At 44.1% G+C, this 137,901-nt stretch overlaps 1 protein-coding gene across 3 annotated transcripts; it reads left to right on the plus strand.

Moving 5' to 3' along the window:
• Window positions 1-15,946: 15,946 nt before the first annotated feature.
• On the plus strand, window positions 15,947-94,496 carry NUDT4 (nudix hydrolase 4). 3 transcript variants are annotated; one of them, XM_088454519.1, is made up of 5 exons: window positions 15,947-16,480; window positions 81,420-81,530; window positions 87,137-87,181; window positions 87,583-87,670; window positions 89,018-94,496. In XM_088454519.1, exons 1-5 carry the CDS (start codon window positions 16,382-16,384, stop codon window positions 89,218-89,220), a joined length of 546 nt encoding a protein of 181 aa, XP_088310645.1. In that variant the 5' UTR covers window positions 15,947-16,381; the 3' UTR covers window positions 89,221-94,496. The 3 variants fall into 3 exon arrangements, with proteins under 3 accessions (XP_088310645.1, XP_088310654.1, XP_088310663.1); XM_088454528.1 differs by having other exon boundaries at window positions 87,586-87,670; XM_088454537.1 differs by lacking the exon at window positions 87,137-87,181 and having other exon boundaries at window positions 87,586-87,670.
• The last annotated feature ends 43,405 nt before the right edge of the window (window positions 94,497-137,901 follow it).

Raw genomic sequence — 137,901 nt, forward strand, 5'->3', positions numbered from 1 at the left:
AAGAATGTTCCAAACAGTTGATTTGGCCACACCTAATGTTTTTGCTATCTCTCTGATGGGTTTGTTTTGATTTTTCAGCCTAATGATGGCTTGCTTCACTGATAGTGACAGCTCTTTGGATCTCATATTGAGAGTCGACAGCAACTGATTCCAAATGCAAATGTCACACCTAGAATCAACTCCAGACCTTTTACCTGCTTAATTGATAATGAAATAACGAGGGAATAGCCCACACCTGTCCATGAAATAGCTTTTGAGTTGATAGTCCCATTACTTTTGGCCCCTTAAAAAGTGGGAGGCACCTATTGAGACTGTTGTAATTCCTACACCGTTCACCCAATTTGGATGTAATTACCCTCAAATTAAATCTGAAAGTCTGCAGTTAAAGCACATCTTGTTTGTTTCATTTCAAAACTATTGTGGTGGTGAATAGAGGCCAAAATCTGAAAATTCTGTCAATGTCTCAATATTTATGGACCTGACTGTATATATATATATATATATATATATATACATACATACATACATACACACACACAATATATATATATATATATATATATATATATGTCCTTTAGTAACCTAGGGCTTCGTCAATGTTGGCGGTTTGTTATGTTCTGAAGACGTGGATACCTACAGGGACCGGAACAAGAGGTAGGTGAGTATAGATATTTTTTTTTACAGGTGTCATGGATGCTACATGGAGAAGAGGATGTGAATGGCTACAGAGATGGTAGGTAAGTATGTGTGTAATAAACATATATTTTCATGGTGTGTGAGTGTTGTCTTTATTTTAATATTTATTTTACAGGCTACTAGAGGTACCAACAGGCCCTTAATGTCCCGCATGCTAGTACTTGTGGTTCTCCAAGTACCAGCACGTGGGGGAGGCTACCGACGGATATCTTAATCCCGACGCCGAAACGTCAATCCGAATGAAAGGTAAATCCGGGGCACGGGGGGGAGGGTTAAGATTAGGGAGTCTAGCTGGTTAGGTTTGGGGGGGAGATTGGGGTTAGGCTCCCCCAGGGAGAGATTAGGGTTAGGCACCTCCCCGGGAGGTTAGGTTTGGGGAGCTCTAACAGGGGGTTAGGAACCCCCTGGGGGGAGGTTAGGGTTAGGCACCACTAAGGGAGGGTTAGGGGGCGGACAGGAGAGGGTTAGGGTACTTACCTGCCCCAGTCAGGATCTTTATCCCGTCGGGCATCCGCTGTCGGGCTTTGAACCTGCAGCTGTTTCAATACCATTCCGTTTCCACTGATCTGTGCATGCATCTGTGTCATTCATACCTGCTCATGCTAAAATCGAAAGCATGAAGCAGGTTTATTATTTTGGGGATTTTGAGTTCGATTTTAAGTTCGATTTGGTGTTCCTTTTCAAATCAAATGTTAGTAAATGTGGGATTTATGTCAGTGGTTCCCAAACTTGGTGCAGCGGCACCCTGAGGTGCCTCAGGGGCCTTGCAGGAGTGCCTTGGGTTGGTGGTCTGGGACCAAATCAAATTATTTATGAACAGTGTCTTAGGCAAAACCAGTGCTTGTGGCAGCCAATCAAAAAATATGTGTACAAACAGAGGCACAAGCCTGTCCATCACCCCATATGACATATACTGTAAGCAGAATTTACTTAATTTAATATTTTATCTAAATTTCTGAATAAGAAGTTTTTGGCCTAGGGGTGCCGTGAAAAAAATGCTGATACTCTAGGCGCCTTGATTCAAGAAAGTTTGGGAACCTCTGGTTTTTCCAAAGGTCGATTTTGAGTGGGATTTGAGTGAAATTCGGTTTTATGTTCGATTTGACATTCGACTTTGCCTTTAGTAAATCTCCAAATGCAAAATCGAATGAAAATCAAATATAAAATTACACTAAAATCAAAATTGAACATTAGTAAATATATCCCCTGGTGGTCTTGTTTTGCCAATACAACGTATACGGCTATCTAGTACACCATCCCACCTTCTGCCATAACTGTGCTTTCTTATTCCCCAGTTTTCTTGTAGATTACTTTTCACCTAGTATGAAAAATGTAGTAAAAGTTTATTGATCAACAAACGTAAGAATATATGTTCTTAAGTTTGGTATCTGGACATTAGGTCTACAGTAAAAAGTTGGCAATGTCTGGGTAGACAATGGGAGTTAGACAAATGGTCGAAACAGACATGGTCGACACTTTTTTGTGTTTTTTAGGGTTAGGGTCAGGCACTTACTCTGATGGTTAGGGTTAGGCACCAGGAGGGAGGGTTAGGCACTTACCGGAGGGTTAGGGTTAGGCATTAGAAGGGATGGTTCTGGTCAGTAACCTGTACCGACGGGTCGGGTTAGGCACCAGGAGGGAGGGTTCGGCACCAAGGGGAGGGTTAGGGTGAAGATTAGGGCTAGGAAAAAACAACAACCATGTGTCGACCATGTCTGTGTTGACAGCTTGTGTGCCAACCTAATGACCCTGTCAACCTTCTGTCCCTGTCGACCTTTAGTGTGTTGACCTTCAGACCCAGTCAACCTATTGCCTGTCTAATGCTGCTTACACACAGTACGGTAAGCTGTCAGATTTTAACGATAACGACCCTATCATTATCGTTAAAATCTGACAGTTTATGGCCCCTGCAAATGACCATACGATGGTCGATGTGCGGCTACGTATGGTCATTATCGACCAACTACCGTTGCCTGTGCAAGCAGTCAGATCTGGTCGATATCGACCAGGTTAGCTGCAGATCAATATAGTCATTAAGGGGTTACTGCATGTGCTGGATGAACATCCGACACATGCAGGACGATCAGACAACGATCGTCTGATCGTTGCCATAGTACCGTGTGTACGCAGCATAACTTCCATTGTCTACCCAATCATTGTCTACCTTTTTATTGTAGACCAAATGATCCACACCCCTTAAGTTTACATTCCTTTAAGGGGTGTTTATAAATATGGAAACAATGTTCAAACTTTGACCTGACTTCATACATTTTAGATAGTAGCAACATGTTACGATTATTTGAATTACTATTTCCAGCCAAAGATAACTTGAAATGTGTGATCAGTTTTTTTTTCTAAAGTAAAAGCGTGCCAATTCTGGTAAATTATACCCTATTCAAGCGTGGGAGTTCTTTAAAAAAAAAAAAAGGCAATTGGCAGCTTTATTGGATTATGCTTCTAAAGGTCCCCATACATCAGAGATTGATTGCAGCAATCGTGCAATTTGCAATCGATTGTGTATAAAAAATCTTTCCCTTTTTCATTCGACTGTGGCAATTCAGCAATCGATTCAAAAAGGGAAAGATTTTTATACACAATCGATTACAAATTGCACGATTGCTGCAATCAATATCTGATGTATGGGGGCCTTGACTCTTGGAGATCTCTGGTGGGCTCCATATTTATTTGAGGACCACTTGCATGGATTATGAAGTAGTTTAATAAGCAGTATGACAATCAGTGCTAATCGCTGAAATAGCAGGAACAACTGGGTTTTCGCTGAGTACTAACTGATTGTGGAAGAGACTGTACTGCTAATTCTGAGAACACTGTGGATGAACCCATGGATCAGTGTTAAGTTTGGTCACACATATAGGTTACCAAATTAGAGGAGATTGGCATGAGTACTGGATCACTTCTGGCATCAGTAGAGAATGAGAGCAGTTGGAAAATAACTGCACTGTACACACAGCCATCATCTTCCCACTGCATTTACTAACATGACCCTTAAAGATCCGATCAATTTAATTTGGATTATTCACAAGCAATATGGTCCCTTTCAGGTTGCACATGCTGTCATATTAGGCCAACTGTGATATCGGAGCGTATTTGGCCAGCATTATACAAGTATATTCACTTGCAGTAGCAAACGTTGTTCTGGTTGCTATTTTGATTTAATAGGGACTTCATAATATGTGCTGGAAAACTGGATAGTAAACGTATCATCAACAGCTTTAAGGTGCCCACACACATAGCGACATTTTACACGATTTGGCCGATTTCGACGAATCGTGACGACGAATCGGGTAAAAAAAGTACAAATCGTGAATTTATACTCACGAGCATGATGCCGATGCGCGTCCCCGCTCGTCGTATATCGCATCTTCTGATCTGCCGTGCTGTAGGGCAGATTAGCCAATCTGGGATACAATGCATTGGCTGCAAGATAGATCTTTAGTCAGATTGGACATTTTTAACTCCAAATCGTGATCACGACGGCAAGGGAGCTCCCGTGAAAGTTCATGAGGAAATTGGCCATAAAATCGTATCGTGAGCACATCGGTATATGTGTGGGCACCTTTAGTGAAACAAAGTGTATTTCTGTTGAATGGATCCATGATGCCTCAGGACAAGAGCCTTACTATTCTATCCCTGTCATCCAATCCATCAATTTATACATTCACATATCTTCAAGTAACGACCTGCCAGGCTTTGCATAGGAGCAATTTTTAATTTACCATGATAGTCTTTTTTAACCAAGGTCTTCTAAAATTGCCCTGTAGACATTATGGGGTAAATTTACTAAGAATCGAGTTTGGTCGAGTTTTTATTTTTTTAAACTCACTTTGCTTCATCGAAACTCAGGTGAGTTTACCCTTTAACAACTCGCAAATTTACTAAGAAGTGAGTTTAACTGAAAGTGAGTTTTCCGATGGTGAAGCAGATCAAGAATTCTCCCCTATTTGCGAGTTTAGATGAGATTACTCACCCGAGATTGCAGTGTTTTCTCTCTGCCAAACTCACCTGAACAAGCAGCCTGCACATATCAGCTATGTGTAAGCTGCTTGTGTGTTGTACCTGTAAAAAAATAGGTTAAAATATATTAAAAAAATGACGTAGGGTCCCCCCCCAAAAGCCTAACTAACCCTGGACATGTCAGCCAGTCCTGGTACCTAAAATTACGGGGAACAAAACGATTAGGGTTCCACCGTAATTTAGGTACCAACACCAGGCTGCAGGGCCAGTCCTGGTTTTAATTATAGGGGGGAAAAAATGCGTAGGTGTCCCCCTATAATTAAAACCAGCACCAGACCCAAAACGATCAGGGTGTAATGCCACAGCCCGGAGACCCCATTACCAGGTCTCCAAGGTCAAAGCATTCTCACCCCAAGTTGCTCAGGCCAAGCCTGGGATCTCAGGGGAGGTGGGGACCCCCGAAAAAAGGGGCACTCCTCTCCCGATCCCCAGGCTTGGTCTGAAGCCCGGGGCTCTTCCCCGCACCCCTTGGCTGTGGGCACGGGGGTAATAAAGTGGAAAATCAAAGTAAAATATTGTATTTTACAGTAGAACTACAGGTGCCAGCATGCCTGCCCTTTTGCACTTGTGGACTACAAGTGCCAGAAGGCGGCCGGCACCCGTACCTCCACTGCAAAATAAATAGTTAAATAAAGACAGTACACACACACACCGTATACAGTAAAAGTTTAATACACACATACCTCACACACATACTTACCTGCTGCCAGATGTTCCCATGAAGAAATCCGAGAGGAATGACCTGCAAAAAAGATCCTATATTCACCTCCATCCTCGCACTGGTCTCTGCAGCATCCAGGGGGGACTTTGCAAAAAAACAAACCGAGTACCCGATCCATATACTTACCATTAGCGGTGTATGTGTGTGACCACATACACCGCTAACCGGCTCCCGACTGTTTAGTGAAAACTGTCAGCAGCCGCCAGCCAATCAGCGCCCGCTAACTGTAGTGTGGCCGCTGATTGGCTCTGGCTCCTGACAGTTCCTATGTGGGGTGTTAAGTGAGCCAGGAGCCAATCAGCGGCCGCTCTACAGTTAGCGGCTGTTGATTGGCTTTTGGCTCCTGAAACACTGACCAGCCCACGTGGAAATTGTCAGGAGCCGGAGCCAAACAGCAGCCGCCGAGCGACTGCTGTTTGGCTGGCGGTTCCTGACAGTTCTCACTGAACATTCGGGAACCAGTTAGCGGTGTATGTGGCACACACATACGCCGCTAATGGTAAGTATATGGATCGGGTACTCGGTTTGTTTCTTTGCAAAGACCCCCCTGGATGCTACGGAGACCAGCATGAGGATGGAGGCGAGTATAGGATTTTTTCTGCAGGTCATTCCTTACGGATTTCTTCATGGGAACATCTGGCAGCAGGTAAGTGTGAGTGAGGTATGTGTGTATAAAACTTTTACTATATACGGTGTGTGTACTGTCTTTATTTAACTATTTATTTTACAGTGGAGGTACGGGTGCCGGCCGCCTGTTGGCACTTGTAGTTCCACAAGTGGAAAAGGGCAGGCATGCTGGCACCTGTAGTTCCACTGTAAAATACAATAGTTTACTTTGATTTTCCACTTTATTACCCCCATACCCACAGCCCAGTGGTACGGGGAAGAGCCCCGGGCTTCAGACCAAGCCTGGCGTTTCGGGAGGGGGACCTTTATTTTTGGGGGGGGGTCCCCACCTCCCCTGAGATCTCCCCCTTGGCCTGAGTGACTTGGGGTGAGAATGCTTTGGCCCTGGAGACCCGGTAATAGGGTCTCCGGGCTGTGGCATTACCCCCGGTCGTTTTGAGTCCGGTGCTGGTTTTAATTATAGGGGGACCTCTACGCATTTTTTTCCCCCTATAATTATAACCAGGACTGGCCCTGCAGCCTGGTGCTGGTACCTAAAATTACGGTGGAACCATACTCATTTTGTTCCCCGTAATGTTAGGAACCAGGACTGGCTAGCAAGTCCGGGGCTGGTTATGCTTTTGAGGGGGGATCCTATGTCATTTTTTTTATAAAAACACTTTATATTAGGTATACAGGCAGAAACATTCACAAATTACACTGATCTGTGTATGTTTCTGCCAAACTCGCAGCTTAGGAGGTGGTCTATTTGAAACTTCAAATTCACAGTGAGTTTGTTACAATCTCACATGAGATTGGAAACTCGATTCTTAGAAAATTTGCGAGTTGCATCTTTTTCATGTAAAGTACTTCCTAATTTAGCTGATGGTGATTTTTTTTGAGTTTGCAATCTCACATGAGTTTTAACAGTGAAAAGAGAGAACTCACTTCCAAACTCACTCGAGTCTTTAGTAAATTTGCAAGAGGAAAAACATGCCTAAACTCACGTGAAATTGCAATCTCACCCAAACTCGATTCTTAGTGAATTTACCTAGTAGTTTTCCCTCCTGATGTCAACATGAAAATATTTAGTTCTGACGTGACACGCAAAAGGGCCACGTAAAGTTGTCCATGAGCAAAACAGTCTCCATGGTCAGCTCCAGCCACGTTATGTGTCTGTCTCTGTGCTTTATTCATTGTAATGCCAAAGCTGACTTTTACCGGGAATTGGTCACGTTTGAAATTAAAGAATAATTTTTGACATAAATGAAACAGGAACATAAAGGAAAAAGAAAAGGGAAAAATGTAAATTTGTATCAGTAAACAGGGCTTACGTAAATTTTTCTTGAGAAATCTGATAATATGCATCAATCTCTACATGGTATAAAATAAAGTCCATCATTGTGATTTAGGCATCGTAAGCCAAGAAAGGGCCCAGACGTCTATTTTTTTAATTGACTTGCTTCACTAAAATCATCACTGCTTGGCTCTCTTTTGTCATACATTGATGTTTCATATACCTAAACCTTCCTCGACAGATGCACTCTAACCTAACTCGAAAAATGTTCCATTAAATAGTGAAAACTGCATCAAAATCTGTCCAGTGGTTCTCGAGATTAGTCCGAACAGATAGACGCCTCCCAGGGACAGTTTTTTTTTTTCATTAAATTGCTTCACTAAAACAGTAATTGCTCAACAACTTGTTTATCATACTGTACATTAATGTTTCATACACCTAAACCTTCCTCAACAAATGCTTTATAGAATAGTGAAAACTGCATCAAAATCCATCTAGTGGTTCTCAAGATTAACCCGAACAGACACCTACCAGATATAGATAGATATCCACATCAAGTGAACAAGCTGACCAAAACTAAAACTATTTTTTATATGTAAAGATTGTTTTAGATGTTTTGCAGTAAACCATGTTTTTAGTCATTATTTTCAAAAGTGCACTATCAGTTTTGTCATTTGAATTAGGAAACTTTGGGGTAAATGTACTAAAGGTCGATTTGAGGAGTGATTTAGCACTTCTCAAATCGACTCAAATTGAATTCAGTCAACACCGTTTTTGCCCTGCATTTACTATTATTCGATTTGTTTTGCGATTTGCAAAACAAATTCGATTTGAGTCGGTTTTGAACAGTGATTTGCTGTTTGATTTGACATTTTCATGTACAAATCGAACGGCAAATCACACTTCAAAACGAACTGCAAATCCCCAACACCATAGAACTGCTTCATGCTTTCACTTTCAGCATGAGCAGTTCCCTGTATGTCTGCATGTATCTGTGTCACTCCAACCTGCTCATGCTCAAATCGAAAGCATGAAGCAGGTCTATTCATTTGGTGAATTGAAGTTCGATTTGAAGTCCGATTTTGAGGTCGATTTCAAATCGAATGATAGTAAATAAGGGTTTTGTGTGTTGGGCTATGTAAAAGTACAATGTTTTTCCAATGGTCAATTTGAGGCTGATTTCACTAAAAATTTGATTTGAAATTCGATTTTACATTCGATTTGGCCTTTAGTAAATACCCAAAACCAAAATTGAACACAAATCGAATAAAATACACAAATCACTCAAAATGCCAAATTGACCTTTAGTAAATTTACCCCTTCGTCTTTATAAATGTTCTAGGGGTCCATGTACTAATAATCGTGAACCAGCTGCGACCAGCCTCAATTATTATCTATCTACAGTGCCTTGCAAAAGTATTCACCCCCCTTGGCTTTTTACCTTTTTTTGTTACATTACAACCTGTTATTTATTTGGTTTATCTGAATTTTATGTGATGGATCTGCACAAAATAGTCTAATTTGGTGAAGTGAAATGAGAAAAATATATATAAACAATAATCTTTATAAATAAAAATCTGAAAATTTGCATGTGCATATGTAATCACCCCTGTGCTCTGAAGCCCCTCAAAAGTTCTGGTGCAACCAATTACCTTCAGATGTCAAATAATTATTTATTACCAGTTCAGTATAAACACACCTTTTCTGAAAGGCCCTAGAGGCTGCAACACCACTAAGCAAGAGGCATCACACCATGAAGATCAAGGAGCTCTCCAAACAAGTCAGGGACAAGGTTGTTGAGAAGTACAATTCTGGGTTGGGTTAGAAAAAAAAATATCCAATCTTTGATGATCCCCCGAAGCACCATCAAATCCATCATCATCAAATGGAAAGAACATGGTACCACAACAAACTTGCAAAGAGAGGGCTGCCCACCAAAACTCACAGACCGGGCAAGGAGGGCATTAATCAGGGAGGCAGCACAGAGACTAAAGGTAACCTTGAAGGAGCTGCAGAGTTCCACAGCAGAGACTGGTGTATCTGTGCATGTGACCACAATAAGCCGCACACTCCATAGAGCTGGCCTTTATGGAAGAGTGGTCAGAAAAAAGCAATTACTTAGTGATAAAAATAAGAAGACACGATTTAAGTTTGCCAAAAGGCATGTGGGCGACTCCACAAATGTATGGAGGAAGGTGCTCTGGTCAGATGAGACTAAAATTTAACTTTTCGGACACCAAGGAAAAGGGGAAACATTTAAATGTGTTGAAATGGCATAGTCAAAGCCCAGATCTCAATCCAATTGAGAATCTGTGGTCAGACTTGAAGATTGCTGTTCACAAGCGGAAACCATCCAACATGAAGGAGCTGGAACATTTTTACCTTAAGGAATGGGAAAAAATCCCAGGGGCAAGATGTGGCAAGCTCATAGACTTATCCAAAGCGACTTGCAGCTGTAATTGCCGCAAAAGGTGGCTCGACAAAGTACTGACTTTAGGGGGGTAAATAGTTATGCATGCTGAAGTTTTCTGTTATGTTGTCCTAAATGTTTTTTGATTCACTGTCACGGCTGCCGACACTTGAGACTCCTGGGAGGAGGCAGGCCTACTAGGCACAACTGGGGTGGCTTTAGGAATGACCTTTTCATGAAATCTCGATAGCACAGAATGAAAGTGAATAGAATTTATTCACAGGAGAAATATAATAGCAATGTCTCACATAAAGTCTCAACAACACTGAGGTTCACATAAGCAATAATGAGTAGAGGAGAAAACCCCCATATAGTCTTTAACACAGAAAAGTTAATATGGTAGGGAACTCCAAGTCCAGTATGAGGCTAACACCTCAGGATGGTATAGAGGAGCTTCACCTGGTTGGAACCCTGTAGTGATGGAGATCCGGAGCAGAGCGAGCACTGTGATGAGGTGAAAATAGAGCAAGGTTGAGCCCTGTGATGCTGTGAAGTTGAAGCAGGGTTGAGCTATGCTGAGCTCTGCAGTGCGGCTGGTAACTGGCATCAGAAGTTTAAGCTGGAACATGAGCGGAGATATAGCAGTCACAGGCACAGCAGAGATCTGGCAGGAGTACAAGAAAGACCTGAAAGTAACGTTGCACAGGCACTGAGACACAGTTAGTAACAGGCTTTATACTAGAGGTCTGTGATCCATAGGAAGTTCAGAACATGTGACCAAATGGAATCAGGTTTGAAATAATGAGTAATCTAGGAATCCACAACCTGACAACACCTCGGAAACAGATGATCACTTTAACTCTCTATTCCCTGTATGTGAAGAACGCCAGCAGGATAGCTCCTCCAACGACCACAAAGGAACTTTGGAAAAAGTAATCTATCTTTATGTACTGAAATAGTCGCAGTCCTGACATTCACAATATTAAAAAAAATACAACTTCACAGTTGTAGGCATGTTTCTGTGAATGAAATGATGCACACCTTCAAACAATACATTTTAATTCCAGGTTGTGAGGCAACAAAACATGAAAAATGCAAAGAGGGATGAATACTTTTGCAAGGCATTATATATCGCCGGGGATATTTAATGAAAATTGCCCTGCAAATTGCAGAAGTGAAAGACTTCTCCGGGGGAAGATGGTGTAAGCTACCGTAGCTGAACTCCGAAAAGCTTTGCTTTTTGGAGTTTAGTACAGAGGGGTCAGATCATAGGCCCTCATTCAGAGCCGTACGCTCTGAGCAGAGCGCACGCTCTGAATGAGGGCCGTCCTCCATAACTATGGAGCGTCCTCCTGGACGCTCGTATAGCTGTGGGTCACCACCCACAGCCTATACGAGCATGCAGTTTGATGGCCGCGATGGTCTTGACCATCGCGACCATCAAAACTGCGAGCCGGAGCCTGCGGTTGAGGTTTTCAACCGCAAGGCCCGGAGTGATTTTGGCTCTATCTGACGGTAGGCGTTCCCTTAGGAACGCCCCCGGCACGCCCACCAAAGGGGGCGTGCTGTCAATCAACATCGACAGCACGCCCCCTTTGATCAGACACAACGAGCGAAGGACTTTCCTTCGCTCATCGCGTCTGGCGCATGCGCACGACGGAGCTCCCTCCGTCGTGCGCATGCTCAGTGCAGAACATCGACCCACTTGCGAGCGGACAGCCGCTTGCGAGTGGGTCTGAATCAGGCCCATAGTCCCCATTTATAATAATGGGGACTACGACCTGCAATTCTAATTAGCACTTTGCCGGAGATTTCTGTGAAATCTCCTGCACTGTTCATAAAATTATGCAAAAACTGTCATTTCTGATACATAGGCCTTAGAGTGGTAGTCAGAATAATTGATTTGACAGTGAGAGATGCTTTCTGTATTATATTATGCCCTAAGCTGTCCCGTCTGTGTCATGCAAAGTGGGAGCCTCCCACAGATACCCACAGCAGGGACGGAAGCAGCTCTGTGCGTCATGAATTTATGATGACACCCAGAAACAGTGATGTAGTACCCCAAACATTTAAATGACTGGTTCCTAAGACCGACAAAATTATGAACTCTGGGCCTGATTCACTACGGAACACAACTGCAAATGAAATAGCGGTTACGCACGCAGTTCAACTGTGATAGCATGCTAATTAATTGCGATCGCAATGCCGCCACACTACATAAGGACACCCACTTTACCTTACACACATCCGTAATGTTTAGCAAGACTGCAAATATATTGGTACAATCGAGTACCATCGCAGCCTCATGCACACTTGCACAAGCCTTGGCATTACTCAGAAATTGCTAACTTCCACGCACGTTGTGTGTCCCCAGGCTGCGCAAGGAATCGCAGTGGATAATTATGCACGCCACTGCAACAGCATTGAAATGCACTGGCACGCCTGCGTTCGCCCGACCACCCCCCCGTTATCACCCACAAATGGCACTTCTTTTCAATCACTGCCATGGGTCTGTGTAGTCACTGTGATCGCAGTCCCAATCGCAGTGGCCGGCTTGTGCACTGCGATCCATACGCAGTATGCAACAATCGGCCAATTGCGTGCGTATTAACAACTGCGTTCCTTGGTGAATCAGACCCTGTGTGCAGTCACTCAAGCACTATTTTGTTTGAAGAGAGGGATTTGGTATGATTTACCCGCCGGCAGCACGGGAAGCCGGCAGTCGGCATTGCGTCCACCGGCTTCCCGAAGAGAGGGATCGTCACATACAGTATGTTGTGAAAACATGATATTAATGCAGTTGAGTGCAAACTTTTAGAAAGTAAACGATTTAATATATTATTTTACACATATTGACCATGAAATGTAATTAAAATATATTGTTTTTAATCATAACTTTACTCAGGGAAAATAGATTCAGCTAATGTGAGCGACCACCATACTTTTTATTTGCAGTATTGAGAGGCATGAAAGGAGCCAGAATTGGGAGGATGTGCTGGTCCGTATAGTGCCATTTGGAGGTTTTTGGGGTACCTCCTAGGTGAGTCAGCTCTCAGCTTATACATGTGCTGTTATCATGCAGTACATTAATTGTAATTATATGACCCAGAGTGGGTGCTACTATTTTCTAAGAATAATTATTTTGGGGTGAGCGTTTGGGCATGGGGGCCCCGGAGTGGCTCTGGCTGGGCCTTTTTCAGGGCATCACCACTTAATTCACATAGATATTTTTTCATCACCTTTCCATTTGTTTATTATTTATGTAATTTTAATTAGTTCTTATTATATTAACACTTATTGATTATCTTGACATCTATACTTTACACTTCACTATCACCTTTCTTCCATTTTTCGTGTGATGCCCTGGGAGTGGTGCTTGGCTGGGTTCTTTTGGGCTGCTCTGCGCCTCAGACGTGAACCCCTTAATGTTAGGGACGCCGGTATAGAGGAGCCTTGACGCTGGCCCGGTGCTTAATCATATATTTGCAAATGTATACAACCAATACCTCTGAATTTCTATTATCATGTAGGATTCAAGTATTTTTGCTAATATTGCTGCAGCGTGCTGGAGGGAATCTTCTTTTTCCATGTTTTCCAAGATGCAATATCATATCTCATCATTGGGTAAATGCATGCACTGTGTTTCTGCAATACTGACGCTATAGGGACGATTCAACAACATACAAGCTACAGCTGGAATGGTTTCTGGTAGCTCTGCGATATGTCTCTCTCCACATGTCTGCTTGTAGCTTATGGAGCTTTGAGCAGAAATCCGTTATCGTAGTTGCTGTTATGTGCACAGCATATGGTCATGGCAGCAAAACTTTATCAGAAGCGAACAACCATTACTGTCCATGCTTCACCACTGGATGGTTCTAGCTACTGCTTTAGACCTTCCTACACATTTAAAAGTTTCTGTAAGGTAAGATGTTTTTTTAATTTCTGGGAGTAGCCACAATATAAGTGCCAAGGCTGAGATGCAAGCTGGTGAGCTGTGATGGAAGGGTGGAAAAGCTGTCAGCCAGTTGGATGCCCCTTGCACCACCCCATTTTATCCTTGAGCACATCATTCCGCATTGCTGCCCATCACTTACAGCCCTTGCCCGCAGATGGTAATCTGCAGTGCTTTTTTTTCCAAATTCGTATTAATTCAATAGAGCAGGAACATTTTTTTTGCCATACCTAATGCTGTCCCTGATTATACCTATGGGTACTATTCTGGGGTCATGTCTATGGCTGGGAGTCTAGCTCCTAAGGGGCATATTTATCACAATTTTGGATATCAGAATATTCCGCATTTTGGAATATTTGCATACCATAATGACATATCTTGGGAATGGGACCCAAATCTAAAAATAGAATGCATCTATATTTTATATATATCTTATACACAAATTCTGCAGGTCATTTTATACAATATTTTTAATAATTTTGTGGCTCAAAATTTGTCGACATATATGAAATTAATTATTGATTCATATACACCTTATACACACATTTAATACAATATTTTCAATAATTGTGTACATTAAACACAGTTTGTGTACATTGAACCATCAAAAAGCAAAGGTTTCATTATCTCTGTCATGCTAAAAAAAAATTCTGTATTTCAGAATGGTTGGATATGGGAGACTCAAGCGACTTTGGCCCGTATTCAATTTGAGGCGCAAAGTCCGGATCCGCGATACTTTTTCGCCGGTTTTGCTTTTACCCCGTATTCAATTTGAAAGACTTTCCTCAATGCAATGTAGTAGGCGAAAAAGTTTCACCTATGAATAGCAGGCGGAAAAAAGTGCAGAATTGGGGTTTTGGGGTGCAACGTTGTGGGAACCCCCCTGCAGCCTTCAGACAGTCTCCCAAAGGTAAACTGTGTCAAAAAATATAAAAAAAACACTTGACACCCGAAAAAATTACTTTGAAAAAGGGGGCGAAAAAAAAAATGGGGGACAAAGTTAAAAACTAGCGACCTTGACTCTGGGGGGGTCCCCCAAGTATTCCCCAGGTGTTTTTTTGATTGCAGGTGCTTGCGGCAGGTGGATTTTTCACGATTTTTTTCAACTTCACTTTAGCAACTTTTAAATATTCTGACCCCCATTTTCAAGTACCCCAAATTTGCTGGCATAAGTTATTTTCTGGAAAAAATACTATTCTGCACCATGTATAGAAAAACGCTATTTAGCAGCTATTAAGGCCGTTTAAAAAGACCAAATACCTTCAGCAAGCCAAATCACGGGGTACCATAGTGAACCCCCATGTCAGAGCATCTTTTGGGGGGTCTCAGGCTGAGTTCCCCAAATCTGACAGTGCTTTCCGCCTGTTCAAGTTTCACCGGGTCCCGTTTTCACGTACTTTCAAATTGAATATGGGGTAAAGCTGGCACACGCGCGATACTTTTCCGCCTACGAAACAGGCGAAGTAGGCAAAAAGTCCGGGCCCCCAAAAAGTATCACGGCTCGGCTCAAGTTGAATATGGCTCTTTGTAAGAATTGTATTATAATAACTGATATGAGATGCATATCATCTGTCTCCTTCCAATGATGTAGCGGAGTATTTTGATGATTCACTAATGTTTTTTTTTTATCAGGGGTGATAGACAAATGTCGAATATATCAAAGATAAGAAAATTCTTACATTTCATCCATTTTTAAATGCCATACAAGCAACAATACCACCTAGTCATGGATGGATAACTTGCAGCATCTCTCCTCCCTTATACAATAGCAGCGTTACTGAATTCTGTGCCTCCATTTTCATTCACTCTCCAGCATGTAGTACACTGAATACCCTGTGACCAAACAATAAAATAACATTTATCTTAGTGCATCCCCCAGTACCCATTGCATTTCACCGTTCGGGCTTTCCCATCCCTGGTACATTATCCACACACATTGTCTGCCACAACCAGGAGACCCGCCGCTCCCGACACAAAGACAGCAGAGACGCTGCGCGGTGACACCTAGCATTGTAGTGGCGTTTATATGATCTTTATTGGATGGTTGCCCGGGTAACAAATGTGGGAGGTGGGGGCTGCTGTGCCCCTTGCCCCCCTCACCCGCCGCCGCACAGACACGCGCACTTGGCCCCAGGGGCGGGTCTTGCGCGGACGGAGGAATGCGCGCGCCACGCCTAGTATTATTATCACACACACACACTCTCTCGCGGCGCCGCGCGCGCACCCACCAGCCGGTTCATTGACTTGCGGCCCGTGACCATTCTCCGCCCTCGTTACTGCGCGTGCGCGACTCTTGGCTGCTACAGGAGGTGGCGCGCAGTGGAATGCATTGCAGCTAGAACTGCTGCGCTCATTGAGAGACAGACGTGCGGCGGGCGGTGCGCGCGCGCAGGGTGGGAGTCACTCACGGGGGCCGGCCGGGTGAGAGCAGCGCAGACGGCGGGGCCGGACCGACAGAGCGGACATACAGCAGAGGCGATACAAGTCCATGGAGAGTCGCGTCGTCCGCGGATCCTCACTCCTCTCCGTTGCCACCAGCCCCCTCTAACCCCGGGCGGGCTCTCCTCCTGCACCGGGCGCTCGGACGCGCTGTGCGGACAGGGAGCGGCAGGGATCGCGGTGACAGCAGCAGCATCCGGGAAGGTTGGAGGAGCAGCCGCCTCTATGATGAAGTTCAAGCCGAACCAGACTCGGACTTACGACCGTGAGGGCTTCAAGAAGCGGGCGGCCTGCCTGTGCTTTAGGAACGAGCGGGAGGATGAGGTGAGACCCGCCCCCACCCCATCACCGCACACACTGGCCCTGTCTCCCGTTACTCCGTCACCGGCAGCAGCCTCTTCTTTGTGTTCGGGAAGTACGGAGCCAACTCCCCCGGGTTCTCCGGTCCTGCTTCTCTGTGCCTGATGCTGGGCACCCACCGAGCAGGTCACCCGGCTACCCAAGAGCATAAACATGCACATGTATGTGTGTCATTGGGGACCGTTGTGTTCGTGTGTATGCAGCACAGAAGGTGTACATGTATGACTCGGAGCTGTCCCATCTTCCGGTGTAGTCTGACATGTCACAGGCATGGCTATAGTTATTGTTCTACTGAGTCATGGTCTCATCCACCTTCCCATGTAGTAGTATAGAGCACAGCCTGGTGTGTGTGTCAGTGAGTTGTCCTGTGCTAAGCTGGTTGGGGTATGTAACACCTTATGTTCAAAGTGGTTATTTATATTTTTTTAAAATACATAGTTTATACTATGTAGCAACTTATTACTACAAGGGACAGCTCTATATACTGTGAGTAATACAGCAACTTTGACAGGTAACATGCTGCCTCTGAAAGTTGCTGACTGGTTTTATTCTGTTTTTAAAAAAAAGCAACATGATCATCTTTTTTGTATGTTATCCTTGGTAACTATTATTAGTGCATGGTAGTCACACCGACTCTTTAATGCCTTACTTTGAGATAATGTGTTGATAGGTGTATTAATTAGTGTTCTTTATAGGTGCCTATTTTATCTTTTGTACTGGCTTGTTCCCATGAAGTGACATAATAAAATTAATGGTGGATCCTATAATAGTAGGCACTTAATTTTTCCGTCTGCTATCTCTATACTTACTCTATATAAACATGTAATGCCTAAAATCAATTTTTTTATTTAAAATATTAAATTATTTATTTTATTGCTCACTTAATGCAAGTTGTTACACCCAGGCAGTACTTGCCTTGTCATCAAGGGGTTTACCCTCTTACATGAAAACCATAGAACATGGAAGAGACAGTAGAAATCTGTGCTCAAACCCCATATGTGATCTGAACTTCATCTACCCACATGAATGCAAGTCAGTGAAGCTGACCTAAAATATTACTGTTTTGCTTTGACTTGTGTTGAAGTGTACTGGACAGCTCATAATGAAGTTTGCAAGTGAGACATGAATAGTTTCTGGATATGTTGCCTTTAAATAAGATGTAACAAAGTTCACAATTACAGAACAAATAATATACATAATTACCTATTGCTCCCTTTTATTTATTTATTTCATAGCACTTAACATTAAAACCCAAGACATTTTATACAAAAGTTGACTTTTTTTTTTTTCCTTTATTACTCTTGTAAAGTGGTTTTTGCAAAGTTACCATTTTGAAAATTTATTTGGCAATTGACGATGATTTTTTGTATTCACTACTCGTTTTGTCTTCTGTATAAGGTATGCAAAATAGAAAACACCTGTGTTGTGCAGACTTACTTTGTGAAACCAGTTAATGAAGTTTAATGAAGACCTCATAAATTATGAACCTGTTTGTTTTTTTTTCTTAAAAAGTGTGAGCAAACCATAAAGGTGGGTACACTAGATGATGTGTTCACGGTGCGATATCGTCAACGATTTCCCTTGAACTCTCCCTGGCAGTCCAGGACAATATGGTGCCTAAAACTGTCCAATCTGACCAATGATCTATCGTGCGTCCTTAACTATTTCCAGTGCGTTGTGTACATGTTTGGCGATGGACGACCCGTGGATACGCGCATTGCTATGGTTCTCACACGTGAACACTCATGATTTGCACACATTTTACACGATTTGTCGTTCCGATTCGTTGAAATCGGGTGAATTGTGCAAAATATCGTCAAGAGTGTGGGTACCTTAAGTGTTTGACATGTGTTTTCTTATTTGTAAAGTACATAACAGCAAAAATATATTGCGTCACCTTTCATTTTCAAGTGCAGAAATTTCATATACTTTTGTGACCAAATTACAAATAAAACCTTATTTATATGCACATGAAGGCCACTGTAGGGTTTTCCAATGTGCTTACCTAGTAGTAGAACAAGATGTGTTTTGTCAACAAAACTGTAGTTCTAGTGTGTATCATCATGACATTAGAAACCATGGTTTCAGTTTTTGGAGCAATTTCTGTGCATTTTAACTAGGAGTAAAACGCAGGTAAAAACAAACAAACCAGAAAGTATGTGGCATTGAGGCTTTTCGAAAATTATTATATTGAACACCCTCATTGTTTTTAGGGGATCTTCTCTACAGAATTAGTAAAAATATTGCTTTAGAAATAAAATGCTTATGAAAATATTATACAGAAAGGGCACCAAGTAGTTTATTTATATATATATATATATATATATATATATATATATATAATATTATTTTTTTTTTTTTTTTAATGCTTTTTTCCATACATAAACAGGCCTTGTCACCTGGAAGTTCCAGCAATACATACACATAGAACAGGAAGAGAAGATCACTATAGTGTAATAAAACCCTACTATTTAATAGAGCTTTTAAAATTGCACATACAATTCCCCCATGTGCTTTCTTTTCTCTTACTATTACCTATGGAACCTAACCCTTGACTTCTGCCACCGTACTACTTATTATGACTGTTGTTGCAGCAATGTTTATAGGGGAAGGTGGGGCTAGTTGTTACAAAAATATAGAAATTCAAATATCTCAAATCCTTAATCACAACCAAACAGAAACATTCACAAACAAAACTGTATTCTTTATTCTATTTATATTGGGTGTAAGTTACATCCAATAATGATTAACAATGAAAAATAAGGTTTTTCGGAACAAAAATAATCGTAACCACCTGCCTTCGGGGGTAAATTGTAATGGGGTTGGGGCAAATTGTTATAGATAAAATAATCTATACAAAAATCTTAAAATAAAAGCCTATAGAAATCTTTGTGCGTTTATCACAAAATCACATTTGGCATATATTTGGTATACTATATAGTCTGATGACAATGACAGACATCACTTTGCATTCCCGCTAGGCTGTTTTAGCTGGGCGCCGCACCCTGCCCAATTTCAAAAGGACTGAATGCTCCCTGCCTGTTTTGGCGGCAGCCCACTAAAAACTATTTGGGTGCCGTCCCCACCCCTGGACCGCAGTGTCCTACGGGTGGGGTAAACTGCGGTGTAGCGATCGCCTCTGGTGAATAGATGCCGGGGGCATGCGCTTCAATTCACAATGATGATAATATACACTAATGGTCTATGATTCTAACAAAATGAATGAATAAAACCTAACCTTTAACAGTCCAGCCAAGATGCGACTTCAAATCTAGGTGAAAAATATAATTTAACAAGAAAAAACGTTTGTTTAGGTACCTATTACATAAACACGTCTGCGTTGTTGCGCTGAACACTGACGGTAAAATTTTCAAACTTGTTCCCAGTCACACGAGCCGCTGCACAAAATGGGGTTAGATTAATTGTAACAACTAGCCTCTGTAACAGCTAGCCCTGCCTTCCCCTATACCATGTACTTGTCCTGCAGTGTCTTGTACTGTAATGCTGGCCATACACGCTACAATTATCGGGGCGATCCGCCTGATATTGGAGGATCGCCCCGATAATTGTAGCGTGTGGGGGGGGGCGACCGAGGGTTAAATATTGCTCGGTCAGGCATGCCAGATTGTCCAGCATGCCCGTCCGATGCGATATTTCCCGGTTAACTGTCGGCCGCATCGGGCAGTGTATGCCCAGCCGCGGCCGACAGACAGACATTTCCTGTGTTCCTACGGAAGGAACAGGGAAATGTCTCCTCCCCCGGGGGCGGAGCGCAGATGTCTGCCGAATACACTGAGAGAAATCTCACTGTGTATGCCAGCGACATCTGCTGCTGGCAGCCGGCCAGATAAAATGTCTGTCGGTCTGACAGGTATTTTATCTGGCCGTGTATGCCCAGCATAAGTAACTGTTCTCTTGTTCTGCTCAATTGTTTATGTACTTTGTTAGGCACTGCAGAACCCTTGTGGCACCATATAAATAAAGGATAATAAAATAGATCCTCTATAGAGTTAACTGTGTACAGTGTCCTTCAATCCAAGATAAGTCTGATTGCCACTTAAGTCCAGATGATAGTTTAAACAGTTCTGTATGCAGCACCTGTTTGATTTATCTCATCAGTTCTTTCCAGATACATTATAAAATAAAATTATATAGTGTATGAGTAATTTTAAAAGCCCTTTTAAATAGTTGGATTTGATTACGCTATACAGGTTGAGTCTCCCATATCCGAATATTCCGAAATACTGAGATAGTGAATCCTTTGCTTTTTGATGTTTCAATGTACACAAACTTTGTTTAAGCCACAAAATTAAAATATTGTATAAAAATTACCTTCAAGCTTTGTGTAAAAGGTGTAAATTAATTTCATGTATGTACACAAATTTTGTATGAGCCACAAAATTGACAATATTGTATAAAATTACCTGCAGTCTGTGTATATAAAACATAACCATATTCTTTATTTAGATTTGGGTCCCATTCCCAAGATATTTCATTATGGTATGCAAATATTCCAAAATACGGAATATTCCAATATCCAAAATACCCCTGGTCCCAAGCATTTTGGATATGGGTGACTCAACCTGTATAACAATTTTCTTTTCCTATTGTATGTATTATGCTCTCAAACTCTGTCCTCAGGACCCCACACAGTTCACGTTTTGCAGGTCACCTAGCAGGTGTACAGGTGTATTCATTACTCACTGACACATTTTAAAAGATCCACAGGTGGATCTAATATCTCACTTGTGATTCATCGCAGGAGACCAGGAAAACATTGACTGTTTGGGGTCCTGAGGACCGAGTTTGAGAACCTGTAATATATATGTTCAGTTTTCTGTGCCAACTGACAAACAAGGTCTTCAGAAAAATCTGCCATTTTGAATTCCATAAGGAGAGGATTCAGTATTAAGTAGGCCATAGACTACATATAGTGCCACCAACACTGTAGAGGAGTATTTGCTTGAGAGTTTAAGCACATCCATACACTGCAAGATGCATGGAATGGATGTAATCTATATGCACTGCCTGGAGTCGGCTTAACGATGATAGTGAGCATCAGACAGGTTTGATAACTAAACCAAACAATCTAGACTGTTTTCAGCCATTTTCAGTCTGTAACCAATTATTGCTCAGGTCCATTCAGTGAACAGTTATTTAATTGGCTGATATGAGCAATTACTGTTCAGTGTGTGGCCAGTTTAAGACTTAAAGTGGCATTCTTTAAAAATGTGTGTGTGAATATAATATATATATATATATATATATATATATATATTATAATTTATTTATTTTTCCCTTAGCTTTGAATTAAGTGCTTATTTATTTTTCAATGCTTTTTACACCAGTTAAGTGATAATTAACATTACAACAGGTTTTGCTTTTAAAATATATTTCTGACTTATAGATTTCAACATATTTTTCCCAAATCTTGTTGATTTACTGTTGGAGCATGTAAAGAAAGACAAAAGTAGGAGGAAAATGCTTTATTTCTCTTGAAATTCTACCATAGTTTTACAAAAATTATCATTTGTTTATCCCCAAGCTTTAAATGTATATTTTTCTAAGTAGGTTGATACCAAATGTGTACTACTTAAGAAAATAATTTCTCTTTGCTACGTTAAGGGCGATTGGATTTCCCTTATTGCTTTGCTACATTTTCTGATTGTAAGCAATCCAGTGTGACCGGGAGTGATCCTTCCCAGTCCACTTAAATGTATCATAGGCATAGATGCACTTGAACACTTTTCTGGTTAAAACTCTAGTAGTATTCAAATCATATTTCTATAGGTCCAGTGTAAGGACTACAGATTATGCTGCTGCTATATAAATGTTAATAATGTAAACTGTATCTAATAGGATCCGGCATGCCAGCTTCGGGTTGGGTATGGATTACCGGCGGTCGGGATGCAGCTGGTCAGAATACCGACAGCGGCATCCCAACAGTCAGAATCCCAACACGCATCAGGAATCAAGATAAGTCTAACCCTCCCTCGGTGCCTAAACCTAACTCCCGTCCTAACTGGCGATACTTACCTTTAGGATGCCGTCGGTGGGATACTGGTGCCGGGATCCCGACACTGTTTAGACCATCGGCATCCCGTCAGCTTCTATTAGTACTAGTTTACATGCAGTTTTGTAGTAAATACTTATAGAGCAGAATGCCTGTCCCTAGCCTGAATAACACTAGTTGGTGTAATAGTTATGTGGTATAATAATGTGAAGTGTAGTGCATTCACTTGAATACTGTAAGTCAGGAGCCAATAATTTTTTGCAAAATTTAGGAGCAAGCAACCAGAATATGAACACTTGCATAGACTGTCCCACATGCCATCAGACCACCTTACATGCCTCTTCAATGGTCATCAGATTTTGCCACATGCCATACCTTCCCAAATTCAAAATATGCCACTCAGTAGGGCCTTCATTCATATTAGGCCACACAGCCAGACCCCAGTGCACATTAGGCCACATAGTACAATTTTCCACCCCAAGAACAAAATGAAGCATCAGGGTGCAGGCAAAACAGTGAAGGCAGTCAGCCTCTGAGCTTATTAGAGGACTCAATATGCACTGTGTCTGAAGTTGGCAATATCTATTTCTACTTCAGGGTCCATAGGGTATCCACAAAGATACCTTGGGGTATAGGCGGATGACGTCAGACATCGGGCACCACATAGTTAAAGTTTTCAGCCTCCCAGGATGCACTGGGGTCCCCATCTTATACCCCGCCTCCGAGCCAAGACAAACCAGTTTCGTAGGCGCCCGGCTCGGAGTCGGATCACCATTTAACAGAGGGGGGGCTGTAATGGCCCCTGAAGTTCTTCAAGGCAGCTGTGGCTGCATAAGATGAGCTGCACCGCATACACAGTCAGTACTGACGTCTATGCTGACGCTCCTCCACCCCGCCGGACCAGAACGCCGGTACTGACCCGTGGATGCTGGTGGGTGTCTGGGGTCACAGCTAGCAGTGACCCCGGACTGTGGCCGGATTAAAGGGGGCAGGTAAGCGGCGGGGTCCCGCGGAGAGTACCCGCCGAAACACAGTCCTAAGTCCCCAGGCAGGGGCCTTCCCTGTCTCCCAGCCGGCGCCTCCCTCGCTGCACAGTGCCTCTCTATAGCGGGCTGTGTCAGCGCTCCTCCCCTGGGCCCGCCTCCTCTCTGCTCCTCGGCGACCATTTTCTGAGAGTGTGCAAACGCTGAATACCGGTGGCATCGCGGTCCGGGTCCCCCCGCATGCCTCTCCTGCGATTAAGGTCAGAGTATGCAGCACTGTTTCCTACCAGGCTCTGTCTGTGTAGTTGATCATAGTGCTAGTAATGCAGGGATTTATTTCTGCATTGTATGTGACTTACTGCTAGCGCTGCTGCCTGTACTTTCATTTCTGACTGTCAGTCATTTTACTATCCCTGTTCTTCCTCTGCTAAAGCCCTTGTGGTGCAGTGTTGCAGGGTGTTCATTACCTCACTATAAAGAGCATTTATATGTGAAGGGAGCCACATACACGCCGTTATACTCATGTCTGAGAGTGAACGTGATTTTCATCTTCAGCTAAAGTGTACCACATGTAATGTACCATTAGCGGAGGGTGATGGAAACACTGAGGGTTTATGAAGGGCATGTTATCTTATATCACGCCCGATTTCTGTCACTGTACCTGTGCAGGAACCGGCCTGAGCTTGTTTTGCTAAGGCACTTACAACCTCTGCATTCCCCCAGATGGGGTTATCACAGCAGTCGGTTGTGTCGTCACCCATGCAGGGGTTCCCCAGGCAGTTGATGGCCACTCTGGCAGCAGCTAAGTCTGCGTGTCTGCAATCTGCTACAGTCCCATCAGGGTCGGGTTCTTCGTCCTTTCGGCCCTTTAGGGCCCAGGGTAAGTCCAAAGTACAGTCCTTTCCGGGACAGGGGCCAAGAAATCTGCCAAGCCAAAGAAGCAGGCTTGGAGTACAAGGCGTCCTACTCCCAAGTTGGACGTTAAGCCTTCCGCCTGACGGGACAGGCCTCTCTTTGGGGGACCCCAAAGTGGGAGGCCGGCTTCCTCAGTTCGCCCAGTGCTGGTGTCTCACCACCACGGACACTTGGGTAAGAGAAGTAGTCTCTCGGGGGTACGCCCTCTCCTTCCGGCGGAGGCCTCCCAGCCGGTTTTTCACCACGGGCCTTCAGATGGATCAAAACAAGGCCCTGGAATTCCGGAAAATTTTACTCTGCTCCAGGCTGGAGTTATAGTGCCGGTTCCGTTGCCAGAGGGGATCCGGGGTATTACTCCAATCTTTTTCTGGTACAGAAACCCAATGGGTCTTACCGGCCCATCCTCAACCTCAAATCCCTCAAAGAATTCTTGAGCGTTCCTCTGTTCCGGATGGATACCCTGCGTTCCATCATTTTAGCGATGGAGCCTGGGGATTTTATGGTCTTACTAGATATTCAGGACGCTTACCTGCATATGCCCATTGTCTCAGCACACCAACGTTTCCTCATGTTTGCAGTGGTCAACCTGCACTTCCAGTTTCAGGCAGTGCCCTTTGGTCTGGCCACGGTGCCTCGAGTGTTACCAAAGTCATGGCATTTATGGCAGCCCACTTGCGGATGCGGGGGGTCCGCTTGTTGCCCTATCTGGATGACCACTTGTTCTTGGCAGGGTCTCCAGAGATACTTCAGTGCCATCTGCAACTGACAGTCTCTGTGTTGCAGACTCACGGCTGACTGGTAAACTGGAAGAAGTCCTCCCTGGTTTCCTCACAGAGGATGCTCCATCTCGGAGCCCTGTTGGACTCTCGACAACAGAGGATCTTTGTGACGGAGGAAAAGATCTCTGCATTACAGGCAAAAGTAGGCAGTTGCCTACAGAGTCGCCGGGTGTCTATTTACTCAGCGGTGAGGTTACTGGAAACCATGGTGTTGATGTTCGACATGGTGGAGTACGCTCAGTTTCACTCCAGACCTCTGCAGAAGTTGATCCTCTCCAGATGGGATGGTTTGCCCCATCGGATAAAGACGCAGACAATGGTGCTTTCCCCGGAGGTACGTCTGGCCTGGTGGCTGCACACTGCTCACCTGAACAGGAGGCACCCCTTTTGGATCTGGGTCCTTCTGACAAAGGAAGCCAGTCTCCGAGGCTGGGGAGCGGTGACGGGTCCGCACTTCTTCCAGGGAAGGTGGACGCCAGCAGAATCTGTTTTCGATCTTGGAACTTCGGGCAGTGGCCCTGATTCAGAGCCGGACGCTCTGACAGAGCGCTCGCTGTGAATCAGGGCCGGCCCTCTGTTTATTTTTAGCGGCCTCCTGGCAGCTCGCATAGCTGTGGGTGACCACCCACAGCTATAGCAAGCGGCCAAAAAGATGGTCGCGATGGTCAAGACCATCGCGACCATCGGGCTTGCGACGAGACCCTTGTGGTAGGGTCTCGTTGCCGCTCCCTCATTCGCATGTGCATTGGGCCAACATCGACCCGCTTGTGAGCGCTCAGCTCTCGCTAGCGGGTTTGAATCAGGCCCAGTATTCAAAGCTCTCCAGCAAGCAAGACATGTCCTGCACAGAAAACCCATGCAGGTGCAGTCAGACAACGCCACCACAGTGGCTTACATAAACCGCCCAGGAGGAACCCGCAGTCAGGCGGCCCTGACGGAGGTGTCCCGCATTCTAGCTTGGGCGGAAGACAATCTCGCTGCCATCTCGGCAGTGTTCATACCAGGAGTCCTCAACTGGGAAGCAGACTTTCTCAGCCGTCAAAACGTGCATCCAGGGGAATGGTCTCTTCACCAGGAGGTGTTTCAGCTAGTGGTGAACAAGTGGGGCCTTCCAGCGATAGACCTCATGGCCTCCCGACACAACAACAAGCTACCTGTGTATGGGTCAAGAAAACAAGAGGCGCAGGGGCACTTCTGGTAGACGCTCTGTCGGTCCGGTGGACCTTCCAGTTTGCGTACCTCTTCCCTCTGTTCTCCCTTCTTCCTCGAGTGATTCGCAATTCAAGCAAGAAGGCGGCCCTCTCCTGCTGATAGCTCCAGCGTGGCCCAGACAGCACTGGTACTCAGATCTTCGGAGTCTCTCCGTAGACACTCTGATGCTGTTGCCTCTATGTCCGGACCTTTTGTCTCATGGTCCTTGCCATTACCCGGACCTGGGTCATCTGTCTTTGACGGCGTGGCTGTTGAGACTGCCCTCTTAAGGTCCAGGGGTTTTTCCAGCTCTGTAGATAACGCCATGCTCAGAGCTCGGAATCCTGCATCTGCAAGAATTTACCATCGAGTATGGCATACTTTCTTTGAATGGTGTCGCCCTAAAAGCTATGATCCTCCGGTGTTCCGGAGATCCAGGGTGTTGGCTTTCCTGCAGGCGGGCTTAGATCACGGTTTTTGCCTTGTTTCTCTGAAGGTGCAGGTTTCTGCCCTGTCAGTGTGGTTTCAGCGTAGGATTGCTACACTTCCTGATGTCCGCACCTTTCTGCAGGGTGTACTTCGTATTCAGCCTCCCTTTGTTCCTCCAGTGGCTCCTTGGTATCTGGCTGTGGTCCTGAGGGCTCTCCAAGGACTGCCATTTGAACCACTGGGCTCAGTGGATTTCAAATGGCTTACAGCGAAGACTGTATTTCTTCTGGCCCTTGCTTCGGCCAGAAGGTTTTCAGAATTGGGGGCTCTCTCATGTCGGCCTCCCTTTCTCATTTTTCATAGGTACTCGCCCTAGTTTTCTCCCGAAGGTGGTATCTAGTTTCCATATTAATGAGGAAATCATAGTGCCGGCCTTTAGTTCTCCAGACCTCTCGGTTGGTGATGCCACCTTAGATGTGGTACGGGCTCTAAGGATTTATGTTGACCGTACCAATTCTTTTAGGAAGTCGGACTCCTTCTTTGTCCTCTATGGCTTCCGTAAGAAGGGTTGGCCTGCCACTAAGCAAACTTTGGCAGGGTGGATTCGCAAGGCAATCTCTGAGGCGTATTTTCATGAAGGCCTTCCTGTTCCATCCTCTGTTAGAGCTCATTCCACTAGGTCTGTTGGCCCTTCGTGGGCAGCTCGACGTGGTGCCTCTGCTGTTCAGCTTTGCAAGGCAGCCACGTGGTCTTCTGTCCATACCTTTTGTAAAGTATTATGCATTCGATACCTTCCCCTCTCAGGATGCTTCCTTCGGGTGGCGGATTCTCCTTTAAGCACAGGAGCGTCCCCACCCTTAAAGGATACTTCTTTGGGACATGCCCAAGGTATCCTGTGGACCCTGAAGTAGAAAATGATGTGGTATACCCTTCTTATCTCTATTTCTACGAAGTTCATAGGGTTCCACAGGACTCCCACCCTGTTGCACCTGTACTGCTGATGGGCTTTGATCTGGTCACCGGTTTTTCCGTCTCCTTCTGGGAGAATGTGATTCTTGTGTGTTCCAGACTTTCTGCTCTTTCTTCTCCTCCTCCGGCCTATGACTTGTTGCATAACTCGTTTGCCTTGACTCGGGGGCTGGGTATAGGAGGGGGACCCCAGTGCATCCTGTGAGGCTGAAAACTTTAACTCTGTGGTGCCCGATGTCGTGACGTCAACCGCCTATACCCCAAGGTAGCCTGTGGAACCCTATTGACTTCGTAGAAAGAGATAAAAAGAGTAAGTTCTTACCATATCTCATATTTTCAGCAAACATTATTACCACACATCATGATGTTATGATGACCCTTCTTTGCAGGATTCGATCAAAAAGCTGCTCCAGTAGCATCCAGCTTACCTGGAAGTTACACTCCTCCTTCATTGTGCCAGCTATAGTGGCAGGAAGAAGGTTCAGACTCCAGGCAGCCACCCACTTGGCCGCATTTTTCGGGCAGAACAAAGGAGGCAGAGCCACACTGTTTGCTGGCTGGTCTGGGTAGGGGGGACTGGGCAGAGAAGGCAGGCTGGTCCTGGGGGGAACTTGGCAGGAAAGGCTGGCTAGACTAGGGGGGGGGAGGCACAGAGCAAGGGAGGCTGACTGGACAAGAGAGGGGGAGGCATAGGGCAGTGAAGGCTGGCTGGAACAGGGGGGGTGGACAGGGAAGGCTGACTGGACTAGGGTGGGGGAGCACAGGGCAAGGTCAGGGAGTACCTGGTTTAGTGGTTTCTTCAGCTGCAGTGCAGCCAGCCAGACAAGTAGAATCAGCACCGACTGCTTTTCAAATTTGGAGAGAGATGGGGGCTCGGGTGGCAGCGGTGCTGCATCGGTGGCCAGGGATGGCAGGCAGAATTGATATACAACACCGACTGCATTCTAAACATGCTGACGGCATTTCAAATATGGCGCCGGGCGCACCTGATTGGCTGCCGTTCCGTGAGCTCTGGCTGGCTTGCAGCAGGCGCTATATTTGAAATGCCACCGGCATTGTATCAATTCTCCCTGCTATCCCTGGCTGCTGGCACAGCACCGCTGCCACCTGGGCCCCCCGCTGTCTTCTATGCCTGGCGGTACTCCCCTGATGGCGGCACTGCCTGCTGTAAGTAGCAATGGTGGACCCAGAAGCCAACAAGACTAAGATTCATAGTTAACATTGATCCAGAAATGGCGTCATGCTCAGGATCTACCACCATCTTTAATGGCAGTTTATCAGCCACATTACAGAGATGTAAATACTCCAAAATGGTTTTTAATAAATGACGTATAGATAATTTTTAAGGGGATGCTAAGTTGAGTAAAGCACTGTTAAACATTTTGTGATCTGCATAAGATACATCATGTATATGCCATTAATGCCGAATTTGATTTAAAGCTCTGTATTTGCATATTACGGTACAAAAAGCTGGTAGCTGCCAATGAAATTTGCGCTAAATTTTGTAAATTTGGGTACATACTAAACTATGTGTGGCCCAGCAGCGATGCAATGTAACGATACATTGCACACGCCATACACACTGCACGATCGGGTGTATGATTACGCAATTTATCATTACATGTAACTGCATGGCATCATTCATTGCATCGTTCCATCTGCTGTGCAGAACAGCAAATGGGATAATGCGATGACCGACTGATCGGGCGTACACGCCGTACGATATATCATTCCGATCCATGTCAAAATGGTGTATAGTGTTTACCCAGCTTTATACATGAAGCTGTCCAGAGGTATACTTTACACTTTTCCAGCAGTTTGTCTCTTGTTATATGTTGTCTATCATTAACTGGTAGCTTGTTAGGAAGAGGAGATTTATTTTTGTGAGATTAAGGATGAAAAGTTCAGGCGCTAGAACATTTTGAATTTCTGAACAACTTTCCTGTTTTCTTGGGTTTGAATAATACAGTGAGCATGTTCCTGCCAGTGTGTTGGTTGTTTGCTGTTATTAATATTTGAAGCTGCCCAGAATATGCAGGTATACACTGCTCCACAAGAGCAAAAGTAAATGCACCCTAATGACTGTACGGCAAAGGCATCCCCAGCTATCCTTGGCTCTCTTTCTCTATCGCGCTCTCTTCATACCTGTACTGGCTATGTCATGGCGCATGTGAAGATGCTGGGTAGACATTCTAGCAGCGAATCAGAATTAAACTGCACTCTTATTTGTTGCTAGATTATGGGCTATATGTAATAGCCTGCGGGCATCGGCGAGTCCCTTGCGAGACTGCCCGATGTTTTGAAGTAGCAATCATTTAAAAGGCAAAACCAGTTTGATTTTGCCTTTTAAATGACTACTACTTTAAAACATTGGGCAGCCTCGCACGGGGTTCACCAATGCCTGCAGTACACAGGCTATTACATCTCATTAGACAAAGTTTACCACTACAACAGGATGGGGCTATCTAGCCTGTGTTTTGTTTTTAAATAGATGGTGCTCCTCTGTATTTCTGCCCATCTGGCCCTAGGAGGCACCTCACAGGTGGTCAGTGCTTATCCTAGAAATTACAATATATCAAAAGCTGTTCAATACTCATCAGATGTCTTAAAGTTGGTCCCTTTGTTTATCTATTTGGCTTTTATTGTTCCGTGTATGGCTCCCTGGATGGCTATCCGTAAACCTACTACTGCAGCCCGGTAAATCTGGCCAGATTAGTTTGAGACATTTTCTTTCATTGTTTTTTTGTATTGCAGTATTCTATAGGTGCATAAATAGTTGCAAGCATTACTGACATGATATACTTTGAGCTTTTATCCTATATCTGAACACAATGTGGTAGTAAACTGTGGGTTTTATTGGTTTCTGATGTTCAAATTACTCGATTACCTTTTAATGACCATAAGCAACAATTTTGAGAGATTAATAATACTTGGAAGATGGCAGTGTATATACCCAACATAGTTTTATATATTTTATTTGCACCGAACATAAGTAAACTGTATAGTTGACTGCTGTTTTATGTTTTGATGTGAGTAGACCTAATTTTTTTTTTTTTGTATTTTGTGGACTTGGTCATGCACTCCCCACCCTAATAATGACCTGTCCCACCCTAATGACATTGCATACTTTCATTCACCCTTAAGCTATGCCCCCAAACTATTGTGTTTAAGAAAATAATATAATATCTTAGATTGACAGAAGAGCTCAGAACTGTGTGAAATGATCAGCAAACAGCCTTAATAGAACCATCTGTGGAAGTGGTTAAAGTGCTAGAACAAGAATATTTTTGAATCATTTCTACATATGTACACTAGACACATGCAAAGGGTGAATGAAGAATATGTATTTGTATCTGCATTTCTTTATACAAGTAAAATTCAATTGGTATTAGTGGTCATTTTCATTTCTCACTTAATATACTTAATTATAGATTGCTATGCTCTAACCAAATACATCATTAGGATATACTGTGCGTGTTTTTTTTAAGCTGGGGTAGACCATTGATTTCACAATTAAAGATCACCATTGAGACAAAAAAAAATATATCTACTATCGTCCAGAACTGGGAGCCTAGAGGCACGACAACACGCTAATATCACATGTAAATATAAACTGTACATTAAATATTCTAGAGAATACATAGAATAAAATGCTTGGCGTCTCATGATAGTTATAATGCAAGCTTGGTTTTACATAATAGTAATGAGTGATTTAATACAGGATTACCACAGCTTTCTTCAGCCAGATTACTACAAAGAGCCATTACCATGCTTCCTTAGTCGCTCAATAAAACTGTCATAGAGCTATATATTAAAGAGTACAAAGGAGGACAGTCTTGCAACTTGCTTTACATTTATAGGGGGAATTCGATTAAAACCAAAGGGATGAGTGCCCAGAGTTATACAATTGATTGCATCGTGCCCGGCACTTAAATCGGGAGATGAAGTTTATTGCAGCTAATGCTTGAGGCTGTCACAAATGGCATTTTCTGACTAACGGGTGCGATGCCCAGAGGCACTATGTAGTCAGAAATCTGCTAGTTGTGGTATTACGGTGCAGGCAATAGAATAGCTCCAGACAATGATCCCAGGAATTACATCCCCTCGCTGCTAATTGACTCTCCCCCACCCCCCCATATAGAGATAACACTGGTACCATTCAGAATCTCATAGTTCCTTAGGGCATTGTATTAATATGTTGAGGGAGCTTTAGCTGTGTATGAAATCTGGTGGCGCTGCCAATGTTCATAGCTATGTTTAGGACAATGTCAATTTGTGGTACTCACGGTGAGGTTGCTTAATTTTCTACAAAATGCCACCTGGGGGGACGTGCATGAAAATTTGGGGAAATCATCCTGGACCCCAAAAAAGTGACTAATGGGAGAGCAGGACCATGTAGAAGGCAGTTAGTGGCCTTAAAGTAAGTACTGGAGGTCATTTTAAATGTGTAAAATGGCTGAATTTTGCACTTTCTATTAATGGTTGAAAAATGATAGCAAGCAATTGTTTTTCAGCAAATTAAAGTCTTTACAGCATTTTGGGGTACAAAAAATGTCTATTGTAATTTTTCTGTGTTTTTCATATAAGTAACAGGTTTGAATAAACAATTTTACCTCATCTGCAAGTTCAAAAACCCTTCTCCCATCAGTACGACATTTCCACATACCTTTTCCCACATCATTTAACCAATTATTGAGCTTTTTAGAGAAATGAATCTGAAAACTGACATGTCTTTATTTACCAAATAATGCTATTTAAGCCGGAGGATCTTCACTGTGTTCTGTCATTTTTACCTTTTTAAAATTAAATATTTTCCCTACCATTTGCCTATTAGCAATGTTATTGTTGGACTGTTACAATATTGTGATATTCTGGTATAATAACTTAATCTTGCTCTTATGAGCATGCAACTCTGTTTCAAGGGATTTTTCCTCTTTGCAGAAAATAAAACAAACTAAAAAAAACCTTTTTAAAGTGGCTACTAAGACTTAACACTTAATTGCTATGTAATGTATAGAATGTTAAATAACTTTAGCTGATCGCTTTATGTAAAGCCGTAGTCAGATGACTGCTTGTCTGTCAGATACCACTTGTTCCCGTGAGATGCCTCACATGTCATTCTAAAAGTGCCAGATAATAAAAGCAATGAGTTGTGCAGCACATTAATAAAACCGTTTATGTACAGTCTAAATGTATGCAGTTTGAGGGACTTTTTTTTTTTTTTCGTGTAACCTATTTTTCACTTACTGAATTTATGCATGTTTAGTCTGCAACATGGCCTTGTTTTCTATTACATTTTACAGCTAGTTTTATAACTTCAGCATGCCAACTTTTGGGGGTAGCGGGTTCAAATCCTATCACAGCAGGTAAACAGCAGCCCATCATGCACCCTGTATTTGGCATCTCACTTACTGTTTGTTGGCACCTGGTAGGAGAGGGGGAGGCTATGCGGCTGCAGTGCAGGATGGGGTGGGCGTCCGGCATCCTCCTTTCCATAGGGGCGTCTCTGACAGGGTGGTCTGGGGTCGAGGTTGAGTTGGTGGCCAGCATCCTCCATCTGGTGGGAGTGACCATGAGCAGTGAGCTGCATTGTGACACAGCCAATAAATTACACTGCACGAACATCAGTGCAGCGCAACTGATGACCGCGGCACAGTGCAGGTGGCAGGGAAATTTAGCTGGGCGGCCCGCCTAGAGAAATATAGTGTGGGGGGGGGAACACTGTCCAATGCCATGCCCCTTTTGCGGCTCAGTGGCGCCTCTGGATACAAATAGGGAGCTGGGGTTTGCTTCAAAAGGTAGAAGCAAACCCAACCCTCCTGTCTGTTTATAGATACTTCTGCACCCAATTATGGACAGACTTCAAGGCTGAGGGGGAGCACCTTCAATGTGACAGCCAGGGTGGGGAGGAAGCAAGTTCAACGAGAGATGAGGTACCGCAGGCGCTCCGAGTTCAGTGGGGACCCAGGGTGTATCCATAAGGGCAGAGCGCATTTTTGCATTTTAAAAACGGAAATAACCTGTCGCCTTTGGTGAAGGGACTGCTGAGTTGTGAAATATATGGGCATATTCCATTCATAGCCTTGCATGTCGTGTTTCTCTGCACATTACCAGTAGTACAAACCTAGATCTATGAGGTGCGGTAAAATATCAGTGAAGTTTGTTACCTAAATATGAAGCTTAAACATTTATGCTTGACTCTTTTCCCATGACCTTTTAACTAATTCAGTCCCTTAAGGTTCGTACACACTACTAGACGATGTGCTCACGATGCGGTATCGTGAGCGATTTCCCTTGAACTCTCCCCGTCAGCTCCCCTGCACTCCAGGACACGATATGGTGCTAAAAAGTTTCCAATCTGACCAACGATCTATCGTGCATCCTTAACGATTTCCAGTGCGTCGTGTACAAGATTGGCAGATCTTGCCTGCTGTAGGCAAGATCTGAAGATGCGATGTACGACCCGTGGGTACGCGCATCATGATCGTGAGTGGACACTATTTGTCGTTCCGATGCATCGAAATCTGGCGAATTGTGCAAAATATGGTCTAGTCTGTACGCACCTTTTAGTCTCATAAGATAAAACTTTATATCTATCACTTTTAATACCGAACTCTGCGGTATAGTGACAGTCTGCCAGCGATTCAGAGTGCAACTCATTCTGATTTGCTGTCATACCTCACAAACAAATTTGCATATTTTGTGGAGGGGTATTGGCGTGCTAGGTGTTGGAGAGTTCCCACAATGAGGCATGACACAAGTCTGATACGTGACCAGGCCTGCCGAGAGCCGTGACGGGGCGTGACCTAACTGCGAGAGGCATGGCCACGCCCCCTTTATAAAAAAAAAAAATTGGGGGGGCTCTGTGAGCCGGCGCACAGCCAATGGGGGTTGCGATCAGCGTATTCGCTTCCCCCATAGGTAAGGAGATGGCTGCTACTTTAGCAGCCGAGAGCAGTCTCCCAGTGCAGCCCAGCATACAGCAACGTGTGCTGGGCTGCTGTGACGTAAGAGGGAGTGGGGAGTGGTGCCCGGCCCCTCCAGCAAGCCCAGGTAATTAGTACTCGCTCCCTCTCCCCTCTCTGCGCCCCTATACGTGAGAACCTTGGACAGAAATAGCCTTGTAGTACTTATTTTCTGTATCCTTCGGTTTCTAATCTACTTGCCAACGACTACAATAAATAGCATTCCGGGTAGTGGCTTGTGCATTCTTTTTTTTTTTGTAAACTATTGTCATAATTGATTCCATTTGTGAATTTGCATAACTTGGACCCCATTTGATCTGTTCTATTTTCATAGAGCAGACTACTGGATAATTAATATTTGGGAGGGATAAATGACTGGTAAAGGCAAAAATTAAAGGAATTATATATACTACTGGCAGTCAAGATATAGTTAATTCCTTGTTGGGTGAGCTTTGTCTTGAGTTCTGGTGAAGTGGCCATTCACTGTCTCTTATGGCCATCAAACTACTGTTTATGTAACCCCATTGCCACTAGGCCTATTTAGAGGGCTGGTCACTGTAATTATTTATGCAGTTCCCATACAAATTAGACTGTTTTTGGAAGACTTTGAATTTCCACAAAATAGTTAGTTTGCTTATTTCTCTTCACATAACAAAGACCAATTACTTAATGGGCAACAATGTAGCTTAATAAAGCTAGCTACACTTTAAAATTATTGAGTCGATTTGCCAGTAATTGGGTGATTGGCCTGATTTACAGATGTGTCCTCTTGCATCCTTGCCGAACATGTGCACACACATTGCCATGTGGTTACCCACAGCAGCCTACAGTACGCTATGGCGCGCACTGTGATCGCACTATGCAATTCTATGGAGTTGCGGGTACAAACACTGAGTATATGTGCTCGCGGACGCACTCTGCGTATGTAGCAGGACACTTCTGTATTGTATGGTGTGTATGAACATTCGTTTTTGCATTTCGCCGATAAAACTGTTAAAAAGCGTCCACAAACACATTCTTTCCATTATCTGATCGATCGGCCAAGAACTAAAATCTCTGCCTCAATTTTCCGATATCGTGCAGTGTGTGTGTGTGCTTTTTCTAAAATCGCTTATACTTCCTATGTTTTCCTGTCACTGTCATCCTCCTTGTGGGCGTACATATGCAAATTGAGTGGTGGAAAATTTGGGAGCTTCTAATAAAAAAAATTGCATAATGTGTAGCACAGATATTGGGGCTTGCAATTTCCAGAAAAATATCGCCACATTTCTCGCCCCGATCAAAAAAAATCTGACGTGTAGCTAGCTTCAATCATAACAAGAAAACAACCTTCTGCATCTGTGTGCATCTCTGCACTTCTTAATGCTTAAAGGTGCATACACACAACGATTTTTTGAACGATTATCGTTTGTAAAAATCGTTCGCTTTCTGAGTCAAACGATGAACGATTTTCGTTCATGCGTGTTCACGTTTGTAGTTCAGTCAGACTTGTCAACTCAACGATTTTCAGTAAGGGAATATGCAAAAATCCCTATAGATTGTAAACATGCGAGCAGGGCCTTCCTACCTATATATCTCTGTTATTACCCAGTTTTGTTCTATTAATGTTTACAATTGTAAAGCGCAACGGAATATGCTGCGCTGTATAAGAAACTGTTAATAAATAAAAATAATCATTTGTAGTTCTAAAAAATCGTTCATTACATTTAAATGAACATAGTAAATGAACAACTTTAGTAAACAATTTTTGTGCATTTTTTCAAGGTAGAAAATCGTTTACTAAAATCGTTTATTAACTAAATCGTGTGTGTATGCACCTCTAGTAATAAGTGTGGCACATCATTTGAAGAGGCGACTCCCCTTCTTTCAAATGAGGATGTCACTGAGTGTTGGTGCCAGGAAGTGGGGGGACAGGGAACATTAACTGCTCTCTCCCCATCTTCTGGTTTTACTAGTATCTCTGGACCTCATAATGATTTCTGCAGTGCAGGGGTATTATATTACACACGCACTGTGTATATGCATGCAGCCTTGCTTTCTGCCTGACTGATGGATTGAAGTAAAGTTCACTAGTTTGCTTCAGTCCTCTGTTTGCTGTCCTCTTGTATTTTAGTAAGGTCAATTACATATTTTCTTTTGCCTTGTATCTGATTATTTAAGATGTGCACTACTGACATTTATGTTAGTCTTGTTTTTTACTATTAGTTATGTTGTAGTGGTCTCATGTAATTCTCTTGCTAATTGCTTTAGTAATAGTGTCACCTGCTGGCTATAGAGTATAAATGCAGTTTTCAATATGGTTGGTTTTCAGGTAAAATGTGCAGGGTAACCATCTTCAATCATAAAACATTAAATATTTTCCATACTCTTAATGATCAATGCACATCTTTCATATTACCAGTCTACATCCCCATCACACATGGCTGTTCACTTTGCTGATCATATTCCCATTCTGATGACCAGAATATGCACCCATCTTCACCAATGCAGAATATTGTAGATTATATGTGTTAGGCACAGTGACATTAAAGTCTTATTAAAGCAGCCAGAGCTGCACTGAATTGAATGCCAGCTGTGCTGTTTGCCATTAAAATCACAGCCTCTTAGTGATACTGTACCTGGGAGCTACCATCACCAGAAACCAGCTCCATTTCCCCGCAAATCCTCCACTGCCCATCTCCATTTAAGGAGGGGACTGAAATAAGGGCCTGATTCATCACGGATTGCAACTCCGTACTCTGGTCGATGGTGCGTACTGCGCATGCACCGCAGTGTGTGTGGTAACATTGCGATCGCTCTGCGATCACTCACGCGGAAAGAAAGCCATCGCAGAGTGAGTGACGGAAGGTCAGCGTTTAGGGGTGGTGGCGTGGGAGTGGTCGGAGAAATGCAGACGTGCGTGTTCATTTGAACGCCGTCGTGCCTGTTCATTTGAACTTGGGCGTGCATAAATTAGCAACTGCAACGGCATATGCAGCCTGAGTACTCGCTGCGTACAACGAGGTTAGCAATTTCTGAGTAAGGTCAGACCTGCTGTAATTCTGTTAGAGGCCGATGTTACCAATGTATACGCATGATTGTAAGGTATTTCTGATGTGAGATGGCTGTAGTCGGCGTCTCTATGCTGGCTGTGCGACGGCTTTGTGATTGCATTCATTAGCATTTTTGCAGCAAACCTCAATGCGCAACAGCGATCCGTAGTGAATCAGGGCCAAGTCTGGAAATTCACCTACTAGTAGCATTTAAGTTCTTTCCTAGTTTAGATCAGTCAGGTAGCCTGCTACAGTTGGACTCATATAATTTTCTTACATCATGACTTAATAGGTTTTCTACTATAGGATATCCTGTAAACCGTCTTAAATATATTTAATGTTTGAGATGTCTTTCTTGTATTTCATGAAAGTCTTTCCATATAGCCAAAGCTAGACCGTGCTATATGAAAAGTGCTACTTTAAAGTGTATATTCATCTACTAAGCACTGAATATAAGCTTAATTTAACCAGCATTTCCTCTATCTTGTCCTCACGCACCTCAGTAAATCATGTCTTCAGGATTTCTGTCTGATGAAATGTATAGGACAAATAGAAACATAGAATTTGACCACAGATAAGAACCGCTTGGCTCTTCTAGGGCTGTATTCAATTAGACACAAAAGCCGTTTTTGGCGAAAATTTCGCCGATGTCATTTCGCCAGGCAGAAAAGTATCACCGTATTAACTTCCAAATACTTTTCGCGGACGCGAAAACGCAATGTAATAGGCGAATAAAGATTTGCCTATTAGGTGGTGAAGAAAAGTTCAGAATTGCGGTTTTGGGGTGCAAACGTCTGGAAACCACTCGGCAACCTTGGTACAGCCCCCCCAAAGCATAACTGCGTAAAAAAATCCTAAAAAAAATGAATACCCCGAAAAATGACTTTGAAAAAGGGGGCAAAAAAAAATCAAAGTCTGGGTACAAACTTAAAAACTAGTGAAATAAACTTTTGGGGGTCTGCAAGTATGGGGGAGGTGTGTATTTTTTTTTTTTTATAACTTCTCTTGCTATTTTTAACCGTGCTTGCACCTATTTTCATGTACCCCAAATTTGCTGGGACTAGTTATTTTCTCCAAAAAAAACTGCCAAATGCTATTCCTCACCACTTTTGCAAAGACGCTTATTAGCAGCTATTGAGAGGATTTAAGTACCCCAAATAACTTCAGCAGGGCTATTTGGGGGCTCTAGATTGATCCCCAATATTAGTTCATCTTTTGGGGGGTGTCGGGCTGATTTCCCCATTTTCCTTTGGAATTGATAGGGCAAAAAGCGGGGCCGCGCAGGAAAAGTTTTAAGTTATTTTAGGTTTTCCTTGTAAGTTTTTTGTGATGTAGGCCTTGAACCTTTTTAGTTGCCCTTCTTTGTACAGTCTCTAATGTATTTATATCCTTCTGGCGATATGGCCTCCAGAACTGAACACCGTATTCTAGATGAGGCCGTATCAATGACCTATACAGTGGCATTATTAAATCTTCCTATTGTACCTGCTACTGATTCCTTTTCTTATACGACCAAGCATCTGACTTGCCTTTTTCTTTGCTTTGTCACATTGCTTACCTGCCTTTAAGTCACCTGAAATAGTGATTTCTAGATCCCTCTCCTCTGTAGTTTCCCTTTAAGTTACCTTTAATACTATATTTTTGAAACCCAAGTGCATGATTTTGAATATTTTGGCATTAAACAGTAGTTGCCTTGTTCTTACCCTGTTGCATACCTTATTTGCAAAAAGACCTAATTTCCCTTCCATACCATTTGCAATGTCACCAACAAAGATACTGGTCCAAGTACAGATTCCTGGGGTACTGGTAACCTTTCCCTCCTGTGACTGAACTCCATTTACTACAACTTTACACCCGATACGATCTGTACCACCAACAACTTGACAGAGATCTTTGACAGAGATCTCATCCTGCCACATCTCTAAACAGGCAAAGTTGACAATATCGTGCAAGTTGGCCTGCTTGTACGGACGATCATCGATATAGTTATCGTTTATGCAGGAACGCGCATCGTTGGTCGTTCACTGCATAAATCTGAACGATATAACATTGAACGTTATCATTTTCGTTCATAGAAATCGTACCGTGTGTACACACCAGTATCCTGCAACAAAGTTCTTATCCATTCAACCAACTTCAAATACAAGCCTTCGAGTTTATTAGCAGTCTGTGATGTGAGACTTACCAAGCCTTACTAAAATCGAAGGGGGGTATTCAATTAGGTGCGAAAAGTCCCGTACTTTTTGCATTGCCGGACTTTTCGCCGACATCACTGGTTTTCCTTGCGGAAAAGTATCGCGCTCGTCCCCTCTTATTCCCGTACTCAATTCCAAATCAGCGAAAACTGAACCCGGCGAATTCGAAACCAGCGAAAAGTCATGTCAGATTTGGGGAAATCAGCCTGACACCCTCCAAAAGATGCACTGACATTGGGGATCACTATAGATACCCCCAAATAGGCCTGCTGAAGGTATTTGGTATATTTAAGTTCCTGAAAATAAGCAGTCCCAGCAAATTTGGGGTACACAAATATAGGTGCTAGCATATTATAAAGTTGCTAAAGCGAAGTATTAAAAAAAAAATTTAAATCCACCTGCAATCTTAAAAACACCTGGGGCATACTTTGGGACCCCCCTTCGAGTGTATTTCGCTAGTTTTTAAATTTGTCCCCCAACTTTGGGTTTTTTTCGCCCCAAAATGAAAGTACTTTTTTGGGGTATTCTGTTTTTTGGAGTTTTTTTTTTTTTTTTGACAGTTTACTTTTTGGGGGCCTGTCCCATGGGTGCAGGGTGTTTCCCGCAAGTTTGCACCCCAAAACCCCAATTCTGCACTTTTTTCCGACCACTTTCATAGGCAAATTTTTTTTGCCTATTCCAATGCATTCACTTTCTGCACTCTATATCCATTCCCGGTGGAGGCTAGAGCTTACCCGGGGGCGTAAATGGAGATGGTGAAGGCAGCATAGGCTGGGCAGCAGCAGCGGAGCCCGGTTCTTGCAGGCTGAGGTGGAGGCAGAGCATCAGAGTAGAGGCAGCAGGTTAATGAAGGAGAGCGGCATCACCCTCTAGCGACGAGCGCTCCTAAGGTGGACACTGCACGGGGCAAAAAGGAACTGCAGGCGGACAACAGTGAGCTAAAGAGGTAACCACTGCCCCAAGTGATATCTACCCTTCCCCCCCCCCCCACATGGCGGCGGCTGCTGCTACATACACTATCAGCTGCGCTCCTCATTGCACTGTAATATAAATAATAAGACTCCTGCACCTTTCTTCTGGACCATCATATACTTTTTGGGCCCTACTGTGTAGCATAATGTGCATTTGGGCCCTACTGTGTAGCATAATGTGCATTTGAGCCCTACTGTGTGGCATAATGTGCATTTGAGCCCTACTGTGTGGCATAATGTGCATTTGAGCCCTACTGTGTGGCATAATGTGCATTTGAGCCCTACTGTGTGGCATAATGTGCATTTGAGCCCTACTGTGTGGCATAATGTGCATTTGAGCCCTACTGTGTGGCATAATGTGCATTTGAGCCCTACTGTGTGGCATAATGTGCATTTGGCCCCTACTGTGTGGCATAATGTGCATTTGGCCCCTACTGTGTGACATAATGTGCATTTGGCCCCTACTGTGTGGCATAATGTGCATTTGGGCTCTACTGTGTGGCATAATGTGCACTTGGGCCCTACTGTGTGGCATATTTTGAATCTGGGGCAGGTATGGGCATGTGGCAGAATCTACTGACCATTGAAGAGGCATGTGTGGCAGTCTAGTGGCATATGGGGAGGTTGAGGGGCACTGAAGGGGCATGTGTGGTGGTCTATACAAGTGTTTTTTTTTTTTTTTTTAGTCACGGACTGGCTTCTAAACTTTTAAGATGGCTCCTAGATTTTACAAAAAATTGTCGAGCCATGACATAAGTCATATCAGCAGTCCGCCACCCCTAAACTTAGTATCTTATCCAGCTAATGAGGATCCAGTTGGGTAGATGTGATCTGGACCATTTTTGCCTGTTTTAAAATATGCAAATATTGATGATCTATAGTCAACAGTTGTGTACGATCAAGCCCATCTTAGACATATTTAAAGAGAAATACTGTTTTTAGTGACCTTTTTCGCTCTCGCTCGCTCTCTCTCTGTCTCTCATATAGCTCTATAATATAGCTCACAACATGAGCTGTCTTGTTACTGCAACAGTCCCTAACTTGCTGGGAGCTCTCTTGTTACCTTGTACCTGTAAGGTAGATTTGTGTATATGTATCCATACATTTTTATTTAATTGTCCTTTTTTTAAATCATGTAAATTTTTATTAGAAAATGTTCTACATATTTTAAACAAAACAAACAAAAACATAAGTGTTGCCAGTGAAAAGGAAAAAACAGTGGTACAATTAAATACCAAAATATACAATCAGAGAAATATCAGCAATAAGCCGAACCTGAGATCACATATAAGGCATGCAAACAGCTCGCGCATGGAGGCAAAATAAAATATTCTAACAAAAAGAAAGCAAACAAAACAAAAATGGGGCAAAAACATAAAAAGGAAAAGAGGGAGAATAGAAGAGGATAGATTGCGCAGAAGGATCCCCAACCGGTCTACGAAGGCCCAAGATAGAAAGAGCCCATCTATCCATAATTTGTGAAATTTAGAAAGGGCTTTACGACTAGTATAAACATACCGTTCATGATCAATTGTATCATTAACAAGCACCCTCCTTTTGTGTATATCAGGGGGATCTGGAGCACACCAGGAACGGGCAATAATTACTTTTGATAAGGTGGATAAGCCTAAAACATAACGATAAATATTTGCATTAAACAATTCCTCAATATCCAATGTGAATAAACAAATTTTTGCCTCTAAGGGAGGTAGTGTTGGAAAAGTAAACTGCATATCCGACCATACTAAGTTTCAAAAATCGTTAACCCTAGGGCAGGGGTGGCCAAACTCTGTCCTCGAGATCTACCAACAATTCTCGTTTTCCAGGTCACCCAGCAGGTGCACAGGTGTAGTCATTACTCGCTGACACATTTTGAAAGATCCACAGGTGGAGCTAATTATTTCACTTGCAATTCTGTGAGGAGACCTGGAAAATGTTAACTGTTGGTAGATATTGAGGACCGAGTTTGGCCACCCCTGCTCGAGGGCAATCCCATAAATGCCAAAAATCACAATCAAGAGCATGACATTTGGGGTAGTTAGTTCGGACATTAGTATCAATACGTGCAATAGAAACGGGACCGGTAAGACCTATGCAAAATAAAATAATGGATTTGTTGGCAACGAACTCAAGGGGAAGTGTATCTTATAGAGCCCTAAAACTGAGACCATTGTTCATCCTGAAGAGGAACCCAAATCTAATTCCCATTTATTCCTAAGGGGAAGAAGGGCATCTGGCAAATTACGAGAAATAAGATCACTATAAAGATGGGAGACTGTTTTACGAAAAGGTAATTTGATAAGTGTAAGTTTAAGAAGAGAAGGTGATAATAAAACAGGATCAGATCCAAACTGATGACTAAGTTGAAGGTATCTATAAAATGCCGTATGAGGAAGGCCAAACTCCATGCGCAAATGATTAAAGGAGTGAAGCACCCCATTATGAAACAAATGGCTAAGGGTTCTGATACCATATGAAATCCAAAAGGTCTCCGATCCCAGCACTCCCAGCTCGGAAAAACCACCATTATACTACAGGGGGACATCTGGATCCACACCCTCATTCCCAAATAATCCTCGAGCAAATTGCCAAACCAGTCTAGCCTGTCGAAGTAAGGGGGGGAGATACACTCTGCAATTTTACAGAGAACAAAATTTGTAAAGGGGCTAAAGGGGAGCCTGTTGGCTCTTTGGCGGGATTTCTTAGTGGGCAATCAGTACCAGCAAATAACCAAGGCACCAAATGTGACAGCTGTGAAGCCATATAATAAATACGTAAATTGGAAAGGGCCAGCCCACCTGAAGATTTAGATCTACAAAGTGTACGGAGAGCAATCCGTGGTCTCTTATCCCCCCACACAAAAGAAGATAGAATAGAATCAATATGTGAGAACTTTTTTAGGAATAAATACAGAGGAATACTGTAAAACATACAGGTATTTAGGTTGAATGGACATTTTAAATAAATTAATACGACCTGTAATGTACGCGGAGGTTTCTTCCACACATGAATCTTTGTTTAAAAGCTGAGGTAATGGGTATCACATCAAATTCTACAAAATCAGCAGGGTTAGGTGAAAGAGACACCCAAATACCGAAAGGAGAGAGTCCATTGTAAAGGGCAGGATAGAGAGGGGGATAGAGGCAGGGAGCCAGTCAAAGGAAAAATACTAGACTTGGACCAATTAATCAGCAACCCCCCAAAAAACCCCAAATCCTTAACGTCCATCAAACGTTCCAAAGCTGGGCCCGCGTCTGCTAGGAACAGGAGCATTTCATCCGCATAAAGAGTTAATTTGTCAATTACATTGCCCACCCGCAGGCCCGGGATAGCGGAATCTGAGCGAATGAGAGACGTCAGGGGCTCGATATCCAGTGCAAACAATGCAGGGGATAAAGGGCACCCATGGCGAGTGCCATGCCCAAGTTGAAAAGAAGAGGAGACACAACCATTCACCGACACTCTGGCTGATGGGGAAGAATACTAAAAACTGACTCAGCTAATAAAACGAGGACCAAAACCAAACTTAGACAAGACCTCCCATAAATACTCCCGTTCCACAGAATCGAAGGCCTTGGCTGCATCTAAGGAGACCACCACCGATTCAGAAGCATCCCTATGGGACATTTGCACATGGTAAAATCTCCTAAAATTTTGAGTAGTGGATTTACCAGGCATGAAGCCGGTCTGGTCAGGGTGTATAAAAGAAGTAATAGCAGAATTAAGAGGAATAGCCAGCAATTTAGCCAAAATTTTAATGTCAGTGGTAAGAAGGGAAATAGGTCTATATGAGTCTGGATGGAGTGGGTCCTTCCCAGGCTTTGGGAGCGCTACAACCAGGGCCTTCAACATGGATTGCGGGAGACAACCAACATTCAAAAAACATCAAAAGTCTCAGAGACGTGGGATAAAGACTTTTTTAAATTTCTGATACACCTCTATCGGGACACCATCAACTCCGGGAGCTTTACAGTGTGGAAAGGAGGAGATAGCAACCTCCAATTCCTCCTCTGTAAAAGGAGCATCTAACAAATCTACGACCTCAGTCTCGAGACTGGGCAGACGGACTGCCTCTAAATAGGCACAAATCTGGGAGGGAGAATATGATACCTTAGTAGCATAAAGAGAGGAGTAGTATTGCAAAAATACATCCGTTATAAAAGGAGCAGAGGTATGCAACGTTCCAGAAGAATCAAGGATACCAGAGACCGTTCTGGAAGCACCGTCCTCTTTTGCCAAAAAGGCTAATTAACTCCCCGCAACATCAGCCTGTGAATATTGCCTATGACGCGAAAATAACAGTTTGCACTTGGATTTATCAAACAGGTGATCCGACCATTCCCGCTGGGCACGAAGCATAACCTCCCAGTCTGAGATCACTCTGGATAAGATTGACTGGGCCTCAGCATCCCTATAAGTAGTTTCCAAAATCGTTTCCCGCTGCCTATGATATAATTTAATATTAGCAATACGCTTAATAAAGGTGCCCCTTAAAAAAGCTTAAAGAAATCCCAAAGGAGAGAAACCTCAGTACCTGCATTATCTTCAAAATAGGACATCCATCCCTCCCAGGGCTTTTTCAAAGCCATTATACGGCTACCAGAGAGATGAGTCTCCTGAAGACAAACAATATCCACATTCAGTTTTTTTAACCTGTGACAGAACTAAGGCTCTTTTTACCTTATCACTAAGGCCCCGAATGTTCCAGGTGAGCAAACGAATGTCCCCAGAATTATCCCCAGTAGCCATAATAATAATAAATCGCATAAGAGAGCAAAAAGGATAAAGAAACAGACAGAAAAACCATCAAGATACCCCAATGCGCAAGCAATACACAGGCCGGCACATATACCATCATATCAGAATAGCCAAAAAACGGCAACACCTGTAAAAATAATTAAAATAAAAAAAATAACAAACTAACCCACCCTGCATACCTCCCAAACTTAAGGTATACCTAATCCCGAGAAAAAAAAGAGAAAAATTCCCTAGTCTAAATTAACAAACATAGACTGAAGGGTATGCAGTCGGGAAGCCGGTGGACCTAATCCCCACAGCCGGCTTCCCGAACTGCTTTATCCCGGCGATGGTTAAATGACAGGCGTCTAAGCCCTAGACCGGCGCCCGGCATCCCGGTCGAAGTGATGCCGAGCGTGGACAGCCGGACGGGGGGGTGGGTTAGGTTTAGGGCTCCCGGGGGACGACGACTTAGGGTTAGGCTAGGGGGAGGGAGGGTTAGGCGCCCCGCCCGGGGGAATTAGGTTTAGGTGGCGGGGAAGGGGGGGATTAGGGTTAGGCACTGGGGGGAAGGTTAGGGTTAGGCACCCCTAAGGAGGGTTAGGGGAGGGAATTAGGTTAGTGAATGCTTACCTTAGGGACGATCAGGATTTTCACCTATGTCAGGCAGCCGCTGTTGGGATTCCAACCGCCGGACAGGCTGTAAGTCATACCGATTCCGACTGAAGTAAGCAAACAATAACTTGGGCTGGTAGACAAAGCTATTGCTAGCAAGGCCCTCCAAAATAATTGTAGTGGAGCGGGTACTCCTCAAAACAAACTAGAGTCCATTAAACTGTCCCAACTCCCCCCATAACCAGAGAATAAATGAAAAAATCATGACAAAACAGCAGATATACCAGAATATACAATAAAATATATTAAATGATCTAACAAAATAGGGAGAGCACTTAAGACAGAGTAAACCAGTAACGGACTCACGAAACCCCCAGATCGGCGGCAGGAAACGGGAAGGAGTCCAAGGCAAAAAAAGTCAACGTGGAAGCCACGGACGTCCAGCCAGCCAGGCCTCTTTATCTGCAGGTGTATTGAAAAACTTAGTGGTGCCATCAGCCACCACACGAGTACGGGACGGAAAAAGCATGGAATATTGGAGTTGGTGCTCCCGTAGCTTGCGTTTTAACAGGCATAAACTGAGAACGCCTTTTTTGCACCTCAACAGCAAAATCAGGAAAAATTGAAATAGTGATTACCCAATTTGAGAGGACCATGGAGACGGACCAGCTGCAAGACTGTGTCACGATCTTTGTAATGAAGCATGCGGGCAATAAATGTCCTCGGTGGGGCACCCGGAGACGGAGGCCTAGCAGGTGCGCGGTGGGCCTGTTCAACGGTAAGCTGTGGTGAGAAGGCATATTTACCAAAGAGTTTCACCAACCACTCCTCCAGGCACTCCTCAGGAGCAGAACCTTCAGCCCGCTTTGGCAGACCCACAAAGCGCAGGTTATTTCTTCGGAGGCGTCCCTCCAAATCAGAGAGCTTGGAACGACAGGCAGAAACTTCAGTGGAGAGGGACGCAAACTGCTCAGGTATTGGCATTGTAAGATCCTTCACAGCAGAGATACGATGTTCAGCCTCCTCAACTCGTTCCCGTATTTTCTGAAGATCATGACGGATCAGGGAGATATCAATCTGCTCTTCACCTATCTTGTCAGTGACCCTCCTTTCTGACTCCGCAATAGCGTGTAAGATATGTGAAAGCTGAGAGTCTCTCGCAGAATCAAACGCAGCAGCCGGAGGAGGAGGTGGCGGAATGACAGGAGGAGGGTCGACCGGCGGAGTTGGAGTAGTGGTACGGGCAAAGAGTTCCAATTTAGAGGCCACCCCAGAGGAATGGCTGGTTTTCCCCATTATACCACAAAGGGATCACCAGAGGATACTGTGAAGTAGAATATTAATGCATGCAGAAAGTCCAGGAAATATAGAAAGATCAAATTGCAGCCCAGGAATAAATCAGGAAATACAGACAGCACAGCAGGAGTCCAGGACTAACTACAGGTCCCAGCCAGTCACCCGCAGATATTAATCACAGGAATACGCAAATGAGCATGAGAGGAGACCACAGCTGGATATCAGCGTCCGCTTCCAGCCACTCGTGAGCGCTGGAGGGAGAGACTGCCCAACACCGACCCAGGGGCAGCAGCACACTTGCCCACGATGTAGGTGAGTATAAAGCCAGGGGCACCATTTTAATTGTCCTTTTAAATTTAAACTTTTCCATCTTGAAATATGTGGTGACAGATGGATTTGTCTTGCCATCCTTTTAAGGGTTACACTGTTATCAGAAAAAGTATGTTACTGACCACCCCATCAGTATCAACTGTGCAGTAACTTGTTGCCTCAGTTGTAGGAAAGTATTGCTACAACCACCACTAGGCTCCTTCTTGAGATGTGGAAATGGATTGCCTCTTGAGTGGTTTAGCTGCTGTAGCATCTTTTTGCTGGTTATTATGGCTGGATCTTCTTAGCCACTTAAGGTGCCCACACACATACCGATCTGCACACGATCCTACGATGTGTGCGATTTCCCCTGAACTCTCCCCCGGCAGCTCCTACACACGATTTGGAGTAAAAAGCATAAGATCTATCGTGCTGCTTAACTTTTTTTTTTCCCCCCAGTGCATTTTGTACCAGATTGTCAGATCTGCCCTACTGCATGGCAGATCTGATGATGCGATGTGCGACCAGCGGGGACGCGCATCGTGATCGTGAGTTAGGACTCACGATTTCCTCACGATTTGGCCATATTTTACGCCATCTGTCGTCACGATTCGTCGGACTCAGCCAGATCGTGTAAAATATCGCTTTGTGTGTGGGCACCTTTACTTTGGATCAGGTAGTTGGCATGAAGATTGGTTCCTCAGAGGACAGCCAATGTATTATTTAGTGATGGACTTTACTCTGGCTGACTATTGTCCCAGCTGTATCACACTATAGCAGTGCACTACTTTCAAAATTGTTCTTGCAGAGTAGAATGGAATTGTGAAAATCATACTTCTAGTGACTGACTCAAATATAAGGCTTCTCTATCACTCCTGACAATGCTCTGAACAGTACCAAAAAACACACTTTCAATCTCTCAAATTCGCTAATACTTTTTAATCCAAATGCCTCTTTAACATGTATAAATCAATTACCAACCCTCCCAAACAACCACACCACCCTTCAATCTCGTTGAATGCCCTAGATAAGTGTTTCTCGAATATATATATATATATATATATATATATATATATATATATATATAATTAAAAAATATCATACAAACTCGGCACTCACATGCTTTTCAAACTGCAACTCCTTTAAACATAGGGAATGTTGGTTCCAAAATATTGCAATAATTTGTTAAGCTGACCACCGCTTCACGGTCGTTCCCATCTGGCCAGTCCCTACACTGATTCTCAGATAAATAAACTTGATCTGCCACCTTTGGCTCAAGCTTGCATACATTTTAAACATGAAACTGGGTCCTGCCTTAAAGAGACAGGACCACACCCAGGGCTATCAGTTAATAAGCACCTGGAAAAAGAAAAAAAGTTTGTCTTACATTTGAAAAACAGGGTGCCCTAGCAAGTGTGACCACAAAATTTAAATAAACGACAGGCTTAATCCACGGCACTCAACCATCTGGGGTACCCTTGGCATGTGACCACACCATCTACATAAAAAATATCATACAAACTCGGCACTCACATGCTTTTCAAACTGCAACTCCTTTAAACATAGGGAATGTTGGTTCCAAAATATTGCAATAATTTGTTAAGCTGACCACCGCTTCACGGTCGTTCCCATCTGGCCAGTCCCTACACTGATTCTCAGATAAATAAACTTGATCTGCCACCTTTGGCTCAAGCTTGCATACATTTTAAACATGAAACTGGGTCCTGCCTTAAAGAGACAGGACCACACCCAGGGCTATCAGTTAATAAGCACCTGGAAAAAGAAAAAAAGTTTGTCTTACATTTGAAAAACAGGGTGCCCTAGCAAGTGTGACCACAAAATTTAAATAAACGACAGGCTTAATCCACGGCACTCAACCATCTGGGGTGCCCTTGGCATGTGACCACACCATCTACATAAAAAATATCATAGAAACTTGGCACTCACATGCTTTTCAAACTGCAACTCCTTTAAACATAGGGAATGTTGGTTCCAAAATATTGCAATAATTTGGAACCAACATTCCCTATGTTTAAAGGAGTTGCAGTTTGAAAAGCATGTGAGTGCCGAGTTTGTATGATATTTTTTATGTAGATGGTGTGGTCACATGCCAAGGGAACCCCAGATGGTTGAGTGCCGTGGATTAAGCCTGTCGTTTATATATAATATTATATTTATTTATATTTTTTCTCGCCCAGCTTGCATTTTTTTTTTTTTTAATTGGATACTGCTGTTGTTGGGAGGGTGCATGCCCATTGTTGTCCAGAATTGGTTGCAATTTTTTGTTGTCGTTGAAACCTCGTGGATAATTGAATATGCTCCCAAGACTTACAAAGACGCACAATCTTTAGACAAGCTTATCAAACACATTACCCTTGCAAAACATTTAATCAAAGGATAAATGCTCCAATGTGTAATATTTCAGAAGGCATTTTAAATGGCTATAACAAATCTGACAATGAAGCAGGAATGGGCTCAGGTCACAGGTGAAGGCTCAGTGGGCTACTTGTAGCCGATTACTGTGCTACACATTTCACTCAAATTTCACCACTGTTTCCCATTGCAATCTTGATGGACCAGTGTGCACTGTGTGGCTCTTAACACCATGTAGTACATTTCTACCAGTGTTGTCTTACCTCTTTCTGTTCTAATACCCAGTCTTGTTTTATTATTGTTTCCAAATGAATGTTGGTATTCTATAAATACTAAATTTATAGATAAATCTTAGATTGACCCGGGAACATACTGGTGGTTTCAAGGATGCAGAGCAGGATTTAGTACTGATCCTGCTGGAGAATGGTAAACATTCCCCCTGTATTTTTTATGCAGTTCCAACTGACATATCTGCCCACCTGCAGACCGCCCGTACACACACATTATCGTCTGCGGGGAGGCCCTGCCAGCGGGGCCCACGGCTGCCAGATAGATGATGGCCGTTCAGTGTATGAATGACCATCATCTAAAGATCTATCTGCAGATCACTCGATCTGCAGATATATCTTTCAGGTGTATACCCACCTTAACTTCTTTTATTGGACCCAAGAATCAAATGGGAAAGGAGGATGTGCGCTGTGTAATATTGTTTACTCTGCATTGAGCTATACTGCCTGCCATCACAGGAGCAGTGATATTAAAAGATGAAGAAGCATAGAATTTTTTTTTTTTTTTTTTTTTTTTGTGGCCTTACATTGTGCAGACCACTAACATTTGAACATGTTTTTAAATACTATACACTTAAACCATTGAACTTAACTGCATTCTGCAGCTTGCTGAAGTCAGGTTGAGCTGTACTTTTAAAATATGGGATCAGTTGAGATCATGCTGCAGAAGCGAGACAAAAGGATGGTCACAACAGTGACTAGTAACTGTTTCCCCATTTTGAATGAACCCATGAATAGCACTGTAAATGAACTGGAAATCTTAAGGGTCATATCCAGTTAGACGCGAAAACTGTAAGCTTTCGGATGTGTAAATTTAAAGCACCGTTTGGCCGAATCTGCCACTTTTTGCGTGTATGCGCACTCCCGTTATTTACACTATCCTATTGCAAAAGACGCAATGCAGCTTTTGTGTGAAAATTCTCCATGCTGTTAGCGGTGAAAAGTACAGGTGAATATGGGGAAAACTGCCTGTACCCACAAAAAAGTCCAACTAATACCGGGTAACAGTATAGAAGTCTGTTAAGGGACATAATCAAAGGGTTTAAGGTTCTTAAATTGTGTCAAATGACTGTTATATGCATTTATCTGTGACAGTGAAAAAATTATAGAAATCTATAATTTTTGTTAACAGTAAATGCTGTAGATAGATTGGGGGTACATTAAAATGTGTATAGTTTTATGTCCTAAAACTGGGTCATTCCATGAAATATTGGACACAATACATGAAAATGAAATTGTATCACAGCAGATGCCCAGACATTTTTAACTAAATTTCTTTCTACTGCTGAACTTAATGTATCTGTCACAGTGACTAGATGATCAAGAGAATGTTGGTGACTGGTTCTATGTTGATTATGATGGAAAGAGTTCCCCTGGTGAGATCAAGGACATCAGAGATGGTGAATACTTAATGAGTGTCACGTTTGGACTATGGAGATCTTCTACTGAGGGATTTGGAGGTTAGGAAAGGAACTGGAGGCGAGGGGCCTGGATATATGCCTTCCTCATCCACAAGTACCGGATGTTGGCTAGACCTGACTAAAGGCGCGGAGTCTAACTTACTGGGAAGTGTGCACCAGTGACCCCTCCAATTGGAATTTGGGTTTAAGCTGCACAAAGGAAGCAGGTCACGGCACTTTGGTCAGGTATCCGGCACAAGTGGGAAACGGAAGAACACAATCGCAGGGAAAGCACAGCAGAAAGATACTGGGAGATGATACTCGGATGATATACTGAGTACACACACTGGATCCAGACGCAGAACTGGCACAGATGGAATTTGGATGACGTACTGTGTGTACACTGTGGTTCCAGATGCAGAACTGGCACAGGATGATACTTAGGAGATGGTACTTGGATGACGTACGGAGTACACACACACTGGCTCCAGATGCAGAACTAGCACAGAAGGATGACACTAGGAGATAGTACTCGGATGTGTGAGTACACCCACCGTGGATAACACTAGGAATATATCACTAGAAGAAAGGAGCTTGGAACCTGGAACTCTGCAACAGCAAGTATTCACTGGTAGTAATGACGTTGTACAGACAACTTCCTATTGTCCAGAGCCCGGCTAAATACCCTAAGGTAGCAACCCATTGGAGGATAGTGTCAGCTGACAGCAACCAATACTACCATTGGGTAAAGGGCTAATCTGGTGATGTAGACTGTCATGGCTGCGTCCATGACGGCAACCGGAGGAACCAAATCACAGAGCAGCACATGGATGTCCTAGCAGACCCAAGGCATAATCCTCAGGGGAAGCCACCGCTGAGCAACGGCCGATCCTAGGCCACAACCTGACAATGAGCACATTGTAGGAAGCTGGCAGAAACTGGAAATTGCCATCATCACAAGATGTATAAAATATTTCATCTTCATAGTTAATCAGGAAGATAAACCGGTCTACATTGCTTAATTCATGTGGATTCTACAAGTTTGAGTAATTTTGTATTAGAGCCCTTTGACTGGGGACAGAAATGTAACGTGTCACATTCGTATGTAACATCAGTCACGTCAAAATTTATTTTAATTATAGTTTGATTGACATTCAGTTTTTGGTTTGTGTATCATTCATAAGGTTAGGGTCTTATAATTGTATAGTGTAACAATCATATTGTAAAAAGAATTAGAGCAGGTTTGAATAAATATGTCCCCTCCATTCTGGTGTCACGCATATAAACAATAAAATGTAACTACTAAGAGTGTACATTTTGTTTCTACTTCTAAGTATTAATTGATTACCTACCCCATATATTATTGTCCTATTTTAAAAATGCAGAATTTTCTGCTTTAATTTTTGTTTAGTGCATTTAAAATTTTAAAAATGAACATGAAATGTAATGTGAGTCACATGGAATGACCCACCTGTTTTTTTTTTGTTTTTTTTTTTTAATTTTTAAAAATACACCTGTCACATGCATCTGCAATCCTAAAAACACCTGTCCCATCCATAGACCCCCCAAAAATACAAATACCACTACTTTAAACGCATTTTGTAACACTTTTTTTTGTTTTGTTTTTTACTTTCACCCCGAGTTATGCTAGTTAAATTATTTTTGCCTAATTAGTTATTAAGGGGGGTTGTCCAAGGCGTTCTGAACCAAGTCACAACATTTTCAGCCAAAAATAGGGGTTTTGCAAAACTTTTCACCTATGAGATGGTGAAAACTTTTTGCAGCTTTTGACTATGGAGAAGTCGCACGTCCGAAAAACCACGGGTAATAGAATAGCGCGATACCCATTTTGTGTGGAAAGTTAGCATCGGTGAAAACTTCTCACACAAATGCGGCTAATTGGATATGGCCCTTAGGCTTCAATTGCAATACAAATTGCTTCAATTGCTTTTTAATGAGCTATAGATGAATATTGAAATGAGGTATATGTACATGCATCTTGTTCAATTACTGCATTAAAGGATAACTCAATTTTATACTTAAGTATGAACCCATTAGGGCACGTGATTTGGCACCTTATGTCCCCTGATCCTGTCAGTGGACAACAAAGGCAAATGTTGATGTGCATGCATACTGTCCGTAGCCATTAGCAAGCAGTTGGTGTGAGAAGGTGGATGGCAAGAAAAAATAAAAGTACTCTGACAAAATGCCAAAGTATGTGCAGTCTTTCTTGGGTTAAAGAAAATCCTTCATGGACCGTTCAACAGTGGAAAAAATATCTTTGAACGTAATTTTCGTCGAAACCAAGCAGTTTGTGACTGCGTGTCAGCAGCTGGTGTCCGTTGTCTTCATATTGTCGTCTTGCAAAGATTGTAGAGAAATGGTCTGGAAACCATCCGATCAAGTGAAATCGGTGTCAGAGCAATCGCCAGACCTCGATACTATTGAGCATTTCTGGCAGAAAGTTGGCTACGCAATCTCTAAAAACCAATCCAACATCCAAAAAAGAGCTGATTGAAGCTTTGGAATTAGTTTGTCACCGTGTACACTCTGTGCCAAATTATCAAGACAACAGGGTGGCCAATTAAAATTAATAACTTTAATATGTATTTGCAAGTTTTTTTAATTAAAATATAGAGCAGGGGTGGGCAATAAGCAGCCATCCAGCTGTTGCTAAACTACAAATCCCAGCATGCCTTACAACAGTTTTAGCATGGCCAAATAGCAGAACTGTTGCAAGGCATGCTGGGATGTGTAGTTCTACAACATCTGGGGGGGGGCTGCTTATTGCCCACCCTTAATATAGAGCCATGGTAGTGGCAGAATTATTGCAGGGGATGTTGGCAGTTGGGTGTGTGGGTGCACCCTCCTCAGATGCCCAAGAACTGACACAAACACACTGAAGCCTCATTTCCTCAAAAATCAGAAGAGGGGTCTTTGGTGGACCTTTCCCACAATTTTACTAATGGGTGTTGTAACGTCTTTCTCACCTTACGCCCCTCTGCCACCATGATGTGATAGCTTTAGATAATATAACTATGGTAAAATATTTTATTTGCAGAAATTACATAGAGGTAAAACTATACAATTGTCTATCCATAGATGCAGAGTAAATTAAATCTTGAGAATTACACCTTCATTGTACAATCGCACTGCCAGCTTCCTGACCGATTTTCTGCTGCAGATCTCTTTGTAGTCTGTTTTTCATTATAACACACAATTTATTTTTCTGCAATTTTTTTGATACAGTATTTTAACTTTCTTATTTTAACCATATTTTTTTTATACTCTACATAGTAAATACAATTTTCTGAATCTTGTATATTATATATAATGTACAAAGGTAATGTAGTTTCACATGCTTAGGTATGACTTTAAAACAGCCATAAAAGTTGTGGTCAAACACAAAACAAACCTGTTCTTGTGAAGTGACACAGAACTTTTTGCCAACACTGCAGCTTGACATATAAAATGCTTCTTATTTCTACTTCAGGGTCCATAGGGGGTCCACAGGGTTGACCTTGGGGTATAGGTTGGGAACCAAATCCGGGCACCACGCAGTTAAAGCTTTTAGCTCCCAGGATGCACTTGGGTCCACTCTCCCTATAACCCCACCCCCCAGCCAGAGGCACCTCAGTTTAAGTTGGTGCCCGGCCGGAGTCGGGTCACCATTACTGCAGGGGGGCTGCTTAGCAGCCCCTAAGCTTAAAAGAGTTTTATTTTATTATTTTTTACTACTCTTCAGAGCGGCAGCATCAGACTGTCCAATGGACGTCTAAGCTGCCGCTCCTACACCCCGCCGGCGCTGCGACGCCAGTACAGATCTGGGGATCGCAGCGGGACCCCAGAGTCTGTACTAGCCGGGCTCTGGAGGAATCCCTGGGCTGCTGCCGGATCGACGGGGACAGGTAAGTCGCGTGGTCACCGCTTGCGGTGATCCACGTGTGAATATGCAGCCTTATGCCTCCGGTCTCTGGGGACAGACCGGAGGCGCTAGCGGTGGCGGCGGGCTCCCCCTCCATGGAGGCATACCCCGCGTGTCCACTAGCCCACCAGGGATTATAGCGGCAGCGGGAGCCGGCATCCCGGGGGGTTAATTGCTAGCCAGGGGAGGAAGCCTTCCCTGTCTAGCGGCTCCTCAGCTCAGCGCGCCTTTCAATAATACAGTCTGGCGTCGCTGAGCTGCTTCCTCCGCGGCCACGCTTCTTCTGAGGTCTCCAGTGGCCATTTTCTCTCTGTGGTGCTGCAGAACTCTTAGGATGTCAGTGAGCCCAGTCCCCCTGCGTACCTGGCCATTTGGGTGAGTGTACACAGCGCTATAGCCTTCCCAGACACTGAATCTGGGCAGTTGAATGTAGCGACATTGTGCAGTATATTATATGTCATGCAAATGTATGTATATATATATATATGTCTGCATTGTATGTGACTTTTGCTAGTGCTGACTGTCTGCTTTTTCTCTCACCTGTCAGTGTATATCTATCCCTTTTCTTTATCTGCCCTAATACAGGTGTACCTGGGGTGGTTCTGAGACCTCACATATATATATTTGTTAATATCTGTGAGGTTTGTCACATACTGTTGCGTGCTGCACGTTGCCATATTTTAGATGGAACTGTGAGTTGCATACGCTGATAATGGGTCCCTGCAGCTAATCTTAGCGTCAGTCAGGACCGGTATGGCGCTGCTTAATATTTCCGTCAAGATAGTCAGATATATCTGACCAGGAGATTGCACACGATACTGCACCCATTATTGCTATCCTGCAAGTCATAGCCTGCAGGAATTAGTGCGGAGGATTTTAACTCAGAAAGGTTTATGTATGCGGCACCATCTGGTGCGGGGCCCCTTGCACGACCCCCTTAAAGGGCGGTTTATTTCTCAGGATCCTCTCCTTTGAGGATCGCCGGGCGGGCCCCATTGTCGTCACTCGCTTGGAGTTACTTCACCATACTGCCCTTTTGAACTCGGGGTATCTCGCAATTTCTTGCAATTTACCCCTGTGCAACAGACTGTCGCTCCCCGCCGGGGTTTTTCACAGTACATGAATTACCTCCGATACCACATCGGTCTGTCATTCCCCTTGCAGGGATTACCACAACGGCCACCCTGGTGGATGTTGTTTTATAGAAATACTAATTGGCGTGATATATGCCCTGTGGTTACTGACCAGTGGCTCTGCCGTGAACTGGATGGTATATTCGGCTCTTTCCCTCTCACATGGGGGGAGCCGATTTCAAGTATTATTATCCCTGCTTTGGGGCTGGTAGCCAGGTTCATTCTGGATATAGAGAATGTCGATCCTGCACCTGTATCGTACATCTCCCGTTTTCTGCCCAGCGGGTGGATCTCATAGCGGGAGTCTGGCTGTCGCCAGATACGAGGAGTCACAAAGGCCTCCTGTTTCCCATTCCCTGAGGGTCCTCACAAGTAATGGAAATCCCCTTCTGGGATGGATTTGTATGTTAATCATCGGGTTACAGGCATTAATACGCCTCCCATCCCGGCCTGGATGGATTTTACGGATCCGTAGGTGGTAACTTTGCCTGAAATCAATGTACTCGTTTTCAGGGCCTGTTGCCCGTCCTACCATGGCCATCGCATGGTGATGCTTTTGTGACGTTTTTCCCCTCCAACACGTCCTGAGGTTCAAATATCTTTTGCCGCTCACATAAAATATGCAGTGGTCATATGTGGGATTACCTCATGGGATGCCGGTCTTCTAACTTTCAGGGTTTCGGCGGCGTCTGTATCCGCCGCAGTACCCTATGGCTGCGTTATGGGAAAGCAGAGGTGCACACTCCTTCCATGGGGAAGATCTTGTTTGGTCCTGACCTTGACAAGATCGTTGCATCATTGGCAGTATCACTAATGGGGAGATACAGTCTTTAGCTACTCCCACTACATTCGGACTAACTCTGTTAAGTCTTTTTGTCCTCAGGGTCAGCCTAAAGGCCTGTTTTTTCCTAGGCTGTCGGCCTCCATGGGGGCCACCATATCCAGTACCGAGCAGTCCTGGACTTCCGGACGACCCTGTTTCTACACCTGAGGATATACCCTCAGCCTGACGGGACAGGTCTACATCTGGGGAATTTCCAGAGTGAGGTACTGATTCTCAACGGCCTCTCATTGCTCAGGCAGCCTCCTCACAGGCATTGTTACACGGGCCCTTCTTCAGACCTGATCAGGGCCTTACAATCCCAGAAAGCTATACAGTCTTTGTGGTAAGCAGAGCTATTTCGGCCAACCTCACTATCTCAGTGAGGGACTGGTTGTTCTACTTTCTTTCTGGGGCGGTGACCGACTGGTCCTCATTTGCCTATACTCTGTCTCAAATCCCTGAATCAGATTCCAACGGTGCCTGGACTCAGGTGGAATCGTCCATGCTCCATCATCCGACGTTTGGAACCTGGGGATTTTAGGGTATATCTGAGTATTCAGGATACGTACCTACGGGTACGTACAGAGCCATCTCATCAGCAGGGGTTCAGGTTTGCTGTGCCACAGCAACACTTGTAAGTTTCGGGCTCTGCCTTTTGGGACTGTCCTCAACTCCACCGGGGTTTACCAGCCTTATGGATTTTCTGACAGTTCACCTGTTCAGGGTATCCGAATGCTCCTTTCTCTGGACGGTCTCCTGCTTTTAGCAGGATCACCAAGGTACTTTACCGCCAGGTCAGGATAACCGTGGCTTCTTCTCGGCACAGATAATTAGTCAACGGAGAAAAAGTCCTCCCTACATCCCTCACAGGGTTTTCTTCATCTGGGAGCACTGCTGGATTCTCAGACTCTGAGAATTTTTCTGGCGTAAGACAAGATCTCCACTCTTCAACTTGGAGTGTGCGGATATCTACGCATTCGACATATGTCATTACTCTTTGTGATGCGCGGTCTACCAGAGTGTCTACCTTTTGGTAGGGTGGAATGTGCTCAGTTCCATTCCAGACCTTGCCATAATTGACTCCCCTCCAGATGGATCGAGTTTTTCCCATCGGATCGATGTTCGAACGATGATACTTTCTCCAGAGGCGAGTTGGTCTCTGTCCGGGTGGCTATGGCCATCTCGTCCAGGGTGTTCTTTGCTACAGACAGTGTCTGGTCCGCATTCGTTTCGGGGCAGTTGGACGTCTGTCGTTTCTGTCCTGCCACTTAACTTGTTGATACTTTAGGCTGTCTTGGACCTTCACTCGGGCCTAACCCATATGTCACGGTAAACCTGAATAGGTTCAGTCCGACAGTGTCACAACAGTGACTTCCATCTAGGCAACACTGGTAGTTGGGTGGCAATGTCAGGTATGTCATCCATTCTGGCATAGTCCAAGGGTCTTCTCCTGGCCAACTCTGCAGTGTTTATTCCCGGAGCTCTCCATTGGGAAGCGGGCTTCCTCAGCTGTTGCGACGTGCATCCCGGGGACTAGTCTCTTCTCCAAGAGAGGTTTCAACTCCTGGTGAGCAGAGGGGGCCTCCCTGAGGATTGATCCTCATGGCCTTCTGACTTGATCACACATTACCGGTGTTACAGTCCAGCTCCAGGAGTACTGAAGCTACCTTCAGTGACTCTTTGTCAGTGAAGTGGTCCTTCCACTTTGTGTACCTGTGTCCTCCGGTCTCCCTTCTTCCTCGAGGTCTTCGGAAGTTTAATTCGAGACGGAGGGGCTTTCCTTCTGGGGGCTCCAGTTCGTCCCAGACATCACTGGTACTGAGATTTTCGGAGTCTCCTCATCGATACTCCGTTCCTACTGCTTCACTATCTGGACCTGTTGTCTCAGGGTCCTTGTTTTTCCCTGGACCTGGATCGTTTGTCTTTGACTGCGCCCCTACTGTGGTCCTAGGGCTTCCCTGGCTCTGTCTTCATTGAGATGTTTAGAGCAGATAGGCCAGACTTTGCTGGGATCTGCCACGGACTGTGGCACACATAATTCTTATGGTATCGTACCTGTCGATACGATCCTCCGGTGTCCAGGATTTTCAGATATTCTGGCATTCCTTCCGGCTGGCTTGGGTTTCACCCTTGGCCTGGCCTTCCTGACAGTGCGGATCTCTACACTGTCGGTATGGTTAAGATATGGAATTGCTCCGCTCTGGTATCCAGTTCATCCTTTGGAGTGTTTTCTGGATTATGCCTCCACTTGTCCTCCCTAGGGACTCCTGGGGAGTTAGTAGTGGTTCTTTGTTCCGTCCGGGGACAGTCAATGGAACTGCTGGTTGTGATAGCCATTACATGGTCTATTGTTTAAGCTCTCTCTCTCTCAGGGTGTTTAAATCAACCAGGAGAGTGTCTGAATTGGGAGCGTTCTCATGTGGCTCCCTCTTCTGGAGGGCATCATGTCAGGGTGTGAGTTGCTCTCGCCCTGTATTTCTTCTTAGAGTGGTTTTTAGGTTCCATATTATTCTGGAACTTATGGTACGGCCATTCAGTCCCCAGTCTTCTCGGCTGGTGTGGCCTCATTGACGGTGGTCCGGCCTCTTTGGCTTTATATGATCCGTTCAAGTTCCTTATGGTAATCGGACTCCTTATTGGTGGTCTGCGGTTTCTGGTTTTCACAGGAAACGATGGCCGGCCTATAATGAAATGTTGGCTGGATGGCCTCGTATGTCTTCCTCAGGGGCCTACCCATAGGTAGGCATTTCTGTCGTTGAGGCTTGTTTTTTCTCGGGTCATGTAACCCTCGTGGGCGGCTCGTTGTGGCGCCTCGGCTGTTTTGCCTTACTAGGTGTCCACGTGGTCTTCTGTCCAAACCTTTTTTTAAGGTTCTAGGCATTGGTTTCCTTTGCCTCTCAGGATGCTTCCTTTTTGGCGACGGATTCTCCTCTCAGCACAGGAGCGTCCCCACCCTTGGTTGAACTGCTTTGGGACATCCCCAAGGTCAACCCTGTGGACCCCCTATGGACCCTGAAGTAGAAAACAAGAGATATGGTAAGAACTTACCTTTGTTATCTCTGTTTCTACGAAGTCCATAGGGTCCACAGGGCGCCCGCCCTGACGCACCTGGCTTCATATGGGCTGTGTTACTGGTCACCGGTTTCCCGTCTCCTTTTCTGTGAGTATGGTTCTAGAGTGTTCCAGTTTTCTCTCTCTTTTTCTCTCCTCCTCCGGCCTTTGGCTACTTACAAACTGAGGTGCCTCTGGCTGGGGGGTGGGGTTATAGGGAGAGTGGACCCAAGTGCATCCTGGGAGCTAAAAGCTTTAACTGCGTGGTGCCTGGATTTGGTTCCCAACCTATACCCCAAGGTCAACCCTGTGGACCCTATGGACTTCGTAGAAACAGAGATAACAAAGGTAAGTTCTTACCATATCTCTTGTTATTAGTAATGTATAGTTTTTAATTGTATTTGAAAGATTTATTCTGCAAATGCTAGTAAAGTTCAGCTGGGTACACACCAGGCCGACCCACCAACTTATCTAATGATTGGTAAGTGTATTCACACTTAGCAATCATTTGGCGGATGTATCTGCATGGATATCACAACTGGGCGGGCATTTAAATTTGCCTGCCCAGTTGAGATTTCAGTCACCGGCAGGTCTCTGCTGCAAGTGTACGTGTGGTCGGCAGGTAGCCCGTACACCCAGCCAGATGTGCCAATATATATCGGGATTGGCTGTGCTACAGAGCAGATTCGATATGTCTCTGAACGACGTCGTTCAGACACATCGTCTGTAAAGACCTGCCGTTCAATGGAACGGGCAAAATATCGGTCTATGTATCCAATTTAAGAACATATATTTGTCTGTGAATGACCTTTAGTTGCCTTTCTATAATTTTACATGTGCTTAATGTACCAGTTCTTCACTCAAAAAGAATCTCACATTCTGTGTTGAGAGTAGAGTAATATTTTTTTTTTTTATCCCTCTGCCATGTACAGTAAATGTATATGAACATTAATTTTGGTTTCTATTAGATTTTAGTTGCTAGCTTGTTACTCCTGAATATTATCTGCAGATTACTTTTCCAGCTCTTGTTTGTTTCCTATACACTGTACTCCTTCCAGCTTCTGACTGCGTATATTGATTTTGAGTGCAGAAACAGTATGGGCTATTTCACACACAACTGTTTTGTCCGTCCGGCAATAAAACGGACGTTTTTTTACCGTTGTTTAACTTCAGTGGAATATACAAATACATTAGGGCTTCCACACTGCACAAACACTGCACGGTCGGTGTGTTAATGAAAACCACTGAATAGTATGGCTGCTGTCCACAGTTTCAGTTTTAAAAATTGAAAAGAGATTCAAACACACGGCAATAACATTACACATGGCACAAAACCTTTTTTTTCTGTCTGGACAAAACCGTTGCGTGTGCACGTGTGTGTGTGTGTGTGTGTGTAAAGAGCCATAACTTCTTCAACCCTCACATTCTAGATGTATGCACATGCGTAATCTGTTTGTGTCCATGCTCTGTATGCTTCTGCTTTCTTATAAAAACATAACTACTTGTTTTTTCAGTGGCACTAAAAGGCAGATTCTCCATTTGGAATTAGTTCCTTGACTGCTTTTACAGTCATTCTGTGCACCCTCCCACCCCCTTAATTACCCTAAACATTTTATATTTCTTTATGATCACATTTGCATGCAAAATCATAGCTGAAAACTCCCAACAGTTCAGCTTTGTAATTTTTCCATTCTGTAAAATCTCTTGTATTAAAGATTAACCGGAGCTTCCGGCACTTAAACATTTTACACATTCCATCTTGTTCTGGCCAGGTGACTCCAAAGGTAGTCTTATCTTGATTTAGGTTTATATTCAGGGTCAAGGCCCAGAGCTGTTGTGTAAATGATTAATCTAGAAGCAGAGCATTCAGTTAATTTTATTTCGTGGAACTATTTTTGGTAAGTTTGTGGAATGGGTTAATTTGTCACAGGAGTTATGTCTTTAGCCATCACTTAAATGACAGGCTTACCACTAATGGGGTGGGGATGATGATAGTGGGCACTATTGCCATTGGGGGGGGTCTATTGTCAATGGGGAATGGTAGGTAATTTTTCAATGAGGGCCTATGGACATCGGCGGGTGTGAGACACGCCTTTAGGCATACATTTCTTTAAATAAAATATTTGAATTCATCTTTAAAAATATATGTTAAACTTCATTAAATAAAAACCAGCAATTTCTGACCTGTTTTAGGGAAGTAAAAGTGCGTACACACGGTACGATTAAAATGGACTATATGACCGATAACTATATCGCTAATATCGTTATCGTTCATTTTTCTGTGCCCAACGACCTGGGATGCGCGGGCACGTATGATATATCAACCATCGCACGTGCATGCAGCCCAACCTGGCCGATATCAACCAGGTTACTATAGGGACTCACGATCGATATCGATCGTCCAGCACACCCAGGAGATCGAACAACGATATCGTTGTCCATAGTCCCGTCTGTATGCACCATCAGTTAAGGGGTTAAAGAGGGATAGAAACGTGCCATGGAGAGACATTTAAGAGATTTTCTAGAGGGTCAGAAGAGTGTAGAAATTTTGTATTAATTGGGATAGGGGCTGGTTTAAGGGTGAGATTATATGAGTGCAGAGAATTTGGGCCTTATTCAGACCCGGTCCGACGTGCGCATGCGCGAGACCCGGCTAGCGATGGGCGCTCAGTCGCTACGGATCTCGCACCAAAGGGAGGCTGGCAGGGGGGGTGGCTGGCCAAACGGAGGCGTTCCCGACGGAACGCTTGTCGTTGGGGGCGGCCCCACTGACATCAGCAATGATGTCAGTGGGGAGTTTCCTGTTCGATCAGAGCAGGAAGCTCCCTGGGGCTTGCGCTTGCCGAGACCCAACCTTAGGGTCTCGTCGCAAGCCCCGATTGTAGCGATCGTCTTGATAATCGCGACCATCACCCTGGTCGGTCACTAAGCTGTGGGTGGTAACCCACAGCTTAGCTAGCGACCAGGAGGCTGCACTAAAAAAAATAAGCGGCCGCCCTCATTCAGAGACAGCGATCGCTTCTTGCAACCGCCTCTGAATGAGAGCTCAATCACTGAAGAGCATGAAGTGAGGAAGAATTGGGGAGTGTAGAAAAAGATAGGAGAGGTGTTTGTGTGTGAATAGTGTCTTACTTCGTCTTAGAAGTATGTAGCAAAAATTTACTTTGCGGGGTGAAGGGGCAGTAGGTACGGGTGGGCAGTGAGTTGCAGGTGGCTTTGGGTGGTTTAGAGTTGAGATTTAGAAGCTAGCAATGTTTGCTTGGTAAAATGGTAGAATTGTAAGATGAAAGGTTACATTTCTAGTGGAAGAAGTCTGGTTTGGAGCGATATTTCCTCCAATGGCAATCGGCGGTGTTGGAGAACCTTTGCATGCAGCCTGTCCATTTGGTGTTCTGCTGAGATTTGGATCACTGCAGACTGTGGTGGCTGGACCTGCATGGTCTACGACTGTGTGTTTTGTTGTTGAAAGACAGATTAGTCATATGAGAAAATAGTTTAAAGCTAGGTAAACACTAGATGATATGTCATCCACATTGGCCGTTGTGTACCGGCTATGTCGCTGATGTGCGCTCCCGCGTGTCAGCGACATCATCCGTCAGACCTGCATACCATAAAATAACTGATTTAAAAATGTGGATATGGTTTGTAAATGACAGACTGAGGATTGTCATTATACAAAAAAACAAAGGAGTTTGTGTGTTTTGTTGTTGAAAGACAGATTTGTCATATGAAAAAAGTTCAGTTGAAAAGTTCTTAGAACAGTGTTTCTGAAATACAGTCCTCATGGAACCCTAACGGTGCATATGTTTCTTCAAGTATCACAAATCAGATTACCAGTACCACTTGTGCTCCAGTTAAATGATATGGAAAACCGGTACTAAAGCTAGGATTTCAGAAACACTTCCTTGGCGTATTCTGGGTTATGACAGGTACTGTTTGGTGCTATGACCAAACCATAACTCTAGAAATGTTTGAGCAAGTCTGGGCTTGTATATGAAATTTAACATGTACCCCTTTTTAATGCAGTTATTTGCTCAGTACTTTTAAATTAGATATTCTTTACCATCATGTTTGTAGTTCTGTACCAACTGTTAAAATGCTTTTATATCGCAGCATTAGCATGTTGGCGTGTAGTGTTCAACCTGACACTGTCCCAATTGTCATTGTCGACATTGTTTGTCGAAATTACATATCAAACCTGTGTTGGGGCGTTCTTAAAAATAGAGGGTGAACTATATATAATTTGCTGTAATTTGTTTTCAAAAGGCTCAACCGTTCTCTCCACTGGTGCTTTCCAATTCGCCTCTAAAAATGTGCTCATGTCGCCAGTTCTAAAGAAGAACCAGTCTTTCTCCAAATACTGCCTTATTTCTCTCCTTCCCTTTATTTATTACCATGTATATTGCACTAGCATATCCCCTTTGAATCCAAACTACTTGAGCTGCTTATGTAATGGTGGGTACACACTATACAGATATATCTTCAGATCGAGTGTTCTGCAGATATATCTGCAGATGGTTGTTCATGCACACTGAACAACCATCATCTGTGTCTGCCCGCAGGTCCCGGCGACCAGGCGGCTTGTCGGGGGTGTGTCCCGGTGGGCGTATCCCGCCACCCCTCCTCGTGGCTTTCACTGTATGTGTACGAGAGGTCTGCAGACCGCCCATACACACCTGCTGCGATGCAGCACAGCCAATGCGATATGTCGGTGAACGCCGGAGTCCACCGACATATCGCGGGTACACACTGCCCGACGGGCAGCAGATACATTGGGCGATCAATTGATCGGCCAATGTATCGGTCAGTGTGTACCCAGTTTTAGACTGCCTAACTCTCTCCTCATTCCCACTTTCTACTCCAGCATTCCACTGTGATTACACGCACACTCCCCTTTCTACACAGCTGGTCACACTCTTCTCCTACACTCTCTTTGTTCCATTGTCTTTTGGGACTCAATTCACCTGATTCTCTGCCTTCCTACCTGCTGTAATTGCTCACTCTGTATTCCTCCTTCTCTTTGCTCTGCACATACGTTAGGCATTGTAGTCATGAACGCCATTTTGTTTTCACCAAAATGAAATCTAAAAGGTACATTTTCCTCTTCCTCCTGAATTGCTGCAAGCTCCTCCTGGCTAGCAAATCACCCTCTCCAATCTGACCCACTTTACTTTGTCCTAAATGGCACTGCAAGCATGATATTCCTCTCCACATCCACTATACTATGGTGAAAATCCCTACACTGGCTGCCCATATACTCCAGATTTCATTTCAAAGTGATTTTTTTTATTTTTTTTTTCTCTTTCATAAAACCATCAACACCACCATAGGTTCACACATCTCAAACTAATCACCAAATACTTTTCTCATACTCCTTTTTTTTTTTTTTTTTTTTTTTTTAGACCTGGGTCTGACATGCACCTTGCCACCCCATTAGCTTTAAATGCCCTGCTAGGGGTGTCTCGTGCAACTTTCAACAATTGTTCTTTAAATTGATGAAGCACCTGCTGAGTGTTAGTGGGAATAGTTTCCCTATATAACCTTCCCTGATACAAAAAGATCATGTCTTTGTCAGAATCATCTGGTGTTTTACTGCTAGGTTTCTTGTGATTGCTAAATGATCATGAGTGTGCAGTGCGGCCTGGAACTCCTGACTTCGTGTTTCTACTTCAGGGTCCATGGGGATCTACAGGGATACCATGGGGAATATTATGGTTGGAGACCAGACACCAAACAGTTAAAGCTTCAGCTCCCATGATGCCTCTGGTCCTCCTCCATATATACCCCGCCCCTAGCCATAGGACTTCAGTTGTACTTTTGGTGCAGCAGGATCAAGACGCACCCTTGTAACGGGACTGCTCAGGCAGTCCTAAGCTTTTACTTTGTTTTATTTTATTTGTATGTTTTTGGGTGGCAGTACTGTCTGTCTGAATTGAGATGCATGTACTGCAACACCATCTGCCTTCGACCGGGCCGCAATACCAGTAACTGGGCTGGTGATTTGGCGGGTCATGGCTGAGTTTGCTAGCAGCAATGCTGCAACAGGACGCACGGAGATGTCAGGTAAGGCGACTCCTCGCTTACGGGGAATTGTGAGCGGCAGTCCTTGCTTTTGATGTCAGAGACGCTGCAGTCTGCGTCCACACTACAACACCGGGGCTGTATCGTCTGACGCCTGGGATCGTCAGCAGACGCTTCGGCTGCCACAAGGCCAGCGTACCCAGCTGGTTAACACAGCTAAGGGGAGGTAGGCGCTTCTCCCTGACCAAGACGCAGTCCCTGTAAAGGGTTTTGCATGTCTGTGTACACAGCATGCTATGTTTGCTATGCATCCTTCCTGGAAGGATGTTTATGCCCATTCTAGTCAGAGTATGGCACCATCTAAAGTTGATAGCAGACCGGTAGTAACTAAGGCGCCTAAGCGCAAGTTATCTTTTTATTAGTCTGCTCAAAATATGAATTCAGACGCATCATCAGAGGAATCAGATGATGCGCAAGGTTCCTCTCCAGGGTCTAGCTCGATGTGGCTTCTTTGGTGAAGGCAGTTAAATCAATTCTAGACATTCAGGATGATGAATCATCTCATAGTAAGAAGGCTCCAGTGTTTAATCACCACCGGAAGGTGGTCAAAACGTAGTTGCCTGTATCTGAACAGCTCAGTGAGCTTATGGATGAGGCATGGGGTAACCCTGACAAAACTTTTTTGTGAGTAAGAGAACAGCGTTGTATCCTTTCCCAGCTTCTGTATGTACTAAACGGGAAGTACCTCCTACTGTGGATACTCATGTGACCCAAATGCTACATTGACTAGTCCGTCAGCACCTTCCCTGAAGGATTCCACAGATAAAAAGATTGAAGCATGTCTTGAAACAATATTTTCATCATCTGGAGCTGTTACTCGTCAAGCTATGGCTGGAGCCTAGGTAGCCAAAGCTGTTGAAGAATGGATGGGAGCATTGGAAAATTCTCTAGCAAATGCTACCAGAGAACAGATGATGTATATCTCCCATATACGGGAAGCCGCTTCCTATCTGGGAGGTGCGGCTGTAGGTGGTGGACTTTCAGCTTCTAAAGCATCAGCAGCTTCTATAGTGGCACACAGGGCCCTTGGCTTAAGATCCTGGAAAGCTGATACAGGATCAAAGAAGGTGCTGGAAGTTTTACCTTTCTATGGAAAAGTACTTTTTGGAGCAGAGTTGGATAAAAAAATAGCTACTGTGGCGGCCACAAACTCAGTAGGTCTGCTATCTACAGCAACTATAAAGTCTAGACAGGTTTCTTTTAGGTCCTTCCGTTCTCAGGGACGAGCAAGGGAACAGCCTTCCTCTAAGACATCTAGTTTTTGCAGAATATCAAGGAGACAAACCAATAGGTCTGGCCCGGCAAGACGTCCAGCTTCTAAGCCAGACGACAAATCCTCTGCCTGATGGGGCGGGCCTCCTCCTGTGGGATCCAAGAGTGGGAGGCTGACTTCTTCTTCAGTTTGTGGATTGTTGGGGTCAAACAACGACAGATGCCTTGGTCTGAGAAGTGGTCCCTCAGGGGAATGCCCTCACTTTCAGGAGGCATCCTCCCCAGAAGTATTTTTGCACAGATCCTCCAGCAGATGTGGTCAAGGCTTTGGCCCTTCAGGAAGCCGTTCGCTCCCTGCTGCAGGCGGGGGTAATAATCCCTGTTCCTGTGTCACAACAGGAAAGGGGTTTTCTCCTTCATCCACTAGGGGACACTGGAGGACTTCAAGACAGTGGGGGTATAGACTGTGCTGAGTGGAGCTGGCACTTTAAATTTAAATGAAGTGTGACTAGCTCCTCCCCTCTATACCCCCCTATAGGCCAGTATTAGTTTGTGCCCGAGTGGGAGCAGGTCACAAAAAAAGGATCTCTCCTGCTTGGGCTAGGATAGGTTTAAAAAAAAAAAAGAGTTCCTAATCTGAGGACAGACGGGCAGTAACTGCAACTTCCTGTCTGCTACGCGGGACGCTGCCAGACGGGACCCACTCGCAAGTGCTTGCACTTCGCCTGGGGTCCCTGAGACCTCAGTCTTCAGGGGGGGGCCACATGCCGCTGCATGCAGCGCGCATTGCGGACCCCCTAGTCAGAGCCAGCCGCCGGCAGCAGGAAGCCTCCAAGCCTCAGCATCTCCCTGTGAGTACAGCTGGCTCCCTGATTAGCAGGGCAGCCAGCTTATTGCTACAGTAGATGGCCCCTATACACCGGCAAGCTGGCTCCCTGATTAGCAGGGCAGCCAGCTCAGCGCTTCAATAGGTGGCCCCACAGCGATCCGCGCCGGCGGCTCAGCCACCGGCGCGATGTTAGTACAGCTGGCTCCCTGATTAGCAGGGAAGCCAGCTTAGCGGGATCAGAGGCGGCTTCTCATACACAGAGACGCGTCGACGGCAGCGCAGCCACCAGCGCGTCTGTGTCAGTACAGCTGGCCCCTGATTATCAAGGAAGCCGGCTTAGCGCTATCAGAGGCGGCCTCACAGACCCCCCACAGAGCGCGCTGACGGCGGTACAGCCTCAGCGCGTCTCTATCAGTACAGCTGGCTCCCTGATTAGCAGGGAAGCCGGCTTAGCGCTACAGAGGCGGCTTCCTGTATGCACCGGCTCCCTGACAAGCAGGGTAGCCGGTGTTTTCCCGGCATTAGGCGGCTCAGCAATACTGCACAAAGGCAGTATATATAAATATATAAGTTATACTGGGTACACGCGCCAGTTTATAATAACGGTGCTAGAATGTGGGGGGTGGAGCTTAGCTCCGACTTCCTCCTCCTGCCTCCCATCAGCCCGAGCGTGTCACTGCATACAGTTTGCTGGCAGCCATTACAGGGAGCGGCAGCGCTGGACAGCCTACACGGACCTGTATGTATCACAGCAGGGGTTTAGGCTGATGTAGACAGAGAGCATAATAATAATTAATCTTAGCCTGGTGCTCTGGCACTGCTAGGAGCGCTGTGGTGGGCAAGTGTGACTGTCTCCAATCTCTCTGTACCCCAGTATATTCTGTTTTTCTTACCCTGTCACTTAACCTCTTTGTGTTTTGTGTGGGGTTTGTATGTAGCATGACTGGCAGGTCTAAGGCTTCGCAAAAGTTATTTACCTGCAAAAAGTGTGGAGTAAAATTTACACAGGGACAGTCATCTACCTCCAGATTGTGTGACGGTTGTTATACGGATCAGCAATCTGCAGAGATGTCAGAACCACCGTCTTGGACGCAGGTTACATCTGTTATGTCCCCTCTCTCGGCTGAACTAGAGGCTTCTCGCAGAGAAAGAGAGGCTTATAGGTCAGCTGCTACAGAGGAACCAGCATGGGCGAGATCCCTAGCTGTTTCTATGGAGGGGATTTCCAAAGCCATGACAATGGCGTCCGCTCCGCAGGTCTCTAAAAAGAGATTGTTACCCTCAGTCCTCCATTGAGATGACCCGGAGGAGGAGGAGGATATGCCCGAATTAGAAGAGGGTGAATATGCCCCAGATTCGCCTAAAGAGCCTCTGGAGTCTGATCCTGAACAGGTATCAGAGGGAATAGAAGCCTTGATTGCTGCAATACGACAGGTATTGCACATACAGGAAGAGGACTCGGTCCTGCAAAACAGTCTTTCTTTCTTAAGAAACAAAGACAAGCTACAGCTTTTCCTATATCGGAAGAGCTGGATTCCCTTCGAACGACAGCCTGGGAACATCCAGATAAAAAGTTTCAGATGTCCCGGCGTTTATTATCTTTTTACCCTTTTCCAGCAGATAATAGGGTTGTGAAACTCCCCCTACGGTAGATTCATCTGTATCGCAATTGTCAAAAAAGACTACGCTCCCTGTTCCTGGAGTCACATCTTTAAAGGACACGTCCGATCGGAGACTGGAGAGCACTCTTAAGTCCATTTACACCGCTGCAGGGGTGACTCTTCGTCCAGCGATAGTTAGCTGCTGGACTAACAAGGCTATCGAAATTTGGGCTAAGCAATTGGCGGACGGAATGAAGGATCAACTACCTATCGAGGAACTCATTCCGTTAGCAGAACATATAGGTGAAGCGGCAGCTTACCTTGGGGAAGCGTCTAAGGATGATTGTTCTATTGCCTCCAGAACTTCAGCTCTGGCAATTTCAGCACGGCGGGCGCTGTGGCTCAAAACTTGGCAGGCTGACGCGGAATCCAAAAAGGCTGTGGAAGCACTTCCTTTCACTGGACATGTACTATTCGGGGCAGAACTAGATAAATGGATATCTCAGGCTACTGGAGGTAAATCCACTTTTCTATCGTCTGCAGCTCCTCCACCTAGACGATCTTACTCAGGACCTTCGTTTCGGTCCTTTTGGGCCCCGGGTCGTTCACGTGGTCATTTCAGAGGATCCTCAACGTCTCGTGGTACCAGAGGTCGGGGTAGAACCGCAGCCACCAGAGGCTCGAGTCTACAGGAAGTTAAGTCCTGTTTCTAAACCCAGTGCATGACGGGCTTCCCTCTCACCTGGGGGACGCTTGGGTCCGGGATATAATAATTTGGGGCTACAAGCTAGATTTCCAACTGCAACCCCCGAATCGTTTTTGTACCACAGGTTTGCCAGTTTCCAACGACAGAAGTGTGGTCTTAGAGAAAGCAATAGACAGGCTTCTGTCCATGAAAGTGGTAATCCAAGTCCCCAGTCATCAGAGGGAAAAGGATTTTACTGCAGTCTTTTTGTCGTTCCGAAGCCGGACGGCTCTGTCAGACCCATTCTAAACTTAAAGGATCTCATTCCATACTTACGGATCTTCCGGTTCAAGATGGAATCTCTTCAGTCAGTAATTGCAGGCTTGGAGGAGGGCGAGTTCATGGTATCTCTAGATATCAAGGATGCCTACCTGCACTTTCCCATTTGGCCACCTCACCAGGCTTTCCTGAGATTCGCAGTTCGGGATTCACATCTCCAGTTTCAGGCCTTGCCCTTCGGCTTATCTTCGGCCCCACGGGTATTCACAAAGGTTATGGCTGTGATGATGAGTCTCCTTCGGAAACAAGGAATCACTATTATTCCGTACCTGGACGACCTACTCCTGAAGGCGAATTCTAAGGATCAACTATTACAGGACATCACCGTGATGCACAACCTCCTCATTCGTCATGGATAGATTCTGAATTTTCCCAAATCGCATCTGCAACCGACACAGAGATTGCAGTTTCTAGGAATGATGATGGACACCGTGTCTCAACGGGTGTTCCTTCCCCAGGACAAGATAACTTCCATTCAGGAGATGGTGAGGTTGGTCCTTCGACGTCGGCAGGTTTCGGTTCATGCATGTATCTGACTTCTGGGGAAGATGGTGGCAGCCTTCGAGGCTGTCCAGTACGGTCGTTTTCACTCCAGACCTTTTCAGCTAGATCTACTATCACAATGGTCGGGATCCCACCTGTTTCTTCACAAGAGAGTCCGGTTACAACCCAAGACTCGGATTTCCCTACTGTGGTGGCTAAACTCAGTTCACCTTACGGAGGGAAAGCGATTCGGGGAGTGGGATTGGACGCTTCTTACCACGGATGCAAGTCTAAGAGGCTGGGGGGCAGTAATTCTAGAGCATCACTTCCAGGGACGCTGGACAGCACAGGAAACGAGTCTTCCAATCAACATATTGGAATTAAGAGCAGTTTTCTATGCATTACGGACAGCAGCTCACTTTCTGAGGGGCCGAGCAGTCAGGGTCCAGTCCGACAATGCCACAGCAGTGGCATACATAAACAAACAAGGAGGCACCAGAAGTCGTGCGGCCATGAAGGAAGTCAGCAGGATTCTGATCTGGGCGGAAAGCTAAGCAAGGTCAATGTCGGCAATCTTCATTCCTGTCATCGAAAATTGGGAGGCAGATTACCTCAGTCGTCAGGATGTACATCCAGGAGAATGGGCTCTACATCCACAGGTGTTTCAATAGCTGGTCCAACGGTGGGGTCTTCCGCAGGTCGACCTCATGGCATCCAGGCAGAACCATCAACTGCCCCTTTACTGCTCTCGAACAAGGGATCCACAAGCGGTGGCTGTGGATGCACTGTCAACACCATGGTGGTTCCAATTCATTTATCTATTTCCTCCATTTCCACTTCTCCCTCAAATCCTTCAACGCATCAAGAGGGAACAGGCCAAGGTCCTGCTGATAGCTCCGGACTGGCCTCGCAGAGCTTGGTACTCCAACATTCAGCTCCTGTTGGTAGACAATCCGTGGCCCTTACCACTCAGAGAGGATCTGCTCCTTCAGGGTCCTTTACTCTATCCAAACTTAAAGCAGCTACGTTTGACGGCGTGGTTGTTGAAAGGGCCATCTTAAGACATAAAGGGATACCTTCCAAGGTGATTCCTACGATGCTTAGAGCCAGGAAGGAAGTTACTTCCAAGCATTACCATCGTATTTGGAAGGCATATGTAACCTGGTGCGAACGTAGAGTTCTGCCTTCTACGGAGTTCAGTCTTCCCAGATTTCTGCTTTTTCTGCAAGCAGGTCTCTCAGCAGGCCTTCGGTTGGGATCTCTGAAGGTACAAATTTCAGCGCACTCGGTTTTCTTCCAAAAGAAATTGGCCTTATTACCGGACGTGCAGACTTTTCTGCAGGGTGTGGTTAGATTACAACCACCCTTTGTTCCTCCTACAGCTCCATGGGACTTGGACTTCGTCCTGTCTTTCTTGCAGTCTTCGCTGTTCGAGCCTTTGGAGTCGGTGGAATTGAAGTATCTTTCATGGAAGGTGATACTTTTGCTGGCTCTAGCTTCCGCCAGGAGGGTGTCGGAGCTGGGAGCTTTATCATACCATATTTGATATTTCATGAGGATAGAGCTGAGCTACGCACCAGAATGGATTTTCTGCCTAAGGTGGTTTCGGCCTTCCACATCAATCAACCTATTGTGGTTCCGGTTCTTCCACAGGATTCTCCTTCTTGTAGATCCTTGGATGTGGTTAGAGCTCTTCGCATATATGTAGACAGGACGGCAGCCATTCGCAAGACAGATACTCGCTTTGTTTGTATGATGCTGCTCGTCCGGGTTGGCCAGCTTCCAAACAGACACTGGCTCGATGGATTCGTCTGACCATACGACAGGCGTATATGGCCTCTTCTAGGGAACCTCCATCTTCCATTACCGCACATTCCACTCGCTCAGTGGGTGCCTCGTGGGCGGCTGCTCGAGGCGTTTCTATGGAATCTCTATGCCGGGCAGCTACTTGGTCGGGCCGGCATACTTTTGTTCGGTTTTACAGATTTGACACCTTTGCGACTTCTGCAGCGCAATATAGTCGGTCTGTTTTGCAGGGTTCTCAGCGCTTTCCCACCCGTGATGGGAGCTCTGGGAAGTCCCCACTGTCTTGAAGTCCTCCAGTGTCCGCTAGTGGATGAAGGAGAAAACAGGATTTTGGTACTTACCGATAAATCCCTTTCTCCGATTCCACAGGGGACACTGGACGCCCACCCTGCACTGTTCTTCCTGCCACACCTGTTATGCCTGTTGGTGACATGTTTGTCTAGGGTGATGTTATGAATGTTAGAGACATGTTTGTCGTCTCTTGTTTCATTCTGTTACTTTCTTTTCACCTTTCAGTTATGTGTACTTTCGCCTCCTCCTCTTCTGTCAATCTTTTTTCTCTGCTCCCCTCGGGCACGGTTCTAATACTGGCCTATAGGGGGGGTATAGAGGGGAGGAGCTAGTCACACTTCATTTAAATTTAAAGTGCCAGCTCCACTCAGCACCGTCTATACCCCCACTGTCTTGAAGTCCTCCAGTGTCCCCTGTGGAATCAGAGAAAGGGATTTATCGGTAAGTACCAAAATCCTGTTGTTCCAATCTATTTCTGGTTCAGAAACCGAATGGGGCTTATCTCTCTATACTAATCTAAAAACCCTCAACAGGTTTATCCATGTTGCCAAGTTTCGTATGGAAACTCTCGGATACATTTTTTTTTGCAGTGGAGCTGGGGGATTACATGGTTTCCCTGGACATTCAGGATGCATATCTGCATGTTCCTATTATACCATCCCACCAGCAATTTTTACGATTTGCTGTCCTTCAGCAACATTACCAATTTCAGGCTCTGCCCTTTCGCCTATCTACGGCTCCCTGGATATTTACCAAAATAATGGCAGTCATGACGGCCTATCTCAGGCATCAGGGAGTCTGAATTCTGCCATATCTGGACGACCTTCTGATATTGGCACATACTCCGGTTGTTTTACAAAACCATCTTCATCTGACCATAGCCTGCTTACAAAAGCACGGCTGGATCATCAATTGGAAGAAATCATCACTTTCTCCAACACAGCAGATGGTGCATCTGGGAGCTCTTCTAGATTCTCGGGCACAGACAGTGTTTCTGCCAGAGGACATGATTGTGGCCCTATCGTTGCCAGTACGCAAGCTGCTATGCAAGCAAAGAGGGTATCCATTCTGTTAGCAATGCAGGTCCTGGGATCAATGGTATCCACCTTGACATGGTGAGGTATACTCGTGTGTTCCATTCCAGGTCTCTGCAAAGATTCATTCTCTCTAAGTGGAATGGACCGTATCATCTAAAGTCCTAGAGAATCCTTCTTACACCAGAGGTTTGTCAATCCCTCCTGTGATGGCTGAGAAAGGATCATCTGAATAGAGGGCATCCATTCTGGATTCCAAATTGGGTGCTTCTCACCACAGACGCCAGTCTTCACGGATGGGGAGCAGTGACAGGTCATCACATCTTTCAGGGAAGATGGACAAATCAGGAAATTCATCTGCCAATAAACATTCTGGAACTGCGAGCAGTATACAAAGCATTTGCCAGGCCACAGGACCTGCTCCAGGGCAAGCCTGTCCAGATCCAATGCGACAACAGTGGCCTACCTCAATCATCAGGGACGCACAAGAAGTTACGCAGCCATGAAAGAAGTGACAAGGTTTCTGTTTTGGTCAGAACGTCCTCTTCCGTCCATCTCGGCAATATTCACACCAAGAGTACTCAATTGGGAAGCAGACTTCCTAAGTCGCCCGGACTTAAATGCCGGAGAGTGGTGTCTCCTTCCAGAAGTGTTTCAGCTCCTGGTAAACAAATGGGGTCTACCAGAGAGATTTCATGGCGTCACATCACAACCACAAGGTCCCCAGGTACGGGTCCAGGTCCAGAGACCCATCAGCAACCTACGTGGCGACACTGGCAGTAAGATGGTACTTTAAGCTGGCTTATCTCTTTCCTCCGAATTTCCCTCCTCCCAGGAGTTCTCAGGAAATCCAAGCAAGAAGGCGGAACAGTAATACAGGTGGCTCGGCTTGGCCCAGACGTCATTGGTTCACCGACGTACAGAATCTGTCAATAGATAGTCCGTATGTCTACTTCTTTGGTAGGATCTGCTAATGCAGGGATCTGCTAATGCAGGGCCCCTGCCGGCATCCGGGCTTACAACGTCTGGCTTTGACGGCGTGGATCTTGAATCTTCCTAAGAGTAAAAGGTTTTTCCAATTCTGTAATACAAATGGTTCTTAAAGCATGGAAGCCTGCCTCTGCCCGCATCTATTTGAGTTTGGCATTCTTTTGGTCAATGGTTTTTCCACAGAAAGTATGATCCTAAGGTGTTTAGGATTTCCAGTATACTGTCTTTTCTCCAGGCATGTTTAGGCCGTGATCTCCGCCTGGCTACTTTGAGAGTGCAGGTTTCTGCACTGTCAGTCTGGTTCCAGAGGAAGATTGCCTCATTACCAGATGTTAAAATTGTTTACCAAGGAGTTCTGCGAGTTCAGCCTCCTTTTGTTCCACTGGTAGCATCGTGGGGTTTGTCTTTTAGTTCTTAAGCTCACCCATTTGAACCTCTAGATTCTGTAGATTTGAAGTGGTCGCTATCTCTTCTGCTTGCATAGTCTCTGATTTGGCAGCTCTGTATTTTTCACTCCCCATTTTTTAATTTTCACCAGGATAAAGCTGTTCTTCGTACAAGGGAGGGTTACCTTCCTAAGGTAGTGTCCCATTTCATATGAATTAAGAAGTTGTTCCAGCTTTTCAGGCGGCAGATCTTTCTGTAGGTGAAGCCTCCCTGGATGTAGTTCACGCTCGCCGTATCTATGTGGAGCGTATAAACTAGGAAATCAGATGCTCTTTTTGTATTGTATGGTTTTCACAAACGAGGATGGCCAGCTAATAAGCAGACTCTGGCGAGATGGCTACGGATGACTATCTCTCAGGTGTACACACAGGTTGATCTCCCTGTCCCAAGTACGGTGACAGCACATTCTACTCTGTTTGTAGGGCCATCGTGGGCATTTAGTCGTGGTGCCTCTGCTGCACAATTGTGCAAGGCAGCCACGTGGTCTTCTGTCCACACTTTTCTTAGGTTCTATGCCTTTGATACTTTTGCCTCTCAGGATGCTTCCTTTGGACGACGAGTTCTCCTTTCTGCACAGGAGCGTCCCCCACTATAGGAGAACTGCTATGGAACATCCACATGGTATCCCTGTGGATCTCTATGGACCCTGAAGAAGAAAATAAGAGTTATGGTAGACTTACCTATATAACTCCTTTTCTTCGAGGTCCATAGTGTCCACAGGAAACCCACCCTGACTCATCTGGCTGCATGGGTAATTTTTTTCTTTCAGTCACAGATTCCCTTATCTTGTGTAAGAGTGTTTCTGGTGTCATGATTGCTCTTCTCCTCTTTCCTTCTCCTGCATTGAGGCTTGTTAACTGAACTGAAGTACTTTGGCTAGGGGTGGGGTATTTATGGAGGAGGACCCAAATCATCCTGGGAGCTGAAGCTTTAACCTTTTGGTGCCTGGTCTCCAACCATAATATTCCCCATGGTATACCTGTGGACCCTATCGACCTTGAAGAAAAGGAGTTATCTAGGTAAGTCTGCCATAACTCTGATTTTTTTTTTTTTATTATTGTCATGTAGAGTAACAGTGAGAGTCGTTTTCTTGCTGTGCCTTCTCTCCTATATAGAAACTTCCTTAAATTTGAAGAGCCCAGACCCCTTTCTGGGTTGTGGACATTCTGACTTCATGTCACAGCAGCAATTTGAAGCACTATTCCCACTATTATGCCTTTGCATTGATTAACAGGGCCACAAATCAGTTTCATTCTTAAAGGCATACACTGTGCGATTTGCAAACAATCCAATCTCGTGTGAGATTTTCCTTGAATTCCTGAACTCTCCCAGTCAAACAATATTGTGACCACACACTGAACGATTGTACAAACGATCTAGATGGGTCGTAAACGACTGCAGATCGTAAACGATATATTGTTTGTAGCAAACAACCTCACGATTCTGGAATTTAAATAATGGGAGGAAAAGTGACAACATATCGTCCATTGCATCGTTCATCATGCGCACACACGAAACCATGTGTGCCAAATCGTGAAAGATGAGTCGATATATTTCTGCAGGTTCAATTGATCAGTGATGAAGATGTACGACGGCGGGGGCATGCTTCGGCATCGTGTTCATCCCCACACACACCACTTTTTACACGATTGGTCGTTCTAATCGAAAACTCCCAAATTCTGTAAAAAAATCTCACTGTGTATGGGGGCCTTTACACATTCCTTCAATATTACATGACTCGAACTACTCACAATGAACTTCAGTATTGTCAAAAGAAACTACAGTAAACAAATAATTTAACATTACTAGAGGGAATCTCTGACTCGCGTCTGGCAGGATTAGAGTTAACATTGACACATACTGTCCTACCTATTTTAGCATCAGCAGACCTTTACGGCATTCATGTATATAACCTTCCTGATTCGCATGGGTTTTTAAAGCTGGAGGTAACCGAAATCACAATTTTACTAACATTATGTAGTTTGATACATCCCAGATCAGTAACTGATAACTGGCGCTTTGTAAAGTTGATTATTTGAGCTAATACTCATTTGCTCCCATTCCCTGCATAATTCGCTTTATCACACATATATGGGGTGCAATAAAACCTGTTTGTTTTTGGCGATTTATAGGAGGTACAGGATGCATCCATATACTCTCAGGGCACATTTCCTTTGATCCTCCCAACTGGGACGGAGCACCTATTTTCTTTTTCTAGATCAAAAGCTTCCCCATTGATGGGACATACAAATGTGTCCTCATACACTTTTGCTGCAGTCGCATCACATTCCCCTCTCAACGCACCAGGACCTATGTGAAACTGTTGCACTGACTGTCATCCATGCTTCTAATGGGGCATACAAACGGTCAGATTTGTCAGATCATCGTTATTGTTGATGAAATCGTTCAGCATTATCGATCAATGATTTGAACGATTTCATGAATGATGAACGATTTCTGGCAATATTAAAATTAATGAAATCGTCCAAATCTGTCGGCAAACAGTCGATGTCAGACATCGTTATCTGACATGCGGGAACGCGCATCGTTGGTCGAATCATGCCCTACACGTCAATGATATGAACTATTGAACGATTTTTACAATCGTTATCGTTCATTTCTTTAACAAAATCTGACCGTGTGTATGCAGCATTAGTCGCAATGCAACTAAGGCGGGGGGGGGGGGGAGAGTTGCTGCTGCCGTGGTCCCAGAGCAAGTCCTGCTGATATTTCCTAAAATTAACGATTTTAGGAAAAATCAGGCTTGCCCAGAGTCCCGTTTTCAGGCACCTTATGGAATAGCAATCCCCCACAGCTTTGGGGGAAAACCCAGCGCCTTGGGGTTTTTCAAATATCCTGCCCGCAATTGGATATTCCCCCCTAGTGTCACAATCAACAATTTTAGTGTACCTGTGTTCACAGCCCAAAGCCTGTGGTTTTCAAAAGCAATTTCCCCCTAGTCTGTAATGATGAAATATATAAGAAGTGATGAGTCAGTGCGAATACACAAAGCTTAGTCCCCTTATTCCCTAGTCATAACAGTGAACATCATATTTCACAATTTGTAAAAAATGGTGGTCAGGTTAGATTCCAAAACAAGAAAAGCATAAATGTATGAATTATCACTGTTAGGGAACATACAGTAATCATGTATTTCCTGGTAAAAAGTTTATTAATACCCTAAACGTGTAATATTTTTTTTTTATATGATAAATGTGCAGCAGGTTATGCCTGATAAATTCATGGAGAACTTATGAAGTTATGTCTGTGTGAGCTATCCGAGGAAAATTTATATAACTAAAAGGTTTGGACTATTTTTGACCCACTAGAGTTCACACCGAATAGATATTTACTCCCACAAATTAGAATCTACACTGTCCCCCTGAATGCCCGGCCTGCCAGAAAATGTTCATATACCCTGTGGATAAATTGTCAATTTGTCAGTCTTATGGGGACCGGTCCAACTGGGATTGTCCACGTGTTTTTATGCTATCTCCAGGCAGCAAAATGAATTCCTTTGGACAAAACTTGATTATTTCTTTCTCATTATTCATTTTTATCTGCTTATGTCCATCATCTGGATCTTTTTCCTGCAAAGTATTGTACATATGTTTGCCTGTTAATAAAGTTTTATTAGCCTGTTTTTTATAGCTCCAGAACTCTAGTCTATGAGGAGATTATACTAATTGCAATCTAGCCTTTGTATATTCATATGTAAAGCATGACTAAAAACTTGTAAGGATGTTAATAATCTAGTGAAAGTTGAAAAGATTATGTAGAAGACGCAATGTTAGACCCCTCTTAATATATGTGTAGCTAACACAGAGGGCAATTCAATTCAGTGCGATGCTGAATAGCCCCGGGAAGGAGTTCCCGGAGTTATTCAATTCACCGCGCTGTTAGGTCTGACTAGAGCAGTGGTTCTCAAACTCTGTCCTCAGGACCCCACTCAGGTCACGTTTTCCAGGTCACCCAGCAGGTGCACAGATGTAGTCATTACTCACTGATACATTTTAAAAGAGCCACAGGTGGAGCTAATTAATTCATTTGTGATTCTGTAAGGAGACCTGGAAAACATGCTTCGTTTGGGGTCCTGAGGACCGAGTTTGAGAACCTGTGGGCTAGAGGATTACCGAAATCCGACTTAAGTGTCAGCCTCGATGCTGTTTTACATCTTGGCGTGGCACCAACAGTCTTGTGGCTGGCACTTTAGTTAGAGAATGCCTGTTACCGCGACTAAACACCAAGCTTAATTTGTGGTAGACCGCGTTCTCCCACTTAAGTGGTTCTAGTCAGACTTTAACAGTGCAGTCAATTGAATAGCTCTGGAAACTCCTTCCCATGGCAATTTAGCATCGCATTGAATTGAATTGCCCCCAAAGAACTAGTATATGTAATACACTGCATTTCGTTTTTTTGTAACCTTGACAAGATATGAAAGCAAGTGAATACATGAGGTTTATGTTGTGTAAGCACCATTGTTTTCAGATCTTTTCTGTTACATTTATGTAAAGCGTTGGTGATAGTACCTTTTTGTGTAACCAGGGCAGCATCACTCAGAAGCACTTGGGAAGGACTTGTGTTATTTTGATTTATTATTCCTGAAACCAGTCTATACTTATGTGTGGGTGCTATGTTTGGGGTGAGAAATAAGGTGTTTTTTTTTTTTGTGTAAATGAAAACTGAATGTTGCCACCTGTTCACATTGTTACAGATACTCCTAGTCAGCAGCAGCCGTTACCCAGATCAATGGATTGTACCAGGAGGAGGGATGGAGCCAGAGGAGGAGCCTGGTGGAGCTGCAGTGAGAGAGGTCTACGAAGAGGTAGAATAAAAGCATTTTACATATGCTTACGTCAGTCTGTTGTGTAAGCAAGTGGCTCTAATCTGTTATATTTTTTTAATTATTATTTTATTTCATGTTCTCTGACCATAACACACAGGAAGACCAAACTAAAAAAGCAATTGGCTATGTTGAGCTACTGCTTTTCAGAACATGGAAGTCATGGAAAAGGGTTCATTGACCCATATCACACTAGTAAATGAATGGAAACATTACAGCAGTAATTCAGATGAAGATCTGTTTGTATTGCAGTTAGACAAGTATATATACTCCTAGCAATTTCTATGCTGCAGTCTCCACCTGCATGACCTTGATTGTATTGCTCTGTTTTAACCTGCACTGTTTGAATAGAAAGTTAGTAGCTTATCTACATTTATTTAGTTAAACGGCTGATAAATCTGTTATCTATTAACTTAAGAAAAGGTGACATATATTGAGCCGCTTGGCAAATGAGCTGCACAATTTTTGAAGAAATAAAGGCCTTTTTTAGGTAAGGGATTCTGATTGGTGGTGCTTCCAACAAATCAAGACCCTATGAGCCAATTGAAATATACAGTCAGGTGCATAAATATTGGGCATTGACAGAATTTTCATATTTTGGCCTCTATTCACCACCACAATGGCTTTGAAATGAAACAAACAAGATGTGCTTTAACTGCAGACTTTCAGATTTAATTTGAGGGTAATTGCATCCAAATCAGGTGAACGGTGTAGGAATTACAACGGTTTCTATATGTGCCTCCCACTTTTTAAGGGGCCAAAAGTAATGAGACTATCAACTCAAAAGCTATTTCATGGACAGGTGTGGGTTATTCCCTCATTATTTCATTATCAATTAAGCAGGTAAAAGGTCTGGAGTTGATTCTAGGTGTGACATTTGCATTTGGAATCAGTTGCTGTCGACTCTCCAATATGAGATCCAAAGAGCTGTCACTATCAGTGAAGCAAGCCATCATTAGGATGAAAAATCAAAACAAACCCATCAGAGCGATAGCAAAAACATTAGGTGTGGCCAAATCAACTGTTTGGAACATTCTTAAAAAAGAACGCATCGGCGAGCTCAGCAACACCAAAAGACCCGGAAGACCACGGAAAACCACTGTGGTGGATGACAGAAGAATTATTTCCCTGGTGAAGAAAAACCCCTTCACAATAGTTGACCACATCAAGAACACTCTCCAGGAGGTAGATGTATATGTGTCAAAGTCAACAATCAAGAGAAGACTTCACAAGAGTGAATAATAGAGGGTTCACCACAAGATGTAAACCATTGGTGAGCAACAAAAACAGGAAGACCAGATTAGAGTTTGCCAAACAACATCTAAAAAACCCATTACAGTTCTGGAACAACATCCTATCGACAGATGAGGCAAAGATCAACTTGTACCAGAGTGATGGGAAGAGAAGAGTATGGAGAAGGAAAGGAACTGCTCATGATCCAAAACATACCACCTCATCAGTGAAGCATTGTGGTGATAGTGTCATGGCGTGGGCATGTATGGCTGCCAATGGAACTGGTTCCCTTGTATTTATTGATGATGTGACTGCTGACAAAAGCAGCAGAATGAATTCTGAAGTGTTTTGGGCAATATTATATGCTCATATTCAGTCAAATGCTTCAGAACTCATTGGACGGCGCTTCACAGTGCAGATGGACAATGACCCGAAGCATACTGCAAAAGAAACCAAAGAGTTTTTTAAGGCTAAAAAGTGGAATGTTATGCAATGGCCAAGTCAATCCCCTGACCTGAATCTGATTGAGCATGCATTTCACTTGATGAAGACAAAACTGAAGGGAAAATGCCCCAAGAACAAGCAGGAACTGAAGACATTTGCAGTAGAGGCCTGGCAGAGCATCACCAGGGATGAAACCCAGCGCCTGGTGATGTCTATGCGTTCCAGACTTCAGGCTGTAATTGCCTGCAAAGGATTTGCAACAAAGTATTAAAAAGTGAAAGTTAGATTTAGGATTGTTTAGTTTGTCCCATTACTTTTGGCCCCTTAAAAAGCGGGAGGCACATATAGAAACCGTTGTAATTCCTACACCGTTCACCTGATTTGGATGTAATTACCCTCAAATTAAATCTGAAAGTCTGCAGTTAAAGCACATCTTGTTTGTTTCATTTCAAAGCCATTGTGGTGGTGAATAGAGGCCAAAATATGAAAATTCTGTCAATGTCCCAATATTTATGCACCTGACTGTATATGCTCTAACAGTAGAAGCACATTATTTTTTTGTGGGGCCAGTAATTGGATTTTTAGGTAAAATCTTCATTGTCTCATGCCCTGTTACTCTAAAACCTTTACCTTAGATTGCATTGCCAAAAGCACTACACATCTATTGTATGTGAATGCAATGAACTAACTTGTATCTTTGGTTTCTCAAGTATTAACCACTTGACTGGCACGGTCGCATCAGATGCCACCACACAAGGCTGGGCTTTTCCTGACATGGTCCCTCTACACCTGCGGCTCCCCCTCCTGTATGTCCTGGGGGGTCCAGCTATCAATGGTTGCAAACCGATGTTAAGGAAACACCAGTGGCTGTGGCCTCAAACAATCGATGGGTTCTATTGATAGTTGAATCCATCGGCCATCATTACAGTATACCATAAAAATTGCAATTTATATGGTATATGGTGTTCAACACAATTTTATATATATATAAAAAAAAAAATGTTTTTAGATACATTTTAAAAAGATGTTCTTGACTTAATTCAGTCATAAAAAAACCGACGATTTCTGAGCGGTTTTTGGAAAAAACAATTAGTCTGTTAAGTGGTTAAGCTGGGTACAAACTATTAGTGTTCACACTTCAATTTTGTAGTGCAGGGTGCTGATCAGAGCAGGGCACTTTTTCATTTTGAAAGGCACATTTTTCATGAAACGTTTTGCGTCGCTAAAGATACAATGGGTAGTCTGCACATTGCACAGCACATTTGTGCCCCTTGTGTGTTATTTAACCCCACATATAAAATATATTTATGGGTACGCCCCTTCATATAAGATATTATTTACAGTCCACATTTTTGTACATCTTCAGCATTTATTTATACACTTATGTTTACACTATCCAATGATCGTTTAGTCTCTACTAGAATACTAATTAATTAGCAGACATCGAGCTGAGGTCCGCGCACCCTACACTTTCTGAACGATGCCAACACGACGTGAACGATGCAGCACACCCTATAACTGGCTTTTGACCGACCGCCTGGTGCTGCGTATACACTACACAATTATCGGCCCTATCTGTCAGTTTTACTATGTTGGGCCAATAATCGCATAGTGTGTACCAAGCTTTACTCGTGACATTAATATATCTTTATACTTCAATAAATAATGCATATAGTGCTTTACTAATGGGAGTGCTTTAGTGTTTATTAACAAAACATTTGTATATTAATGTAACTATCTAGTACCCAAAATTACAATTGAAACTTGATGTCACAAAATGTCTAATTTATACCGCTTTTATACCTAAATTCCGGGTCTGACCCGGATGTTGGAACAGGGTTCCAAACTGGATCAGACACGGAATTTAGCCGGCGCTGACCCAGGATATTCCCGAGTCGGCGCCGATCATACCAGAGCCGGGTCTGCAGTGACCGAGGCACTTCCGAAGTGGAAGTGGACGCTTGGAGAGGACGTCATCTTCAAGCGCCACTTAAGCCTTCATGCAGCGTGCTCCAGGTCATCGTGACCCGGATCGTGCCGTTTACACTGCAGGGTTTCACGGGTGATTCCTGTGTTATTCCCGGGAATCTAACCCTGTCCCCTATTACACCAAGGAGCTACCTGGCTGCACCCTGCAATAACTCGGGTTTTAGCTCTGGAGTAAAAGGGGTATTACAGTACAATGCAGGCCTCTACAAATGTTAGGTTATAGGAGCCAGGGTTATTTTAAAACGTCTCTATTTAACAGTTACCATATAGACTGTACACAATACTCACGCTTTAACGCTGTACAATAAACCCTCTCCTCAAAATGCTGGTGTTATACAGCAGCAGAGAAGAACATACGTCCGGATTCAAGCATGGTACGGCTCTCCAGGAATTAAACACGTGGGACAATTTTAGATGCCATGGAGACCTGGTACTGCCCTGTTTGAATGCATTTTTAATGTGATCTTAAATAGCTAGTGTTCAGATGGGATAAAACACTTTTTTATTTGTTTTAGAAATTTTGCTTTCTATAATGTGGCTTTACATGTATACCACCACTATGCCTTAATGGTGGAGTCCTTCCCAAGAACCCTCCTGCATTGGTGGAACAAGATGACTCTTCCTTGTTGCAACTGTCTTCCCACAGAGCACAAATAGTTGTTGCTATTTTGTTTGGGCCACAGAAGAAACATTTGACAGACAATTTGCTAATGATGATTTTTTATACACACTAGACGACTTGTGTATCCAGCCGACTTCAAATACGTCGGACGACATATATCGTGCAGTCCGTACACTCCACACTATTTGGTGAACGACCGCACATCCAAATGCATGGAAAAGTCAGTCACATCTTCAGATTGAGCAGCATGTACGACAGATCTGAAGATTTGACAGATTTTGAAAGAAATTTGTGCCAAAAACTTAGTCTTATCACCCTTTTCATCCATTATTTCAGGGAGGTCCTTTTTTACTTTGTAGGTTAAAGGATGCTTGTTTTTTTATTTACCATTATTTCTTATTTATTTACCATTTATATTGGTGTAGATTTCTTTTTTTTTTTTTTTAATGTGAACAAACAGAAAAATAGGCTACAGACATTTAATGGTGTAGATTGCTGTTTTGTCTTTTTTAGAATTAACATTACTTGATTATTTTTGTTTTAAATCTTGTAGCTTGTTTTTTTTATTGTTCTTGTGCCTATGTTACAGTGCCCTCTAGGTATCACTTATTCTGTAAGTCAGTCATTGACCCTTTGTAAAGCTATAATAAAGTAAAAGCTATAAATTTTTAAAATATATTTAGATTATGCTTTGACCACACTTAAGATTTTTGGAACTAGTGTATTACATTTACTGTTTAGCAAAGAGCTAGCTATACTGTTAACAAACATTTTCCTAATATTAAAGCCAAATGTGTCCCCAAGTAGTATTGTTTGGCAGGAAGTCATCCCTTCACCTCCGTTGAAATGCTCCTCGCTTGCCTTAAAGTGAGAGACAGCTTACTTATGCTGCACTAATGTTTTGCAAAAAACATTTTTTTTTACATTTATTTAACTCTGAAGGAGCAGGATACAAAATATATTTATTTGACATGTTCTTATTTAATATGATCGTATGCCTACAATTTTTATCAAACTGCTGTGCCTGGCTCTAACTATCCGTATCTGCCAGTGCTTCCCAATTTTCATTGGGCAGTCACAATTTTCGCTGTGCCAAGTGTGACGTCGCTTGCAATGACCATGTTCTAGATGGATTAGTGCATGGACCTTTTTCCTTATCCGACATATTGGGAGGTTTTGTAATCCCTTAGGGACGTCTCACAGCAGATGATTGCAGCTGCCGGGGCACACACATATGCAGTGTTCTGTCAGGCTGCCACAGTGCGCTCTTTACAGGATTTATTTCTTGTTTTCTCTTCAGGCTGGAGTAAAGGGGAAGTTGGGAAGACTTCTGGGAATCTTTGAGGTGAATGTTTGTTTGCTACTTTTACATTATTGTGCAATGGATGGTCTGTGCTCTTGTCCATTAATTCCACAGAAGTTGCAAATAGGTAGCCTGATATGCTTCAGTCTTCTCAATCATTGCTTTTCAGTGCTATCTCCACCTTTATTTAATATACATAACTAAAATACCTAGAACAGAAGGGCTATTATCAATAGTGCCACCTATTTGGCTTGTTCAATTTAGAAAGTATAACCCCACACTCCAGTTAGAGAATTACTTTTAATACATAATCTAAGTGCTCTAGCCATAGAAATTGGAAGTTCTATTTCATTGCTGCATCTGTATGAGTGAATTAGTTTAACTGCATAACTATAAAAATGGCTAAATAATGAATGTATATTTATTTATTTCCCGTATTTAAGCAGAACCAAGATAGGAAACATAGGACTTATGTGTATGTTCTAACGGTCACTGAAGTCCTGGAAGACTGGGAAGATTCTGTGAACATTGGTAAGCACTTTTTGTGTTAAATTCTTATTAATTGGTTATCTGTTCATGTGTGTCTTAATCTTCAGCCTCCTTGGTGTCACAGGGGTCAATTCAATGCGATGTGCCACTGAGCATCGCCACAATGCTGTGCACATATAAGCAGTTTTACGGTAGACTCTGCGTCACAAGTTTTCCTGTGCACCTCTATGGCTTGTGAGACAAAACTTGCAATATTGAATTGACCCACCACCAAATAGTTGTTGTTTTTACATTTTTATCCTCCAAGACAAATAGTATATTTCCTTATGAAATGTGAGGTGTAGAAGAAGCTGGCCTGGGAGCAGGAAGGCTGTTGGTGTAAATGGCTTGCTCCAGGGCTGGATTCTTCTATACTGTACCTTACAGCACTCCTTCTGTGCAGTGTGAAGGAATGCATAGCATGCTCAATAAAACTTTCTTGTGGGTACAAGACACGCTAGGTAGTAAATTTTAAGCAGCGCTATTATTATTGTCCTTTATATGGCACAACAAAGGTTCCGCAGCGCTTTGCAAAGTACATAAGCTAATGAGCACACAAGAAAAAAACGTTATTAGCAGTACAAAACAATGCAGGACAAGGACATGCTGCATAACACTGAAATAAGTAGCAGGGTGTCAGGAACCAAGTGTTAGGTGCCGTTTGGGGAGTTAGGAGTAAATTATGGTAAGTAAGGAAAGGAGAAGCATGTGAGGGAAGAGAGCCCTGCCCTTGAGAGCTTACATTCTGAAGGGGAGGGACAGACAGGGATGACAGATTGGGTAGCTAGTGAGGCAGTAGCGTGCAGCAGTGGGTTAGGATGAGAGCTGGAAAGCTTTGATATTGTGTGTGTATGTATATATATATATATGTGTGTGTGTATGTATGTATGTATGTATATATATATGTATGTATGTATATATATATATATAGATATATAGATATAGAATAAAATACACACGCGGAATGTGTGCATTTTAAAATAACCTGATATATCAAACTTTCAATTCTCTGTTCATCTGCCTCTATAGCAAAAATTTTATTTTATTTGTGTTATTTACAATGGAAATGTATAAAACAAAGTTGTAGCACTTTCATTTTTGTCCAATATCTCCCCCTACCCATTCTTAATTTTTTTATTTTTTTTTGTTCCCTTTTCCTTTTACAACATGTTGCACACAAGTCACTAAAGCAATACACAAAACATTCTGTTGACGGGTCAGCTTAGATTTAAACTTTGCACTGTTGCTGTTTGTGCTAATCAACATAAAAAGGAACCAGAATACAATAGCTACTTATCCATTTTACAGTGTTAGAATGTTAATTATGTTGAATATTATTTTCCACCTTAGGGAGAAAGAGGGAGTGGTTTAAAGTTGAAGATGCCCTGAAAGTCTTGCAGTGCCACAAGCCAGTGCATGCAGAATATTTGGAAAAACTGAAATTGGGGTGTTCCCCAACTAATGGAAATTCTGTGGTCCCACCCCTATCGGACAACACTTCTCTGTATGTAACATCTGCACAGACTTCTAGCCTGCCATCAACCGTGAGATAAACTCTGCACTTTACAAGGAAACTTGCGCAAGCAGTGGGGAGAAAGGCATCTTGTATTCTCATGCAGACATCCTGATGATTATACCTGGATTATTTGCAAAATGTGCTGAAACCGTTTTGCTGTCTTACTTTTCAAAAGGTTATTTTTTTTGTTTGTTTGTTTTTTGTTTTTAACCATGTAAATTAGTATTCATAAAAAAGCCATATTTTTTTTTTTTTTTAGATGCCTTAAATGGCCATATTTCCTGTCTTATTTTCAGTTATTTAACATTATCAATGTGGCTTATGTGCCATTACAATTTTTCCAACTGCTGTTTCTGAAAGGGCTTTAGCTACTGCTGGATGCAAGATGGGCCTTGGCGTACTGAGTAAACATTTCTCTGCTTGTACCAAATGTGGGCCTTCCTGCAGAGTCTATCTAGGTTAAATAGAACAAGTGTGGACTCTAAAGAGGTTGCTGATCGTATTATTGGTTATTCCAGACAGCAGGTGTTGTCTCTGAAAACTTTCTATACTTCAGCCATTTACTTGTGGTGGGCTGCATTTAGGGTCACGTAAATGGACTCTGCTTCTGTTCCCGATTTCTTGTTATGAGATAAGTGACCAGTAAGGGTGATATAAGTTTCGCTGAATGCAGTAAGGTCTTCAAGCATTATGTTAAGGGTGCAGATAAAGGATTTAAATGTTAAGGCTGCCTTTTTAAATCTGGTGCCATTGCTACATGTATACTTTTAAATCTTTTGCTGTTTGAGATTAGTGAATCCACTACTCTGACCAGCTGTTACTAGTATCCACAGCTGATGGTGTTGGCGGGGAGACTTATCCCTTTCCCCCCATTTTCCCATCTTTGCTTCTATTTCTGGAATCTTTAAGGCTAATAATGGCTGGTTAGTTTGTCATTTGATGCCTTTGGTTATGGATAGATGTAGTAATGGGTGGAACCAAGTGTATGGTTTCTGACTGGTGCTTCGGACATTGCTTGCCTTAAATAGGAAAAGTGTAGGATTTTCACTAGTGTGTGTGGAAGTAAGGTTTTGTGCTCACCGGCATCTTTTTACATCTGCCCTTAAAGGTGAATAGATGCTATATAGAGAGATCTGTGCAGAAGCTGACTGGCAGTGTACACCAACTACTTAACGAAACAGATGATGGGATATTGACACTGAGAATCTTTTGTGTTCTCCCATCAGTGTTCTGTTATCTATTGGATTGGTTTCTCAATAAAAGATCAATGATCTGGTGAATATGCTTCATCTCTCTTCACCTATCAAAATGCAGAATGCACTGTGGAAAGATGTAAAGACGTTTACATTTTAAATAGAATGTTTGCTACAACTAATGTAGAGCCAAAAGCTGTGTTCTTTAGTCTTGCCTGGCAGTGAAAATGACATTTTTTGACCTTTTAATATTGGTAGATAGGTAATTGGGGACACTATGCACTATCTTGTGTGGTACCAGCATATGAAGTGCAACATCTAAGCCTTTAGATCATACTCTGTGGGCAGAAGTAGTGCCTGTGGTAATAAAGATAGTCAGTCTGAAGAATATTAGGATGTGCCTCACAATTCATAGAGACACATGTCAAGCAATTTCTCTCAGGTTAAATTCCATTGATCTGTATATAGTAAATAAACTCTTCATGAGACTTTCTGTCAACATATATTGGTCAAAATGTGTTTAGCACAGTTCCTAATTCATTTAGCCGTGTGCCCCAAATGTCTTCACAGGCTGTGTATTTTTCAGGGCGATCTACATTTAGTAAAACTAAAGGTGTTCTAAGAAAAATTTAACACAATCCAGAAGGAAAATACAGACCTCGCCTATATGATTTTCAAGTTCTGCTGACTGGGCTCTATGTTTTTAAGCTGGTAAAGCCACCCAGAATACTGTTGGTTTATCTGTTTCATCAGATCAGCCACTTGTATGTGTGACATGATGGCTCTTTCCTGCATATGGCTAGGCTCACTTCAGTGTTTCTTGTTTTATATAAGAAAATCAGACCTAGAACATCCCTCCTTAAGAATTCCAATTCCTTTTATTAAAGTAAGCAAGGCATGGTTTAGATGTCTGTAATTTTTCTTATTAACTTGATCCCCCAGGTTGAATCACAAGTACTTGTAGATAAGTTGTAACTTTGCTTCCAACGTTAACATTATATTCAGTGTAAAAAAAAATGATTTTTTTTGTAAATAATCAAACAAGTAAATTTACAGTGCGTGCACAAAGGATTGTTGTTGTAATTTAAACCTTTTGTTACTCAACACATTGTTTTCTTTTACTTTTTTTAACACATACTGTGTAAAATGCTGCTATAAATTAAAATACTTGTGAGTACTTTTAGACTTTTTGTTCAAGAAAGAATGGTGCCACAGTTGTTCTGTCTGATATACATGTGCCATATTATTGCCTTTATATATTATTCCTTTTTTTTGTTTTTGAGAGTAATGTTTGTATCATGCATATTTACATTGCTTAACCCAATTTTTTTTTTCTTCCTCCTTCTCTCCATTAATGCAACCACTTTTGGAAATATTTTCCGCCTAAAACTATGTGGGATTTTGCTTTCTTCTCCTTTAGTTGATGTTTCATTGTTTGTTCCTAGTAATGATTAGAAAACAGCCATGATTGATGGCACCTAATATTTGAATTTTTTTTTTTTAGTCCTCTCAGAATGTAACTGTGCAAACACATCTTCAATTAGGGTTGAAAGTACGGGAATTCATTGATGAACATAACCCCATGCTAATTAGTATTATCTCTTAAAATGAAAGGGCTCATGCAAAAATACCTGCCTTCCTGATGGGCTGTGCCACATTGCATACTAGTTAATAGAGTCCACCGTATGAGGCACTATATCCTATAAAAGGACAGTGTTCAACTCCCCTGAACAAGTCTGCGCACTGACCAACAACTGGTTTTGTTAAACATCTCATGCTTGGTTTTATCAAAACTATTTTGCGTGGCGTTTTTCTTAAGTGAAGAAATAACTGTTTTAATATTAACTTCCTGAATTCCATAATAACTTTCAATTTGATGGGCAATATACATAAATGATAGAAAATACAGGTACTTTTTTTTTTTTTAATCACAAGCACTTGCTGTATAGATATGCTGATGTATCTCCCCTAAGTGTAGACTTTAAACTTGATTTTTGTCATCCCCCTATTTTTAATTTTAAATTATTTTTATTTTATTTTTTGCCATATACTCACAATACCACTTCAATAGGTCTTAGATGCTGTTATGATTCTGAAATCTATACAAAAAACGATCTTGCTTACTTGTGTAAGTGTAATATCACGCACTATACCTGCCATTCTCTGAAACAGTTGAACACCTCTTTTGGAGACCTCAGAAAATGCCTCCTATGAGTGCGTATATGATTACGTAGTATGTATTGCCTGAAAGGTGCAGGGCTGACGCTGATATTGAGGATGTTGTAAAATCTGCTAGTTTGAGGAAGTTTTTTTTTGTTTGTTTGTTTTAGATGGAAAAAATTTGAGGAAACATTTGCAAATACTGTAGTACAAACCACATGGGCATTTTACATGTTGAAAAAACATACCGCTATTGGCTTGTCTATTGATGGGGCGCAATAGTTCTCATTGGTATTTCACACTAATTTTCTTATGCTGAATATAATGATCACTGGCAAATGCCCATGTGGTGTAGCGCCTATTGTAAATGTTTTGTTAGTGCATTTTTGGAAAGGTTTTATTTGTAAGAAGAATGTAGAAGTGATCATTACTAACCCATTCATATGGTATGAGTGCTATCAACAATTGCATTACATATCGTCACTTGCATTGTACATAAATCCTGTTATGAAGGTAAAATTGTTACAATTTGTGCTGAGTTTCTTTGTGAAATGGAGAATCGGTAAGCTTGTGGCCATACATTCTTAGTGACTCTACTGCATGGACTTTTTACCATTACAAAATGTATTTGATAAGTGTAAAGAAATATGTAAAGTATTAATGCTGTTTAACTCAGTTGATGGCCTACACATTTGTTTCATTTGAGTTTGGTATATGTCATTTAGTCTTTGGTTACTTGTGTCATAATAACACAGCAGTTACTGAACACACACAATCTCTATGCAATTTAATGACCACCTATAACAGCCCTGCTGAGTAATGCTGGGTACACACTAGGACGACTGATTGTTTAGTAGACCGATCCGCCGTCCTAGTGACCGATTGGTAAGCTTATACACACTTGCCAATCGGCCGCTCGATGTGTATTGTCGGGCATTTAAATTTGCCTGCCCAGGTGAGATATCAGTCACTGGCGGGTCCCTGCAGCAAGTGTACAGGCGGTCAGCTGGGTCACCCGTACACACAGCCAGATGTGCTGATATATCTGCAAGATGTATAAGAATCAGTTGTGCTTCAGGGCAGATCTGATATGTCTGTGAGTGGCATCACTCCCAGACATATTGGTAGTACACTCCTGCTGATCTGCTATCGATATATCGCTCGTCCGTGGATTGAGCGATATATCGACTAGTGTATACCCAGTCTTACGCTCAGTCATTTATTCCGTAGAATACATCAGGTTTGTTGCCCATTGATTTTGACTTGATACTTATCTGTGTAATATTGCGATAGGTCAGAAAGTGACATTTGTTTTTCATCTGGTGGCTGATTAAGTTTCAGACAAGTAAGTGATCTTGGCAAACAATTTCAACTGTGGCTAAAATGGATAGGCTCAATTGGGAATTAAGGTTTGTCTTTGTTCACAACTGGTCAGTATGGTTCTATCTTATCAAATCTGATCAGATTGGTATGTGTGGTCGACTTTAAGGTTTAAGCAAATTTGTGAGGTAGTTTACTCCAATGTTTCCCTAGAATTGTGCAACTGTACCTTTCTCTGGGGTGTACAGTTTCCAATTTTGTGTTGAGTCCCAATGCGTAAAAATGTAACCATTCAGAAGACTGACTTGAATCTTGTATCACAGTATGCGCCTTAATTTAAATGTCACATAAAAGTGGTAAACTGGGGGTAATTGTAGTAAATGCTGGAATCTTAAAGGAATGTGAAATGCCTGTTGCTGTCATTGCCATTGTATAGGTATAATATATAGCACATGGGAACATGTATATATTTCAACAACCCATATCTAATTGTACAAATTTTTCACTATACAGAAATGGGCTAAATATATATTACACAAAATTTTGTTTCTTTTTTTTATATATATTTTTGTTTTTTGTGGAAAAATCAAATGTTCAGTTATGAATTTGTTTATTAAAAATTGGTCATTTGAATAATTAAAATGTAAATTTATTCCCTGTCACTTTGTTAATATGCATTATTTAAATTTTTATGAGCCAAATAGTTTTTTTTACTGTGAGATATTATGTAAGCTTTGAATGGTTTGGGCTACATACACACTGGCATCACAAGTGTTAAAGTGCTGTAAACAGATGTGAAAAGAAAATTAATACGTTGGTATGTGTGTGTAACTTGCACAGAAGAACTTTTGTCACTTTGTTCCTTTTCAGTGCGTATGGCGCACATCAAACAACTTTTTAGCTCAATTTGCAGACACAGAAAAGTATTTTATACATGTCTTTACATGCATTTGGCTTGATCAACATAACATTTGCCAAACACCAGATTTAAAAAATTCACTTATGCTGCGTATACATGGGACTATCTGTTCAGCGATCGATATCTCTGAACGATCGCCCTTGATATTCCTGCTGGGTTGGTTGAATTATATCATTCATTCACACACCAACAATATCGCCCAAGACCAACGACCATTTCCTCCTGCAGGCACTGATGGATATCATCCAGGTTGGCCTGCATGCATGGACGATCAACGATATCATTGTCTATGCGGGAACGCACATCGTTGGTCGATCTTTGCCAGCATAAAAATGAACGATTTAACGATATAGTTATCGTTCATTTAAATCGGGCCGTGTGTACGCACCATTAGAAACATTGGTTCTCAAAACTTGGTCCTCAAAGTACTCTGATGCTGGGTACACATTGGCCGATATATTGGCCGATCAATTGAACAGCCAATATATCCTGCCCCCGTCGGCAAGTGTGTACAGACGATATGTCTGTGAATGGCGTCGTTCAGACATATCACATTGGCTGTGCTGCACAGCCAATGAACAGATATGTCTGCAGCTGATTGGGGGGGGGGGGGGAGCCGCGAGCGGGTCCATGCTGCTGTGTGCTGGGCTGCACTGGGAGACTGTCCGAGACTGCTAAAGCAGCATCCGGAGAGTCTCCTATGCCAAAGGGGGGGGAGCGATCATGCTGATCACGCCCCCCATTGGCTGTGCGCCGGGCTGAGGGGCACACAGCGCCCCCCTCCCCAGCACGCAACGACGCAAATGGTTTTTCTTAAAGGGGGCGTGGTCACTAGTTCCCACAATTAGGCCACGCCCCCAGGCCAACCCAACCTGCTGAAGCATCAGGGTGTATGAACGACCATCATCTGCAGATCACTCGATCTGCAGATATATCGCTATAGTGTTGTACCCACCTTAACAGTCCAGGTTTTAAGATTATCCATGCTCAAGCACAGATGATTTAATTAAGTACCTCAATCAGTTTGATTATACCATCTGTGCACCAGCAAGAATTTCTTTAAAACCTGGACTTTTAGGGTACCTTGAGGACCGAGTTTCCTATAGGAAACATAACAGACATTGCAGTTAATATGCATTTTATTTCAGTTTTTTTTCTTTCAAAATGTTTTTAAAAAATTGTATTGAGAATGTCAGTGTGGATGTAGCCTAAGGCTGGCTGTAGATGCTTGATAGCCTTGAATGTGGCTTACTGACTGCTTTCTGATTTTTCTAAAGATGTGTGTCTATGAAATGTCAATTGTGCTCTTTTTGGAATTGTGTTTTTTTAATAGATGAGGAATAATGAATAAAATGAATCCTAGCTTGCAGTCCAGTTTGTTTTATTAAAATTTGTAAATTTAGATTTCAGGCTCTTTGTAGTGAATTACGACTGATGCATGTTTGTGTGATGTATTTTAAAGTCCTGCTGATACACTGGGTAATTGCTATGTAAAATACTGGATGTAATAACCCAAGTAAGTGAGCCCATACAAACCAATTGATTTTTACAAAACCTATCTAGTTCCTGTGAACTTGAAAAGTTGTGTGATTAGAATTACACACAATCATCTAAATTGTGCATTCTAACCTGAGCAAGAACAGTACATTTCCTTTGTTTCTTTTCAGTCCAAGGGGGATTTTTATCTCTCAATTTTATCTCTCTCCCAGTTTTGATAAAGTACTAACCAATCCGCTTCCAATTTACATTTTGCAGGCTGTGTTTATAAAATGATAGTTAAAAGCTGATTGGTTGGTAATGTATTTTTTTTTTTACAATTTTGTGTCTCTCCCAGCTTTGATAAATACCCCCTAAATGTATATTCATGCTTTATGGCGTTTTCATACTACTTGGTCAATTTTCCAATTCTCTTAAGAATCATAAGAAGATTTGATCTTTTCTGATAATTTGCTTTGAGCTGCAACTTTGTAATAGAAGAAAGCTTAGACAAATGTACAATCCTGGTCAGTTAAGGTGTGGGCTTTAGTGGACAAACTGTTAACTGCCAAGATAGCAGAAAGTACATCACTCCTTTAAAGCACAGAGTATTTGCAGCCCAACTAAAAGTCAGACTCTGCTTTTAGTTAGTCACCATTTCATGACATTGGAAGCGAAACGGCCTTTCTGTTGAGCTTACAGTATTCTTTATGTAGCTGTGAGACAGTGATTTTCATTAGGTGGGTTTTGAGAGCCTAAAGTTTGGAAAGCTGTAATTGCTGCATGTTTACTCCTCTAAATCCAGGTAACGCTGTGCGGCTAAATAAGGTCACGTTAATGATTATGACAGCTTGTTTGTTCTTTATGAAGACAATTCTATTATCAGAGCATAAAGACAGAATAATACAGACAGATATTCTATGAGCTAGTGTTTTCTGTCATGGATTTAAACATGAATCGGCAACATGCTGCCATACTGCAAGTTCCACTCAGCTTGTAAAGCTGCCCATCCACTAGGCGATTAAATTGATCGATATAACGATATCGTTCAATCGTTTATTAATTGTTTGCAAATCGTTCACTAAAATGTCTAAAACGACCAGTAATTCGCGCCCCCGCTGGTCGTTTTAGACATCGGTCATTGGGCAAACATGCTCGACAACGTGACGATAACGTCAGGTTGAGCATGTTAGATTGATGTTCCTACACTGAACGACTGCTCGTTCAGTGTAGGCACACCACTTTTGCCTGTGTTCTAGTGGATGTGCAGCTTAAGGTGTGTGAAGGCCCCTCAAACTTGAACAACAAGGAAATGAAACCAGTAAATATCACGAAGAACACAGTAGAAGATGTAACACTATGACATTTAGGTATAATATAAAAGTGACTGTAGAGACACCAGTTTAGTGGACGGGTTTGCTCTGGTCATCTCTCAGGCACATAAAAACATGACTTTATAAGACAAGTTCCTCCCCATCTTATCTACATTATTTGGTTGTTGTAGTGTAGATGTAAGACATGCTAATTGCACATTAGCTTACCTGAGTTGTTTTCCTTGCATATTATGTAAAATGTCTTTGCCCATAAGCACCAGTGTTTTCCAAACTAATACACAAACTCCTCAAATAACTTCCTATGGTCGGACGGTGAATAGAAGAAAAGATTGCTTGTGTAATTTGTTCACACATGAACTGTTATTATAGAAGTGACCATGTGAAACAGGCCAAGCATTAACAAATATCAAATTTAGGCTTAAGGTATTCAGTAGAATGACATTAAATTTTAGTTGGGAACATTTGGAACTGTTTGCATGTGGGTATTTTTAAGATTTGTGTAAAAAAATAAATTTTTATATTGAAGAAATGTTCAAAATAAAAGTAACTGAAAGTCTGCTGGTGTTGTGTGATCACTTTGTCAGTGTTACACATGATTGCTTCGTATAGGCACTGAGATGCAGATTCTGAGCTCGCTATAAAAGGCACACATTTCAGTTTCTAGAATTGAGTTTAAAAAAAAAAAAAAAAAAAAATCCATAATGGTCAGAAGTGCATGCAGCTAAATGATGTGCGCCTCTAATTGATTACAGCATGGAAATGACACCCTTTTGTGTGTGGACAGAGGTTCACTTTTAAGGTGAAGTGTATGAGCTGTTTAATAGTCAATTTAATAAAATAGTTTAAAATAGTAAATCTAACTTGACGGGTTGGGTACAGTCTCCTGACGCTCAGAATAGCAACAGTGGCATCCTGACAGATTTTTCTTTTAAGTATTATAACCCTAAATTAGGGTTATAATACTTATGTCTCCCCCTGACCCTAATACTTCCACAATCTGTGGGGATTCTGATGGTTGATATGCAGTCTACATCCCAATTTGACACATAAGAGGTACTTGGTATAATAGAGATTTCAGGAAGGTCTATATTGCGTGACCTCAAACAAGCTTTGAGCAGGCCCAACCACAAGCATTTGCAGTCTTTGGAGAATCTTCATTATGCAGCCATTGGACCCTTATATGCTGTTATATCCCCCTTTTATTACTGTTTTATTTAATGTGTTGAGTGGGCTGAAAAACTACGTACACACAGCACAAAGTTTTCCTTCAGTACTTTCAGAGCAACAAGTCCCTCAAAGTTCTCAGAAATATAAAGTGCCGTAAAGCATCTCGTTTCTGTCTTAGATTTCAGATTTATATTTCCTTACCTCTTGATTCATGCTACCTTCTAGAACCAGTGTCACGCTTGTATTGCTATTTCTCAGGTAAATACACCTTTTCTTTAGGGTCCATAGGAATCCACAGGGATACCAATGGGATATTATGGTTGGAGCCCAGGCACCAAACAGTTAAAGCTTCAGCTCCTAGGATGCCTCGGGGTCCTCCTCCATATACACCCCGCCCCTAGCCATAGGACCCTCAGTTGTCTGTTTGGTGTGGCAGGATCAAGACGCACCTTTGTAACAGGGGACTGCTCAGGCAGTCTCCTAAAGCTTTTATTTTATGTTTTTTGAATTGGCAGTACTAGGCGTCTGAATTAAGATGCATATACTGCGACTCCATCTACCTCCGCTGGGCCGCAACACCAGTAATTGGGCTGGTGACTTCGTTGGGTCTCGGCTAAGCTTGCTAGTCGCAATGCTGCGACCTGGACTGCAACCGGACGCACAGAGATGTCTGGTAAGGCGATTCCTCACTTACAGGGAATCTCGCACGGTAGTCCTTGCTTCTGGTGTCTGAGACACACCAGAAGCCGTTGCTGTCAGGGCCCGGGATTGTCCGCATCCTCACTACACTATCCGGGGCCTTATCTGACACTGGGATCAGCACCAGATGCTTCTGCTGCCACGAGGCCAGAGTACCCAGCTGGTTAATGCAACTTAGGGGAGGTAGGCGCTCCCTCCGGCAGCTCCTCCCCAGATGCAGTCCCTATGAATGGTTTTGCGCATTTGGGTTGCTCCTCCTATCCTCCACGTGTATATGAGATGCTCAGTGCGCCCTGTAGCTGTTGGTCTCAGGAGAATTTGGGTCAGTCTCCCTGTGTACCTCTCCCTTTGGTTAAGGTATATAGTGCTCTATATCCTACCATTCCTTTGAGTTTGTGTAGTTGATTTAGAGTCAATTTGTAATTTTATTGTATATACATTGTGACTGTTTGCTAGCTGCTGTTTGGACACTCTTATTTCTGTCTGTCAATTATAACTATCACTGTTTTCTACTTCAGGGTCCATAGGGTATCCACAGGATACCTTGGGGTATAGGTGATGACGTCAGTCTTCAGGCACCACAGAGTTAAAGTTTTCAGCCTCCCAGGATGCATCTGGGTCCCTCTCCTATACCCCGCCCCCGGGCCAAGGCATCTCAGTTTCGTCGGTGCCTGGCCGGAGTCGGAGGCACTGTGCAGAGGGGGGCTATGAAGAGCCCCTGAAGTTTCTTTTAAAGGCAGCGCTGGCTGCACATCTGGGAGTACAGCATGGACAGTCAGTACTGACGTCCATGCCGTCTCCCCTACACCCCGCCGGTACCAGAACGCCGGTACTGATCCGGGGATGCTGGTAGACATCTGGGGTCACGGCTAGCGGTGTCCCCAGATGTTTTGGACCATGGCCGGATCCAAGGGGATGCAGGTAAGCAGCGGGGTCCCGCGGTGGGTCCCCGCTGGTCACATGGTCCTGAGTCCCCAGGCAGGGGGCTCCCTGGGGACTGGCTGCAGCGTTGAGCCAGGCGACCAACCTGCGCTTCCACTACCCCCTGGGACAGCGGGCCGCTGCTGAGCGGCATGCGCTGCGGCGTCCCAGGGGTTAAATGCATGCCAGGGGAGCGCGCTTTCCCTGTCTCACAGCCGGCGCCTCCCCTGCTGCACACAGCCTCTCTGCTCTGCCTGATTGGCCACAGTGTGTCAGCTGTCCTCCCCAGGCCGGCCTCCTTCATCTTCTGCTCCTCGGTGGCCATCTTTAAAGCATGGTGAACACTGCTGGAAGCCTGTGAGCGGTGGCATTGCGGTCTGGGTCCCCCAGCATACCTCTCCTCTGTTTGTCACAGGTCAGTGTATGCAGCGCTGAGTCCTACCAGCCTGAGGGTCTGAGTAGTTGAGAATCAGCGCTAATAGTGCAGGGATTTGTTTCTTCTGCATTGTATGTGACTGAACTGCTAGCCTGCTGTCTGTACTTTCACTTTCTACTGTCAGCTTTATTACTGTCCCTGATCTTGCTCTGCTCAAAGCCCTTGCGGTGCGCGGTGTGCAGGGTGTTATTCACACTATACCAATACGTATAGGTGTGAGTGTCACATACTTACCATCATGTCTGAGACTGATTTTCCTCTCCAGCTCATGTGTACTAAATGTAAGGTACCAATAGCGGAGGGGGAGGGTAACGCGGAGGGGTTATGCCCCCAGTGCCTGGCACTGTCACGGCCGATTATGGTCACGGTCCCGGTACAGGAACCTCCCTGGGCTTGTTTCGCTAAGGCGCTTACAACCCTTGTGGGCCAGCTAGCTCCGCCACCTGCGTTTACCCAGACGGGTTTGTCCCAGCAGTCAGTGGTGTCGTCACCCATGCGGGAGTTCCCGAGACAATTGATGGTACCCCACAGTCTCCCTGTCCCTTCCCAGGTTTCTCCGGAGCCTGCGTGGGTTAATACTCTTAACTACATCGGTTCAGCATTTGTCCGATGTTTTACAGGGGGAGTCTGTGTTGCGGCCTCATAACGGCCGGTGGCGTCTTTATCTGCTCCTTATGGGGATGACGATGAGACGTCAGATCATGGGGAGATTCTGGATCTATCTGACCAAGAACCTCTCCGTACCAAAGAGCCGGACGCTAAGTCCAAGGTGTATATCCCTGGTCTTATTCGAGCGGTCCGCTCGGCTTTAGTTATTGAGGATATTGATCCTTTGGTGGCCACATTCATATATGCCTTTTTAAGGATATTAAGGGTGAGGCTACGGTGTTCCCTCTTTCTGATCAATTAGTGGATCATTTAGAGGAGGCGTGGAAAAATCCAGGTAAACGGTCTCAGCCCCAGAGACGCTTAGCCGTGGCTTATCCGTTTGCGGTCAATTATTTTTCTAAGCGGGAATCCCCTACGCAAGTGGATTCACATGTCACACGCCTAGTCAAAAGTGCCACATTGCCTATGCCTTCGATGTCATCCTTGAAGGATGTCACTGACCGCAAGGTGGAGATCTGCCTCAAAGCCGTTTATTCCCTTGCAGGGAAGCATCCAGACCGGCTCTGGCCGTGTGTTGGGCGGCCAGAGCTATGGAGCGCTGGGCGGATAATTTGGAGGCGTCTTTGGACTCTGACTGTTCGGCTGAACAGACCGAGTTGGTGGGCAATCTCAGAGACTCTGCCACTTACATTAATGAAGCGGCCTTAGATATTTGTATGCTCACCTCTAGGATCTCCTCTGCAGCCGTGGCTGCTCGTCGCACCTTATGGTTGCGTTCTTGGAAAGCGGACGCGGATTCCAAAAAGGGATTAGAAGGTCTGGACAGGTACTATTTGGTCCAGATCTGGACAAAATTGTAGTTACGTTGGCAGCAGCAAAATCTGCATGTCTTCTGTCTGCTACGATTCTTTCTAGTGCTGGTGGGTCGTCCTTTTGGCCTCACAGGGCCCAAGGTAGGCCTAAAGTACAGTCCTGTCCACGGCAGGCTGGGGCCAAGAAATTGTCCAAGCCCAAGAATCAGGTCTGGAGTACCAGATGTCCGGCTCCTAGGTCAGATAACAAACCTGCGGCCTGACGGTCCAGGCCTCCTTTTGGGGGACCCCAAAGTGGGGGGCGCCTGCTTCAGTTCGCCCGGTGCTGGTCGCAGTGCATGTTCCAAGTTCCCAGAGGGGCCTGGGTTTCTATTCCATTCTATTTTTGGTGCAGAAACCCAATGGGTCTTACCGTTCAATACTAAACCTAAAGGCCCTCAGCAAGTCCTTGAGGGTGCCTCTGTTTCGGATGGAGACCCTGCGGTCCATTATTCTGGGGACTACATGGTGTCATTGGACATCCAGGACGCTTACCTGCATGTCCCTATTCTTTTGCGCCATCAGCAGTTCCTCAGATTGGCAATCTGCAACGAACATTTCCAGTTCCAGGCACTGCCTTTTGGCCTGGTGACTGCTCCACGGGTATTCACCAAGGTCATGGCGGTCATGGCGGCTCTCCTGCGGACGCAGGGAGTCCGACTGTTGCCTTATCTGGACGACCTCCTGTTGATAGCGGGGTCTCCAGAGTTCCTTTTACACCATCTGGATCTGACGATTGCGGTACTGCAACGTCACGGCTGGTTGACAACCTGGCAGAGGTCCACTCTCACCCCGTCTAAGAGGATCCTGCACCTCGGGGCCTTATTGGACTCCAGGCAGCAGTGGATCTTTGTGACGGAGGAAAAGATCCTTGCTTTGTAGTTGAGGGTGCGCAGTTGTCTGCAGTGTCGTCGAGTGTCGACACACTTGGCAAAGAGATTATTGGGCTCAATGGTGTCGGTATTCAACATGGTGGAGTACGCCCAATTTCACTCCAAACCTCTGCTGCTATTGATCCGGTCCAGATGGAATGGATTGCCTCAGTGTCTCAAGTCCCAGACGATGGGGCTCACTCCGGATGTTCGCCTGTCTCTAACCTGGTGTTTGCAGACGCCCGTTCTGGGTGGCGAACTGGGTCCTGTTAACAACGGACGCCAGTCTCCGGTGCTGGGGAGCTGTCACGGGTCCACACTTGTTTCAGGGCAGGTGGACTCGGGCGGTAGCGGAGCTTCCAATAAACATTTTGGAGCTCCATGCGGTGTCAAGAGCTCTCCAGCGGGCACAGCCGGTTCTCCAGGGTCACCCTGTGCAGGTCCCGTCGGACAACGCCACCACGGTGGCCTATTTAAACCAGCAAGGAGGAACCGGGAGAGTGGTCTTTATACCAGGACGTCTTTCGGAGTCTGGTGGACAAGTGGGGTCTTCCAGAGATAGACCTCATGGCGTCCCGGCACAACAACAAGTTGCCGGTGTACGGGTCTCGAACATGAGACGAAAAGGCGTCTCTGGTGTATGCCCTGTCCGTCTAGTAGATGTTCCAGTTTGCCTACCTTTTCCCTCCGTTTTCCCTTCTTCCGCGGGTATTACGGAAATTCAAATCAAGAAGGAGGTACGCTACTGTTGATAGCTTCCGAGTGGCCCAGACGGCACTGGTTCTCCGACCTCCAGAGTCTGTCAGTAGACGTTCCTCTGAGGTTACCATTACGACCGAATCTGCTGTCATAGGGTCCTTGTCTTCACCCGGACCTGACTTGGTGTGGCTGTTGAAACGGTCATGCTAAGGTCCAGAGGGTTTTTCTAGCTCCGTGGTGCAAACCATACTAAGAGCTTGTAAACCTTCCTCGGCAAGAATCTACCATCGTGTGTCGCATACTTTCTTCCGGTGATGTAGACCTAGAGGTTATTCCCTTAGGGAGTTCCGCCTGTCTAGGGTGTTGGCTTTCCTACAGGCTGGACTGGATCATGGGCTTCGCCTGGCTTCTCTGAAAGTGCAGGTGTCTGCCCTGTCAGTCTGGTTTCATCGTAGGATTGCTGCGCTCTCTGATGTGCACACCTTTATGCGAGGTGTTCTTCGCATTCAGCCACCTTTTGTTCCACCGGTGGCGCCTTGGAATTGGGCTGTGGTCCTGAGAGTTCTCTAGGGACCGCCGTTTGAACCACTGGACTCAGTGGACTTTAAATGGCTTACAGCTGAAACCATATTCCTTCTGGCCATTGCCTCGGCCAGACGGATGTCGGATTTAGGGGTTCTCTCTTGTAGACCCCCTTTTCTGAATTTTCATAGGAATAGGGCGGTGCTTCGCACTCGTCCGGGATTCCTTCCCGAAGTGGTATCCAGTTTTCACATCAATGAAGAAATTGTTGTGCCGGCTTTCAATTCACCTGGACTTTCAGTGGGTGACGCCACTTGGGATGTTGTGCGGGCATTGAGAATTTATGTTGACCGCACTTCTTCTTTTAGGAAGTCGGACGCCTTGTTTGTCCTCTATGGCTTCCGTAAAAAGGGTTGGCCTGCTTCAAAGTAGACTTTGGCAGGCTGGATTCGTATGGCAATTTCAGAAGCTAATCTTCATGAAGGTCTTCCAGTTCCCTCCTTGGTGAGGGCTCATTCCACTAGGTCTGTGGGTCCTTCGTTTGCAGCTAGACGTGGTGCCTCTGCAGTTCAGATCTGCAAGGCTGCTACGTAGTCTTCTGTCAATACCTTTGTGAGGTATTACGCTTTTGACATCTTTGCCTCTCAGGATGCTTCCTTCGGGCGGCGGATTCTCCTCTCAGCACAGGAGCGTCCCCACCCTTAAAGGATACTGCTTTGGGACATCCCCAAGGTATCCTGTGGATACCCTATGGACCCTGAAGTAGAAAATATGAGATATGGTAAGAACTTACCCTTGTTATCTCTATTTCTACGAAGTCCATAGGGTTCCACAGGACTCCCGCCCTGTCGCACCTGTACTGCAGATGGGCTTTATTCTGGTCACCGTTTTTTCCGTCTCCCTATGGTGAGAATGTGATTCTTGTGAGTGTCCAGATTTTTTTCTTCTCTCTCTTCTCCGGCCTATGGCTTGTGACGTAACTGAGATGCCTTGGCCCGGGGGCGGGGTATAGGAGAGGGACCCAGATGCATCCTGGGAGGCTGAAAACTTTAACTCTGTGGTGCCTGAAGACTGACGTCATCACCTATACCCCAAGGTATCCTGTGGAACCCTATGGACTTCGTAGAAATAGAGATAACAAGGGTAAGTTCTTACCATATCTCATATTGTTTCTCTCCATCCTCTTGGGGTGAAAGTTTTTCTGAGTACTTCACATTCATTAAGATTTTGTGAAGGCTGTCACGTAACATTGCAAGTATTGCCTTTACTGTCCAAAGATAAAGGGATACGGGAGAGGGAGCCCTCTGTGCTGGTTCATGTAAATCATGTATGGATTGTTTGTCCCCTCAGGACAGCAAGGATGGTTTGTGTGTTGTCTGTCATAAAGAGCCACCTAACCAGTCTTCCTGTTCCTGGACAAGAGCCTTCTTGGGTAGCCTCTTTGTCCCAGGTAATAAAGCAGTTTGTGGATTGTATGGCTGCTCCCACTATGCCTCCTTGGATGGGGTGTCCACAGCAGGCTATGTTTGCACCTCCTAGACATTTTACCTGGAAGGATGTTGATGGCCATTCTAGTTAGATGGTGCCATACTCTGATGATGTTAGCAGACCTGTAGGTACTAAAACGCCTAAGCGCAAGTTATCTTTATCAGTCTGCTCAACATGTGGATTCAGACACATCAGGGGATTCAGAGGATGCGCAAAGCTCCTCACTCGAGCTAGACTCTGGAGAGGGAAGACGATCCGTCCACAGTGGATGTTTCTTCTTTGGTGAAGGCGGTTAAATCAATCCTATACATTCAGGATGATGAACCAGCTCATAGTAAGAAGGCTCCAGTGTTTAATCACCACCGGAAGGTGGTCAAAACGGAGTTTCCTGTATCTGAAAAGTTCACTAAGCTTATGGATGAGGCATGGGTAACCCTGACAAACGTTTTTATGTGAATAAGAGAATAACATCAAGTGAATACTAGCGCACAAATTTCGAATTCCTTGTGGAGATGTTCATAAAATATAATGGCGGTGATACATCGTGAAGAACACTTCCTGGAAATAACAGGTGGCTACAGTTTCTCAATAATCCGTGTGGCAATCTGAGAAAGTGCTGAAAAATAGAGACGTGCGCCTAATAGTGTAGTACTTTAAGATAAACAAAATAGGTAATGTACGTACCAAAAATTAAACAATTAAAAGCTTATCTGATGTCCAGGTGGTACTTTCAATGGTCAGATTAAACCGAAACGACAACACTTCGAAGGGGTACTCTTTCTGTAGTAACTTGCTAGGCAGGATCAGGAACAAAGAAATCTGAATTCTTATTCTCTCATACAGAGATCTTTGCAGACAAACTGTCCAGAAGGGAATTTGGGATACAACATCATTGTATCCTTTCCTGGCTTCTGTATGTACTAAGCGGGAGGTACCTCCTACTGTGGATGCTCATGTGACGCATTTAATCAGAAATGCTACATTGCCTATTCAGTCAGCATATTCCCTGAAGGACACAATGGATAAAAAGATTGAAGCATGTCTTTAAACAATCTTTTCATCACCTGGAGCTGTTACACGTCCAGTTATGGCTGGAACCTGGATAGCCAAAGCTGTTGAAGAATGGATGGGAATATTGGAAAATTCCCTACCAAATGCTACCAGAGAGCAGATGATGTATATCTCCCATATATGGGAAGCCACTTCCTATCTGGGAGGAGCGGCTGTAGATGCTGGACTTTTAGCTTCTAAAGCATCAGCAGCTTCAATAGTGGCACACAGGGCCCTTTGGTTAAGATCCTGGAAAGCTGATACAGGATCAAAGAAGGTGCTGGAAGTTTTAACTTTCTTTAGAAAAGTACTTTTTGGAGCAGAGTTGGATAAAATAATAGCTACTCTAGGAGGCTTCACAGTCAGCAGGTCTGCCATCTACAGCGACTATAAAGTCTAGGCAGGTTTCTTTTCGGTCCTTCTGTTCTCAGGGACGAGCAAGCCTTCCTCTAAAACCTGGCTGATGTGGCGGGCCTCCTCCTGGGGGATCCCATGGTCGGAGGACGACTTCTTCAGTTTACGGATTGTTGGCATCAAACAACAGATGAATGGGTCCGAGAAGTGGTCTCTCAGGGGTATGCCCTCACTTTCAGGAGGCATCCTCCCCAGAAGTATTTTTGCACAGATCTTCCATCAGATGCGGTCAAGGCTTTGGCCCTTCAGGAAGCTGTTCTCTCCCTGCTGCAGGCGGGGGTTATAATCCTGGTTCCTGTGTCACAACAGGGAAGGTGTTATTCCAATCTATTTCTGGTTCAGAAACCGAATGGGGCTTATCTATACTAATCTAAAAACCCTCAACAGGTTTATCCATGTAGCCAAGTTTCGTATGGAAACTCTCCCATCAATTATTTTGGCAATGGAGCCAGGGGCTTATATGCTTTCCCTGGACATTCAGTATGCATATCTGCATGTTCCTATTATGCCATCCCACCAGCAATTTTTATGGTTTGCTGTCCTTCATCAACATTACCAATTTCAGGCTCTACCCTTTGGCCTATCTACGGCTCCCCAGGTATTTACCAAAATAAGGGCATTCATGACGGCCTATCTCAGGCGACCGAGTCAGAATTCTGCCATATCTGGATGACCTTCTGATAATGGCACAGACTCCGGTTGTTTTACCAAACCATCTTCATCTGACCATAGCCTGCTTACAAAGCACGGCTGGATCATCAATTTGAAGAAATCATCACTTTCTCCAACACATTAGATGATACATCTGGGAGCTCTTCTGGATTCTTGGGCACAGACTGTTTCTGCCAGAGGACAAGATTGTTGCCCTATCGTTGCGAATACGCAAGGGTATTCATTCTGTTATCATTGATCCCAGGACCTGCATTGCTATCCACTGTCGATTATGGTGGGGTATGCTCCTTTCCATTCCAGGCCTCTGCAAAGATGGATTCTTTCCTGGTGGAAAGGACAGTCCCCAGAGTATCCTTCTTACTCCAGGGGTTCATCACTCCTTCCTGTGGTGGCTAAGAAAGGATCATCTGAACAAAGGGTGCCCATTCTGGAATAAAAATTGGGTGCTGCTCACCACAGACGCCAGTCTTCGCAGATGGGGAGCAGTGACAGGTCATCACACACGGAAGATGGACAAATCAGGAAAATCATCTGACAATAAACATTCTTGAACTGCGAGTAGTATACAAAGCACTTGTCATGGCACAGGACCTGCTCCAGGGCAAGCCAGTGAAGATCCTGTCCGACAATGCGACAACAGTGACCTACCTCAATCATCAGGGAGGCACAAGAAGTTATGCAGCCATGAAAGAAGTGACAAGGGTTCAGATTTGGGCAGAACGTCATATTCCAGGCAATATTCATATCGGGAGTACCCAATTGGGAAGCAGACTCCCTAAGTCGCCAGGACATACACACCGGAGAGTGGTCTCCATCCATGAGTGTTTTTAGCTCTTGGTAAACAAATGGGGTTTACCAGGGATAGATCTCATGGTGTCACGTCACAACCGTAAGGGCCCAGGTCCAGAGACCCATCAGCAACCTTTGTGGATGCACGGGCAGTAAGTTGGAACTTCAAGCTGTCATATCTCTTTCCTCCGATTTCCCTCCTCCCAAGAGTTCTCAGGAAATTCAAGCAGGAAGGCGGAACAGTGATACTGGTGGCTCTGGGTTGGCCCAGACGTCATTGGACTTCTGCTCGCAGAGTCTCTGATTTGGCAGCGCTTTCATGTCGCTCTGTATTTTTTAATTTTTCACCAGTATAAAGCTGTTCTTCGTACAAGGGAGGGTTACCTTCCTAATGTAGTGTCCCGTTTACATGTAAATTAAGAAATTGTAGTTCCAGCTTTTCAGGCTCCAGATCTTTCTGTAGGTGAAGCCTCCCTGATGTAGTTCGTGCTCTCCATATATATGTGCAGCACACAAACCCTGTTAGAAAATCAGATACTCTTAAAAAACCATATAATACAAAAAATTAGGATGGCCAGCTAATGAAACGACTCTGCTGAGATGGCTATGAATGACTATTTCTCAAGTGTACACACAGGCTGATCTCCCTGTCCCAAGCATAGTGACAGTACATTCTACTTTTGTAGGGCCATCGTGGGCATTTAGTCGTGCCTCTGCTGAACAATTGGCAGCCACTTGGTCTTCTATCCACACTTTTCTTAGGTTCTATGCTTTTGATACTTTTGCCTCTCAGGTTGCTTCCTTTTGGGCGACGAGTTCTCTTTTCTGAGTGTCCCCCCACCCTAGGGGAACTGCTTTAGGACATCCTGGTGGATCACTATGGACCCTGAAGAAGAATATATGGTAGACTTGCCTAGATAATTCCTTTTCTTTGAGGGCCACAGGGCACCCACCCTGACGCACCTGGCTGCATGTGTAATTATTTCTGTCACAGATTCCCTCATTTTGTGTAAGAATGTTTGTGTTGTATGATTGCTCTTCCTTCTCCTGCCTTGAGGCTTGTTAACTAAACTGAAGTCCTATGGCTAGGGGTGGGGTATATATGGAGCAGGACCCTGAGGCATCCTGGGAGCTGAAGCTTTAGTGTTTTGGTGCCTGGTCTCCAACCATAATATCCCCGTGGTATCCCTGTGGGCCTTGTAGAAAGTGTTATCTAGGTAAGTCTACCATAACTCTAGTTTTTGCCTCCTTCCCAGACTTCATACTAAACAATGTTGATGGTTTATGCAAATGAGCTTGTTCCTGACCTGCATTTCTATAAATGATTTTCAGCGCCTGAACTTCATTTGCTGGGAGATTCTCAATACCCTACTGCAGCAGAATAATATGAGGTGTTGCTTACCTCACAAAAACAAGTAGACTAGAAAACAAAGGAATTCTGCGCTGGAGTGTGTGTTTATAATCAACACATTATTTTATTAGTACAAATACATATTAATCTGTATACATATATAAAAAAAATTAAAACACAGATATTAACAAATATACAATTGTATGTGAAATCAAATGACTTAGCAAATTGCAAATGCCATATGAAAATTTGCACCAAACAAATCAAGCACTGCATGCTCAGGCTAAATTATTGTACCAAGTCGCTACATGGATACTAACTGAATTAAATGTTTTTATGTGCTTTTTGATACAGAGAACCTTAAAAAAAAATCAAAGAAACAAGTTCAAAGAAAGTTCAAAAAGCCAGTGTATATGTAAATATATATATTTCCCTTTTATCTAACTCGTGGCTTATAGTGCTTCTTGAGTGCGCAAATAAAGGCACTGGTCAATTTCAGAAACACCACAATAATACCTCCAATATATAGGCTGATAGATAAAGTCCCCCAGACTACAGGACCCGAGAGTCCTGACATTGCGTTCAGAGTCTCAATCCGATTATAGGGGAGTCTCCTTGATGGGTCACTAGTACCGGTCTCTGGTTTTTGTAGGGAGAGGTGTACTGGACCTATATTGATGGCAGTGGAGCTCGTTAACAAAGCCGCTCCTGGGTCACGCTTCTCCCTCCGATCAGTGCAGCTTTCTGTTGGCTAAGATTTTCTGTCAGGAGGTACAAAGTCGCTGTTTCAAAAGATCGTAACAGGAACAACGCGTTTCAGTCACTCCTGTGACCTTTTTAAAGTTTACCATAACTAATTTTTGTCTCCTTCCCAGACTTCATACTCACTAAACAATGTTGGGGGTTTATGCAAATGAATTTGTTCTTGACCTACATTTCACCTGCACTCCCTACAGGTATCATTGTTGCTTCTATTAGAACAGCCACTACCTATTCAAACTTCAGCTGTTCTACCTTAACACCTTTTATTGTTTTTAATCTTTTATTTTCCATTAATTTAAGATTACCATCTGGCAATAGTTGGCTTCAACTAATTGCAGAATATAGTGATGAGTCTCTAGGATCATTCATCTCTCCAGGACAGGTCTTTGCTCATGTCTGCAGGTAGACAGCATTTCCCATAACATACTGTTCATCACAAATGAGCTTGTGACAATGTAACACTGGATACTTTAATTTTTCCAGCTACAAAAATTCACAGACTAGTGTTACCATGGTCTGACTTTAGAGTCTTTAAAAAGGGGTTTCCATTCCTTTTGGGTTTAAAAAAAAACAAAAAAAAAACGTCCTTCAAATGTCTTTGGAGTAAATGGTAATCTGGATAATGTGAGTAGTTGTTGGCAATTGAAGCTGTAGTTACAGGGTCTCTCTCTTTTACCTAAATTAAGACAGTTGGCAGAAAAGTCTCAGTTATTCTTGCAACTTTCACTACCTGCTAGTAACTTTGAAAAATAAATAAATCTTCAAGGCCTGCCTACCCCAACATTAAATTAATAGCACCCACATTTAATAAATCTGTGTCTCTAACCAATCCCTATGTTTAAAGCATTTACATTTAATGAATTGAATTAATAAAACATTTAACTACTACAAACTAAGGGGAACTCCTTTTTAGCTGTGATAATGCAGTAATTTTTCAAGCACTAACTTTTTCACATCTTACGCATGTGAATTCCACTCATCACATCTATAGGAGCACCCGGTCTTGCACAATTCAATTCCAAAAATCGAGATGCAGCATTCGCGCGAAAATACCTGGTTTTACTCTACGATAAGTATAGATGAAAATTGTGAAATACTGCCCCCAAAAAGGCAAAGTGATATAGGATAACAATAGTATACCCCTTTTACACCGGAGCTAAAACCCGGGTTACTGCAGGATTAACCCGGGTAGCACCTTGGTGTGAAAGGGGAGAGGATTGGATAGTCTGGTCGAGTGACCCGGCAATCCAACCCAGGTAACCTGCAGGGTTTAACACGGGAGTAACCTGTGAAACCCTGCAGTGTGAACGGCGCACTCCGGATCACGATGACCTGGTGCGCGCCGCATGCCGGCCGATTGGCCCGGCTTCAGTGGCGCTTGGAGATTACGTCATCTCCAAGCGTCCACTTCACACCGGAGCCGGGTCTGCATTGACCTGGCATTGAACGGAGCTGACTTGGGAATATCCTGGGTAGGCGCCAGGGAATTTCCGGGTCTGATCTGGATTGGAACTCTGTTCCAACTCCAGGTCAGACCCAGAATTTTGGTGTATAAGTGTATTACTTGCCCTAATAAAATATATGGGGTTCTTAAGTTGTCAAATGGCTGTTTTATGCATATTTCTAAGTAAGTCAAATGGTAGAAAGCAAGTTTTTCTTTTTGTCAAAATAAATAGGCATTTTTATGCACCCCGATTTAAAAAACACAAGTATATATAACACCTGTCCCATTCGTATAGCCCCTCCCCAATATATACATGCCCCACATCAATTAAACCATATTCCTGCACTTTATTGCCCCAAAAATTACATGTCATTATTGGCCAAATTAAGATAATTAAAAATGATATTGTCTAATTAGTCATTAAGGACCAGTAGCATCGACCTTACCTGCAAATAAGGATTTTCCCCAACGTGTCACCTGCTCAGGAGGTGGTGAAAACTTTTCACGACTTTATGCTGTGCAGAATTCACAACTGCTTCTAATAGAATCGCACGATAAGTAGAAATTTGTAAATGTGGCTAATTAAATTCCCCCCTAAATGTACACCATAAGCCTATTCCTGCCTTCTCCAAAAAAAAACAAGCCTAATTTGCAGATGAACAAAGGTAAAATAGTTTAAAAGACCATCCACTGACCTCTGTTAAAAAGGCTGAGACTGCAGTTATTTAACCTGTGCTTTTAAACTGTCACGGAACACCATTGGCGACTTCTTTTTACAGCAGTGAGTATGATGTTCATATTTTAATAGACAATATTATGAACATTTGTAATAATTTCCTGCTAGTCAGACAGTAATGTCATAGCCCCCCAGTGCATAACCCTAATAATTACTGTCGGGACGATGGCGCCGATTTTGTAAGCACTGGCATTCCAACTGTCAGTATAATGACTACATCCCAACGGAATAGACACGCCAGTCTCTCCACTGAACTTCCCCATCTCTGCTTGCAATTCCTGCACAGACCTATTGTCATTCTCATTAAGACTCCTACCCGTAATGGCTGGCTACGCAGAAACTTCCATGTCTGGATTCATGTTTAGAATGCATGGACAAATTGGGTCAGCGTTCTACTAGTCCATCTCAGGCCGCTGCTGCTGTGCAAGGTGTCTAGTAAATAATAATAGTCCACTGGTCTCTATAAGCGTAGGGGTGATGCCTAGTTGGGCCTAGGAACAGCAATACAGTGATGATGACCTGACTGCTCTATGGTCAGATAATACAGTAATTGTGCATAAATGTCAGTTAAATAGATTTCTATGTGCAGTGTCATTGCAGAGGTCTGGTTAGTAAATGGTCATCCAGAACACATACCTGGAGTTGGCAAAATATGACTTGCCAGACAATTGTGTCCGCTCTGTTGTCTTAGTTTTCCATAACATGTATGTGATAACAGTGGCAATCAACCATTGATGCTAAACATATGTGGCTGATCCCAGATGGTGAGTGCCGGCCCCACTATGCGCAGGTGCCGTATGTACATAACCTAACCATCCATGGCTAATTACCGATGGTGAAAAACCATTGATGGCAGAACAGCCGCAGGGCATTTCCAGTGTGGCCCACATAGTGCATGCACAATCTTTTGTATGCGACCGGCATCTGTTTACTAAAACTTGAGTGGCTCCCAACAGCTGAAATAATTTCCCACACCTACCATAAAGTAATACGTGTCACTGTAGGCAAAATAAGTAAGTATGGAGATTGCCTCATCCATTAATATCTGGTTTTGTTTAATCTGAACTTGTATTATAAGCAATATTGTGCCCCTAGTGTAAAATAAAATTAATAATCCATTTAGGGTTCTGTGATCTATCAAAGCACTAACATCTAATTGTATACTTTACAAGTGGTACATTATTCCCATAATTATTAGTGAAGGGGGTGACTATTCCTTGTAATATACATAAGACAAACAGGCATCCACAGGTTTAAATATACACATACTTACCTAGCACACATGTAAAGAAAGGGTGGAGTTGCTTTCCTGGTTCTAAAAGCCTCCGCCTGCTACCTACAGTCAGGTGCATAAATATTGGGACATTGGCAGAATTTTCATATTTTGTTCTCTATTCACCACCACAATGGCTTTGAAATGAAACAAACAAGATGTGCTTTAACCACTTAACTGACAATTTTTTTTTCAAAAAACCGCTCCGAAATTGTCGGGTTTTTTTATGATTGAATTAGGTCAAGAACATCTTTTTAAAACTATTTCAACGCAAATTTTTTTTTTTAAACACCATATACCATAAAAATGTAAATTTTTATGGTATACTGTAGTTCTGGTCATTGACAGCTGTACCATCGATGGCCGATAGATTCAACCATCAATAGAAACAATCGATTGTTTGACATACACACACATACTGTATTAACACAGCATATGTATATATCCATGTGTATAGGTCACGTGTGTGTGTATGTATACACACACACACACACACACACACACACACACACACACACACACACACACACACACACACACACACACACACACACACACACACACACACACACACACACACACACACACACACACACACACACACACACACACACACACACACACACACACACACACACACACACACACTCTCTCTCTATAGATTAAGGGTGTGCACCGGCCACTTTTCGTGTTTTGGGTCTGGATCTTTCTTCGTGTTTTGGATCTGGATTGGTTTTGCCAAAACCACCCTTCCGTGTTTTGGGATCTGGGTTTTGTGTTTTGGATTTGGATTTTTTTTTTTAAAAAGCATAAAAACAGCTAAAATCACAGAATTTGTGGGTTTTTCTGCTCCTATGCTATTATTAACCTCAATAACCTTAATTTCCACTCATTTCCAGCCTATTCTGAACACCTCACAATAGTGTTATGTCCAAAAGGTTGCATCGAAGTAGCTGGATGACTATGCTAAGCGACACGAGTGGGCGGCACAAACACGTGGCCCATCTAGGAGTGACACTGCAGTGGCAGACAGGATGGCAGATTGCATTATGTACTGTTTGGGGCCTAGTTTTTCAAAGAAAAAAAAGAGGTGCAAGATGGAATTGTCCTTGGGCCCTCCCACCCACCCTTATGTTGTATAAACAGGACATGCACACTTTAACAAACCAATCATTTCAGCGCCAGGGTCTGCCACATGACTGTGGCTGAAATGATTGGTTCGTTTGGGCCACCACAAAACAAGCTGGCAATTAATCTGTCCCTGCACAAACTGACTCTACGGAGGCAAGATGTCGTCCTCATCCTCACCCTCTTCAGTGTTGTGTACATCCTCATCCTCACAGAGTATTAATTCATCCCCGCTGGAATCCACCACCACAGGTCCCTCTGTACGTTCTGGAGGCTGGTCTACCTGGAAGAGTTGATAACTCATTTTTATGAACATCATCTTCTCCACATTTTGTGGAAGCAACTTCCTACGCCTTTCGCTGATAAGGTTCCCGGCTGCACTGAACACTCTTTCAGAGTACACACTGGAGGGGGGCAACTCAGGTAAAATAGAGCCAGTCTGTACATGGGCCTCCAAATTGCCTCTTTCCTGCCAGTACAGGTATGGACTGTCTGACATGCCTACTTGGATGCTGTCACCGATGTAATCCTCCACCATTCTGTCAATGGTGACAGTATCATATGTAGTGACAGCAGACATGTCAGAAATTGTTGCCAGGTCCTTCATTCCGGACCAGATGTCCTAACTTGGTCCTGCCTGCCCTGCATCACCGCCAGCGGGTTGCTTAGGATACCCAAGTTTTTTCCTGGCAGCCCCAGTTGCAGGAGAAAATGAAGAAGGAGCTGTTGACGTGTTACGTTCCGCTTCAGCTGACAGTGTGTTCACCAGCAGGTCTTTGCACCTCTGCAGGCTTGTGTCAGCCGGAAAGAGAGACACCACGTAGGCTTTAAACCTAGGATCGAGCACGATGGCCAAAATGTAGTGGTCTGATTTCAACAGATTGACCACCCTGGAATCCTGTCAAAGCCAATGAAGGGCTTCATCCACAAGTCCCACATGCTGAGCGGAATCGCTCCGTCTTAGCTCCTCCTTCACTTTCTCCAGCTGCTTCTGCAAAAGCCTGATGAGGGGAATGACCTGACTCATCCTGGCAGTGTCTGAACTGACTTCACGTGTGGCAAGTTCGAAGGGCTGGAGAACCTTGCACAACACGGAAATCATTCTCCACTGCGATTGAGTCAGGTGCATACCCCCTCCTTTGCCTATGTCATAGGTGGATGTATAGGCTTGAATGGCCTTTTGCTGCTCCTCCATCCTCTGAAGCATATAGATGGTTGAGTTCCTCCGCGTCACAACCTCTTGCTTCAGGTGATGGCGGGGCAGGTTCAAGAGTGTTTGCTGGCGCTCCAGTCTTCGGCACGCAGTCGCTGAATGGCGAAAGTGACCAGAAATTTTTCGGGCCACCCAAAGCGTCTCCTGCACGCCCCTGTCACTTTTCAGAAAATTCTGCACCACCAAGTTTATTGTGTGAGCAAAACATGGGACGTGCTGGAATTTGCCCAGATGTAATGCCAGCACAATATTGGTGGCGTTGTCAGATATCACAAATCCCCAGGAGAGTCTAAGTGGGGTAAGCCACTGGATGATGATTTCCCTCAGTTTCTCTAAGAGGTTGTTGGCGGTGTGCCTCTTACTGAAACCGGTGATACACAGCATAGCCTACCTTGGAACGAGCTGGCGTTTCTGAGATGCTGCTACTGGTGACGCTGCTGTTGTTGCTGCATAAGGTGATACATCTACCCAGTGGGCTGTCACAGTCATATAGTCCTTAGTCTGCCCTGTTCCACTTGTCCACATGTCCGTGGTTAAGTGGACATTGGGTACAACTGCATTTTTCAGGAGACTGAGGACACTTTTTCTGACGTTTCTGTACAGTCTCGGTATCACCTGCCTAGTGAAGTGGAATCTAGACAGGATTTGGAACCGGGGACACACTACCTCCATCAATTGTCTAAATCCCACTGCACTAATGGCGGATACCGGATGCACGTCTAACACCAACATAGCAGTCAAGGCCTCAGTTATACGTTTTGCTTCAGGATGACTGCTGTCGTACTTCATCCTCCTCGCTAAGGACTGTTGGAGGGTGAATTGTTTAGTAAAAGTAGTGGTGTTCCTACTTCCTCTCTGGGATGCTGAACGACTCCCAGCAGCGGCAGCAGTAGGCGTAGCAATGCAGGATCCTCTGGAGGAATCCCATATAGGAGAGTCAGTCATGCCAATGACATAGCCTGCAGGACTACTTCCGATCCTGACTAAGGAGGAAATTGACGAGGAGGGAGTTGACGGTGTGGTTTGTAGGTGCTTGGATACAACGGGATTTAGGTGTCCGTGGACTGCTTACGGTCTTAGCCAAAGTTTCTGAACTTGACAGTAACTTATTATGAACGCGCTGCAGGTGCCGTATAAGGGAGGATGTTCCTAGGTGGTTAACATCCCTACCCCTACTTATTTCACCTTTACATATGGCAAGACAGTTGTTGTCCGGATTTGGATAGAAATATTGCCAGACCAGACAGGTGGAATGTTTGGTCTTCTGCCCAGGCATGACCGTGATGGGCTTTTTCATCCCACGGACAACAACTGTCTCCTCCGGAGCCTGATTTAAACAAACCACATCACCATCAGAATCCTCCTCGCCAACGTCCTCCTCAGCGCCAGCTAAACCAGTATCCTCATCCTGTTGTACTTCAACAGTGACATCTTCAATTTGCATATCAGCAAGTGGACTGTGGGTGCTCCTTTCAGCACTTGCAGGGGGCGTGCAAATGGTGGAAAGAGCCACCTCTTCCCGTCCAGTGCTGGGAAGGTCAGGCATCGCAACCACCACCACACTTGGACTTTCCTTGGGGATTTGTGATATCTTCTTAGAAAGCACAGTTCTTCGCTGTGCTTTTGCCAGCTTAACTCGTTTGATTTTTTTAGCGGGAGGAGGGCTTCCATCGTCATGTGAAGCTGAACCACTAGTCATGAACATACTAGGGATCGACCTTAGCCGTTCCTTGCCACTCCGTGTCGTAAATGGCATATTGGCAAGTTTACGTTTCTCCTCAGATGATTTCAATGTTTTTTTAAGGTAATTTTCCTGAACTTTGTCATTTGGGATTGTATGTGCCCTCTACTATGACATTGGGCATCGGCCTTGGCAGACGACGTTGATGGCATGTTATCGTCTATGTCATGACTAGTGGCTGCAGCTTCAGCACTAGGAGGAAGTGGCTCTTGCTCTTTCCCTATTTTATTTTTATCGGAGAAAGTTTGGTCCTCCATTTATGTTATATTGATATATACGGGCGGCTAAGGCGCACACAAAACACAGAAAATAATTTTTTATTTTTGTTGGAGACTAGTGCACTTTGTGGGTTACACCACCCTTTAAGAAATGAGCCAGCCGGCTCTTTACTTATGGGACACAGGCGCATGCTTGGCGCTGCTCCTTTGTTGATGCACATGCAGCTACAGTGCACACAATTCACAAAGACAGAAAAAAAAGAATTTTTTTTTGTGGAGCGCACTTTGAGGGTTACACCACCCTTTAACGGACAAGCCAGCCGACCCTTTACTTATGACACAGGCGCACGATTGGCGCTGCTCCTTTGTTGATGCACGTGCAGCCACAGTGCACACAATTCACAAACACAGAAAATATTTTTTTATTTGGTTTGGAGTGCACTTTGGGGGTTACAGCATCCTTTAACGGTCAAGCCAGCCGGCCCTTTACTTATGACACAGGCGCACGCTTGGCGCTACTTCGTTGTTGATGCAGGTGCGGCTACTGCGCACGCAATTCACAAACACAGAAAATATATTATTTTTTTAGCACTTGGGGGGAGCACCCCTGATGGACAGAGCACCCCCTGGACAACACTACAGCACCCCTTTAGGACTGGGACACTGCACAGGACTTTGGAGTGGACAACTGACTGCACATCACAGTCCAGCCAGCCCCTATGGACTTTGGAGGAGTGGACACAGCCCCTATGGACAACAGCAGCACAGCGCTATGCTACACTACACTACACAGCCCAGCCAGCCCTAACTCCCACCCTCCCTCTTCACTGTCCACAGCCGAGTGAGAAAATGGCGCCGACACGGGTACCTTTATATAGAATCCAAAACCCGCGAGACCCGGAAGGCAGAATGATGACGATTTGCCTCGATTTCAGATTCGAGTCAGGCGGGAAAAGTCGAGCCTGACTCTGATCGGGGGGGGGGGGTTTCGGATTTCCGAACCCGCTTACCCCGAGTGTATGCATGTGTGTGCATGTATATATATATATATATATATATATACACACACACACACGCACACACATATCTAGGGCTTTGCTGTGTGTGTATGTATGTATATATATATATATATATATAATGGGGTGGGGCTTGCAAAAATGGAGGAGGGAGAGAAGGGGTTGGCTCTTTGGCCAGCGGCTGCTCCCTCTGTTATGGGGAGCCGCTAACAGGGCGGTGGGGTGGAGAGATGCTCTGCCATCAGCCGCCGGGCTGCTGCTAGCTCCAGAGGAGGGAGAGACGGACAGCGCTATCAGCGCTGCCTTCTCTGCCCTGTCGGCGGCTGCTCTCCAGAAGGGGAAGGGAGAGAAGGACAGCGCTATCAGCGCTGCTTTCTCTGCCCCAGTCAGCACCCACCGGGCTGCTGTCGGGGGTGGGTGCGCCTTAGTTGGGCTGTTTGATCACTGCTAGCAGTGATCGGCCGGCCCACGCAGAGGGACATTGTGCAGAGGGACCAGGAGGTCCCTCTGTGATTGGCGGCTGCTAGAAAATTATTTTCCAGCAGCCGCCCACAGAGCTTTCCTGACCGGTCGTATCAGATACGACCATGTCAGGGAAAGCCCAGTCTGGTATGGTCGTATCTGATACGACCATGCCAGGCAAGTGGTTAACTGCAGACTTTCAGATTTAATTTGAGGGTAATTACATCCAAATCAGGTGAACAGTGTAGGAATTACAACGGTTTCTATATGTGCCTCCCACTTTTTAAAGGGCCAAAAGTAATGGGACTATCAACTCAAAAGCAATTTCATGGACAGGTGTGGGCTATTCTCTCATTATTTCATTATCAATTAAGCAGGTAAAAGGTCTGGAGTTGATTCTAAGTGTGACATTTGCATTTGGAATCAGTTGCTGTCGACTCTCAATATGAGATCCAAAGAGCTGTCACTATCAGTGAAGCAAGCCATCATTTGGCTGAAAAATCAAAACAAACCCATCAGAGAGATAGCAAAAACATTAGATGTGGCCAAATCAACTGTTTGGAATATTCTTAAAAAGAAAGAATGCACCGGAGAGCTCAGCAACACCAGAAGACCCGGAAGACCACGGAAAACAACTGTGGTGGATGACAGAAAAATTATTTCCCTGGTGAAGAAAAACCCCTTCACAACAGTTGACCAAATCAAGAACACTCTCCAGGAGGTAGGTGTATATGTGTCAAAGTCAACAATCAAGAGAAGACTTCACAAGAGTGAATATAGAGGGTTCACCACAAGATGTAAACCATTGGTGAGCCACAAAAACAGGAAGACCAGATTAGAGTTTTCCAAACAACATCTAAAAAAGCCATTACAGTTCTGGAACAACATCCTATGGACAGATAAGACAAAGATCAACTTGTACTAGAGTGATGGGAAGAGAAGAGTATGGAGAAGGAAAGGAACTGCTCATGATCCAAAACATACCACCTCATCAGTGAAGCATGGTGGTGGTAGTGTCATGGCGTGGGCATGTATGGCTGCCAATGGAACTGGTTCCCTTGTATTTATTGATGATGTGACTGCTGACAAAAGCAGCAGAATGAATTCTGAAGTGTTTTGGGCAATATCATATGTTCATATTCAGTCAAATGCTTCAGAACTCATTGGACGGCGCTTCACAGTGCAGATGGACAATGACCCGAAGCATACTGCAAAAGCAACCAAAGAGTCTTTTAAGGCTAAAAAATGGAATGTTATGCAATGGCCAAGTCAATCCCCTGACCTGAATCCGATTGAGCATGCATTTCACTTGATGAAGACAAAACTGAAGGAAAAATGCCCCCTAGAAAAAGTAGGAACTGAAGACATTTGCAGTAGAGGCCTGGCAGAGCATCACCAGGGATGAAATCCAGCGTCTGGTGATGTCTATGCATTCCAGACTTCAGGCTGTAATTGCCTGCAAAGGATTTGCAGCAAAGTATTAAAAAGTGAAAGTTAGATTTAGGATTGTTTAGTTTGTCTCATTATTTTTGGCCCCTTAAAAAGCGGGAGGCACATATAGATACCGTTGTAATTCCTACACCATTCACCTGATTTGGATGTAATTACCCTCAAATTAAATCTGAAAGTCTGCAGTTAAAGCACATCTTGTTTGTTTCATTTCAAAGCCATTGTGGTGAATAGAGGCCAAAATATGAAAATTCTGTCAATGTCCCAATATTTATGCACCTGACTGTATGTCGCGGCCGGCCCATGCCATAAAGTTTTTCTTGTTAGCCAGTGCAGTGTGATGGGGCACCTCTGACTGACAAGAGCCGTGGTGTGCGAGGAGGACTGAGAAGCAGCCGGAACTGAAGAAGGAGCGAGGTAACTAAGGTAAGTGTCTGGAGTTTTGGTGGGGGTGGGAGGTTTATACAAGGCTGGCCTATTTGCATATTGTCTGTACTGCTACCCTGAGTAGTTACTATTGAAAAGTACTATTTTTTTCCCCTTATGTAAAGTATATTATTTACATATAAACAAATGGGGAGGGAGGACAAAAGGAAGTAAAAAAGGAGGGGAATGGGAACAGTGCAATGATTGAACAGTAGTGAAGTGCATTAAGCAGAAATTGTTTGCACAAAATAATATATAGTGATAAAATGCTGCCATATCATGTCTGAACATAGGGTGAGGTGGAAGGGGGCATCAGGAGAGGGAGGGCGGGGATTATGGGGAAGTTAGTACAGGAAAGCAAAAGGTGTGAGGAAGAGGGAGTTCTGGAGGTCACATCAGTTGTATGTGATAATTAAAAGAAAAGGTAGTCCAGTTGGGAAATGTAGAGTGGGTTTCAAAGTGGGTCAGCAAAGCATTCCAAAACCTTGGAATACTGAGGACCTGTTCAGATAGGTATGTAAACCCGATAGTGAGGCGTCTGCACTGGTGAAGAACTGGTCCTGCGATCACTGTCACAGTGACCCCAGGGGTGCAGCCTGATCAACAGGCTGTGGCCGTTCCACAAAACTGATATGTGCCAATACCAGGATCTCACATCTGATGCAGACCACCTGGACTTGGCAGAGGGCTTAGGACGGCTAGGCTGAGAAACAGTTGTTATCTCTATTTCTTCGAAATCCACAGGGATACCATGGGGTGTGTGTGGTTGGAGTGATCTGGGCGCCAAACAGTTAAAGCTTTAGATCCCAGGATGCACTGGTCCTCCACATATACCCTACGCACCCAGTCACAGGCAGGAGCAGGAGAGAGGAAGGACTATGTACACAAGAAACATTCCCACAAAAGATAAGGGAATCCATGACCAAAAGGAAAATACCCACTGAAGCCAGGTGCGTCAGGGTGGGCACCCTGTGGACTTTAAGAAAGAGTTAACAAAGGTAAATCCATAGGGATACCATGGGGATGTCCTAAAGCAGTTTCCACTAAGGGTGGGGACGGTCCTGAGCAAAAAGGCGAATCAGACGCCCAAAAGAAGCATCCTTAGACGCAAAGGTATTAATGGCGTAGAACCTGAGAAAGGTGTGGACAGAAGACCACGTGGCCGCTTTGCACAATTGTTCAGCAGTAGCTCAAACCACCCACAAGGGTCCCACACACAAAGTAGAATGTGCTGTAATCCTATTAGGAACACGATGACCAGCTTGCGTATAGGCCTGAGAGATTGTCACGCGGAGCCAATGAGCCAGAGTCTGCTAGCGGGCCAGCCTCGCTTGTGAAAGCCATACAACACAAAAAGAGAATCTGATTTCCTCAAGGATTTGGTACGATCCACGTAGATCCGAAGAGCACAAACTATATCCAAAGAGGCTTCACCTGCAGAGGTCTGAGGAATGGAAGGCCGGAACCACAATCTCTTCATTTTAATGGAACTGGGATACCACTTTAGGAAGGTAACCAGCCCAGGTACGGAGGACAGCTCGGTCTGGATGAAAATGGGAGCGACAGGAGAGCACTGCCAAATCAGATACCCTGCGTGCAGAAGAGATTGTCTACTGAGTCCAGGGGTTCTAACTGAGAAGCCTGTGGAGCCCAGAGAACCAAGGGCAAATCCCACGGAGCCACCAGAGGGACAAATGGAGGTTGAAAGTGGAGAGCACCCTGAAAAAATGTTCTAACATCAGACAAGGGAGCGATCCTTCGCTGTAACCAGACTGATAGAGTCCAGGTTTCTGCACTAAGGGAGGCCAAGGTCTAACACAGCCTGGAGAAAGGCAAGCACCCTGGAGACCCTAAAAACTGTAGGGTCATAGCTACTGGGGATCACCATTGAAAGTAACAGTGCCAAACTCTGTAATCGATGCGGGCTGAGGAAGGCTTACGCACCCAAAGCATCGTCTGGACCACAGAGCGGAAGAAACCCTTCACTCTTAAGAGGGATGACTCAAGAGCTATGCCGTCAAAGACAGACTAAGCAGGTCCAGGTGCAGGCAAGGGCCCTGCACTAACATATCCTGCTGTAGAGGAAGTGGAAAAGGAGTGTCTATGGGGAGACTCCGTAGGTCGGTGAACCAATGGTACCTGTGCCAGGCAGGAGCTATGAGTATCACCGTGCTGCCTTCTTGTTTGAACTTCGATCTCCCTCCTCCCGAAGGTTCTCAAAGGAAAGGGATATGTGAGACTGAAGTTCCACCTCAATGCCAGAGTGTCCACGAAGGTGGCTGAGGGGTCTCTGGTTTTGGACTCGTACCTAGGGACCGTGTGGTTGTGACGTGAGGCCATGAGGTCTACTTCTGGCAGGTCCTATTTGTGCACCAGGAGTTTTTAAAGACCTCCGGGCGTTTATGTCCGGCTCCACTTCCGAATTGAGGACTCTGGGAATGAACACTGCCGAGATTGCCAGATGATTCGGCCCAGACAAGGATGTTTGCCACTTCCCATACCTCCCTGATGGTTGAGTTAGGCTACTGCAGTTGCGTTGTCAGACTGGATTTGGACCGGCCTGCCCCAGAAAAGGTCTTCCTCCTGAGTGTGCTCTCTACACTGCTCAAAGCTCCAGAATGTTTATGGGCAAGCGACTTTCCTGGATTGTCCACCATCCCTGAAAGGTATGATGACCGATTACAGCGCCCCATCCGCGAAGGCTAGCATCTGTAGTGAGAAGTTATTTGGAATCCAGAAGGCCGAACTGTAGGAACTGTTGGTGGGTTAGAGTAATAGGCACGTGCAGGAAAGCATGTCCAGAGAAACCATGAAATTCCCAGGCTCCAATGCCAGGACAATTGATCATAGAGTTTCCATGCAGAACTTGGACGCTCAGATAAATTTGTTGAGGGATTTGAGATTCAGAATACCCCGCTGAGACCCTTTCAGCTTTTGAATAAAATAAAGAGTGGAATAAAAACATGTTTCTCGCTGAGCAGAAGGAACCGGTATTATCACACCTGATCTCTGCAGGGAGTAAATGGCTTTCTGGAGGGCCAGAGCCTTGATGGAGGACCTGTACAAAAATATTGCTGGGAGGAAACCTCAGGAAGGTGAGGGCATACCCCTGAGAGACCACTTCTCGGACCTAGGTGTCTGTTGTTTGACGCCAAGAGTTGGACTCTTGAAGAAGTCTCTCTCCAACCCTGATATCCCCCAGGAGGAGGTCCGTCCCATCAGGTGGAGGGTTTCTTATCAGACTTGGAAGCTGGACGTCTGGCCGACCAAGACTGCTTGGATTGCGGCTTGGTGGTTTTGTGAGAACTAGACTGCCTGGGAAAGGACTGTCGTCTTGCCTTACCCTCTTACCCTGGAGGCGAAAGGAACGAAAAAAGAATAGCCTAGGCTTACGGGCAGCAGCTGTTGGCAGAAGGACAAAATTGTGGCTACCGTGCCAGCCTCAAAATCTGCCTAACTCTGCGCCGAACAGCCTATCTCCAGAAAAGGGTAAGGATTAGAGTTCCGCCTTGGATCCCGTGTCTGCCTTCCAGGACAGTCACCAAAGGATCCGGTGGGCGACTACAGAGGTCGCAGCTGCCTTAGAAGCAAGGAGTCCAGTATTCAAAAGCAGCTTCTCCCAAATAAGAGGCCATGTCCTGAATATGGGAGACGTAGGCCAATTGTTCCCTGGTAGCGTCTGATGGCAGGTTCTTTTCCATTGCCTCTGTCCACCTCTTGATAGCCTTAGCCACCCAGGCTGCGGCCATATCCGGCCTAGTGATAGCATCAGAAAGCGAGTAGACTGACTTGAGTAGTTTCCAGTTTTCTACCCGTGGCATCCTAAAGGCAGGATGTAGATGGTAAAGGCAGCGTAGAGCTTCTGACTAGGCATGCCACATGCAAATCAACAGTGGAAGGGACTTCCCATTTAGTACACTCACCAGTACGAAGAGGTTAAAAATAAGCGATTCTTTTTGGGACCTGGACCGTTTGCCAGGAGTGCCCCAAGCTTCTCCCATGAGCTCAGTGAGCTGTTCCGATTGAGGAAATTCAGCCATAACCACATTTTGCTGGTTCATAATAAATTCAGCCTTAACCACAGGGGCTGGTTCATAATCTATATGCAGAATTGATTTCCTCACTAAAGAAGGGACATCCACTGTTGATGCACAGGGTTCTCTCCCTGGGTCTCCCTCAGGCGAGGAGGACAGTCATTCATCTGCCTCCTGAGATGATGCGTCAGAAACCGAAAGCTGGGTGGACTGAGGGGATGATACTGTCCGCATATGTGCTTTGGTGGCTAACAGTCTGTCTGCCTGTAACCTTTGCTGATAAGCGGCAGATGTTTAAGCCATATTCTGAACTGAGTGGGCATAAACAGCCATCCAAGGAGGATGCATAGGGGGTACCAGCATAGTAGGCTGTAATAGCTGTGGGTACCCTATGGTGGGAGACAGCATGGGGGCTGATAAGCGGTCCACTAGCTGTGTCATAACCTGGTATAAGGACACCCAAGGAGGCTCCTGGATGGCATGAAATTCTGAGGGGCCTCAGGCTCTTGTTTAACCTTAGAAGACATAATAACCAGCCAGCAGCACACAATCAGTGTATGGCTAGTAATGGAGTTCTGGACTATAGACAGACAGTAATTAGTCAGACAATGTCTAGATAGACACCAGCTGTTAGATAGTTAAAGATAAAAGTTTGACACAGACAAAAGTCAGACATGTAAAAAGTTTGACAGGTACAAAAGATTGACAGGGTCAAAAGTTCGACAATTTTTTTTTTTTTTAGGATTAGGGTTAGGCACTTACCCCCACGGTTAGGCACCAGGAAGGGAGGCTTAGGCACCAAGGGGAGGGTTAGGGTGATTAGGGATAAAACACAAAAAAATTGTCGACCATTTTTGTCGACCTTTTGACCCTGTCGACCTTTTGTACCTGTTGAACTTTTTACATGTCTAACTTTCATGTGTCTGACTTTTGTTTGTGTTATCGATTCCTACCTATCTATACACTCTAAAATTGTCGCTATTTAGAGTTATGAGTCGCACAAGAAATAATTGCTTTCAGACTTTGATTGTGGCTCCAAAGCACAAAAAGTTATCATTCACCATAAAAACAGATAGTTACACGCTGTGATCTAAATACAATTAGTGCAAACAAATTATACAGACACAAGGTACAGTCGTTACATACGCACGCGCTCTGAATCCAGATCCCGGCATCAAAGATGAAACCTCCGTCAACAGCAAAGCAAGAAGACTAGCATCTAGTTTCAGAGAGCCTGCATATATACTCTTACTTTACTTTGTGTCTATTTTCCAGCTGCATAACAGGATACATTTTAATGCCTAACTCTCTATGATCCATAACTTGCAGACACATGTTGCGATTTCTTCCCCGATGGAGCCGGAAATCAGCAAAGACACAGTGGTTTAGAATGACACCAAACACGGTCTGCTAATCATGCACTAAACCTTTCACAACATTACTGATAATGAATTAAACCTTAAATATTAACCTTAATGCTAGGGAACCATTTTATGTAAGTGTGCAGAGTGTAAGTATTGGGGTATTAAGAAAAGACACTAGTTAGCGTTGTGCAAGTACATGTTTTGTGGAGTACACCGTGGTACGTGTTTTGCAGGGTTGATCATATTATGTTTTAGTAACTGTCTATTTATAGAATGAGGACTTTTAACATATTTTTATTGCGTGGGAATTGCACAACGCTAAATAATAGCATCGCCGTATGTACTTATGTGTGAGATTCGCTAAAATGGCGCTGGGCGCTCGTTCTGAATGAGGGCAGCCACTTGGCTTTTGAAGTGCGGCCTCCTGGTCGCTAGCTAAGCTGTGGGTTACCATCCACAGCTTAGCGATCGACCAGGTTGATGGTCGCGGTGGTCAAGACCATCGGGGCTTGCGACGAGACCCTAAGGTTGGGTCTCAGCAACCGCAAGCCCCAGGGAACTTCCTGCGCTGATCGAGCAGGAAGCTCCCCACTGACATTACTGCTGTCAGTGCGTCCGCCCACAAAACGGCAGGCGTGCCTCCGTTTGTGAAACCACCCCCCCGCCACGCCTACAAAACAGGTCAAGCGGTCGATCAACATCGACAGCCGCCCCTTTTGTAGTGAGCTCCAGAGCGAGAGAATTTCTCTCTCTGGGGCTTGCGCACGCGCAGTGCAGCCGCTGTGCGTGCGCAGGGCCTAAACATTGACCCGCTTGCGAGCGCTATTGACTATTGCCTAACATCTGGTGTCTAGACATTGTCTAACTAATTACTGTATATCTCTTATACCACACCCATAGTAATGCAGTGTGACATCCTTCACAAGTAAATGTTCAGTAATAATGAGCCCCTACATACCTGGTAGTTGAGGGTTAAATAAGAGCTGCAGGGATATACTGTCTTAAAACTTTCTGACAGTTATATCACACTAGCAGAGCTAGCACAAGTCACATACAATAAATATAAATTTTACTCAAAGGGCTGGTAGGATTTGTACGCTGTATAACCTTGCCCCAGGGAGACTGGACCCAAATATCCAGAGACCTGTAGCTTCAGAAAAGCCCTGATTAATGGCTCTGAGCATCTCATATAGGGAGGAGGAGCAGCTCAGAGGCAGGAAACCTCTTGTGAGGGATCATGCTCTTGGCTGGGGGAGGGGCTGCCAGGGGCGAGTTTGTATGGCTGCAGCCCTGGGTCCCCAGTGGAGCGGCTAACAGAGCACCGCTGGCGGCCGCCGTAATCACCAGACCACTCACCGGTGTTGCGACTGATGTAGTTGGAGCAGCAGCACAGGCGCCCATGAGGACACATTGCTGCTTGCTCAGATGAACAAAACACTCAAAAACAAAGCTTGGGGCTGCCTAAGCAGTACCCCTGTGTAAAAGATGCAACCGGTCCTGCCGACACATAATGTAAAACTGTCTGACTGTGACTGGGGGCAGGGTATATGTGGAGGAGCACTGGAGCCCCCTGGGAGCTTTTAAAGCTTTAATGGTTTGGTGCCCGGATCACTCCAACCACATACACTCCATGGTATCCCTCTGGATCTCTATGGACCTGGAAGAAGAAAGCTTTGGCTTACGCAGCCTGGCGAAAGATAGGGATGGCCGCAAGGGATCCAAAGCAGCATCTACGAACACTGCACTCAGATCGCAGATGCCAGCCGGAGGTGTCTCGTTCCTACAGACAGCTACTGCTACCTTTGCATTTAAGTTGGATGGTATTGCACAGCTGCTTCCTTGTGGCTGTGTGATACTGTCCACATCTGAATAAAGCCCTGAGGGCAACAATCGTGTAGTATACTGGTTATATGCTCAAATAAATATATGTTAAAGGTAGGACTAGTAGGTGCAAAGTACTGTTTTCTTAATTGTTCTTCCAGCATAATTTTGATATTCTGTCATGTCCCTCTTACTCTACTTTAATGGAAGACATTTCTATGAGAGAAATCGCCATTTTTGTAAAGTCATTTGCTTCACAAATAATTACATTTTCAGAAGAGCTACAGTAGATGACAATATTTGTAGTATAAAGGGTCATATATTAAGTACTTAATGCTGTATTCCCAGCATTAATGGTGTTGATGATGGTCAGCACGCACCGTAAAACAATGCTCCTGTCGTAGAGGTGCTCCATGCAGCAGATTTGGCAAATAAAGGTGGATGTTGGGATGCTGTGGAGGTGGGTGTGGCCACATGGACAATTACAAAAGCTTGCAGGTCCTTATTGGTTCTCTCACTCATTTCAGCAACCATATGGCTAATATTTTTTTTACAACAAAAAAAGGTCTCCAAAATGGACAACTGATTTTATCAAATTATGTAAATAAATTAATAAAATTATACTGAATTAGGTTTAAATAACACTTTTTAAAAATGATACTGTGTAAAGGATTAAATAGCTCTTATTAAAATAGTTGATCATTTAAAAATAATAAAACAATTTTGGGGATATTGTTGGATATAAGTTTTATACAGTTACAAAAAAAACATATTGCACACATACAGCAAACGATAATGCAGGTGCCCTCCAAGTAGGTCTTACAGGAGACGTGAAATAATTGTGAGATTTTTAAGACCTGCTCCCTGCTTTGTTGTTTACTGCACTGAGTACCGCCATCTGCTATACACACAATAGGCTTTAATCCGCGGCTCTCAACAATCTGCGGTGCCCGAGGTATGTGGCCACACCATATTAATTAAAAAACAAACAAACAACATACATGCTCTGCACTCACCTAATTACACTCCATATGGTCTTCCATTTAAATTCAGAGAATGTTTGTTCCAAAACATTGCAATAATTTGTCAAGCTGGCCAACTGTCAAAATCTCCCTCCACCGATTCACAAAAACATGAGAATTACATACAATATATAATGTGGGAGCAGTCGGGAAGCCGACGGACGTAATCACGACCACCGGCTTCCCGACTGTCTAATCCCGGCAAGGCACTAATGACAGGCGTCGATATCCCAACGCCTGTCAGACCTATGCCGGGAGCCCGACACCTGGCTTACCGATTGAAGGTAAGCCAGGGCGCGCACAGCCATGGGGTTTAGGTTAGGGGCTCCCGGGGGGGATTTAGGGTTAGGCACCCCCTAGGTTTAGGCTGTAGGGAAGGGGGGATTAGGGTTAGGTACCCCTAAGTGAGGGTTAGGCGGGGGAAATTAGGTTAGTTATACTTAACCTAAGGACGATCGGGATTTCCTCCTGTCAGGATTAGAACCATGCGGCCGACGGTAAATCATACTGAATCCTATTATATATATATATATATATATATAACACGAGTTATAGAAATTAGGACTCCAGCCAGGCAGGTACTTGGTAAAAGCAGTGGATTTTTAATAGCAGCAAACACTGCACCTCAGCATATGTGAGGTTACACCTGGACACACACAGGCACCTAAACAGAAAATAAGCAAATAGGTGTGTGTGAGTTTTAAACTCTTCCTGTGCTGCCGCCTGCCTGCTGGCTCTGGACGACCTGGAAAACAAGGAGTTCCATATCGCCACTTTGAGCTGTGCAGCCCAGAAAACCCGGGATTCAAAATTTCTATTGTAGGTGCAGAATGTGCCGGTCTTGTTTTCCTCTCCTGGAGCTTATCCCACCAGAGAAGGCAATTCAGGTGAGAGACAATCCCGCTCACGACACATCCACCCCCCTTTCACTTTTCCAAGCTTGGGGAAGTGTACATTTTCCTTTCGTGACAGTCGAGACTTTCAACCTTCCGAACCACCTTTCCAGTCGTGTATTCTTCATACTCCCTGAACGTGGTGCGTGCTGTCAGAGGAGCAACCACCCTTTTCTTGCGGGCAGAGTTCTGGTCTTTTCCGCTGCCCCGCAGACAAAGTATCCCTCAAAGAGCCAGTGCGACATCCAATCGGTCTAGCGAGTAGTACAGGGACCGGACTTTCTTCTTGCCGAATAGCTTGTAGCTTGTCACTATGCCTCAGGAATGCGAAACGGTTGCTGCTTTACGCCCTATCCTCCAGGTGTATTTATGTCGTGTTCAAGGCTTCTGCTCCTTTTCGCTGTTTTGCTGACATTGTGTCTGCCAGCGGAACTTATGTAGGACCAGGTGAACTAGAGCGGCCCCTAGGAACCTGGAGGGATGGCAGTTCCAGCACATCCATGGCAACATCTGTATTGGGTATGACACCTCTGCAAATAGTTCTGTCTGGCCGTAACTGGGCAAAGTGTTGCAGATTTCTTTCCTCAAATATTAATTGTGCAGAGGTTCGCTCTCTAAAGAGGACTGGCCGTGCTTTTCCACTCTTCTCTCTTTTCGGAGGTAGAGCCTTGGAGACTTTACATTGGCGTTGTCCCTGTGGTTCCTTTAAGAGCTCAACAAATCCAGGGAAATTGCTTCCCAATATGATAAGGGAGCCTAGGATTAACCACCTCATAAGCGCGCCCCTTTATGGTGAGGCTCACGCTCACTCGGGAAGTTTTCTGTGGATCCATGAATACAGAATACTTCAACTAACCCTGGCATCTTTTCCACAGGCCGAGATCAGGGTTACCTCACTCCCTGAATCTATAATAGCTTGGAGTTCTCGGCCATTCAGTAAGTTTCCCACATTAACGGGGGTCTGGAAGTCAGGGATACCATTGTGCAAAAAGCGGGGTACGTAGCACCATTACTAGCAACCCCACAATCCATAGGCTGTTTTTCTAGGACAGTCTTGCCTTATATGACCTGGCTCTCTGCACTCATGGTTAACGATCCTGGCATCTCCAGTGGTGTTTCCTTCAGGAGGGGTGACAGTCAAGATGGCACCCCATTGGCCTGTGACCCTATCAGGTCGCTCATTCCCTGGTTTTTCTTCTGGCATTTTTGTCACATTTCCTGTGGTCTCATACCGCTCCAACACTGTACTTCATTCCTCTACATTTTGAGGATCAGCGTGTATGACCCAGCGCTGCACATTTCGCCCTAGGTTTTTTATACACTGGTCAACAACCATCTCTACAATCTGAGCGGCACTGCGGTCTTCTGGCAGGAGCAAACTCCGCCCCTGCCTTGTGAGTTCTGCAACCTGCTTCCGAATAGGGACCCCTTGTATTAGGCCCCATTCATGGAAGCGCTGCGCTTTCTCAGAAGGAGTGAGACCTGACCAGAACAACACTTTTGATTGTCATATTTATCTGCAAGAGCAGAGGACAAATCAGCATAGGCTTTCTGAGCCTCACCAGTGAGATAGACTTGCCCCCTATCAGCCCAAGTATCTGCTGGCCATTTTAAACGCTGTGCGACCCTTTCAAATATCATCTGAGGCAGACATTTTCTTCAGATGCCCAGCACCTGGTGTGCCCATTGACTAGGTCACTAACTAACATTTGTTACTGTCTTTTGGTGAGAGGCCAACAAATTTACTATAGTGCGAAAAACTACCTCCATTTTTATAGTGGGGATGTATGGACAAGGGTGGGTGCTTTTATATAAGAGCAATGACAAGCCAGTATACACAAATATATATCTCTTTCAGCAAAGCAATTGTAATTCACGTTTAACACACAAAAAGAAAACTGCTTTTTTTCCTCTTTAGCAATGCAGGGGTTAAACAGAACATACGGCAAAAAATGGCTTTTTCTCTTCCAGCACTGCAGTGCTTAAATTAGACCTAAGTAATGTGTGTCTTGCTCTTGTTCAGTCAACAGGTGAACTTAATTAGACAGCATACTAGCTGATAAAGATACTATTTAGCATTTGTTAGATCTCAAGCACCTTAGTAAAAAACAAAGCAAAGTAACTTTTTTTTTCTCAGTACACATAAACCAAAGTTTTGCACAGCAAATTAGTGTCCTTAATATAACTTCTTTTTTTCTGGTTCGCCAACCATACTGCTGTACCAAACGTTTTTCCTGATCAGATCCTTCACCACGCCGTTGGAGTCTAGTGATTGTGCTGCAACACAGCAGTGCAGAGGTCCCTGTATGGGTCACCATATGTAACACGGGGTATAGAAATTAGGACTCCAGCCAGGCAGGTACGTGGTAAAGCAGTGGCTTTTTAATAGCAGCAAACACTGTACACTGTACCTTAGCATACGTGCGGTTAGGCCTGGACACACACAGGCACCTAACAGAAAATAAGCAAACAACATAAAAGTTAAATGACTCAGCACTCCTATTGTCTGGGACCCTCCAGGTCCTGGCACCCTAATGCTAACCACCACCCACAGCCTATCGCCAGGCTAGCTTATACAGCATAAGGAGCAATGAGCAATAGGTGTGTGAGTTTTAAACCCTTCCTGTGCTGCCGACTTCCTGCTGGCTCTGGGCGACCTGGAAAACCTGGCGTTCCATATCTCCACTTTGAGCTGTGCAGCCCAGAAAACGTCTATTGTAGGTGCAGAATGTGCCTGTCTCATTTTCCTCTCCCTTGGAGGGAGCTTATCCCACCAGAATAACACACACACGAGGTGTGCAATAGGTTTCTGGATGTGCAGTGCATAGGTAGACACAATCTGATTGTTTGTGATCTTGTTCTTGTGAAATTTCAGGGCACAGAACCGTATATAAGCAGCACTGCACAACGAAGAAGTCAGCTAGTTCACTTCCTTTAAGAAACCTGTTATGGAGCTCAACAGAGGCCACTAGAGAGCCATGATCCTGCAACAGCAGTTGAGTTTTGACAGTCTGCGAGCTGCTTTTGGGGAGGAAACACCATCACAAACCACTGTGTTTGAGTGGTTTGCAGAATTTTGGCGTGGGAGACTGTCTCTTAAGATGAGGAGCGCTGCGCCCAACCTGTGTCCATCAGAGGACAACGTTGCTGCCATACTCCATGGAAAGCTAGGCCTGGGCAAGTTTTCTGCATGCTGGTTGCCCAATCAGCCAACTCAAGATCAAAAAGAGGCTTGGGTGACTATGAGCAATCGCCATCACATCTGGCCAGCATGTCGCGGCTCCAACTCTGTCTGGGAGATCATCAGTGTCAGTGAAACCTGATTCTACAGTTTTAACCCAGAGACCACAAAACAATCAGCCCAATGAACCCATTGGAGGTGTGCCACCACAGAATTTCTGACATGAACGCAACATGGCCAAGCAGATGTTGGGTGTTTTTGTGGCCAAGACTGGTTATGTAGCAGCCGTACCACTCGTGCAGAAGAAGCACACCATCACTGGTATGTCAACCAATGCCCGTCAAAAGTGATGGAAGCCATTATCAGGTGCCGTCCAAGAACCCATGCTCGTGGTGCCCTTCTCCATCATGGCAATGCACCTGCTCACAAGTCCAGGAAAGTGGTGGATTTTCTGGCCCATGAACGCATCCAGGAGCTTGGTTATCTGCCATACAGTCCAGACTTGGCCCCCTGCCACTTTTGTGTTTCCACAAATCAAGCGCAAGATGCATGGTATTTGTTTTGAGTCATCGGAATGTGCAGTGCAGACGTGTAGGATATACCTGCTTTGGACTGATCCTGCTGCTTCAACAAGTGGTTTGAGTGAGAGACTCTGAAAAAGAAATACTTTGAAAAAAAATTCAATGTTCACTTTTTTAAATAACTTTTTGTGCATCCGGAAGCTTATTGAACAACCCTTTTTGTGTGTATTTATAAATTCTTACACTTCCTAAAAGGGACACCGATCACACCTACCATCCCCCCCATCCTCCCCCTCCCTGTAGCTGGGTAAGAGAAAGAAAGCCGCGGCTTCCCTGAGCCCCAGAAGCACAGGAAGACTGTCTTCCTGCAGCAATCACCTCCCTTCTGTAGCCCGGCCGGCAGGAAGAGACTGGGGTGGTTGCCATGGCAATCGGAAAGACCAGCCAGGGCTGAACCCGGCAGCTGATGCAACCATGTCAGTGAAACCCCAGCTCGGCGTGGTCACATCTTATACAGCCACACCAGACGAGAGGTTAAAATTGTGAACAGTAACTCCTGCAGGTAACCAGGAGAGCAGCTTTACAGTAAATGTAGGTGTATCTCTCTATCCTGAAACTCATCTGAGTTTCATAATCTGCCAAACATTTAATATCTATGCACTAATTATACACTTTACTTCCTTGTGGAACAGGGCTACACACCTGGCCAATATGTAGTTTCTTACTCTATATTAAACAATTGTGCATTATTATAGTAGTGGAAAATACTCCAGAATAAATCACACTTTTATATATTAAATAAGTAAAAACTGATTGGGGACTTAAAGCCTGTGGAAGGAATGCAGGACTCGAAACACTTTCTTCCTTTTATTTGTAATGTTATCTTACATTGAAACATGCCATTAAATAAGACCTATTAAACATTCTTAGAAGAGCCATCACAAAGTGTTACATAAAGAATGAACATACAGTAGTTGAAATGATCAACTGCACAGTTAGATCTTCATCAAACCATAACACAGGACACTTGTGTACCAGAACAATTCTCTCTCGGAAAGTAATTTTTCATATTTGGCCAAAAAGTGAATTTAGCAGAGTGGTAGTGTGATCAGATGTCACACAAGTAATAGAATTGCATGCAAAATATAAAACAAAGAAAATATCTAATCCTATACATTGGTTTACAATACCTAGGGTATAAATCAGTAACAATGTCTAGTGGCTGCCTATAAAATCCATAGCCCGCTAATAGTCTGCGGGGGTTTTCCTGAATGTCACAAGAGCACAGTTAGAGAGTAGTCTGTTTAGCATGTAATGCTATTAAATATGGTTATAGATCATTTTCAAAGTACTGTACATCAAAATATATTATATACAAAAACAAGACATTGCAGTGTTAACCACCAGGCTACATTACTAATACTTACTGAAGGACCACTATTGTAGATCATTTAACCCTAAATGAGACGCAGACTACAATTCTCCCAAATCAAGAGTTCAACATGTCCCTGTTTCCTATACATTTACACCCTTTTTCTTGACTCTTCAATGAGCAATGTATATTATTAGACACAAGCATAATAGCAGTTAGCTTATACAGACAGATGTGAGGATTGCAAACAGTTTATATTAATGATCATCATATGCCCAGGATACAGAAATATAGTGGTTAAAATAAAAAAAGCTACCAATGGGAAACGTTCAACGGTGCTAGAACAGACAGCTACCAAACTAAGTACTGTATGTCCAGTGGAATTTTGATTTTATTTAAATGTCATGGCAATCATTTTGCTGGCAGAGAGAAGGTAAAATCGAACGAAAAAAGCGATTTAGCACTGGTAATGAAGGGAAGCTAGTACTCTTGAACTCTAAAATAAACCTTTTTAAACCTAGTGATGCACTGTACATTAGTTCACATTATGGTTGTAAAAACAGTCACTCTGATCACCTGCCGGGTAGGGTGATTGTTATAGAGATACATTTTCACATATTTCAATCCAGGCTTAACTTTGTATTTCAGACACCAGTTTTAACAACATTACTTACACGGTATGCAGGTTCTTTTATGGCCTTCCACATTTACTATGAAGTGATAACCTTTATGTTTGAGTTGCTTTGTCCTTTTACAATTCCTGTCACAGATTATTAGACAGATTACATTTGGACTCCTTTACATAATTTTTCTTCACCATTTCCTACATCACAATGTGTTCTATATTTGTCTCTATAGTGTAACAAATCTATAAATCTGCATATTGTATTCAGGTTGGCTTTTTGCATCAAGCAGCAATATACCACAGAACCGTATGTTCCTTCTCCATTAAGCAACCATGTACCTGTGTGGTGTGAAACCTCATGGATTTAGTTAAGATGAGGGCAAAGTGTATTACAGCATTTTGCCAATTCAACAGACCAAGATCCCACCATTTGCACTGAAGTGAACAGTTGCCGCTGTAATTAATGTTCTGCAGAAAGTGAACTGAAGTCTATTTTTACCTCTCAGGAACCTTCTCAAAAAATGCTTTTCAATCCCACAATGGGCACAGATGAAAGTATCTGTCCAGTTCAGCCACGTAGAGAATACCATTAAGTTTTGATTAAATATGATAACAGCACTGGAATATAGCAATGATTGGTTTAATCATGTAATAGTTGGAGCACAGTGCCAGACACCATGGGGCTGTCTTTGCAGAATTTGGAAAAACAGGGGCGGGGAGCCCTTTGGTATTCCTGAAATAACCGATATTTTATTTTCCTTCGAGTAAGAATTACTCATGTGTCCTACTTCCTCATGTTCTTTCTGCAGAAGGCGGAACTTGCAGTAAACTTTGGTAACATAAAAGTAATATTACAGTATCATTACTATACTGTTTTGCCACTACTATCTTCCATGGAGCTAGGCATCTTTATGCCAAGCACATACAGGAGGCACAGCCCATAATGTAATTACAGATCCAATGAGTAAGTAACATCTTAAGTTTTTTCACAATCCAAAAACACCCCAAAAGTTCAAATCAGTATGAAAACTCCATACAAAAGCAGAACAAACCTCTAATTTCAAGATGTATGCAA

This window comes from Taudactylus pleione, unplaced genomic scaffold (assembly GCF_031769625.1).
Source record: "Taudactylus pleione unplaced genomic scaffold, aTauple2 ptg000040l, whole genome shotgun sequence".
In the NCBI taxonomy this organism is placed as follows: Eukaryota; Metazoa; Chordata; class Amphibia; order Anura; family Myobatrachidae; genus Taudactylus; species Taudactylus pleione.

Bases quoted from the DNA above. Each gene is read 5' to 3' on its own strand.
- NUDT4 (XM_088454519.1), top strand. From the start codon at position 16,382: ATGATGAAGTTCAAGCCGAACCAGACTCGGACTTACGACCGTGAGGGC. The intron at 16,481-81,419 runs GTGAGACCCGCC...ACATTGTTACAG, and splicing joins GGAACGAGCGGGAGGATGAG to ATACTCCTAGTCAGCAGCAG. The intron at 81,531-87,136 runs GTAGAATAAAAG...TTTTCTCTTCAG, and splicing joins TGAGAGAGGTCTACGAAGAG to GCTGGAGTAAAGGGGAAGTT.